Genomic DNA, 102,216 nt, shown 5'->3' on the forward strand with positions numbered 1-102,216 from the left:
CTCAATGATACAGTAGATTAGAATTGCTATGCAGATAAATTGCTATCTCAGTTTGCAGTGCGGAATGTACTATGTGTTGCGATTTCATTATCTTTTCTGTTAGATAACAAATTTGTATGCAAAAACCGTTGTAAATGATGAATTACAACTTGTTGTCAAGAAATTTACTTTTCTTAATGAACAAGTTCATTCATTGTAAACAAATTCTCTTGATAAAAATAAATTGTATTGTATTGTATTATTATTATTATTATTATTATTATTATTATTATTATTATTATTATAAACAACTTGTTGGCTAGCATTGATTTCAGGCTCAGGAGAAGTCACCCCATCTCCAAATTAAAATTCCTAATAAGAAAATTCTTGATACTCAATGACACAGTAGATTAGAATTGATATGCAGATAAACTACTACCTCTGTTTACAGTGCGGAATATACTATGTGTAGTGACTTCATAGTCTTTTCTGTAAGATAACAAATTTGTACAAAACGGTTGTAAAGGAAGAATTACAACTTGTTGTCAAGAAATTTACTTTTCTTAACAAGTTCATTTATTGTAAATGAATTCTCTTGATAAATAAAATTGTATTGTATTGTATTATTATTATTATTATTAGCCATATGGTGCAAGGAAGCTTGCGGATGATGATATGCTGCACCATCCAAAAAAAAAAAAATCTGAATTACCCTGAGAGAGAGAAAGAGAGAGTAGGAGTTAATCACTTAGAAAGATTGATTGATTTTGATATTATTGGCGCAAAAACCTAGAAAGAGAAGAGTGATGATATCCAGTTGAGGACCCTGGATGTGTGAAGCCCATACTCACCAGATGTGATCCCCTTGGGTTATAAACAGATATTGATTGATAATAAGTAAAATATCTAATAAAGTTGGCAGTCGGTGTAAATCGGTAAATGTAAAATGGACAGAAGAATATAGACATCTTAAAGAAACTACTAGACGATCAAATAAAAATTTAGATATCTAGTTATTTTTGTTTATGTGTACTAGTATTGGCAAAGAAGCAAAATTAATAATAATAATAATTAATAAATAAATAAAAGCGACGACAAAACAATCCGTGCAAATAGTTGCAAATTTCGAAAGGAAGATAGCTTTCAAGAACAAGCTCTATACATTTTAAATTTTAAAATTAACATATCTTTATATAATTTATAACAATTAATACATTGTCCTGAAAGTTATCATCAACGGTACGGTACTTCTCGCTAGGGGAAGAAATGAGTTTGTTTATCGTCTGGTTGAACTTTTAAATTTTAATGGCGGGTCCATTTGAAATTTCCGGAGATATGTGTCCTTCTTCTCAGGCTTCAAATAGACAAAATTTGAAAGATAACAAGACTGAAGATACTAAAGTGGCTTTTGCTTCTGGTGATAACGATAGAAGTTATGTAAATGGCATAATACAGAAGCCAGTCATTCATGTTGAAATTCTACAGAATCGTGCAAGGTAAATATAACCAGACGTATATTACTACGTGATTTATTATTATTATTATATTTTTTCTTGTTCATCTTTTCTTATAGATTGTTATTACCATTAATTTAAAATTCTCTGTTATTTACAGAATCATTTTTTGAAGTTGTATAAAAATGCAATTAAAATTAATCTTCTTTTTTTTAAGTTGTATTAACTTCGCATTTACAACATTGCAAGACAATTCTAAATTGGTTTATGCCACAATAACCAAATTTCCGAGAATTAGAAGTCTACGATAATTGAACGTAATTTAAATGTATTTTCGACATGAATAAAAAATAGAACACGTTTTTTCTATTTATGTAAAAAAAAAACAAAAAACTGGTAAATATTACTTAATGGAATGAACAAAAGAATTGATAAAAGAATTTAAAATGTTAAAAATTTGAGAAAACAAATCTCAGTTAAAGGACCTGCTCCACTGAAGGTGCAAAATATTAATAATAAATGAATAAAATAATTTAACGAATGTTAGTTTCTTTTTCGTGGCATTCTAATATTTCAGAACTTCATATGCATTCATTGTACCAGATAAGATATTAAATATTTAATGGCTTAAATCATAAAATAGTGTTTGGTTAAGGCATATATTCAAAAGAAGAACTTGATTTTAAAGTTTATTCTTGCCTCAGCCATCTCAACAATAAACAGAATTTATTTTATTTTTATTATTTATTAAACAGCCTTATGCTTGTAACTGAAGTTAACTAAGGTGTCTTCCACTGGAGATTAGTATTTAAGGGACTGGTGATGTATTCTATAAGTTATCACTGTTTGTGCAAAGTAGAATTTGTAGAACTGGAACATTATGGTGCACCATCAAGAAAACTAGACAGCATTTCCTGTTGATGGGAGGCCATTGATATACAGGAGGAAAAGAGTTAGCAAAAGCAAAAGAACCTTAGGAAATTCCAATATCTAATTATCAACTATTAGTTAAGAAGTTAGAAAACAGTCATTTACCATCATAGGCTGTGAGTGGAAAATCGAGAACCTGAAATTTACAGTAGTTATTTTGGTACGGTCAAATTGAATGACCCAAATTGCTCTTCCCCTTCTGTCACGTGACCAGTCACACAAAAATGCTTCGCAACAAACAGGTGTCACATAACACATATGAACTAACGAAAACCGAAAACCGTTGCAATTACAAACAATAAAGAACAAAATAAAAACCGATAACCAACTTTTTCCCGCACCAAAAACACATATATTCCGCTGCTATAAATTTCACCTTCATACACCAATCAACCACACACTCTTACAACCATCATTTTGCAAAGATACAACATTTTCACAGTCACTTACTCCATTAGGGTTGAATAAAGAACAAACACAAGGAAGCAAAGTAATCACGGCAGCAGGACGAAGAAACTCAACCAGTTTGTGTTGACTGTGGTTCAAGCTCATGTGACTACTAAAATCCTTAATGATTGTATTCTTGTTAAAATGAGTAGTTGTAAATTCCTCTGATATAGTAGTCGTGCAGCAGTATAAACAAGTTTTTTTTTTTTTTTTTTGTTTTTTTAAATATTTACATATATAGCATATATGCTGAAATATGTGCATATGTAATTTTGAATTTTGAGTGCTTAATGGCATGCAAAGTTTGAAATAAACTTGTAAATGGAAGCAACTTATATAGAATTTTATATGCCTTTAATGAGTGTGAGTTAGAAAATGGGAGTGACTTATAGCATTTTATATGCCTTTAATGAGTATGAGTTAGAAAATGGGAGACTAATATTAGAGAAGAGGCCTTGAGCACCAGGAATAAAGTCATAATTTAATAAATATTGCTTCTGCTGATGAGACAGTCAAAATAAGTAAAGTTAATTAAAAATAAATTAAATATGCAGATGCTGATAGATAAAATATAAAAAGTACATTATGTACAAATTAAAACTGAAATTATATATAGCCAATAAATAAACAAAATAATAAAAGATAAAATATTAATATAAAAGTGATAAAATAAGCACAAAGTAGATTTCAAGGTGATGAGCCTCTTTATCAACTTAAACAAAATATATGATAGCAAGTCCATATATTATGCAGCGCTATAGCCTTGTCATGCATTAACAACAATAGGTGTGGATCATGTGTGACAAAAAGGAAGGGAAAGGAAAACAAAATACTCAACGGTCAAGACTCCATGGAATGGTAACAAGGGGCACCCATGGCACTGCTATGGGTGCCCCTGTCAGTTCCGTAGTAGCTAACATCGCCATGGAAGACCTAGAGGAGCAGATACACCAGAACCCACCTACACCTATTACAACATGGTGTAGATACGTTGACGATATCTTTACCGTAATACCACGGGGTTCTGAAACTACACTGCTGGAATATCTCAACTCCCTATCTAATTTTATCAAGTTTACCATAGAATCAGAGGTGAACGGTTCGCTCCCGTTTCTAGACGTCCTGGTACATCGCCTACGCGATGTACCAGGACATCTAGAAACGGAATGTAGGCGGACGAGGTCTCTAGACGACCACGTCTAGAGACCTCGGTATACCGCAAACCCATGTGGTGCAGTCAATTCACCAACTACGGGTCCGGCCACGCACCAAGCCATCTCAATAGCATTGCCCGCACCCTATTCTCCAGGGCTTGGAGCCATTCCAGCACCGACACAATTAGGCGTAACGAGATCTCCCGCGTGAAGACGGACTTAACCAGATGCGGTTATCCACCCCGTGTACTAAGCAGATGCCTGTTACAGGCAGAAGAACTCACATCCAACCCAAGACCTCCGAAGCAAGTCGGTATATCGTCCGCCTACATTCCGTATTATCCAGGAGTGTCAGGACGCATCTCGAAGGTCCTTAGAAGCTACAACATGAAATGTGTGCAATTACCCTGCAGGAACCTACGGTCACTTGTCTCCAACGTGAAGACCGCTGTCACACCTGTCTTACGCAGCAATGTGGTGTATTGTATCACCTGCAGAGACTGTAACAGTTGCTACATAGGGGAGACATCAAGACGTCTCCAAGATCGCCTCACGGAACACGACAGAGCAATCCGACTTGCCGAAACTGACCAGTCCGCGGTCGCGGAACATTTTTGGGCCACCAACCACGATCTTGACCCCAAACGCGACTTTGAGATAGTGGACCACTCACGAAACTTTCGCCACCGCCTATGGCTAGAATCACTCAACATAATAAACAATTCTAAGGCATTAAATCGCCAGAAAGGCATGCATCTACATCCCATCCTGGAAACTACCGTTTTATTGCTGGATGATCAGTGGCGTAGAAGCAGCACACGTCCGTGCAACAACAGTGACGCATGATTAACGTGCCACTTTGCTCGTTGTATTGTATTCAAAATTTGTATTAACTTGTCAGTTGACAAAGGGACACACGTCCCGAAAGCTACTGGTTTTATCTTATTATATTTTATTATAATTTGTTTTGTTAATAAACTGGGTATAACCATATATATATATGTGTACTCCATGGAATGGTGCAGCATACACTGTCCTGTTGTTAACTCAACATCTCTCAGTACGCCTCCATCATAGGATGTATGCAGATCCTAGCATTGTGATTAATGGTCGGATCCCCACAGCTAATGAATAGGCTCCAACCATGAGAGATGGCTAGAATCATGGACACAGTCTAATATTCCAACATTGTATCATGGATTTAATTAAAATGCTGCTCACACTATTGATGATATATGTCGTGTTTTGAACATTTGTGTCTGGTTGTACAATTGTATTCGGCGATTTTCTATATAGACAAATTTAAGGCAATAGCCAATATTACTGTAGAAGCCATGGAAGAGGACATATTTGCAGGTTTATCCATTCCTGTCAGACTATGGCATAGATACATTGATGATGTATTTGCTGGTATGATGGACTTGGGGCTGGAGAGACTGCCCCTCCGATAACTTATTGTCTCGATACATTTCATTTACCACGAAAATGGGGCTGAATAATGATCTTCCATTCCGGATGTTTTGGTTCATCATGCTGGTGACGGTTTAGTTGCCTCAGTTTACAGAACATGTCTGGGGGGGGGGCAGTTTATCCACTATAAATCTGCACATGCTCCAGGGCATCGTCACAGCATGGCACAAGCACTGTTCAATTGTGCATGGTTGCCTTGTGGCTATGCTGCTGTGAGCAGGGAGGTCGAGTTTGCCAGAATCAGGATAGGTCTGCCCAAATGGGACTACCCCCCCCCCCCTAATGTTCTGGATAAGTTTCAGCGGCTAAGGTAAAGAAACCCAACACGAGAACCATGCCAAACTTTGGGAAACTTACTGGAAAAACTGGTTTGCCACTACCATAGTTTCTCTCTGCTTTCTCAGTAAACACAGTGTGTGTTATTGGTAGCGTCAGTAGAAGTCCAAAATGATATATTGATTGACACGTAGGCATGACAAACGATGTAATGATTAGTTTTTTCTCGTTATTAGAAGTAGATTATTGAAGTTTGTGAGTGTTTTCGCTATTAAAAAAAAACCATATTACTGATTTCTTTGTGCATTTTTAAGGTTAGGTTAGGAAAAAAGGAAAAGTTTTTATTTTTCGTTATGTTTCATAACCTGACCTTAAATGTTATGTTAGGAAATAATAGGAAAATAAAGAAAGATTATTTATATATATATACGTATCGTAATGCCAATGAATCACTTAACGCTGTGATGTTATTGTCTGTCACGCCTACGTGTCAATCAATATATCGTTCTCGACTTCTACTGCTGATACTGAAAACATGCACTGTCTGTTTATCAAGAATGCAGGGAGACACTGCTGTAGCAGAAAACCATTTGGAGTGGTAAGTTTCTAGTAGTTTGTCGTGGTTCTTGTGTTGGCTTTCTTTACCTTCGCCGTTTCAACTATTTGGCAGTGGGTATATTTCTCACCATAACCAGGATGGTTCACTCATTGCCACTGCTTACATTCCTCACTATCCAGGCATTTCTGCACATCTTGCCAAGATGTTACTGTATTGGATGGGTGCAGCTCCCTGGCAGGTGATTACAGTTGATGTTGTCAAAAGTAAAATCAACTGTTGCACTATTGCATCGTGCAAATGTGGTTTATCGTATTACTTGCCCCGATTGTGGGGTTTGTTATATCGGCCATTGCAGAGCATTATTGGTGCTAGTAGCAGTTTAATTACAATCTGCAACCAAATGTTGAAATATTAGACATTGCAGATTGTTGGAGGCTCTCTATATAGCTGTGGTGGATCCAATCATTAATTTCAGTGCTGGGACCCACATATATCCTATTTTCGAGGCCATTATTTTACATCGTGATGAGAGATGACGAGTTAACAGCAGGGCTAGCATATGCCACACCATTCACTGTTGAGCATTGCATTGTTCCCCTTCTCTTCCTTTTTACCACACATGATCCACACCTCATCACTATACCTCTGCATAATATAAGGACTTCATATAAGGATATCGTATATATTTTTTAAGTTGATAAAGAGGCTTATCCCCGTGACAGCTACTTTGTGCTTATTTTATTGCTTTTATTTTCATACATGTGTTTTATTGCTTTTATTTTCATGCTTTTATGATCTTTATATTAATGTTTTATCTTTTATTATTTCCATATTTTTATTGGCTGTATATAATTTCAGTTTTAATTTGTACATAGCATATTTTTTATATTTTATCTATCAGCATCTGTGTACTTAATTTATTTTAATAAGCTTTACTTATTTTGACTGTCTCATTGGTAGAAGCAGTATTTATTTCATTGAGTGACTAATAATTTCATGTTTAAATTTTGTCTTTATAATTTTTTTTTTTTTTTTTTCAACTTTTAGAATTGCTAAAAGTTTTGTTGGAAATTGTGTATATAAAAAAAAAAACGTGTGTTAAATGAAAATTTTAAAATTTAAATCAAGATTTTAATTTAACTGTTTTTAATATTTATTAATGTAATCATATCAATTTTAATATCTAAGTTTGCTGATAATACAAAGGTGGGCGCTGATTAATAACAGTAATCAGGATATGTTGCTCCAACAAGACCCGGATAAATGAGGCATATGGACTGAAAAATAGCAGTTGAGATTTAACATAGCTAAATTCAAGATACTGCAGTAATCCTGCAGTAAACCATTTGGGTGGTACCAAACTAAAGGTAACAGAGATTGAAAAATATATGTTGGAAGCAATTGTACAGTCCAATATGAAGTATTCTTAGCAGTGCAGACAAGCTGCTAGGACAACTTGGGGGGGGGGGAGTCTGTCAATAATAGACAGGAACTCTGCAGGTATGAAGAAAGAGATGATTATCCAGTTGTATGAGGCAATGGTTAGACAATCTTGAGTACTGCATACAGATTTGGAAGCCTCATTTTAGGAAGGATGTAGATCTGCTGAAATAGATGAAGAGAATACCAACAAGATTAGTTTGGCACACAAAGTATACCATTACCAAGAAAGGCTTGTAGTCTTGGGAAACTAAACACCTGGAAGGAGACCTGATTGAAGTGTTTAAGGCTTTAAATTGATTGAGTAAACTAAATTCTTAGTGTATTCTTACTTTTTCTTGGATGATATACGCACACACACATATAGGGACAACTAAATTGGAAAAGGATGGTTGTAGGATAGATGAGTAGAAACTTGCCTTCAGCCAGAGAGTAATTGTTTGTTGGAATGAACTGCCATGTGATGTTTTGGAAGTCGGTAGCATGAATAAATTTAAATAAGGATTGGACAGATTATAAGAAGGGATTGATAATGGAAAAGGGTAATTTTTTTTAATGGCTGATTCTGTATAAGCTTTCTTCCTTGCATCATTTTTCTAATACTAATCAAGACATTGGATTAGTATTAGTAGTGCTAAAATGATGCAAGGAAGAAAGCTTATACAGAATTAGTATTAACTTATACAGGTTAGTATTAGTAGTGCTAAATTAGCACAAGGTGTTTTCAGATTGCTGTTAGCACTGTATTGAAATATAATCCTGCAATATAATTAACATCTAATTAATATTCTCTAAAAAAATAAAGGGTTAAAGAGAATTTTTTTTCCCTGCCTTATTTAGTATTTCCCAACCTCACTTGTGTTATTCTGCTGAATTAGGATGTGATATTTTTGTGCCAGTGGCAAATGTTTAACAATTTAAAATTGCTCTCCTTCTGTCATGTCTTCTTACACCATCAGTATTGTAGCATGTGCACTGCTTCCAGCCTAGTGTCCAAGACATCTGCTTGATTCCAGCACTTGTTCTGGACTAGCAGTTACCAGTAGGTTTCTTCCATGATCTGTATTAGAAAAAATGTACCTGATCACAGCCCAAATTCCTTATTGATATAAAATTTAATAAAATATTATAACATATATTAATTCCTTTTTTATTATACAGTTTAATAATTAAATGAATGACTATCAGAGTGAACAGTGTAACTCATACTGTTATTAAATTTAGTTATTAAAATTGAAAAATACAACCAAGCTTGAAATGTCTAAACTTATAGTTTAACCTTAAACAAACATAAATTTATTTTATCAGTTATTACAGAATACTTAGAGATAATATTTATAATTGTATTACAAATTTATACATTAATAAGAAAAATCAAATAACCTTTGTGATATACTTAATCTGCCTTTAGCTTTCTAGAGAATAAATGTAAATTTATTTAATTAAAAACTATCGCATGTATATGAATATGTTAGCAGACTGTATTTTAGACTGGAATAGCTTTGTTTATAACCATAGTACATCTACACACAGGGAGAAATATACCATCAGCCATTCACTAATATTGTGCTTCTTAGATAGTACAGTATTCTTTAATTAACATATATGTGTAACTAGGTTGCATAGCAGGGTAACAGCAACAGTTATGCTGTTCACTCTGATAATCACTTATTTAATTATTAAATTGTACTATAAAATAAAATTATATTTCATAAGTTTTTATGGCACTAGTAACCATTCAATATAATGTGATAATTTTTTTAAATATTACACATCAACCTAAGGGAACTTACAATAATGCAAGCATAAAATTTCTTTATACGCAAATTTATTGACTTAAGTTGAGACTGTTTGTGAAAAACCATTGTAGTTCAGATTCAGACTTGAAGTTGGTGGCCCCTCCTTTAGACCTGCATTTTTCAACTGGGGTTTCTGGGAACCTTTTGGATTCTGGAGGAAGTTTGGATTTTGCAAATTTAATTAGGTTATAGAAGTAAGAGTACGGATTCAAGGTTGGATCTACCTTGATAATACCTCCATTAAGTCTTGTTGGTAGAAACATTGCAGCAATGAATAGAGGCAAAGAGGCCTTGAATTGGGTGCCCCCATTCTGTTCTCTCTGAACCATCCATTTACCATGCTCTAGTCTCCTGTTTTGTATTTACATCACGAAATTCTTAAGAAAAGATTGTATTATTTGCAACTTTCTTTCCCACCAGACATGTAACTTGGAATTTTGAAACCAATGGCCAAATATCAGGAATGCACCTTTGCTTTCATAAAAATAGTTAAAAGTATAATTATAATATTAATTATTCATTTATATTTTGAATAACTCAAAGACTAAACACGCTTTTGACAAGATTTCTTTTGCAATAGATTTTATATTGTTTAGTAGTAAAAAATTGAGAGGGAAAAAAAAACAATTTGCAGTAAAATTTTCCAACCAATATTCAAAATGTTCATTATTTTTTAACAGTTCCATTGTGAACCTGTTGAGCAACAGTGTTGTTACAGTTTTGGTGAAATATTCACCATGAGTACTTGAATAACTCAAAGACTAAACAAGCTTTTGACTTGGTTCCTTTTGCAATCAGTTTTATTTAGCAGTAAAATTGAGGGCTGGGGAAAATGTTGCAGTAAAATAATTTTCCAAAAAATTTTCTGACCAATTTTCAAAATTTCCATTATTTTTTTAACAGTTTTGTTAGTTTTGCAAAAATAGTCACCACAGGTACACTAGAATATTGTAATTTTGTCTGTGCAATAACTGTAATTTTTTTAAAGGATAATATAGCCATACATGTAAAAAAAAATTATAAAATTGCATTTTTAGTCATTTTTTTAAAAATATATTTTATTACCGAAGTCTGTCTCACTGATGTCTTAGCTAGCAGTGAAGGGAGCTGTGGGAGCAGTTTTTGTAATTCTATATAAATCTTTACTTCTTCTCTGAAACAGTTTTGGCAAAATATTTGCCACAGGTAGTCTAGTTTATTTATATTTTTGATTAGTTATAATATTAATTGAATTACAAAAAAAAATTATCACATCCATGAGATGGTACTTTTATAAAAATAAGGCTTTTATTTTAAAATAGAGAGACTATTTTAAAACAAATTATAAATTCAGTTATTATAAGTCTAACTCTATTTTGCCACTCCTGTTGCTGGGGCCACATATGCCATACCCTAGTTGTGCCAATATTTTCAACTGTGTGTTTATTAGTCAAAATTAGCCTGTCAGTCAATCACTGCTTGCTTGTTAGAAAGCATTTACAGATGTCCACCACTCAGCATTCTTAATTGGGACTGTAAAAAGAGAGTGCTAAGTGAATATGCATTAAGCCATAGAGAGTTTTTATCTGTAGGAAATAAGTCAAATAATTTTAACTAGTGGCAAGGTGACTGTCTGGCAATTCAAGGCACCATTTCTCTATATGGCAATGTTAAATGTAACACAAACATTTAAACCTTTAAATATAAACTTTAAATACATAGAAAGAGAATGATGATACCCGAGCTGGATATCATCATTCTTCTCTTTCTTGGCGATTCCTTTCTACTTCTCTCTCTCTCTCTGTCTCTCAGGGTAACTCGGGAATTTTTTTTTTTTGGCTGGTGCAGCACAAGCCTGAGGCTTCCTTGCACCATATGGCCAATAATAATAATAATGATAATGTTATGCAAGAAAACATAAATAGAAATATACGAGAAAGTGTTTACTAAAATTCAACATGTGATAAGCAAATAAGTTTTTTTTTTTTTTTTTATGAAAACCCCAAACACGAGAGGTATTAGAACCTATAGTACTTAGTACTATGTATGGATTGCAGGTTGAGAAGATGAAAGAAGATATTTCTTGATGTAATTTGTTGAAGTATGGTTATAACAGTGAATATTCATTATTTGTTCAATTTTCATTCTAATTTTTTCTGTTAAAGATACTTCTAAATTCTTCTTTTACCACTCTAATATTCATGATTGTGTGCATACATTAACTAATAATGACATATTTCTAATGCATTTTGTATAAATTTAAAGAATAGTATTATTCTTTAACATTAAAAAAACAAGCTAAAATTTAAACTACTACTATTGTTCATGGAAAGCTTTGCAATGAATTATATTTTATTTTTATATCAGCCAAGTTTAATAAGATTTATTATTTCAGTTCTTTATCTGCACAGGATGTAATATCTTTAGTATACAAGTTGCTGAAAAATATTGGCAATTTTATTGAAGATTGTAAAATAAATGACTTTGAAGAACCTGAAGTCAGGCAGCACGTTGAGAGTATTTCTTTATGTGATATTGTCAAACATGTAACAGATGCACAGGTAAGATATGAAACAAATTAATTTATTTTTTATGGTACCAACAAAAATTTAATATTCATAATGTAAATGCACTGAATTCTGCTGAACATATTTTTCATCCTAGATGAAAGTCTTCTGTGAGGGTATAGTGCTAGAGCTTCAAAATTCTTAAAAGTATAATTCTAGTTTTCCTCTTGCCTTTCCTTTGGTAAGGTCTGAGTTCAGATACTGTCAGAGGAATTGTTAAAGGCTTATCAGATTGGAGCTGTAGTTTCTTGTCTTAAGTTGGGAAGAGTATGTCTCCTCCACTAGTTAAGCTGTGGAGGTTTTTACTATGCACAACATGGAAATTAGTCTCTGAACGACATGCACAATAGGGGTTGTCTCTAGTACCATTATCTACTGATGTATTGTGACCAAAATTAGTTGCTGCAGCAAAAACCCCAAAACATCGCAGATGAAAATCTTATCTTTCTCTAATAAAGAAGAATGACAGCCAATGTTTGCACTGTGGTGTAAACGTTGACTATCATTCTGGAAAAAATTGCATATAAATGTACAACCGAATAGAACAATCATAAGACTTTCCTCAACTATTTTCATTAACTACCATATAAAAAATTAGTGTAACACTGAAGTATATCCATTCCTTTTCATGGATATTAATGCATACTTCCACTAAGTCTGTGAACAAGTTATTCCAAGGACAGCATTACCCATATTGAGGCAAAAGTTATGGAGAACAGACAACAAACAGTTGATGAACCTACAACATCATCAGGCCTTTCTGTAGGTTCTTGCATACAGTTTTGCATGAGGATCTCAAAGTAAGCAATGTTTCAGTCATATGGGTACCCAGGCATTTACCAAGGAACAGAAAGATAATCATTTCATCTTGTGTTAAGTGATGCTTACTCAGGATGTTGTAATAATAATGCATTCTTTTCCACAATTGACTATTTTCTGACTATTTTCTCTCCACTTGCAACAGTATGAAATTTCTTCAGTGGAGTCAATGTACTCCTGTTGATGCAGTTGATTGATCCACTGAAGAAATTTCATGTTGCAAGTGGACAGAAAATGATGGTCACAATTGTTTGGAGTAGAAATGGTATCATCCTCACATGCACTGCACTCAATTGCAGGAAATAGCTATCTACCAGTTATAAAGTCTTCTAGCTTTACAAAAGAAACAGCCACATCTCGTGAATCATCTTTGACCACAACATTGACCCTCGTGTCATGCTACCCAGGTGCAATAATTTTTTAGGGAAAACAAATTAAAGCTCATTCTACAACTTTCCTACTCATTTGCACCAAGCAACTTCTGGTTGTTGTTTATGAAAGACTCCCTCTATGGCAAGATATTTCCAAGCTAAAGTTAATGAGCAACATCTAATGCCATTTATCAGTGAAGTGAGCACATCTCTAAAGAATGCTTTTGTGCTACCTTATAACTTGGAGGGAAAATGCAACAAATGTGTAGTACTTTTTTTCTTTCTTTTTTTTTTTTTTTTTTTTTTTATATACACTGAAAAATTATGTAAATTTTGTTCATCTGCCACGAATTTGGCTTCAATATGGAGATGAAATAAGTCTTTACAATTTCCATTTCCAAACAGAAACTGTTGTTAAATTCTCTAGACAGTCAGTTCTGATCCAAATGACAGGTATGGTCTCAGAACTTTTCAAACACCTCTCATATATGTGAAATGTGGTTTAGGTTACTTTAACCTTACATTCATAGCATTGTAAATTAACTCATTTTCTTAATGGGAAGTAATTTTTACCATTCTGTGCTGTATTTTGAATAGTACTACTTCGTGTTTTATTGAATATGTTGCATTGTACTATGGCGTAATATACTGCATTTTCAAGTTTAAGTAAGACTAAATGCAACTGGGCATAATATTTTTAAGAGTTATAATTATTTATATATATTATCGGTGTAAAAACACCATAGACAACTCTTAAAGGAAAAACTACAAGTTTTTCCTTAAAAATAAGAGTTATAATTATTTATATAATATTGGTGTTAAAACCAAGAATTGGTTTTTACACCAATATTATATAAATAATTATAACTCTTAAAAATATTATGCCCAGTTGCATTTAGTCTTACTTAAACATTATCACGTACACCTTTTGGCATCTCTCATATTGTGGGATTATTTTCACAACTGGGTTGTCATGTGTGCAATACCAGGGTGCCTGCCCGCCCACCGATGAAAGATCAACAAGCCTTGAAACAGTGCTGTCTGGGTGGTGGTACCCACTGAGAATAAGTAACAATAGTCTTCTCTATTAATGAAGCATTACTTATTTGAGGTAGTGCAATACATGGTAACTTGTTTCGAAGGAAGAGCACAATATGAGATACAGTTGAAATGATTCCTTTTACACTACTATCGTAGTTTTTCCTTTAAGAGTTGTCTATAGTGTTTTTACACCGATATTATATAGATTGCATTTTCATATATTGTGCATCACATCATAATTCATTTACATATTTGTTTTTAAATAGTTTCTTAGAACATAAAATACTTTTAAAGTTGTTTTAAATGATAGACAGGAATTTTACCAGGGGGATAAGGAGGTGATTATTTCATTTTTATAAAGCACTGGTTAGATTACATTTTGGGTACTGCTTAGAGGTGTGGAGGTCTCATTTTAGGAAGGGTGTAGTGTTTGAATGGATGCAGAGAAGAGCAATGAGATTAATGAGGGGAACAAAAGGATGCTCTTACCATGAAAGCTTCAGTTCTGCAAATTACAGCATCTGGAGATGAAGCACTTGCAAATTGATGATTGGGGTATTTAAGGTTTTGAATGGATTGAGTAAGTTCAATGCCGATGGCATTCTTCCTCGTACCCACACTACATGCATGAGGGAATAAATTCAAATTGAGGAGGGATGGTTGCAGGATAGATGTGCAGAATTTGCTTTCAACGTGTGTAGTTAATTGTCTGAACAATCTTCCATGTAGCGTTGTGGAACTGGGTAGTTTGAATGAATTCAAGGAACTAAACTAGCTGTTAGAAGGGATGGACAGGTGATATGGAAATTTTTTTTTTTTTTTTTTTTGGCTGATGCAGGCTGCTAACAGTTTTGCCTCTGAGAAGGATTGGAGATATTGATTAATTTTTGGTATCATAAAACACAATTAGTAAATGACCCGCAGTGGCACTATACGGAGATGGGGGGAAATCCCGGTGCTGTCAGACAACTAACACACAGTGGCACTATTGCGTTCACGTTGTGCATTGCATCACCACCCTACTCCATCTGATCATGTACAGAAACTTCAGTGGTGCAAAGAGATTCAGCTGGAATGAAGAATGGCATGGATTATTTTCAGTGATGATTGTTTGGAGAGCAATGACAAAAGGCACAAGCAAAACTCTGGTGAAAGAGTTATTTCTGCCTGTATTCAACAAAAACATGCAAATTGAACAGCAGGAATCATGATATGGTGCAATTTACTACTGACTTTTGTTTGAGGTGACCTCACAGATTTCAAGTGTGTTAATCTGTCCTTTTTCCATTTCACTCATGGTTCTACTTCTTCTAGTTACATAGCTCCCTGAGGAGTTGTTGTGGCCACCATCAATTTCCTCCAACTGCATTGATCATATGCTCTACGAGCAGCATTGCAAAGTGTCATGTCCAGAAGTTCACTGATCCCATCCTTCCACGTAGTTGCAGGTCTTCCTTTGCGCATCTTCCCCTCGATTTTTCCTTCCATTATATTCTTCAACAGGAAGTTTTCCCTTCTTACTATATGACCAAAAAAACTTGAGTTTTCTTTTGTTGATGCGATGAAAAAGAATTTTAGGCCTGCTAATTTTATTCAGTACCCACTCATTTGTTCTTCGATCCAAGTAAGAAATACGCAGTATTCTCCTGTAACACCACATTCCAAATACCTCAATTTTCTTCCTGTCAACTCTTTTCAGATTCCATCCTTCACATCCATAAGTGGCAACTGAAAAAATTATCGAATAAATGATTCTCAGTTTCATCTTTAGGGGCAGATCTTGATCTCTATATAATTTTGTCAGATCAGTGACCAACATTTTAGCAATTGCCTGTTGTCTCTTTACATCATTTGAGCAGTCACTATTTTTATTTATTCTTGATCCTAAGTAATCAAATTCATCAACTTCTTCAATATCTTGCCTATTAACCTTTTTTTTTTTTTTTTTTTTTTTTGAGGAGCATTAGCAACTAAGGCCATATTGCTTCGGGGATATGCGGTGGCCATTCCCTGACCTTTCTGCACCCTCCGTATTTGGTGGGCATGGGCTCGAACCCTGGTCTAATCAAAAAGCGTGTGCTATGCACTGCTGCTCCTGGCTACAGAGGTGCCCCATTAACCTTTACTTTACTGGAACCAAGATTATCACCATACTTTTAGTTTTACACACATTCAGAAACAATCCTTTTTTTTCTTACTTGCTTCACATACTCTCCTCGTAATTTCTTTAAGATGATCTTTGGAATTGCAAATTAGCACAGTATCATCTGCATAATGAAGGTTGTTTATCTTCAGTTTTTATGCTAGTCTCTAAATCTTCTAAAGCTTCGTGCATGATATCTTTGGCATAAAGATTAAAAAGGTGAGGTGACAAAATACAGCCCTGCCTGACACCGTTATCTATTGTGAAAAAGTCCATGTTTCCCATGTTGGTGCTCACAGTTCCTTCTTGTTCCTGGTATAGTAGCTTAATTTATGTGGATTGGGAAACCCATATTAGTCATCTTTTCCCATAGTTTCTCATATTAAACACAATCAAATGCTTTTGCATAATCAATAAAAACACAAAACGACTGGAACACTGAATTCTTTGCATTTTCAATAATCAGTCGTAGACTTAAGATCTGATCTCTGGTCCCTCTACCCCTTCTGAAACCTGCTTGCTCTTCTGCCATTTCTTCAAGTTTTCTTGAGATTCTGTTTAATATATATGATTTTAAGAAGAATCTTGCTAGCGTGAGAAATTAGGCTAATAGTCCTGTAATTTGAGAAAATTTTCAGGGTTTTTTTTTTTTTTTTTTTTTAGTAAGGGAATGAAAATTGATTTCTTCCAATCTGATGGCATCCCGTTTCCCAAATTTTTACAATAATTTTATAAAAAACTTAGTGCCCTTCACACTTGTAGCTTTAATCAATTCCACTGGGATTTCATCAATTCTAGGTGGCTTGCCACATGTCAGTTCTCTGATGGGTTTTTCAATTTCTTCTTTCAGTGGAACTGCTTCTTGATCACACTCTTGAAAAAAGGGTGGCAGATCATTAGTGTCAGCAGGTGCTCGGAAGAACTGCTCACAGCATTCTTTCCACCTTCCTTTAATTGTGTTCTCCTCTGTTAAAATTTCCCCTTTGGAGTCCTTAATTACATTAAGTTTTGGTTGGAAATTTTGTCTTAAGGACTTCCATGGTTACATAACCCTTTATTACCATAAAAAGTTCTCAGTCCCATCCTAACAACATTAGCCAGTTTCTTCTAGTTTGCTTCCTATTTTGATCATCCCTTGTATTTGTCTAGTGCTGAGCATGTCTGGGATGTGATAGAATAACATCTTAGAGCCCTGTCTCAACCAGTTCAAACCATGACAGTTTTAAGGGATGAATTACTCCAATGTAGAGGGATATACTTCGAGGTTATCAGACTTTTTTTTTATTATTATTATTATTATTTTTTTAATTTTTTTTTTTTTTTTTTTTTTTTTTTTTTTTTTATGAGAACCCCAAACAGAAGAGGTATTACAACCTATAGTACTTAGTACCGTGCTTGGGTTGGAGGTTGAGAAGACGAAAGAAGATATTTGTTGATATTGGACTTGAACTTCTGTAGATTGTAATTTTCAGGAAATACGTATGAAGGAAGGTTGTTCCAGAAAACGGCAGTTGAATGAATAAATGAGGAAGATGAAAAGTTGGTTCTGTGGGTTTGAAGTTGGACAGTAAATGGATGTTGGCTGGTGGCGGCACGTGTTCGGACTGTTTTGAAAGAGAGAGCGGGAATTATAGAAGCCAATTCAGAAGAACAGTGCCCATGGAAGTATCTGTAGAAGAGGCATGCAGCAGAAACAGTGCGTCTATGAGAAAACGAGTGGAGAGACTCTGTTAGAGATGAATCATTAATTAACCTAACTGCCCTCTTCTGAATGGAATCAAGAAGCCTGAGAGAGGTTTTGGGGGCACCACCCCAGATGTGGGAACAATATTCCATGGCTGGGCGGATTTGCGATTTATACAGAGTGAGCAGCTGTTTGGAAGAAAAGTAACGCCGAGAGCGAAAGAGAAAACCAAGTTTTTTAGATGCAGAGGAAGCAATATTTGTAATGTGCTTGTGCCAAGAGAGATTAGAAGTCAGGGTAATCCCCAAAAGAGATATATCATTTTGCCTAGAAATCGGAGTGTCACTAAGGATAAGCATAGGAGCAGAAGAATCCTTTTTGCGAGATATAAGACAAGATTGAGTTTTAGAAGGGTTGAAATCAACGAAGTTGTCTTTGCCCCACTGGAGAATTACCTGAAGATCGGCATTTAAGGAATTGGCAGCAGATTTTCGAGAACTTGAAGCTGATTGAGCTGGACAAGGTTTCTCAAAATGGAAAGTTGAATGCAATGTGCTATCATCGGCAAAACTATGGATAGGATTTCCAGTCAATGGAAGAAGGTCATTGATATTCAAGAGGAAAAGAGTGGGGGAAAGAACTGAACCTTGGGGGACACCAGCATTAGTGGAGAAGTTAGAAGACAGAGAGCCATCTACCATCACCCTCAGTGAGCGATCAGAGAGAAAACTGGATACCCAATTACTAAAAACAGTTGGCAAACCATAAGATGGAAGCTTGTTTAGAAGACCTTTATGCCAAACACGATCGAAAGCCTTTGAGATGTCAAGAGCAACTACTTGTGTTTCACCGAACCTTTCCATTGAATTAGTCCATAAATGGGTAACATAAGCCAGAATATCACCAGTGGATCGACACTGACGGAATCCATACTGGCGATTGCTGATCGGACGGAAGGTTTCTAGGTAGTTTAAGAGTTGGCGGTTAATTGATTTCTCCATTACTTTAGAAAGAGTAGAAGTAATTGCAATGGGACGATAATTGGATGGGAGGGATTTGTCACCCTTTTTAGGAACTGGCTGGATATGAGCAAATTTCCAAGCAGAAGGAAAAACACCTTTGGAATAAGAAAGTGAAAAAAGGAGGCAAAGAATAGGAGTAAGTTCAGGAGCACAGGTTTTGAGAACAAGTGGAGAAATACCATCAGGACCTGGAGCTTTCTTAGCATCAAGATTCATCAAAATCCTTCTGATATCCTTTTGACGGAAGACCACAGGAGGCATTGAATGGAGTGTTAGGAATGGTGGGAGGTGTTTTACCAAGATCATTAATACATGAGCTCGAAGAAAAATGGGATGCTAGCAGGTCAGCTTTATCCTTGGCTGAAGTGACAACAGAACCATCTGGTTTGGACAGAGGTGGGAGCAGAGATGGGCAAAAGTTGCGGCCAATAGCTTTGGCAAGAGACCAGAATGCTCGGCTACCATTAGGGCAAGAAGCAAGTTTTCTACTCTTAGCCTGTTCAAACTCTAGTTTGGACTGATTAATAACTGCTTTACAATTGTTGCGAGCTTTGGTGTAGGCAGAAAATGAAACTGAAGAATTAGAAACAAGCCAATTACGACATGCAACATTCTTCTCTTGGACAGCCTTAGCACATTTATTGGAAAGCCAAGATTTAGATAAAGGACGAGATTTTAAAGTGGAGTGTGGGATAAAGAATTCCATTCCTGCAAGAATAATTTCACTGACACGATCTGAGCAAACTTTGACATCAGAAGTTTTGAAACAGTAATCCGACCAAGGAAAAGAAGAAAAGAAGTCTCGCAGGTCATCCCATTTTGCATTCTTGTAATGCCAAACAATACGAGGTTGGGAATAGCCATGAGATAAAGGTTCCATTGGAGAAGAGACAATCACCAAGTTGTGATCTGAAGTGCCCAAAGGACCTCTGACTTCAACCTTGTACTTAGAAGGGTTGTTTATGAGAAAAAGATCAAGCGTATTGGCTGTATGATTAGGATTGTCCGGTATTCTTGTAGGTAAATGAACAATCTGTGCTAGGTCATTAGTAATTGCAAAAGCCTCAGCATCTCGACCTGCTGGGTCGGTGTGACTAGAAAACGGAAGCCAGCTGGAGGTTGTGAACGTTAAAATCACCAAGGAAAATTACCTCACTGTTAGGAAAGTTGGACTGCAGAAAGTCAAGTTGCAAAGAGAGGAAGTCAAAGAGCTCCAAGTGATTAGTGGAGTTGGGAGAACGGTAGAGACAACAGATGAATTTTACACAATGAGGTAGAGAGATTTTAATCCAGAGAAGATCAAAGAGAGGAGATTCCAAATTGCCAAGTCTCTGGCAGGGAATATCAGAACGGACATATGCACAAGTACCACCTTTGAGGCGAAAGGAATCATACAGCAAATAATTTGGATATCTGAGATGAGCAGTAGTTGAATCAACTGATAACTGAGATTCAGTCAGAAAAAGTACATGGGGTTTGGAAGACTGCAAGTGGAAATAGACATCGTTGAGATTGGAATTGAGACCACGTATATTTGTGAAATGAATTAGGAAGTCCATGGGAGGTTTAGGTCTTTTCGCAGATAAGCTTGCTCTATTATTTTGACAATTCATGGTGTATTCAATAGTAAGAAAAAGTGGGTGGGACATGCTGTATGAAATAATGAAATTTTTGGATATGGCGTACATGTGGTAAGAATATACCCAGCTCCTTGACATAACGTGGGCTCGACAATGCTCCCCACATACACACTACTCGAACTCCCTCCAGTCACTATCTGGCAGAGTAGAGGTAGCAAGATTATACACTAGCTGATCCGGAAGCCTCCTAGAGAGTTACCAATACGTTTGGTCCGGTGTACTATCTAGCGGCCGGCCTGCGAACACCATTTTAGAGCTGTACCCTTGAAATGTAAGGAACATTGGATCTCGCCACGACATTCATCATAACCTCAAAAATCATCAATCATACTGCATGATGGAAGAGACAGGGAAGGGTTGGCCGGAACTTAGCTCTAGAGACTAAACATGGGTTCCACCACTTCAAGCCTCCAATAAGCAAAGTCGTGGTATTTCACCGGTTGATGAGAGTCATCTACCACCTAGTACTGCCTGGTAACATAGAGGGGCGGCGTTCCTCCATGTGGTGTGGGCGCCACACCTCGACCCCTGCTTACGTTGGTTCACACCTGGGTGGTCACCCACCATGTACTTGTGCATGAAGGTTATACCCAGGATTACTAACAGTCCCACCATCGTGAAGGTGCAAGCAGAGGATTTGGCTGTCATAGACCGTCCGGACTTCGCCGAAATTGGGTCCACTTGACTTGAGTGTTACCCGAATATCAGTTCCATCAGCGTTTTAGACTCCCAGGTAGCAAGAACAGCTTGTCTGGCATATCTGAGAGAATGTCTGTGACAACCTCAAGGACCAAATTACAAAGATTTGGCTTGCATTGCTGCTGGGGGGATCATATTTTGTTCTGGTGTCTGCCAGTTTTTTGCACTAATAAATATCTTTTATTCTGATATTTTGATCATGCTTTGCCTCTTCCCTTACCTATTTATATACCAAAGCTTAGGCAAATCAGTGTGTACCTTCTGTGAATAATTCTTCAGAATCATTGCTTTAAATAAATGCTCATTTATTATTATATGAGGGTGGACTAAAAAATAATGCCTCAAAGTTCATAACCTCAGTGCTAGGTGGCACAAGAAGTTCCGAACTAGGAACATTGCTTTCACTCCCTGACACATAGCTATGCCATCCATGCATATGCATTAAAATTAGTAAAATGATACCATTAGATTTTGTCACTGAGTATAGAATAGTAGTGCTGTATCGTAAAATTTGTTATAAAAAAAATGAAACTAGCTGAAATTCTCTGCAGGCTAAGCGCATAATGTGGGGGAAACACCCTAACGCATGAAAGTGTGTATAATTTGTGTAACAAGTTCTGTAGGCTATAAAGAAATTACTAACCTGCTGCATGCTCACAGGCTGCTAATAGCTGTGATAGACATGAGCATTCATTGTGTTGAGGAACTGATTTTGAAAAACAGATGAATCACAGTGCATGATACTGCATTGAAAGTGTACATGAGTGTTGGAAGTGTAGGCAACTTGGACACTTAATTATTAAAGAAAGTGTGCACACAGTGGAACCCAAAGATTGGCATTAGCATTAGTAGAGGCATTTGATGCAAGAAAGCAAGCTTATGCAGCATCAGCCAAAAAAAATAAAAAAAAACCCACTTCCACTTCACCCATCTGTTCGTTCAAAATACCTGTCCAGCTGAGCCTTAAACTTATTTAGGCTATCAACCTCCACTACAAGGGATGGAAGTCTGTTCCACCAACCAACCACCCGCTGGCTAAAGGCAAATTTCCGCACGTCTATCCTACATCTGTCTTTCCTCAATTTGAATTTATGCCCTCTCAGATGATTATTCTGAGCTAGAGGAAGAATCCCATCAGCATTGAGCATGCTCAAACCATTCAAGGCTTTATACACCTCTAATATAAATTTTATTTTTCTTTTTCCGAGGCTCGAACCCATGTCGTTGTTACTGGCGGTCTGGTGCTTATCCCCACGGCTACCCTTTCAGTTATAAATTTTCTTTTTCTTTTTCCGAGGCTCGAACCCATGTCGTTGTTACTGGCGGTCCAGTGCTTATCCCCACGGCTACCCTTTCAGTTAGGTCATTAGATGCTAATATCTGACCAGAAGAAGCTCATCTGCCAAGCGTCTTAACCAGTTTGAACTGGGGGTAAACACATTTCTGCAGCAATTAGTGATGTGATGAGATATGGGTATATTACTTCACCCCACCAAGATCAGAGAGATGCAGTATGAAATGGCAGTACAAAGAATCCACACTTCTCAAAAAATTCAAGGCACAGTCACAGCTTTCAGCTACAAGGATCATGACAAGTGCCTTTTGGGTTCTGGTCTTCAGAAGGGTTGATTCTTGTCAATTTTCTGCCATTTCATGCAATAGTTAATGCTTGGTGTTCATGCCAAAACCTAATGAAGTGAATTTCCACCAACTCTTGGAGAAACAAAACATTGACTGTGGTATATACACCATTTTTAATTTAGTTACTTTATTATTAAATCACTAATGAGTTAAATGTGCCAATTTAAAATCAGAAACATCTTTCATCATATAAATCTATAATTGCATTGCTATCAATATTATTTATCAAAATATTAAGGTCCAAAAAGTTAACTAAACAGTTGTTAGGATAGGTGTTTAAGGGTAAGTTCAGCTGATGTTATTATAATGCCATTTAAATTTAGTACTACAATTAACATTACAGTTATTTAATCTCTTTCTCTCTCACTCATCACTCACTGATATTCCAGAGTATATCTGTGAACCAGGTAAGACTTCTGTACCATGTTTACCAGCTTAATAATGACGGGCCTAACATGGAAGTATTTGAAAATGAAGACCTTTCTGCTGCTAGTCATTGGATACTACCTACAACAGATTTTCATGGATTGTGGGAAACTCTCGTGTATGATAGTGACATAAAATCTCAGGTTAGTGACTTTTCATTTCAGTGAAACTATGTTGTTTGTATTATGATTAAATAGTAAAAGATAGCACAGTGTTATACATTATGAAGTCCATTGGAAAAACCTGTTATCTGCTTAGTTTTTTGGAACTTTTTTTTTTTTTTTTGCAGGACACTTATTATTAATAGGCCATAAAGTAAATTGTATTCTGTTATCATTTTGTTTTGAGAGATATGCAGTAATTTAATTGTTTAGTGAACTAAATGTGATATTTAAACAGTTGAGAGATACTTATCATTTTAGAGGACTTTTAAAAAATTTCAGTAAAATTACCTGGATATCAAATAAAATATAAGCCAAAGGAATGGATCGTGTGTCCAAACCCTTAAAAAAAATAACTTTTTATGTTAATTATATCTTTTATTTAAACTAGAAATTCCTTGTTTCTGCCACAATAGCCTTAGATGCTGATGTGCCATAAAAATCCTAATCCTAATGGCAGTAATGGCAGTGTGTTACTGCAACAGGATCTAGAAAATTTAGGCAGATGGGCTGAGAAGTGGCAACTGAAGTTTAACATTGAAAAATGCAAAGTACTGCATATGGGTAGAAGTAACCCCAGAGAAATGTACCAACTGTGTGGTACTATGCTTAGGGTGGTAGAAAATGAAAAAGACCTGGGAGTGATTGTGCAGTCAGATATGAATTTTTCTGAGCAGTGCAAACAGGCTGCCAGAGCAGGTCATGGGGTTTTTTCAATGATATACAGGAATTTTGCTAGCAGGGAAAAGGAGGTGATTATCCCTTTGTATACGGCAATGGTCAGGCCATGCTTTGAGTACAGCGTACAGGTCTGGAGGCCTCATTTTAGGAAGGATGTAGAGTTGCTTGAGCATGTATACAGAAGAGCAACAAGATTGGTTAGGGGAATGAAGGCTTAAGTTCTGCAAATTGCAGTGGCTGGAGACTAGGCATCTGCGATGTGATCTGATTGAGGTGTATAAGGTCTTGAATGGGTTGAGCACGCTGAATTCTAATGGAATTCTTCTGCTTGCTCGGGTTGCGAACCTGAGGGGGCATAAATTCAAATTGAGGAAAGACAGTTGTAGAATATACGTGAGGAAATTTGCCTTTAGCCAGTGTGTGGTTAATTGCTGGAACAAACTTCCATCTGTCGTTGTGGAAGTTGAAAGCTTAAATAAATTCAAGGAGGAACTGGACAAATGTTTAGAGGGAATGATTGTGTGAAATTTTTTTTTTTTTTTTTTCCCCTCATGCTACATAAGCTCATACTCTTGCTTTCTTGCATCACATGCCTCTATTACTACTACTATTATGAGTATATTGTACTCCTCATATTCAAATTCTATATCCCTTATATCTGAGTGACATGCCACCTGTATTGACCAGTACTTCAAATTTATCAAATTCATTTACTATGCTGTTATCATTAGTCTGCCTTCAAGTATACATGTATCTGTTCTTACTCTTAGTTGCTATAACACAACCGAGGTATTTCCTTTTTTCATGATGACCCACAGCAGGTCTTGAAATCCCCAGTTACCTTGCTTTATCTGCTACGTGTTCCAATAGAAGCAGTGCAAGAATCATTTTTACTTCTGCCTTTGGCTATTGTTAATCTGTGTATCACTGTGTAATTTATTTATTATGCTCCTAGCACTGGTGTACATGCACCTGTTCTTACTCTTAGTTACCCTAACACAGCCCATGTATTTCCTTGATTCATGATGACCCATAGCATGCTTTGAAATCCCCAGTACCTTGCTTTCTTGACTGCTGCATGTTAAAGCAGTGCTAGAATAAGTTTCACTTCTGCCTGTGTCTATTGTTAATCTATTGGTCTGTGTATCCTCACAAGCTAGCAGTTTTCCAGTCCACTTAACACTGCCTCAAGAGCATCAGAAAATATTTTTGCAGCCTTTCTATTTAAGTGTATCCCATCCCTTTAGAAGCAGTATCTTATGTTAACAAGTACATACCACACTGGAGTCTCTGTAGCCAAGTGGTCAGGAGCGGGAGTGCAGTAGCACACACTCCTTGAGTAGACCGGGGTTCACGCCCCTGACTCAGGATACAGTCGATCTGCCAACCCGCACTGGACCAGCCTGGCAGATTATGGTCCATTTCCCTCAACATAAATTGTTGAGGAGGCTTCCATCCTGCAGTGGGTTGATAATGGCTGCAGTTTACCTTTTTACCGCACTGGAAACCTTTCCCCCCCCCACAAGCTTTGCACTATCTCTCCAAGGCTGAATTGCAAACACTTTCAAATTTAACCCTAAGTCGTGACTTTTTCTCAACATTGCCCTATACTTATTAAGTAAGTCCTAAGATTTGCTACTCTTAATGTCATTAGTGCCAATGTGTAACAATATCAACTTTTGGCCCTGGCAGACATACCCTGGCCCTATTCCACCTATCCTTTTTGGCCAATGTATTTCCTATTTCCCTGACAATAGTCACCAACAATAGCTCTCTCCTATAGGACCAGCCCATTCTGCTTTGTTGCTGTGTTGCCTGATGCACAATGCACTCTGGCATTGAGGCAGGCAGCTGAGGGCTTAATGGGCCTCCAACTTAATTCCTTCAACAGCATCCACCCTGTTCTTCAAGCTCCCATAAACTTGGAACAGTAAATTCTCATAAACATACGGCCCCAGGAGGTTTTCCCTATCTCTGCTACCCATTAGAATAGAGTTACCAGACGTCCTTGTTTCCAAGGACATGTCCTAGTTTTTAGGGCATCCTCATGGATTTTACACTTGTTCTAGTTTTTTGTAATTTAAAAAAAATCATAAAATGAATTTTCATAACATATTCAGTGCGTTGCACCTTCGGTCAATACAACAGAATAAATAAACACAATGCGCTGGTTGTATTAAGTGGACTGTATTATCCGAAAATTACTCAAGTGGACTATCATCATCAGTTGTCTAATTGAAAATTGATGATAGTAGATTATTTGACCAATTCATGAATTTTAAGGAATTTGTTTCTGAGAAAAAGAAAGATGATAATTGGAAAAAAAATTTATTAGCCCATAGAAAGTGGGCTGAATATTTTAATCGATGCAAGAGTTCCTAGGTATGTTCCAAGCTTTTAAAAATTGCTCAATATACATTTTCTATTTTTGCCCACAATGGGAACGTAGTGTGTATGTTCATTAATTAGCAATTAATGGAAACAAATACTGTGAATAGTAATTTGTTGGTTACTTCTAATTTGAAAATGGATTGAAAAACATTTTATAATTACGTCTTACCGAAAATGATTGGCTGTAACGATAAATATGCATTGCAATTTTTAGTAATAATATAATTTTTAAAATGTCCTCGTTTTGAAAACTAAAAATGTCCTTGTTTTTTTCCTGTTTTGTCCTTGCTTTTGAATTCTATATCTGGTAACCCTACATTAGAACACTGAGTTGACACCCAGATGAAGTTCACTTGGCGAGGTTGAATTTAAAAAAATGATGAAAAAGGGATTTGAGGGTTACAATATGTATGGCCAATGCAGACAGGCAGCAAGGAGGGGCCCATGTTGCCTTATCAATGACAATGATTTATCAGACATTTACTGTAGAGATAGGGAGGTCATAATCCCACTGTATAAAACAGTTGTAAGGCCACACTTGAAAATTGTATCCATGTATGAAGGCTGCTCCTAAAAAAAAAAAAAAAAAGACATTGAACTTTTCGAAAGGATTCAACAATTGTTGTTATTTGGTTTTTAGGAGCATTATCAACTAAGGCCATATTGCTCCGGGGATATGCAGTGGTCATTCCCTGACCTTTCCATATTTGGTGGTCACGGGCTCAAACCCCGATTTAATCAAGAAGCGTGTGCTATGCACTGCTGCTCCTGCCCACCTGGCTATGGAGGCGCCCAATTCAACAATTGGGAAGAACTCCTGATGTATGTGAAAGTGCAGCTATATGAGGAAAGACTGAATATATGGTTACTTTGAATAGTAGGCACCTTAGAAGGAGACCTAATTAAGGTCTGTAAATCTCTGAGAGGAGAAAGGAAAATGAATTGAGAGCAAAATTTTCATGATTATAAATGATGTCAGAACTAGACATCATAAATTAAAATTATAACGGAAGAGGTGTAGATTGGATTGTAGGAAGTTTCTTTTACCTGAAAAGTTGCCTGTCAATAGCTGAGGTTGACAGCTTGAAGAAATTGAAAGTCAACTGGATAGGTACTTATCTGAGGAGGAAATTGTATAAGTATTTTATTTTATGGTATTTAATTATTTTATTTTATTTTATTTTTGACTGGTGTAGCAAAAGCCTGGGCCTCCTTGCTCTATATGGTTAATACTTATACAGTATAAACATAAAGTGATGTGTTTGGGACAGGAATAATTTCTACATTAGGTGCTAATTAACAGAAATCATTATAAAATGTTGCTGAAAGTACACCAAATCACAGCAAGAACAGACTTGCCTTTGAAACAAGATGCTCTGGTATTGTACTACTTTTAAACAGATGGCTTTGCCAAATGTTATATGGCTATTTGTTTATAAAATGAGACTGCTGACAGCCTATATTAGGATAAGTGATCCCTCATCAGGTAGCAGATGGTCTCCCTAATGACAGCACTCAGAAGAAACAGATAATGTGTAAACTATATTACAACTTTAAACACTTTGATTTCATATACTGCATGGCAGCACACATCAAACAACTTTGAGGATCAAAATAGTTTCCCAAAATAATGCATCTTCGTGTTATTATATCTTAATTTCTCTATTATTATATCATAATTATATTGAAATTCTTTACAACGGTTTTGTTAGCTTTTTTTTTTTCCACTAGAGACAATTATCTGTTGAGGAACCAGTTAGTCCTGAAATAGGTTGTGATAGTGGTTGCAGGTTTTAAACAAATGGCTGATAATCTCTTTTGTGAAGCCATCGGCGCCTCCGTAGCCAGGTGGGCAGGAGCAGCAGTGCGTAACACACGCTTCTTGATTATACCGGGGTTCGAGCCCGTGCCCACCAAATACAGAGGATGCAGAAAGGTCAAAGAATGACCACTGCATATCCCCGGAGCAATATGGCCTTAGTTGCTAATGCTCCAAATAACAAACAACTGTGAAGCCATCTGGTTGAAAGTAATGCAATACCAGCAACTTTTTGCAAAGGAAAGTTTGTTCTTTTGTAAGAATTAAGACTATTGCATTATCTGTACAGTTTAAATCTTGCTGACCACAAAAATAATTTAATGGACAAGTAGCCCTGTAAAAATCTCATTAAGAGAGAAATATCACTCTTTATTTTCATGCATTCTTAAAGACATGCAATTACTGATATGAATGCTAGATTGCTTCTTTAATATTTTTGGATTTTAAAATGCTGATTTTTTGTAAAATATCCCAGATTTTACAGAGTTTAGTTTATTTATATTTATATGCCAATTGGACCAAAGCTGAGTGCCAAGCAATTTAGTGATCAGGCAACTTTCTAGTGTGATATCTAGATTTTTTTTTCGTTGTGCAAGTATTAGTTTTTATTGTTTAAAGTTTTGCTCACAATATGCTGTTGTTCACTGGTAACATACTGCTGTCTTATTTTTCCTTTGTGTAGTCACTGGTTTGCACCATACCTGCCTTCACATGGGAGACAGTTGGTGTGTTATTCTGTTTTGCTTCCCCGGGGCTAAAAGGAGCAAAGCATATAATAAGACATCTATCTTCCACTTTAACCTAGATGTTCCTCATACTCTGACTTAAATGAAACTGGCCATGACTTATCGCATTCAAAAAGATTAAGTGTATAGACACACAACCTTTTTGAAATAGCAATTGGAATGTCATGATTTCTTATTTTTCACTCCTTGAACATCAGAAATTTTTAGAAAATGTAGCGAGTTCACCCAAATTAGTGAGAAGACCTAGATTTGGTCACTTTTATTGAAACTGAGAAATTCAGTATAACTGGGTTGCCAGTTATGCTGATTTTCATAGATCCCCCCCCCCCCAGCAAAAAATGCCCTTTTTTCTACTTGGATAGTGTTATCCTTATGTAAAAGGCCATATATCCCACATTTTTTTTTTTTTTTTTTTTTTTTTTCACTTATGTGCCATATTTGTAAGTTTGCCTTGCCAAAGCATAACCTGTATATAATTCCCAAAATTATAGCTAATTATTCTGACCATCATATTTACAGTCAGTTGTCAATGGATAATTTTTTAAATTTATACTGTTCAGATCTAGATGGCCATCATATCCTACAAATGTTTACTGTTTTTTTTATGTAACATGTGCTGTTTTGTGCCTTGCCAAAGCAATTTTATGGGCTTCTCAAAATTATAATTATTCTGACCATCATATTTACAGTGAAGTATCAACAGATCCTTTACTGAATTTATGCTATTTAGATCTTGCTTCATCAAATCTCATACAGTAGATATATTTTAAACTGTTGTGTAGCCGTCAAAATGAAATCAAATGGCAATATTAGAAAAGTTTAATGATATGGTCAAATTTTAAAGAAATCTAAAAGTTAAAACAAAAACTTCACGATCCTTTGAAAGTCTATAAAAATTTGCATAGTTCTAAATATTTAATATAAAATTGCATTTTGTTTTATGAATATACTTTAAATTGTAGTTTTATTGTTGTCTAATCCCCTCCTCCATCTTTTTATACACTATTCCTAATCTGAGTTTAGGAAGTAAAGTACTGCCCACCTGTAAAGTAAACCCATTCTATAAGTGTTAAAATAATTAAATTTCATTTTTCATTACTGACAGTGAAATGTGATATATATTTGTTGAATTATTTAACTAAAGAAATTCTTGATTTTGACCAAATATGTAAACTCATACAGTGTTAGCTCATAGTGTTTTTTTTGTAATTTTAGATAGCAAAATTTCTGTTTGCTGTCGTAATTCTATGTATTTTTTATACAGCTACTGAATTTTGTCTCGGCAACTCTCTTATTTGCTGATAAAAGTGTGGACTCTAATATTATATCTTGGAATAAGGTGGTTCTTCTTCATGGTAAGACTGCTATTATGTAAATGCAATAGGCCAGAGTTTTTCAAATTTTTTTATTTGTTGATCTTTGGGTAAGCTACAGTTGGTGATATGCTCTAGTAGTCATTATGAAAATTTTTTCCCCTCCCCCTCATAAACTGTTCTGAGCACACAGATTGAGATTGGGAGCTATCTCAGCTCTTGCATTAAAATAGGTTAGGTTCTATTTTAATTTTTGATTATCTCTAGACACTTGTGTTATCCTTTGTTATATTGCTGTTATTCATTAGGGACATTTAATTCCCTAATGAATAACAAATTAATGCCAAAATCTATGAACTATTAAAGTAAACAATTTATCTCAGGTCTGTAGGGAATATCCTCTTTACTTATTTACCTTTACTCTTTACACACACTTTCACAGAAAAGAGTGAGTAAAGATATATGAGATGTAATAAAAAATTTCAGAGACCAAATTAGTGTTTGGGAAATTACAAAGTTTACTGGCTATTTGAGTGTATCTTCTTAACTGTATATAATGATTGTAACTCTTCTGCAACTTCTGGAAGCATTCCTGATAGGCTTGTTTCAGAATTGCTGATAGTTCCTGTGTCATGTTCTGAATAATTTCCTCAGTCATTGCACATCTGTGACCTCTCAAGAGTGCTTTAAGCTTTGGGGTAATAAAAAAATCACAGAGAGCTAAATCCAATGCATATAATAGATGGGAGACCACAGTGATAGAGTGTTTTGCAAGAAATTTTTGAATGGAAAGTGCCACATGTGCAGGGCATTGTCATGATGCAAGCACCAATTCCCAGAAGCCACTTTTCTGACAGCATTCTCTGAACAGCATCATGTAGCCATTATAGAACTGGTTTGCACTATTTGTGGTTCACTGTTTAGCCACATGGGACATTCATAATGAATAAAAACCCCGTGAATCAAAAATTATGATAAGCACAATCTTCCCATTTGATTAGATGCCTTTCTTTTGTGGATCTTGGAGAAAACTTAGTTTTCAATCGAAAGGATTGTGCCTTTGTTTCTGGGTTAGCAGCAGCATGGCAAGGAAGATCCTTATATGCTCTCCATTCTCTGTGATTATCAATGAGAATGCAAGGCACAAACTTGGTGAAACACATCAAATATTATGTTAAATTTGATTTTCATTTCCCGTAAGAAATACCAGTTTCACTAGCAACTTTGTGGACAGTTAAATATCTACCACTCTTGATTAAATTGTAAACACAAGTGATTGAATCATTGGTTTTTGAAGCTGAAGGGAAGTCACACCGAAGTTCATGTTTGATGGACATGCAGCTCTCTTTAAACTTTGCAAACCACCAAAAAGTGTTTGGACAACACACATTATATTCTCTGAAAGCTATGTTTAATATTTTGAGTTTCTGTTGCAAAGTTTTCCTTAATCCAAAACAAAATGCAAATTCACTGCTCATTAAAATCGCATTTAAAAATTTTGAAGATAAGTGACAGAAGATGGAAGCCCACAGGAGGCACTGAATGGAGCGTGTTGGGAATGGTGGGAGGAATAACGGATTTATCCTTTTGAGAGTAATCATTGAATATCACCCCTTCTTTGTCATTCCCAAATACTGATGCATCATCTTGGTTGCTGATTGTTTCTATAGTTTACCAGAAATGTTACCCTTGTATAGACTACTTTTACAATCATGTTATTACTGGTACATGTGGCGTTCGTGACCTCATGACCATTTCCCATTTGGGACATTCTCCAGATGCTGAAACGTCACAAGAGGTGCTGGTGAAGCAACAGTGCTTCTGTTCATTGGGATGCAATGAACAGAAGTACTGTTCATTGCATCTCAATGCATGCTCATTCTATGTTAAGGTCAGGAGAGCAAGGTAACCAGTCCACGTGCTCAATATCATATTTTGATATTCCATATTTTGCACCCTATAAAATTACTATCCACAAAAATGATTTTCTTTAGTGTGATGTATGGAAGGATTGATAAGTTCAGATTTTCATTTCTGTACCTTTAATTGGAGATCAGTTCCTGATGATGTAGGGTTCCATCCGCTAACTGATACCTCCCCAGGTTATCATTTCACTCTCACAAACAGCATACAGTCATAAAACTCATGTACAGATAACTGGCTATTTTGATTTTAACTTTATTAAAGTAAATTAGTCTGTGATTATCTTCTATATGGTATGTTACTTATTTCCCTAGGAAAATAAGTAACAAAATCTTGGGACGTACAGCATTAAGTACCTTTTTTATATATTTTCACTTAATTTCATCATATTTATTTGTTATGTAATCTGCTTTTATTTTTCAGGAACTTTTAATTTTTCCATTGTTGCCACACCTGTCAGGTCAGCACCCCTACCCTTACATTTATCTAATCTATTTGCCTCTATTTCATTGTTCATGCTGGGCATTTCTGCTATTACTAGTAGTGCCCCAGATCCATAATCCAGTCTAAGATATTATTATTTTATTATTATTATTTTTTGCTCTTTTTTAGACTTTCTGTGGTACAGGCTTCCCCCATATAACACAGTTTCTACAACAAGGTTTCACTTTAACACGATTGATAAATTGGGGCAATCCTTGCACAGCACAATACTTCTATAACACGGTTAGAGAGCTGCGGCAAACCTCACATAACACGGTATTTTTGTGCAGGGGAAACCCTGCTATTATGTTGGATGTAATTTTTCAATATTTCCATTCTTTTTTTTGTGAAATCCCTGTATTTTATTTTGTTGGAAAATCCCCGTGTTAGGTTCTGTGCTATTGAACTTGTGCTTTTTTGAGATCGTAAAAAATTGACTTTGAAGCATGCAGTTTGTAACTTTTAAGGTTTTTTTGTAAGGTGATTTTGGTTTTTATTTGATCATTTATAAATTTTATCGGTATGTATCACTAAACTTTGTTCTTAAGAACCACATTGGAATAATTTCTTTGTTGTGTATTAAATTTCAGCCCTAAATTATGCCTAAGGAAAGTAAAAAAGCACTGCTCAAAAGAAACTTTATTTCTCTAGAATCAGATACAAATTTTGGATCATCTTAAAAAAAGGGAGGGGAAAGGCATCATACGTTGCAAAAAGTTTAAATGAAGCAATCAATTCAGAGGATGATAGTGCAAATGAAAAATTTGAAGTTCCAAATTTGACACTAAAAAGCACATGGAAAGGCATAAACTTAGTCGAGCAATTAGAATCTTACTTTTTGAATGCAGATCCTTCGACTGAAAGGAGCAAAACGTTCAAAAGGGAGATTCAAAAATGCTTAGCTATATACCATGAAAAATACAAAGATCTATCAAGCAAAAGCAAAAAAACCCAAATTACTGTTTTTTTAAAGAGAGCAGAAGATACACGAAATGTAGATGCTGCAGAAGAAAGTTCAATAGGTGATGATATTCTGAAACAGAGAAAAGGTTCTCATTTGATTGTGCTTAGCAGTGATGAAGAGGAAGAAAATTAAATGAACGTACATTATCTGACATATATGTATCCCAGTTTGTAACATACACGTCAGTTAGTTATAAACTTTTATTACGTTTGTTCAGTTATTACTAGTTTTAATAAAAATTAAGTTTCCAATAGTTATAAAAAAAAGGTGTATTTTTGTTGGGTTTTGGAACTTAACTCATCTTTTTGTACTAGTTCTTAGTCCCGTATAACACGGTTTCACACTACACCAGATTTTATAGGAACCTAACTACTGTGTTATATGAGGGTTACCTGTATCATCACAACCTATTATTTTTAATTATATAATATGTACAGTATATATATCAAAATGAATAGCTAGTATTTGTGAAATTGATTGGAAGTGTACAAAAAATTTTGAGGTTTTTCATGCTGTTTTTTAATTTCCATATAGGACCTCCAGGAACAGGGAAAACTTCACTATGCAAAGCACTTGCACAGAAATTATGCATTCGTTTGAAGGGTCGATATTCATATGGACAACTTATTGAAATAAATAGCCACAGCTTGTTCTCAAAGTGGTTTTCAGAGGTATTTTGTCTGTTGTGTCTAATATTAAGTGAACATCTGAAAGAATCACTTGCTATTTACAAAAATAGCATATGCTTTTTTCCCAAACAGTTCTTAATTTTAAATTGGCTTTATGTACAGTTGACTCATTAATAGTGAATGCTCATAACTAGTTTTTCTAAATGATGTTAGTTTACTTGCTTACAGGGAGGGGGAAAAATGGCATGCTTTGTCAATCGATTACTTTGGGAATTAAGTCTTTTAAATGAAAAATAAAAGTCCATTATTATGATTGTGAAATCTGTTATATGAGCATTACTGATGTACTCTCAGTTTAAGTATAGGTGAAATTTTGTCATTGTAATAACTGTGCATGTTTTACGAAGCACAACTCTTGTTTATCTGTAAAGGTAAAATGAGTATATTAACTCGGTAGCAGTGATCCCTCATCCATTAGACCCATCAGTAAAATATAAATAAATAAATTTTCTGTTTATACTCCGGGACGGCCAAACGGTCAGAGGAGTTCACAAGATAGACAGAATACAAGAAACAGCACTGTATTCAGCAGTCACGGACTTGAAACCCGGTCACTCAAGGCACGTTTCTATTATGCATTGTCATTGAAAGATAATAGCTGCCAACTCTCCAGATTTATGACGGAGAACTCATCTGTTTTACTGTTTGATACCTTTCTCCATCTCACTGTCATAATATCGTTGATAAGAGTTTTCTTTTTTCAAAAACTCAGTTTTTCTCTGAAATTTTTCTCTGAATTTTTACAAAGAAATAATAAAACTATGTTAAAATTGGATTTTTAAATGTGATTTTTTTTTTAAATTTTGCAAATTTCTGATTGGTTTCATTAAATAATTGACACAAGAGGTGTGCTGTGGTAGTCTATATTGCAAAATAGAAATGCAGAATAATAGCATTATTCTCTGTTATGTGCAGTCACTTCATAGTACTTGTATAGTGCAAAGATAATTAACAATGCCTTTCAGTAAATGCCAAAAAAATAGGGCATAAAATTTCAGAGAGCATATACTCAAGATTTTCCATGTATCGTAAAATTTGAAAAAGTTAATTACCTTGTGTACCATATAGATATGATTTGTGGGAAACAATATAATGAGATATTTGCAAATAAATAAGCATAAAGACACCATGCAATGCATAGAAATGCAAAAACAGATGTAGCATTTCATTTCATAGTGATGATGATGTCATATGTGCTGAATGTTTATTTGCATATTTTAGCATTAGCATTAGTAGAGGCATACAATGCAAGAAAGCAAGCTTATGCATCATCCGCCAAAAAAAAAAAAAAAACAACCCTCCCATTTCATCCCTCCATTTGTTCCAAATGCCTGTCCAGCTCAGCCTTAAATTTATTTAGGCTATCAATTTCCACAACAAAAGATGGAAGTCTGTTCCACCAATCAACTACCCGCTGGCTAAAGGCAAATTTCTTTCCTCAATTTGAATCTGTGCCCCCTCAGGTTCTTAATCTGAGCAAGAATCCCATCAGCATTCAACTTGCTCAAGCCTTATACACCTCAATCAGATCACCTCGCAGATGCCTACTCTCCAGGTGCTGCAATTTGCAGAACTTAAGCCTTTCTTGGTAAGAGCACCCCTTTGTTCCCCTCACCAATCTTGTTTGCCCTTCTTTGTACTCGTTCCAGCAACTCTACATCCTTCCTAAAATGAGGCCTCCAGAAATGTACACAGTGCTCTAGGTGTGGCCTGACCATTGCCTTGTATAATGGGATAATCACCTCCCTGCACCAGCTAGCAAAATTCCTATATATCATTGACAAGACTCCATGATCTGCCCCCAGGTCTTTTTCACTTTCCATTTCCCTGAGTGTAGTACCACACAATTGGTACGTTTCTCTTTGGTTATCGCTACCCATATGCAGTACTTTGCATTTGTCAGTGCTAAACTTCAGTTGCCACTTCTCAGCCCATTTTCCCAAGTTATCTAGTGTTAGTATTAGTAATGGCCACATGGTGCAAAAAAGCCTATGGCTTATGCTACACCAGCCAAAAAAAAAACAAAAAAAAAAAAAAAAAAAACCCCGAATATCACAATGATAAAAAAAATAAATAAATAAATAAATAATAATAATAATTAATAAAAGAAAAGGAAATTAAACCTATCATCCTATGCGCTTCCCTGACCCGAAGGTACTATCCAGATGACCTTCAAATTTCCCCCAAACTGTCAGCCTCTACCACCCATGTAGGCAACTTATTCCAGTAATTTATAACTCACTGGCTAAAATAAAACTTCCTGCAGTCCAATCTAAACATATCCCCCCATAAATTGAATTTATGTCCCCTAGTTCTAGCATCATTTATAATCTTGAAAATTTCATCCTCATTCATTTTACTGATGCCTCTCAGAGCCTTAACACCTCAATCAAATCTCCTCTAAGGTGTCTAGTTTCCAAACTCTGCAACCCACATATTCGAATTATCTAGATCCAGTTGGAGTAGCATACTGTCTTTACTGTCGTTAACAACCCTGTCAACCTTTGTATCTGCAAACTTGGGCAAACTTGTTCCTTGAGGTTGTCACAGACATTCCCTCAGATATGCGAGACAAGCTGTACTTGCTACTTGGGAGTCTAAAATGCTGATGGAACTGATATTCGGGTGACACTAAAGACAAGTGGGCCCAATTTCGGCAAACTCCGGACGGTCTGTGACAGCCAAATCCTCTGCTTGCACCTTCACGATGGTGTGACTGTTAGTAATCCTGGGTATAACCTCCATGCACAAGTACATGGTGGATGACCACCCAGGTGTGAACTAACATAAGTAGGGGTCGAGGTGTGGCACCCACACCACATGGAAGAATGCTGCCCCTCTATGTTACCAGGCAGTACTAGTTGGTAGGTGACTCTCATCAACCGGTGCAATACCACCACTTTGCTTATTGGAGGCTTGAAGTGGTGGAACCCATGTTTAGTCTCTAGAGCTAAGTTCCGGCCAACCCTTTCCTATCTCTTCCATCATGCAGTATGATTGATGATTTTTGAGGTTATGATGAATGTCGTGGCGAGATCCAATATTCCTTACATTTCGAGGGTACAGCTCTAAAACGGTGTTCGCAGGCCGGCCGCTAGTTAGTACACCGGACTGAACCTATTGGTAACTCTCTAGGAAGCTTCCGGATCAGCTAGTGTATAATCTTTCTACCTCTACTCTGCCAGATAGTGACTTGAGGGAGTCCGAGTAGTGTGTATGCAGTGAGCATTGTCGAGGCCACGTTATGTCAAGGATCTGGGTATATTCTTACCATGTGTACGCCGTATCCAAAAATTTCATTACTTCATACAGCATGTCCCACCCACTTTTTCTTACTATTGAATACACCATGAATTGTCAAACTAATAGAGCAAGCTTATCTGTGAAAAGATCTAAACCTCCCAAGCACTTCCTAATTCATTTCACAAATATACGTGGTCTCAATTCTAATCTCAACTATGTCCATTTCCACTTGCAGTCTGCCAAACCCCATGTACTTTTTCTGACAGAATCTCAGTTATCGGTTGATTCAACTACTGCTCATCTCAGATGCCCAAATTATTCGCCGTATGATTCCGTTCGCCTCAAAGGTGGTACTTGTGCATATGTCCGTTCTGATATTCCCTGTCACAGAGACTTGGTAATTTGGAATCTTCTCTCTTTGATCTTCTCTGGCTTAAAATCTCTCTACCTCGTGTCAAATTCATCTGTTGTCTCTACCGTTCTCCCAACTCCACTAATCACTTGGAGCTCTTTGACTTCCTCCCTTTGCAACTTGACTTTCTCCAGTCCAACTTTCCTTATAGTGAGGTAATTTTCCTTGGTGATTTTAATGTTCGCAACTCCCGCTGGCTTCCGTTTTCTAGTCACACCGACCCATCTGGTCGAGATGCTGAGGCTTTTGCAGTTACTAATGACCTTGCACAGATTGTTCATTTACCTACAAAAATACCGGACAATCCTAATCATACAGCCAACACGCTTGATCTTTTTCTCACAAACAACCCTTCTAAGTACACGGTCGAAGTGAGAGGTCCTTTAGGCACTTCAGATCACAACTTGGTGATTGTCTCTTCTCCAATGGAGCCTTTATCTCATGGCTATTCACAACCTCGTGTTGTTTGGCATTACAAGAATGCAAAATGGGATGACCTGCTTGATTTCTTTTCCATGGTCGGATTACTGTTTTAAAACTTCTGATGTCAACGTTTGTTCAGATCGTGTCAGTGAAATTATTCTTGCAGGAATGGAATCCTTTATCCCACACTCCACTTTAAAATCTCGTCCTTTATCTAAACCTTGGTTTTCCAATAAATGTGTTAAGGCTGTTCAAGAGAAGAATGTTGCATATCATAATTGGCTTGTTTCTAATTCTTCAGTTCCATTTTCTGCCTACAACAAAGCTCGCAACAATTGTAAAGCAGTTATTAATCAGTCCAAACTAGAGTTTGAACAGGCTAAGAAAAGAAAACTTGCTTCTTGCCCTAATGGTAGCCGAGCATTCTGGTCTCTTGCCAAAGCTATTGGCTGCAACTTTTGCCCATCTCTGCTCCAACCTCTGTCCAAACCAGATGGTTCAGTTGTCACTTCAGCCAAGGATAAAGCTGACCTGCTGGCATCCCATTTTTCTTCCAACTCCTGTATTAATAATCTTGGTAAAACACCTCACACCATTCCCAACACGCTCCATTCATTGCCTCCTGTGGTCTTCCGCCAAAAGGATGTAAGAAGGATTTTGATGAATCTTGATGCTGCGAAAGCTCCAGGTCCCAATGGTATTTCTCGACTTGTTCTCAAAACCTGTGCTCCTGAACTTACTCCTATTCCTTGCCACCTTTTTCACTTTCTTATTCCAAAGGTGTTTTTCCTTCTGCTTGAAAATTTGCTCATATCCAGCCAGTTCCTAAAAAGGGTGACAAATCCCTCCCATTCAATTATCATCCCATTGCAGTTACTTCTACTCTTTCTTAAGTAATGGAGAAATCAATTAACTGCCAACTCTTAAACTACCTAGAAACCTTCCATCTGATCAACGATCTCCAGTATGGATTCCCTCAGTGTCGATCCACTGGTGATATTCTGGCTTATGTTACCCATTTATGGACTAATTCAATGGAAAGGTTCGGTGAAATACAAGTAGTTGCGCTTGACATCTCAAAGGCTTTCGATCGTGTTTGGCATAAAGGTCTTCTAAACAAGCTTCCATCTTATAGTTTGCCAACTGTTTTTAGTAATTGGTTATCCAGTTTTCTCTCTGATCGCTCACTGAGGGTGATAGTAGATGGCTCTCTGTCTTCTAACTTTCCACTAATGGCGGTGTCCCCCAAGGTTCAGTTCGTTCTCCCACTCTTTTCCTCTTGTATATTAATGACCTTCTTCCATTGACTGGAAATCCTATCCATAGTTTTGCCGATGATAACACATTGAATTCTACTTTCCATTTTGAGAAACCTTGCCCTGCTCAATAAGCTTCAACTTCTCGAAAATCTGCTACCATTTCCTTAAATGCCGATCTTCAGGTAATTCTCTAGTGGGGCAAAGACAACTTAGTTGATTTCAACCCTTCTAAAACTCAGTCTTGTCTTATATCTCACAAAAAGGATTCTTCAGCTCCTATGCTTATCTTTAGTGACACTCCGATTTCTAGGCAAAATGATATATCTCTTTTGGGGATTACCCTGACTTCTAATCTCTCTTGGCACAAGAACATTACAAATATTGCTTCCTCTGCATCTAAAAAACTTGGTTTTCTCTTTCGCTCTCGGCGTTACTTTTCTTCCAAACAGCTGCTCACTCTGTATAAATCGCAAATCCGCCCAGCCATGGAATATTGTTCCCACATCTGGGGTGGTGCCCCCAAAACCTCTCTCAGGCTTCTTGATTCCATTCAGAAGAGGGCAATTAGGTTAATTAATGATTCATCTCTAACAGAGTCTCTCCACTCACTGTTGGCTCCTCCGTAGCCAGGTGGGAAGGAGCGGCAGTGCATAGCACACGCTTCTTGATTAGACCGGTGTTCGAGCCCGTCACCACCAAATACGGAGGATGCGAAAAGGTCAGGGAATGACCACCGCACCGGAGCAATATGGCCTTAGTTGCTAATGCTCCTAAAAACCAAACAAATAAAATAAATCCACTCACTGTCTCATAGACATACTGTTTCTGCTGCATGCCTCTTCTACATATACTTCCATGGGCACTGTTCTTCTGAATTGGCTTCTATAATTCCCGCTCTCTCTTTCAAAACAGTCCAAACATGTGCCACCACCAGCCAACATCCATTTACTGTCCAACTTCAAACTCACAGAACCAACTTTTCATCTTCCTCATTTATTCATTGAACTGCCATTTTCTGGAACAACCTTCCTTCATACGTATTTTGTGAAAATTACAGTCTACAGAAGTTCAAGTCCAATGTTAACAAATATCTTCTTTCATCTTCTCAATCTCCAACCCAAGCATGGTACTAAGTACTATGGGTTCTGATACCTCTCGTGTTTGGGGTTTACATAAAAAAAAAAAAAAAAAACATTAAACCTGATATACCTTCATCAATATCATTGATAAATATACAAAACAACAATGGGCCCAACACCAAACCTTAGGGAACTCCACTAATAACATTTGTCCACGAAGAGCAGTGTCCATTGATTACCACTCTCTGTCATCTCTACTCAACCATCCCTTTATCCATTGTAGCAACTTACCCTTAATGCCTTACTCTCCAATATGTACAGTAGTCTTCCATGTGCAACAGTGTCAAAAGCTTTCCTGAAATCCAAGTATATGATATCAAAATTATTTTTGGCATTCAGTTCCTTTGTGACCACATCACAGTATCCAATCAAATTGGCCAGAAAGACCTCTCTTTAACAAATCCATGCTGTGTCTTAACTGTTACTGCAGTCTTGTCTAGATGATCCTGCAATGCTTCTTTAACCAGTGATTCCGTTATTTTTCCCGTAACACAAGTTAAACTAACAGGTCTATAGTTACTTGTGTCACCTTTTGAACCCTCTTTGTGAATTAGTGATAAATTTGCGTACCTCCAGTCCAAAGAAGCTATCATAATTATCTCTAAGGGTTTGCTTACTTCCTTTGCTGCCTCCTTTAATATAACTGGATAGATCCCGTCTACCCCAGGTGCCTTTTTTATGTTTAACTTCAACAATTTCTACTCCACTTTACTCTCAGTTATTACAAAATCACTTAACTCCTTGTTAGAGTTTGATAAACTTCTGGCACTCCCCTCATTGAATAACTCCTCATGTGTGAATGTAGATGCAAATACTCATTCAGTTTATCAGCTACCAGAGCATGATTATCAACAGTCAACCCATCTATGTTAAGTGGTCCAATCTGATTCATACCTTTCCTTCTAGAGTTTACATAAGTAAAGAACTCTTTGCTGTTTTTCTTTGCATCCTTTGCCAATAATTTCTCTAAATCTGCCTTCACCTGCCTTACCTCCTTTGTGACTTGATTACAAACTAGTTTATATCTGCCATAGGCTTCCGTATCACATGATACTTTATATGCATCCCATACATTCTTCTCTGCCATGAGCTTCATTAATTCATCTGACATCCATTTAGGCCTAAACCTTGAACAATATTTCTTAGTTGGAATGAAAAGCCTAGTAGCCTCCAAAATTAAGTCCTTGAAGGCTTCTCATTTAGAATTCAACGTTGGTAACATCATCAGTTGATCCACTGTACAGAATTTAAAAACTGTCTGAGACTCCTGTAGTCATGTTTACGAAAGCAATAGTCCTTCCCTTTAGCCTTGATGGAAGTTTATCTTTAAGTAATTCCCACATCAGTACATTGTGATTACTGTCACCCAGTGGTTCCTTTATCTGCAAATTCTTTATGCATGAATAATCACTGCTCATAATCAGATCAAGAGTGTTAGGTTGCCTCTCGAACATATTGCTGTAGAAAACAGTCATCCAATAAATCCACAAAAGTCTTGCTAGCGTGAGAGTGATCAAACCCACAAGTTCCAGTCGATAAGTGGAAAGTTAAAATCCCCCATTATAAATGCATTCTGATTTACTGGCCCACTCTATTTCTCTGCACAATTGCTCATTACACTCATTAGATTCATTAGGCTTATAACACACACCTACTCTCATTTTTCCTTTCCCAGTGCTTATGTCACACCAGACAGACTCAGCATTGCATTGTCCACCCATGTCAACTGGATGCACTTCCTTAGATTTTATGTGTTTCTTAACTAACAGCATAACCCCACCCACCTCCCTTCCTATCCTGTCTGTACACATTGTACTTCCCAAATTCCAATTCTGCACTGATTATGTTTGTGTGACACCACGTCTCTGATATCCCAACAATAACTGCCTTTGATGTCTTGACTAGCACTTCAAGCTCATCAAATTTATTAACTATAGTTCTAGCATTGGTGTACATGCAAGTATACATGAACCTGTTTCTATTCTTTGTTAGCCTAACACAGCCCATGTATTTATTTGTTCCACAATGACTCCCAGCAGTCCTGGAAATCTCCATTGCCTTGCATTCCAGGCTGCTGCTGCTCATTGTAATAGAAGCAATGCAAGAATCAGTTTTGCCTCTGCCTGCAGCCACTGTTAACCTTTTTAGTCTGTGTATCCCCCCCCCAAAGCTAGCAATTTTCCGACCCACCTAACACTGCCTCGATAGCATCAGCAAATATTCTTGCGCCCTTTCTATTTAAGTGTACCCCATCCCTGTAGAAGCAGTCTCTCCTGTCAACAAGCACAGACCAGGCTGAAAAAAATTTTACCCCTTGTGCCTTACACAATCTCTCCAAATTGATCGACAAGGCTCTGATCATATACTCCCTATCATGTCTGGGCAGAATTGCAGACACTTTCACATTCAACCCAAACTTGCGACTTCAACGTTAACCTGTACTTTTTGAGTAAATATGCAGATCTCTTACTCTTAATGTCATTAGTTCCAACATGTACAACAATATCACCTTTTCTGCCCTTAAAGGATGATATCTGCTCTACGTCATCAACTTTTGCCCCTGGCAAGAAGTTGATGACAATACTATGCAAGAACTATCCTTCTTGCATAGTATATTCCCCGTCTCCCTGGCAATAGCTACCAACAATAACTAGTTCTTTTGAAACCAGTGCATTCTGCCTTGGAGATTGCCTCTGTATTGCCTGATGCTCAGGAGAGCTCTGCCGTTGAGCTGGGCAGTTGAGAGCATGATGAGCCCTCATATTAATTTCTTCAAGGGCATTTACCTTACACCTCAAGTTCACATAGATGCCCATCAGAACGCTGAGTTGGCACCTAATTTCTTGACACTCTAGACACCTAACACACACACACACACAAAGGCATCCTCCTTGGCTAGAAAGGTCGTTTTAGAAAGGTCGACAAACATTTCACATTTCGCACATTTTTCGAGACTGTGATGCATTGTAGAATTGCTCCTTCGTTTCTCCCCCGAGTCACAGCACTCTCGCTAATCTGTGATCTTTGCTTCACAGCTCTGTTCTGGGTCATGATTTCCATTTAAATACAATTTAATTAACAATGAAATTTAATAAGATTAATAATATTTTTGATTAATTGATAATACTGTAATAAGCTAACAGATTCCTAATTGAGTGCTTCATATTACACTATCTAGTTTTGCTTTATACCTTACGCTATCAATTTGTGATATACAGTAATACCCCGACTTACGCGAACTCGGAGTTACGCGGTTCTTGATTTTTTTTCGTTTGGCAACGCTGCCGCCCACTATCTTCAAGGTCGTTTTTCATATGTTATCGATATACGGTGCGACGGCGGAGAATGAGAGCGAAAGATGAACAAAATTCAACTTTGCTGCTTTTATGTTTTTTATATCAGTGAAGGGGAAACATATTTCACCATAATAACGTAAAAACCAACACAATTCCAGCTATCGGTATAATCGCAAATGCAATTAGATCGAGTTTACTACCAGTTTATAACAGATTTCACTAGCAGAAACGCAACTGGATTTTTATTGTTTTATGGTAGTAACCCCTAGAAATGTGAGGTGTTAATAGTGTATCTCTGCCTTTATGGTGTTGTTTATTCAGTTGCTACATGCGCGCAGCTTTGTTTATGCATATCAAGCGTGCCTCCTCGTTTTGTAATTGTGCTTTATTCCCTAAAAATGAGTAAAATACTTAATTAAAAGGTGTGAAAAGGAAGCGTCCTGGTGAAGACACTGCAGATTCAGAGAGAAAAAGAAAAGCAATTATCGATAAACAGAGGCGGACTGGATCAAAAATTCTTACCCGGGAAAATTTATAGTGGCCTCATACTATGGTTTATGGCCAAAATCACACTGGCCCACCGGGGTTTCCCCGGTAAGGCTTATGGCCAGTCCGCCTCTGTCGATAGAGAAAAAATATGAAATTGTGAAACGCTTTGAGTGAAATGAAAGACAATGTGATATTGCACGTGCTACAGGCCTAAATGAAGCAACGGCGAAAAGCACATGACAATTGCAAACTTGACAGGTTGAAAATTGAAAAGGGCTCAATTGTAAAGGGCTTAAAAATTTTAGAAAACATAGACTCCAACGAAGAACGCGTTATAGCTACAAAGCAAGGAATAAAAAAATTATTAGCTTGCTACGACGAAATTCTGCGTGAAAAAAAGAAGGCGCTGTGTCGTCAGACGAATTTGTTAGATTTTATGAAGCCATCGACATCGAAATAACTTTTTTACGTAAGTCATTTGCTTTTTTAATACATATTTTGTATTAATATGTATAAAGAACTGCAATTTTATTAATATTTTTCTTCTAAACTAGTGTTTTTGTTAGTCCTTGGTCCCAATTAAGCAAAATTTATATGTATTTATATGCAAAGTTGTACCCCGACTTACGCGAATTCGACTTACGCGATTTTAGTCGGACCCACCTATCGCGTAACTTCGGGGTATTACTGTATATACATTACGCTATTTCTTATCAACTGCAATATGGCAGCTAGTTCAACAATATTGGCACCAACACCTGGAGTTGTAACTCCCAAAAATCGCTAAATTCATAATAAGAAGCTAACAAATGCTACTAAACTTATTTAATATCTCTGTAAAACACGATGTAGTATGTTAATTAACGAAGAATATGGTAAAAATTAAAAATATTTATCCCTTTATAGCAGCCAAAAATCCACCGACTGTTCTCATGCGCAACTTTTGTCATAGAACATAATTTTCCTCTGAGTTGTGCTGATCATGTAGGCATATTACTCAGAATGTGTTTTCCAATAGCAAAAAAATACAGTTGAAGAACAAAAACAACGAGCATTGTTAGCAAAATTGCAGAGATAGGGAAACAAGAAGTAATAATGGATTTGAAAAATGAATCATTTTCAATTACTACAGATGTAATAAAAGTGATTCTACGCTATGTTCCATTGTTGTGACCTTTTCTAATAATAATAAAAGTTTCAAATCAAAAGTACCATTGTTCATTGCCATCATTTGAAGATGAATCTACAATGTACAACATTGGGTGTCTTCTGTACAACTTGAAACCATGTGGGATTCCTTCAAAAAAACTGCAGCACTTAGTGCTGGTAATGCACCTGTTATAGTATGCCTAAAAGCTGGAATAGATAGCGGTAATAGGCTGTCCCTGCCATCTTATTAATTTGTGTGCTGAAAAAGGATATGCATGCCATCCTCTGACAGTGGATGAATATTTGATAGACATATTTAGAAAGACATGCTAAAAAATATATTTCAACTGATGCATGCCACTGAAGTAAAAAAAAAAAAAAAAAAAGTTTCTGAAGCATATGTTTACATGTCTGTCTTTGATAACTGTTAGAAGTAGCCTTTGACAATTCTGTTTAAATAACAGGTTAGAAGTGGTGAACTCCAGTTTTTAAAGTTAATTACCATAACAGTCTAAACCCAAAACGATGATTCTGATTTAGATATATGCATTTCTACTGCAAAATTTGTAGAGCCTAAAAACTGAGAAAATTCTGTTCTTTTTGTTCAAAGTGGAAATAATTTGTTTCTGCATGTGACTATGTGGTGCACAAATTCCCATTGAAAAAGTTTCTTACAAATTTTATGAATTGGCATTGTATCATTTTCAAATTTGAAATTTTTTGTAGACAAGTTCTTGTTAAATATAAAAAATAGATGAATCGATAGATGTTTTGCAACATCAATTCTGTCAGTTTCAGTGTGACAAAACGTACCAGATGCTATTATGAAAGAAAAAAGAATTGATGTACAGTTACACTTGTTTGGGGGACTGAAAACTGCTTGGAGGAAGCTTGAAATGTAACAGATTATTCCAAGTCATGCTTGCCATTTTAAGAATTCCTCATAGTGCCATGTATGAAAGAATATCCAGCAAATTTAGAAAATTAAAAACAGAGTTCAGATCCTCTCTTTCTGGTGAAGTTTTGGAAATGCTCCTAACAGCCAAGTCTAGACAAGTGCTTGTTATGAACAAAACTTTGACTTTGTTGTTTTGTTTTTTTTTTATTTGTGTATACTTTAATATAAAATGTTCATGCAGTTGGTGAAATTTAATTTGCAAAATGTATATTTTATCCTGTTTTGGCCAAAAATCTGTTTTCCCTTCTGTTTAAAAATGCCTGATCTCCAGCTCTTTGAAAGTGTCAGCCATGCAAGATTAATGGTTTTTGCCCTCTCTTCCTTTCTAAATATAGCATTAGTAGAGGCATATGATGCAAGAAAGCAAGCTTATACAGCATCAGTCAAAAAAAAACTTTCCCATTTCACTCATATATTTGCTCCAAAAGTCTGTCCAGTTCTTCTGTGAATTTATTTAAGCTATCCACTTCCACAACAACAAATGGAAGTTTGCTCCAACAATCAACTACCTGCTGGCTAAAGGCAAATTTCCACACATCTGTTCTACAACTGTCTTTCCTCAGTTTGAATTTATATCCCCTCAGGTGTGTAAAATGAGCAAGAGGAAGAATCCCATCAGCATTGAGCTTGCTCAAACCATTCAAGGCCTTATACACCTCAATCAGATCACCTTACAGGTTCCTAGTCTCTGGATGCTGCAATTTGCAGAATTTAAGCCTTTCTTGGTAAGAGCAACACTTTGTTCTCCTTACCAATCTCATTGCCCTTCTCTGTACTCGTTCCAACAGCTCTACATCCTTCCTGAAATGAGGCCTCCAGGCCTGTATGGAGTACTCAAGTTGTGGCCTGACCATTGCCTTATACAAAGTTCCTTATCCCTGCTAGAAAAATTCCTGTATATCATTGACAAGACCCCATGAGCTGCTCTGGCAGCCTGTCTGCACTGCCAGAAAACTTCATATCTGACTGCACAATTGACAGTAGCATACTGTCATTAACAACCCTGCCAACCCTCGTATTGTATGAAAACTTGGCCCAATACAAACCCTGAGAGACTCTACTAATAACAATAATCCACGAAAAGCATAGTCCATTGATTACCACTCTGTCTTCTCCCACTCAACCATCCCTTTATAATCAGTATCGAAGATTACAAGTTGTTGTTTATACAGTGTAACTGCATTAAATGTGCTGATAAATGAGGTTCCACTTCATATATTAGCATTATTTCTTGCTAGAGAAATAGCTAGCATTCATTATTTCTCGCTAGAATAGTTTTCTTCTTCCTCTTTGTTATCGGAATGTTATCAAGTTTGTTTAATACTTATGGCTTAGCCATTTTGTTGAGTTGCATCAAAAACAATTATACAAAGTTGTATCCAAAGAATGGTGGCACTAGCATTACCCACTAATACCTAGGAAGATGATGAATTATATATTTAAGGAGGTAAGAAGTGAATATACAACAGGCTGTCTTGATTTCTGTTTCTTTGTTCAGCATTTACATACCTTTTAACAATTAATTTGATTATAACAGCCCGCTATAACTTTTTTTCCAGATTTTTTTCAACTGTTGTAATGGTCTTTTACCTTTTATATATAAAAACAACTAGTTTCAGTGCTTAGAATAGCTTTGTGAAGGATAGTCATTTAAACAATGGATATGTATTTATTTCTTTTCCCTCAGAGTGGAAAGCTTGTCATGAAACTGTTTCAGAAGATACAAGAATTAATAGATGATCCAGACTCATTAGTTTTTATACTGATAGATGAGGTATGCTATATTTAATGTTTAATTATGAGTATTATATTAATAGCAATACAGATAATGTTATAATATCAACATCATAACATTATTAAAATTTTGGTTATTGCATATTGATACTAAGGTATTCTGTAATATACTGTCATAAATGATATATAATTCTGATAAAATTGATTAATGGCATTTTTAACTGTTTTCTGGTATTTATGTTACTTTTTGTTAAGAATTTTCAAATGTGCATAGTGTAAGGGTGAAGTAGCCAGTCCTGTCTCAAACAACTTTAATTCCAATCTAGAGCAATAATTCATGTTTCTGATCATCAGCAATTTTTGTATTTATATAATGAGAGCTATTTGAAAAGTAAGACAACAGATGTTTTTAGTGAAATGATATTTAATCACAGACCTATGAAATGACATAAATGAAACCACATTATTGCACTACTTTTTAACATATTCACCCATCACATTCAGGAATTTGTCCTTTTGTGTCACAAGTGCAGCCTTCCTCTGTTATAAAATTCAGAATCATTCCCATTCAACTATGTTTCAGTATGCTGTTTACTTCATCATTGTCACTAAATTGATTCCTTGGCAGCTATTTTTTAAATGCCTGAACAGATGAAAGTTAGGAGGAACAAAGTCAAGACTGGATGGATGAGTAAGCAGCACCTCTCAACCATAACACTGTAGCTACTGTCATGAGTAGGACAGAAGTATGGAGCTGTGTTGTCATGCAACAAATGCACTTCTTCTAGATGGGCGCCTCCGTAGCCAGGTGGGAAGGAGCAGCAGTGCGTAGCACACACTTCTTGATTAGACCGGGGTTCGAGCCCGTCACCACCAAATATGGAGGATGTGGAAAGGTCAGGGAATGACCACCGCATGTTCCTAAAAAAACTTCCTGTTGCTAATGCTCCTAAAAACCAAAAAACAAACAATCTTCTAGAGGACCTTGGCCTCTGTTTTTCAAGTGGCCACCATAATTTATACAGGGTTTGACAGTATTGCTTGGAAGTGATGGCATTTTTAACTGATGGTTGAGTCTCTCTCTCTCTCTCCTCTCCCCCAAGATTCAGTTCTTTCTCCAACTCTTTTTCTCTTGTATATTAATGACCCTCTTCCATTGACTGGAAATCCTATCCATAGTTTTGCTGAAGATAGCACATTGCATTCCACTTTCCATTTTGAGAAATGTTGTCCTGCTCTATCAGCTTCAACTTCTCGAAAATCTGCTACCAGTTCCTTAAATGCCGATCTCCAGGTAATTCTGCAGTAGGGAAAAGACAGCTTAATTGATTTCAATCCTTCTAAAACTCAGTGCTGTCTTATATCTCACAAAAAGGATTCTTCTGCTCATATGCTTATCTTTGGTGACACTCTGATTTCTAGGCAACGTGATATATCTCTTTTGGAGATTACCCTGACATCTAATCTCTCTTGGCTCAATCACATTAGAATTATTGCTTCCTCTGCATCTAAAAAACTTGGTTTTCTCTTCTGCTCTCAGCATTACTTTTCTTCCAAACAACTGTTCACTTTGTACAAATCGCAAATCCGCCCTACCATGGAATATTTTTCCCACATCCGGGGATGGTGCCCTCAAAACCTCTCTCAGGCTTCTAGATTCCATTCAGAAGAAGGCAGTTAGGTTAATTAATGACTCATCTCTAACAGAGTCTCTTCACTCACTGTCTCATAGATGTACTGTTTCTGCTGCATGCCTCTTCTACATATACTTCCATGGGCACTGTTCTTCTGAATTGGCTTCTATAATTCCCGCTCTCTCTTTCAAAACAGTCCAGACATATGCCACCACCAGCCAACATCCATTTACTGTCCAACTTCAAACCCACAGAACCAACTTTTCGTCTTCCTCGTTTATTCATTCAACTGCCGTTTTCTGAAACAACCTTCCTTCATACGTATTTCTTGAAAATTGCAGATTACAGAAGTTCAAGTCTAACGTCAACAAATGTCTTCTTTCATCTTCTCAACCTTCAACCCATCACAGTATTAAGTACTATAGGTTATAAATACCTCTCATGTTTAGGGTTTTAGTAAAAAAAAAAAAAAAATACTGTCATTAACTACCCTGCATGATATACCTTTATCAATATCATTGATAAGTATACAAAACAACAATGGGTCCAACACCAAACCCTTGGGATTCCATTAATAACATTAGTCCATGAAGAACAGTGTCCATTGATTACCACTTTGGTCCTCTCCCACTCAATCATCTCTTTTTCCATTGTAGCAACTTGCTCTTAATGCCATACTGCTCAAATTTGTACAGTTGTCTTTCATGTGCTACAGTTTCAAAAGCTTTCCTGAGATCTAATTATATGATATCAATTATTTTTTTGTTTGGATCCAATTCCTTTGTGACCACACCATAATATTCCACAGACTATTACCGATCTGCAACGAATCGGAAATTAGTCGGGAACGTTAACCGGTCTGCAAAAATTTGTATTTTACAAAAGTATCAGTCCATGATGGATTGGAAATAAAAGTAACTGGTCCTTCACCACAAATAGTTTGAGAAGCACTGGTCTATATGATCCTGCAATGCTTCTTTAACCAGTGATTCCATTATTTTTCCCCAGAGCAGAAGTTAAACTAAGAGATCTGCAATTACTCATGTCACCCTTTGGTCCCCCTTTATGAATTAGATATACATTTGCACATCTCCAGTGTGCGGGGACCTCCCCAGAGTCTAAGGATGCTCTCAGAGTTATGGCTAAGGGTTTGCTTACTTCCTGATGCTTCCTTTATTATAACTGGATAGATCCCATCTGCCCCAGGTGCCTTTCTTATGTTTAACTTCAACAGTTTCTCCTCCACTTCGCTCTCAGTTATTACAAAATCATTTAGCTCTCTGTTAGGGTTTAATAAGCTTCTGTCCTCCACTTCCCTACAGAAAGCACTTTTGTATTAATGGCATTTTGCTTAGAATAAATTGATATTATTTTCTATTATTATTATTCATGTTTCATTACCCATGAAAATTCTGTACAGAAACTGAACCCCTTTGCAGGTGCTGGAAAGAGAATACCATGCAATATGGGAAATTCAGTTGGTTTTTTGAAACCCATCAGGCATATGTAAAACTTTACAAGCAAAATCTTTTCTGCATTTTAAAACAGTTCATGTAGGCATATGAATTCTCTCAGCAGTGGATCAGATCTTTATTTTTCCTACTACCAAGAACAACCTGTTCAGCACCAAACAAACAAAAAATGAATGATGTGAGGGGCAGGGTGACTGGATGTTCTGATGTTCTAAAATTTTTTTTAATTGGGATGTACAAATACCCTGTTTTTTTTTTTTTTTTTGGCCAAGGCTCAGTTGATTAAAGCAATAAAGCAGAAATAATAAAATGGATTATATTATATTGCATATTACCAAATTTTATGTTTGAACTCCGTTTATTGCTCAAAATAGGACAGAATGCTTAAACCAAAAAATGAAAAGCAATAGACCTTGAGAGACAGTAGCGGCAGGGTTTACATAGTAAGCAACAAAATCATTCTCTTCAATTTGTTCATATTAAGCTACGATACTAAATATTTTGGCACACAAACATTACATACATTTCCAAGATACTTTTTTAATTTATTCTTAACCTCAAGAGACAGAATTTCATCATAAGTCTAGCCCAGTAAATAAAAAATAAATTGATCAGTCTTAAGCTGATATGTATTTCTTTGTACCATTGGGTACAAAATTAGCAATTCCTGACATTAATTTGCCAGTTACATCAATAGTGTTGGCAGCCACAGATGCATAACCTGGATATATTAAAGCCATGATATCAGCTAAGTACAAGAATCTGTTCTAGGCTGTTTGGTTTTGAAGTAGAGGTAATTTAAGTAACTAGTATTCAAGACCTAACATTTGTGAGATAATAAATTTACATAGAGTAAAAAAAAATATGTGGCGGTCCTAAAGTCTCGAAACTTTATTAGACAGTTGGACAGACAACTTGGGTAGTCGAGACCTGCTAATTTTCTTAAAATCTACATGAGGGATATGTCAGGTAAATAATAAATTTATCTGATGTACCCCTCATTATAGGAGCATAAGTAAGAATGGAGATTACATACATATTCTTAAATTTTGTTATTGTAACATAATCTTTAATACTTATATGAGATCTAATTTTGTATTAACATATGCTGCATATGCTTTCTTCTTAATGTTTGCAGTACTCTGCAAAGGACAGCATTCAATATTATACCAAGAAATTGTACACTAAAAATAGACAGTTGGCTAAAGGAAAACGAACATACTTAGTTTTGTTCACCCAAAATGTGTGACATATTCAACAAAATCTTGTAATTAATAATAAACAATAGAATTTAAACTGATAAAAACAGGATACTTAATATACTTTTATTTGATACACAATACAATATCATTAGCATATACAAAGAATGATTCATGCAAGTTAAAAAAAATGGTATAAATATGGCAACAAATTAAGAGCACAGATAGGAACCCATCTTGTGGTATACCTGAAGAAGTAACTCTATGGGTTTGGTGACCTCGAGAAAAAAATTCAATACACTGTGAGCAGAAGTTTTAGAATTTTTTTTGGGTATTTGACAAGAACTTGAGAAATAACTCTATTACGAATAAAAGAGATTTAGTATTGATTGTAAAGAGATTTAGTATTGATTGTATCAAATGCAGAAGACAAATCAACAAAAATAGCATGGGGAGGGAAAGAGAGAGAGAGAGGGGGGATTTTTCATTCCATGCCTCATGAATTAATATTAATGTATATTTTATGAGTATATTGGCATATTTGATAAGCAAATGCAAAAACTTGCATGTTCTGAAAATTGAGAGTTCCATAACAAATTCATGAGTTATGTGCATTACATGATAAATATGCTGAAATTATATATTTAAAAAAATTTTTAATCATTTGAAGCATTTGATATCTATAAAATGACTTGTGAATTCCTAGAAAAATGGGCTCTTCAGTAAATTGAAATTTTAAGGAATGGATGCTTTTAAAAAAGTACACCAGTTCGTAAGGACGTTAAAAATATGTTTAAAAAATTTGAGCAGTTTCAAAATCAGACATAGTATCTAGTCAGCTTTATTCACTTAAAAATTTCATTTTAGAAGAGTTGAAATCTTGACTGGCTTAATATGAGTGTGGCATAAAGTTCCAAGACTGCTGCTCTAAAAACAATGCAAAGTGTGAAAGATCTCAAAAATGCTTTCATTTTTATTCAAAGTAATTACTACCTGATTGTATGCACTTATAACACCATTCTAAAAATTTCTGGAAAGAGTCAGCGAAGACTTACACAGACCTTCCTTTTCCCTAAATTTGCATTCAGAATTTGATGAATCATTTCCTTATTCATATCCAACTCATCAGCCATTATTCTGAGGGTCAAATGACGATTTCTTGCCACAATTTCCTGAACTTTTGCAATTCTGTTCTCATTTTGAGGGGTTGATGGACATCCACCTCTTGTGTCATGAGAACTTCCTCATGTCTGTCTTTGAACCACTTGTACCATTCAAACACACTGATACAACTTAATGTTTCATCACCATTAACAGTTTTTAACATTTCATATATTTCTGTTGTAGCTTTCTCATTTTAAAGCAAAATTTGATATTCATTCATTGCACCATTCAAAATCATGACATGGAACATTAAAGCTACTAACAAAACTGGTTGTTACTTGCAACTTGTCAGCCTACTGGACAATCTATGTCTGTACTACCATCTGTTGGAGGGAGTTTGAACTGCAACATACCACTTCCATTTATTTTCAGACTTGTTCAACATGACCACAACAGTACCAGTCCAGAAACTTTATTGCCACATCTCATACTTGTAACAGTTTTCAATTTTTTTTTTTTTTTTTTAATTCATATTTCTAGAGAAAACTTCAGAAATTGTAAAATTGTAGTTCTTTATTTGTCATTCTGCACATAATAGAAATATTGAGAGAATATTTTCAGACATGGTCAATGATTAGATAAACAACTGTTATGTTAAAACCAATTTATTTGATTATTATATAAATTTAACATAAATTTCATGTGTAGGAATTTTTATAAGATGATCAAAATATGATTAGGAAGGAAGAACTTCAACAAAATATTAAAATAAAAGAAGCAGTATTGTAATTAATCAGAAATCTGTGGCTTCTAATTAATTACAATACTGTTTAATTTATTCCTCAAATATATTAATGTAATTATTTGTATTATATATATTACACCATGCTTTCTCTTTTATAAAATTTTCTTTTTCATTTTTAGAGTATATTTTACTTGAGGTTCTCATTTTTTTTTTAATTGTCTTGGTTGTAGCCATTAACATCTGGTTGCTCTACTTGAGGTTTATTCACTTTGATTCACCTTATTTTATTTTTTTGCGCCAAAAAACTTGTTTCTTAGACATGACTGTTGAATCACATGCAGCTCAGAAATTTTTTCACCAAGTTTCAAATTGGTTTCAAGTAGGGCTGCTATTTTGCAACCTAATATCAACAAAGGCGTACACATCCTGTAACAGGGATATAAGAAATTTACATATTAGACCCTAATTCAGAAGATGTTTTACTGTTGATATCTAGTAAAATATTAGTTTCTCCCAAAAACATGTTACTTTGATTTTCAACCACCCTTCATATAACAGAATAATCAAAGTAGTGAAGTCATAGTTTGTAGTCACTGCATAACTGAGTAAAATTCTGCATAATAGTACGTTAGAGAGTACTTTTTCCCATAAAATTGAGTCGATCTTTGCCTATTTTGTTGTCAGTAATAACAACTGCAAACATTTAGTTCAGAAATATTTTCATATCTTTTATCTTTGTCTTTCATATCTTTGTCTTGTGGTAATTTATAATTACCAAATAATCACACCTTAATTTCATAATTTCTTGTTATAGGTTGAAAGCCTTGCGCACTCACGTAAGGTATCTATGTCAGGTACAGAACCATCGGATGCTATTAGAGTTGTTAATGCCCTTCTTACTCAAATAGATCATATAAAACGGTAATGCTTTTTAGATTTTGGATACCTAGTTCTTTTATGAAAACGTAATTTAAAATTGATTTAGAGAGTTTTATATGTTTTAAGAATTCTTTATTCATTTGTTAATTACATGAAACACTAGGTAAATTTCATGATAAAACAATGACTAATTCATTATAAGTATTATCTCAAGTTCATTTTTTTATGTGAAGGAATATTATAATTTGCTTTTTGTTGTGCTTTATTAATTATTCCTTACTCATTTCTCCTTTTAATTATTCTTTTTAATAAATTTAATGGGTAGCACCTCTTTAAAACTTGAACAAGATCCTTGCTTTGCCTGACCACTGCATTAGCACTATGAGCTAATAGCATTTTTGGACCCCTATTGGCCTAAATCAGTCAACAAGGTATTGAGACATAACATGAGAGATTGGTCATATATTCCATGTGTACAGAGGAATATATGACAAATTGTGTAACAAGACCATCCTGAATTCCTGGAGTGATGCGGATAGTGAATGAGAAATATTTTAAAATGTGACATTCTGAAGAATATTCTTTAGAATTCACATTTTAAAATATTTCTCATTATTTGATATTGTATTTTTTGGCTCTTTCAAAATTATTTTAGGAATGTTTCCTTCCCTCTATTTCATTTTCTTATTTTTGGTTTATTTTATTTTCCGCTCTACTGGTTTGCCATGCTACTGGGAAACCAGTACACCAGTTTGTATTTATTTTTAGCCGACCAGGCTAGCCAAGTGAGTAAAGTGCCTGCCTGGCAACCCAAAGGTCGGAGGTTCAAATCCCACCTCGGGCTTGGATCACAGTAAAATGCAAAAACCTTGGAAGGTGCATTATGGCCACAGAAGTTGATGTGCCAACAACTAGCAAAATAAAAAATAATAAAAAATTATTTTTATTCTAACTTATTATAAGCTGCATGCAGTGGATTATGCATTAATGCAGCCCCGATGTTTGTAATGTTAATTTTCTTAATTTTCATTTTATCATTAATATATATATATATATATATATATAGGCAGTTCTCACTTTACAACTTTTTTTTTTTTTTTTTTATCAAGTATCAACAAAATTGAAAATATGAACATTAATTGCAAAAAATGAATGTTAAACATTCATAAATACTGCATTTCAAACCACGCGCTACACCAGCACATGCTTCTTGATTAGACCGGGGTTCGAGCCCATCACCGCCAAATACGGAGGATGCAGAAAGGTCAGGGAATGACCACCGCATATCCCGGAGCAATATGGCCTTAGTTGCTAATGCTCCTAGAAACAAAAAAAAAAAAAAAAAAAAAAACCACGTGCTACACCAGCTACATAGCTGCTAACTCTGGATTCACAATTGAAAATCTTTTTGACTTGATTTGACTCCATCTCACTGTCATAATGGAGAAGATACAATAGAGTATCTCCATCTTTTTCTTTTCTCAAAAAATAGTAAAACTGTGTTAAAATCGGAATTTTTTAAAACATTCTATGAATTTTTTTTCTTTGATTTTGTTAAATGATGAACACCTGAAAATGGTTTGCTGCATTTGTTCAATTAGCCATTAAAAATTAAAGAAAGAAAAAAAAAACAAAAAAAAACTTTCTGCAGTTTTTTTTGTTTCTGATGCAATGCATGTATTATGACCCTGGAATGATGCCCATCTCTTGGTTTAGAAAGCAATAAAGATTTATTTTTATTACACGTTTTCAGCTCCTAACTCACTTTGCTAGTAGAGTCTAGAAATACGAGCCAAAACACCATCTTTCCATGAGTAAATTAGTAAAGATCGCCTTCCTTGTCAGTCCCATTTACAAAAGATCAATAAAAGATAATGTCTTGAATGTCAAAACAAGTTACTGCTTTAAAACTTGAACATAAACTGTTTTATATATGTGACAAAAAAAAAAAAAAAAAATTTAGTTCAAGGTTACACTTGGTACTATTAAGTTTATCTGTATGCTGATGCAATCCAATGAAATGTTATTTAATACACTTATAGAAGAAGCTGTATGATTTAATGAATAAATTTGGTAATGTGCAGAATTAATATGGTGGCAAGCTTTTTATCATGAATTCCCAAGAACAAAGTATATTTCCTTATGCCATTTTTGTTGGTGCCAAACTCCAGAGTTATCAAGGTTCCAGCTTAGTTTTTGGAACTGTTAAGTTAAATGTTATTTAACTTTTAACTTAAATATATAATATATTTAGAGAAGCAAACTCTGAACCATCCAGTTCAGAGTTTGGAGAACTAGTTGTTTTGAACAAAATCTACCAGATACTATTATGAAAGAAGAAGGAATTGAACAGTAAGGAACTGACATGTGCAAAAGAAAGCATAAAATATAAGTTATCCCAAGTTATTCTTGGCATCATTTTTAATAATTCTTTATAGCAGTTCTGAGTGTCAAGAGGGGATAAAATTACTGAATTCAGGTTTTTTTTTTTTTTATGCCCTTTATGAATAGAAAATTACAGTGTTATAAATAAAACTTCTTCAACATTTCTGAAGAGGCACAGGCCTGCTACAGTATTTTTCTTGAAGCAGGTGTAATTAGTTGATTTCTAAAAGTCAATCCAAATAGAAATCCACAGACAGAAAAAATGTTAGGTAAGTAAGCTAATGTTTAAAAGCTTACCGTACTGTAAAATGTGTATTTTTTTTCAGTGAAATTTAATTTCTAGTGCAGTAGACTTTAGGTAAAATCGTCTGTTTTCCTCCTGCTTACAAGTACCTAATTTCCTGCTTCTTTTTAAAGTCAAAAGTTGGCAGTTATGCAACTTCTAAATGTTCTGCCCCTTCACTGTTTCCATTCTTGTTTTATTCTGCCCTCTCTCCCTCTATTTATTGCCTCAGGTTTTGAGCCAAATGGAGAATGTTGAGATCATATATTCCCTAAGACAAATTGTAACTGAAATAAAAGCATATTATTCTCAATTTCGTGGTTTCTCCCGTTTATCTTAAAAAATTGTTAAATTTATTAGAAAAATGAGACAGTTAGTTATATATTTAAATTCTCTATTCCAACTTCAAATTAGAAAAACCAAAACAACCCTTCGAAGTCATCACTATACAGAGTTTCTTATGTATAGAAATCTGTCTTTTCTGCCTTGACATCAGATTTTGGTCACTTGGGACGGACAGTCAGTATACACTGGTGGTCACTTTAAGTTCTACTGTGAATGAATGTTTTATTACCAAACCCAGGATATCTTGCTCAGTAAATAATGATAATTGAAAGGGTTAAGTGCCACACAAGTGGGTTACCCTTCTACAGTAATATATACTGGAAAATCCACAGCAAGTTTCTTTGCTTTTTTGGTCAGCAAGGTATCCTTGATTTTGTAATAAAACAAAAAATCAAATATGACTTCATACATCAATTGTAAGCTGCCCTTTGGAAAATGTGATGAAACAGCTTTCTCCCAGGTACTGGGAAACAGACAAAATACTTTGAATCATATAACTCATTGGCAAATTACCTCACTTGATGCTTAATGACCTTTTACACTAAATTCAGTACAAAGGTGACATTTCAAGGTCTTTGTTGGATCCTATAACCAGACCAATACATGAGCTTATAGCAGCTCCTTACTCTATGAATATCTGACATCATTTTGTCATGTGGTTAATCTATAGATACTCACCACATATTGTCCTCCTCAAATTACTTTAAAAAAAATGATGATAAAGATTTTTAAGTGCCATTACTGTACAACAGTTTTGACTCTCCAGCTTCCCAGTGAACAATTATGCCTTTCAATGAACACATTATGACTTTTAGCTTCAATAAATTTGACATATGTTCATGTTAAACTTTTTTCTTTCTTAAATATTAATCTTAAAATATAGGGGGGATCACTTATTCTTGAAACAGTATGGAAATTACAACAAACACATTTGTATTACCACATCCTATCTGACATTGGCCCTTTATTAAATAAAGGATATTATTACTGGCTTAAAAAAAAAAATCATACACCAAGTTTTGTGCCACAAATTCTAACAACTTCCAGTACCATCTACTGACTTTAAGACTGACCGGGCTAGCCGGGTGGGTAAAGTGCCTGCCTGGCAACCAAAGGTCGAGGGTTCGATTCCCGCTTCAGGCTTGGATCAAAGTACTGCAAAAACCTTGGGAGGTGCATTATGGCCACAGAAGCCTATGCGCCAACAACTACCAAAAAAAAAAAAAAAAAAAACTGACTTTAAAAGACATCAAAATATTACTTGCAAGAAATAGTTGTTGAAATATATTATATATATAATCTTCAGCTGATGGTTATTTGGGATGATTAAACCAGCAAGTCATACAGGCTCTGTATAACATATCAGTGTATGTAATTAATAATATGAAGAGGAACAGACTTTGTATAGGAAGAGTAGCTTATGGTGTAATATACTTAGGTATTATTTTTTTAAATGTTATTGTTGTACTATTGATTTGTTTTATTGTAATGTTACAGTTTTTTTTTATATTTCAGAATGGAATATGTTATAATTTTTGGATATAAATTAACAAAGTGCATACAAAAGATGTCCTTTTTTTACTCATGTATATACTAATATTGTTCGTACAAAATGTTTTTTAGGTATCCAAATGTTATCATTTTAACAACATCAAATATTACCGGTGCTATTGATCTAGCATTTGTAGATAGAGCAGATATTAAACAGCATATTGGACTTCCCTCTTTAGAAGCAATTTATCAAATTTATCGATCTTGCATCAAGGAACTACAAGTGGTAAACATATTTGAATATTTTTTTGTATTTAATTAGAAATTTGCAGAAAACCCATCACGTAGGCCGTTGTATGAATACAAAGTAATTTGGCATAAATTTAAATACAATTTATGAACATTTCATAATTTTTTTTTATGATTGGCAATATTATAATTACTCTAAAAATAGAAAATAAAATATCATACTTGTGATCACAATAGTTATTCAAAAAATTAAAAAAAAAAACTTTTGTAACAGGTGGTAGTTACAAAATAGTTAGTAACTTTATTCCATAATAAAATTGTCCAAAACCATTCTTTTAATTTTGGGGAGCAGTATATTTATACAGTATAATGTACAAAATCTGGTTTTTAATGTATTTATACAATACGGCAAAAAACAGGCATTTTTAATATAGATTTACTTAATTATTTATTTGTTTTTTATTATCATTTAATAAAATTAAATTATAATAAAAACTACTTGTTACTTAACTAACAATGTTGCTGGATTCCTTATTGAAGTTTGTCATCAAGCCTAATCAGGAAAAATTTGTCTTCTATTCTGTAATTTTTATTTTTTGTAAATTGATTTGTTCAGTTTGTTCTAAAAGTAGTAGTATTAGATGATGAATTGATTCTCTGAATATGAATTAATCAAGTACGAAATAATACTAATTAAATCATGTCATTTGTTTAAATGGATTTTATTGTATAAAAAAGTATTACATAAAGTAAGTTTAAACTAATAATTAACAATATTACTGGATTCCTTATTGAAACCTATCACTGGGCCTAATCGGGAAAAATTTGTCTTCTACTCTGTAAAGTTTGGAACAGCTACCAGATCTTTCTTTTCTGATTAGACCTGATGGCAGGATTCAGTACGGAATCCAGAAACATCATCAATTATTAAGTACTTCTATTGTGAGGGAGTTAAACTTACTTTATGTAATACTTTTACATTGTATTAAAATGTTTAAGCAGAAGCTAGGAGATCACTTCAGTTTAGTGTTCACGATAGGACATTTCAGTGCATGATGATTTGATGTATGACAGCAATGTCATGTATGAGACAATTTGGTGCAACAAATGCACGACTCTCCAACTCCTCCATTGCAATGTAGGAGAGTCATACATTTGTGGGTCTACCAGATCCCATTGCCTTTTGGTGTCACTATGTGGATGATGTGTTTGTGGTCGTTCCCCGGGAGTCGGGAAACCAACTTTTGCACCACCTTAACTCTCTGTCGTCTTTCATTCAATTCACCATCGAACTGGAGTCAGACAATACCCTTCCATACTTGAATACCTTGTCTGGTGCAAGGGCATGCATTTGAAGACAACAGTCAATCGCAAGCCGATGTGTGCTGGCCAGTTCACCAACTACCAGTCAGCACATGCGCACAACCATCTTCTCAGCACAGTGCAAGCCCTGCTAACCTGTGCCTGGACCCACTCTAGTTCTGCAGATGAGATGCACTGAGATTACTAGGGTTAAGACATCTCGTGAGGTGTGGCTACCCCACCAGTGCCCTAGATAGATGTGAACACATAGCGACCCACAGAACCATGCACAGTAATGACTCTGCCTCAACCGCCTTTATCCTGTTCTACCCAAACCTATCACAACAGATTTATAGTCTTAAAGGCTCGTGGGATACTTATAACTCCTGGGCAGGAAGTTGCGATCCCTCGTCTCAAGAGTTAAAACATAGGTTCCCACCTTGTTGCAGAGTGGATCAGTCTACTGTATTTCCTGCCGTGACTGCACTGGCTGCTACGTTGGGAAAACTGGCAGAAGGCTCAGCAGTCATGTTTCTGAACACAAAAAAGCCATCTGTTTAGCGGACTTGGTGCACTCAGCCATTGCTGAGCACTTCTGGTCGACCCCGCATGACATTGACCCATGTCATGATTATTGATCGATCCCGCCATTACCATCACTGCACCTGGTTGGAGTAATTGTTAATTGTTACATATACATAGTTCACTACACATGACTGCCATGGCACACACTTAGTTCTATATTTTAGATTAACGGTCACAACTAATGAAGGACGCCTTCCAGTCTGAAAGCTATGTATTACTTTCCTGTAGTATTTTTACTTGTGCTTTGTTTTTCGTTCTTGTGAACGTAACATTAAACGTATTTTTAAATGCAACCTGCCATTTTCTTTCCGTTTTTGCTCTGTGGCACAATAATTTATTAATATTGAGAAAGGACTGTTGTAAAGCCTAATGGAATCTGTAGAGTGAAACTTCCACACATCAATCCTGCAATCTCTAAAGATAATTCCAGTCTTATTACTAAAGCAACCTTTAGTAATAAGACTGGAATTATCTGCAAGACAATTAAATATAAGACTCCTGAAAAATGAAACTAATGTCATACCAAGCTCTATCAAACATTTCTGTGAACTGCTTTCTACAATATAATTGGAGCACTTTAAAAACTTAGCACTTCATGAAGTGCTAAATGTTTAGAGTATCATAACAAAAGAGATTGTGCAGACAAGATTCACACTACAGAACTGTTAGAGAGAGGGCTACAGAATAAAATATATTTTAAATAGACAAGAGGTGCACTAAATGTTGATTTATTTTTTATTAACTTCATTTGCTTATATATCTATAAATTTTTACTTTTATTCTCTTCTGTATCCAATCAAATGTAATTTGCAACCGTTGAGGCAAGAGGTTGTGTTATTTTTCTGTAGTTATTCTGTTTGTGTCATATTGTTCATGAACACAGAGTATTTTCTGGGGGGTTATTTTGGTTTTTTTTATCAATTTGAAAAAAATCTTAAGTTTAATAAATAGTTTTCAAAGCTCAGTAGTCATCAACAAATTACACTTGATAATGTTGTTTTTTTTTTTTTTTTAAGGCTTCTCCTTAATTTCAGTACAAATGTTTTAAGTAGATGCTGATAATTTAGGGTATAAATTATCAACTTAAATCTTGAGACCAGGCATCTACGGGGAGATCTGATTGAGGTGTTTAAAACCTTGAATGGATCGAGTAAGCTAAATGTTAATGGTATTCTTCCACTTGCTTGAGACTACACACATGAGGGGACATAAATTCAATTTGGGGAAGGATGGCAGGATAGATGTGCAGAAGTTTACCTTTAGCTAGCAGATGGTTGATTGTTGGAACAGGCTTCCATCTGTTGTTGTGGAAGTGGATGGGTTGAATAAATTCAAGGGAGAACTAGACAAATTCTTGGATGGTATGGATGGGTGAAGTGTGTGTTTTTTTTTGGCTGATTCTATATAAGCTTGCTTTCTTGCATCATTTGCCATTACTACTACTACTACTATAAGTCTTATTCCAAAAAACAAAGTTGCATATGTTGTTTTTTATTGTTCATGCTTATATACCCTTTTTTTAAAAGAAAAAGTATATGCAAATGCAGCTTTCTATTGTGTTTGTTTTTATAGTAGTTATTAATCTTTTTTTTGTTTATTTACAGAAAAACCTCATTTGTGCAAAGGAAACTGTATTTCCTTTTCATCAGCTTAATGCACCAGTTTATGCTGATACAAACTTCATTAATTACAGTCTTCAGTTAAGGGATATTTCAAGGTGAACTGCTTTCTTTTCTTTGTGATATACATATATATTTTTAAAACAAAGCCTGTCACAAGAGAAAATTATATTCAACTAATTTTGTATATATGGTTTTTTTTATGATACTTGTTACAGTAACTTTTTATTTGCATAAAAACTTATTCAAGCAGGTAAAGAACTCTGAGTTAGAAGATACCCTTTCAATTAAAAGATTAAAGTTACACTGTAAAACCCAAGTCAAAAACTAAATTACCTTAAATCTTACAATTAGAAAAACCAAATATGGAGTTCATAATTGAGTCTGTGTTTCATATCAGAGTTCCACAGAACAGTTAAAAGCTTATTTAACCAATTTAGCACTGCTCTGGAACAGGACTTGAATTTGGTCAGCCAATAATTTACCAAGATTAATCATATAGAATTTAAAAAAAATGAATCGGGAATCCTTGCAAGCATTAGCATTCCAGTTGTTAGGGTGGTTCATCAAACTGATTTTGTTATGAGGTAAAGTTGAACTTGGCAAGAATGCATTGTTGCAGGAATGTATGCATCTTAAGATAACAAATAAGATTTTAAGAAAGATAATAAAGACACTTTTCCATATAAAGTATTTGAATTATTTTACTGGTATGCAAAGGACATTTGATCCAGTTAAGACCCAAAAAATCCCAATAACCAAATAAAGTTGGCCTGAAGGCTGATTTCAGCATCAAAATCTGTCTTCAGGTCTAGATTTTTGGGTTCTATAAAATTTTATATTTAAAAAATCAGTTAACAAAGGTTGACAGTACATGATATGAACCCAGTCCTATAGCTAATAGAATTTTAAATTAGAGTTTAAAATTACATTCTGAATCATTAAGCTTATCTACTTCACTAGATAGGATGTACAGAAGTTTATACAATATAATATTGTATAAACTTCTGTAGAATGACTAATATGTAGGTTAGTGCAAATGCATCATTTTAACATAGCTATCTACCAAGGTAGTTAAATTAATTAATTAATTAAATTGGCATCATTTTGGTTATAATCTCATATTGTGAATCTCATAATTAATTAATTTAATTAATTAATTTAACTACCTGGTCCATGTTAAAATGATGCATTTGCACCAACCTACCTCGTAGCATGAGGCCTTTGCCCTTAAATACTTTATAGTCTATATCACTACACACCATCAGGCATCTCTCATATTGTGAAGTTATACTTCATAACTGGGTTGTCACTATTGCAACACCAGGGTACCTGCCCACCCACCGAAGAGAAGCCAACAAGCTTTGAAACGGTGCCATCTGGGTGGTGGTATCCACTGAGAATAAATAACAATAGCCTTCTCCACTGGTGAAGTGCTATTTATTCGAGGTAGTACAATACCATGGAAACTCGTGAAGGCAGTCACAATATGAGATATAACCAAAACGATGCCAATTTAATTAATTAATTTAACTACCTCGGTAGATAGCTATGTTAAAATGATGCATTTGCACTAACCTACATAGGAGTAGATAAAGTTAAATTATAGCCACTATGTATGCAAAATGTGACTATGGTGGCTTATTATCCTCGTTACCATTCTGCAGTTAGAGTTGCACCATTGATACCTTTTTAAATAACTTTCTGGCAAGTTAATCAAAATAATCTGATATATTTTAGACAGGAGAAATGGAGAAACCTCTAGAAATGGTTTGCCACATTTAAAAATTTAAATCATTGAACATTCATGGTTTCTTATGAGATGACTTGTTAAATTTTAAACTAGAAAAGTGAAAACATCTTACACACACACACACACACACACACACACACACACACAATGCTAAGGCAGGAGAAGTGCACAAGAAAAACTTGTAGTATAACACTTTTAATAACACTTAACTACATATCTCAAAAATCATCTTACTCTATTGAAATATAAATATATTAAATGTAATCTAAAGTGATTTGTTATAAATTATAGTTCTGTTATAAATATGCTAATGAAAATAATCCTGTTTGCTAATGGGCTAACATTTTCATAATGTCTTATCAATGTTTTTTTTTTTAATAGGAAAAGTGAAGGTTTAAGTGGAAGAACACTTCGAAAACTTCCTTTTTTAGCATATGCTCTGTTTATTCAGGTAATACAAAAACTGTTTATGAGAGAGAAATTAAATTTTACACTAAATTAAACTTAAAATGAAGAACTTGACAAACTATTTGCATACTTTTAATTTATGCACTTTTGTTTTTGCATGGTGAACAGTAACTTTATATTTTTCTGTATTTTAACATAACAGTAAATTTTATATATAAATTTACTGGTTTATTGACTTTTAGACTTACCTTAGGTTTGACAAAACAAAACAGTTTAAAAACATGGGTTAAAAAAAAGAATGAGAAATAATATGGTGGGATGGTATGGTTCTCATCTAAGAACTGAAACTATAAAATCCAATGTGTAGAAGTTCTGTACTTGTTTCATTTGTTATGCATTTAAAAATGCTATTTAAAAAAGTAATTTTTGGTTACATGACTAAATGTCATGTAACCAATTTTTTATCATTTGGAAGTTTGAACTTGAGCAAACTCCCCCCCCCCTTTCATTATTGAGAAATGGCTGTATTCATTTTATTTCAAGAACTAGTAAGTGAAAGCACTAAAACTGCAGAGCAATAGAAGTTATATAATCTTCGCAAATTTATATCTTCATTTGTGCATTTAGATTACTATATTAATAATAATAGTACAAATCCTCTAGTAATGAAAGAATACAGATCTACTTCTGTAATAAAAAAAAGCCCCCCACCCCAAAATTTAGAATATTTTTACTGTAACATACTGAAATATTAAAACAAAGATGAGAGATGAAATGCAGAACAAAAAAATAAATCTACACTGTCTTCCAAAGTACAAAACATGTCCAACTAACTTAGATAATGAATGAGTGAATTCACATATTCAGATGAAGTATGACATTTTATTTCTACTAAAATTCAAATAGTTTTACAAGAGCCCTTCAATAAGTTATCTACTTTGACTATATATGTATAAAAAACAAACTGTAGTTTCACCTACTCTCTTATAAATGCCTGTATCTTATTTTTGTGCAGGTCAAGCACAATACAGTGAAGTACAGAAAAACAAGAGATTTAAAGTAGCCGACCCAAAAGAAAATATGGATATCACAAAATTGAAGCATTGGGCCATCGTAAAATTTTTGACAAAAGAAAGGAATGGACCAAAAGTTGTTAATGAATGCATGAAAGATGTATATGGTGATGTTATACCTTCTGAACACCAGATAAAAAAAAAATTTTTTTTGATCTAAGCAGTTTAAACTGAGAATCCACAGATAATGAACCTCACTTGGGATGACCAGTGGAGTGATGCTACAAAAAATGTGCCAAAAACTTGATCTGGTTATGCAAGATTATGCATTAAAGTGTCTATGACTGCCAGAGAACATAATATTCTGTACGGTTAGTACTGACCATCCTGCACAATAAGTCATTTCTGGCTAGGTTCTAAGAATGTTCACACCTTTTCAGAAACAGTGCATGACTCAGATTTTGTGAGAAAAATTTACACATGCATGATGCAGATCTGCACAGGCTTCTTTCAAGAATTATAAGTGGTAATGAAACATGCATTCATCATTGGGATCCAGGAAACAAAGCAGGCATCTGTGCAAAGGCAAAGGATGCATCATAGCTTGCCACGCCCTGAAAAATTCAGGACTCAACTCTCCAACAAGAAGATCATGGCCATTGTTTTTTGGGATGTGGAAGGAAATCTGATAGACTACATTCCATATAAGCAAATAATCACTGAAGATGCCTGTGCTGCTATTCTCAAAAATGTAATAGGAACCATAAAGAAATAGAAAGTAATAATGTTAGTATTTTGTTTTCTTGTGACAATGTTCCATAAAGAAATTACTTCTCTGAGAGATTGGGGCTTCCAGGAGTTAAACTATCCACCCTACAGTTCAGACCTTGTCCCCCACTTATTTTCTCTTCAGAAATCTGAAGAAACCCTTAAAAATCAGTGCTCATAAAAGGTGAGCATCAATTTTTAAGTGATGACTCAAGGAAGGTTTAAATATATTTTTTAAGAGATTAGAAGAAAGGACCACCCCCCCAGTATTTCCTCAAAATGGATGAAATGTATTACACAAGGATTAATAAGGGTAATATATTGAGGGGGAAAAAAAAACTATTTTGTTGCTTTATTATTGAGGTAGATAACTTTTTGAGTGACCATCTTATGAAAGCGCTTTATTTTAATATGGTGACTTTATTTCTTCCTGTGCTTGAATCCATTCACTTTTTGTAAAAGTTGAAAGGAATGGGCAATTGAGGCTAAATTTGAAAAAGAGTGGTGACAGAGATGTCTTTCTGATCTCTCTCTCTCTCTCTCTCTCTCTCTCTCTCTCAAACTTGAAATGAGTAAGCTTCAAAAAAACCAGAATATAATGTGAATAGCCACATGCCATGGATCTTAATATATAAATCCAGAGTTTATTACAAAGTATTTTACGGTTTTATCATTTGTAAGCAATGTAATTTTAGAAACTGAAGGAGAACAAATACATCAAATTAATTAAGAACAAGCACCTAAAGTTTTGATGTGCTACAGCTAGATTTTTGACATGGGAACCAGCAGTTATTCAACAAACATCCCACCAAAAATCAAGCTACTCCTATATTTTACAGTGTTTCAGGGGGCAATTCTGGCCACCAGTTCAACTACATTTGTTGTTAATGGTGGTCAATAGATGTCATCTTTCACAAAACCCCAAAGATAGAAATCCATTTAGCTTCAAGTCTGGGGTGGTGGAGGCCGACGATGAGACCGAAATGACCAATCCATCTTTGTAAGAACAGTTGTCTACTGGGGTCATTAGCACTGATTTGTGGGGCGCCTCCATAGCCAGGTGGGAAGGAGCAGCAGTTCGTAGCACACGCTTCTTGATTAGACCGGGGTTCGAGCCCGTCACCACCAAATACGGAGGATGCGGAAAGGTCAGGAATGACCACCGCATATTCACGGAGCAATATGGCCTTAGTTGCTAATGCTCCTAAAAACCAAATAACAACAACAACTGATTTGTGGTATCAGAAAATTCTCAATCATATTGAGATACACAATCCCAGTGATAATTTTTTCATGAAAAAAAAAAAGAAACACCCATAAACTTTCTCCAATCTCAAAACACAGAGCACATTGACTTTCAGACTATCATGAACATGTTCAAGTAAGCACTCAGCTGGTTTTTCTGTGCTCTAAACACAATACATTCAAACAGGTTGTTTTCATCATCATGCCTTGCCTGCATTTCCATACAGAAATTGGTATACTTTACTTTGTCTTCATTTTTGATTGTTTGTTCCACTTGATAACAGTAAGGCTTCATCAGCAACAAACACTTCTGAAGCACTTTCCAAATGGTTGTGGCAAATCCAGTTAATGATTTGCATATGTTGATTTTCTCAGGAATGTACATCTCATTTTGTCCACTGCTTCATCGCCCACACTTTGTTTGCCTGTTTTCATTGCATGAGTGAAACGTCTCATATTCATGAAATATCTGTGCCACTGATGCATAAAATTTTTGCTGGGAGGGTTCTTTGTAAAACGTGTGAAATTGTCTCTGAACTGTTGTTGCTGACTTTGTTTCCTCAAATCAAAAGACACTGCACTTTTTTGGCACATGTGAAACCTGCCATTTTGTTGATGCTACTGCAGTGCCTCTAGTAGGGGCAGACAAAACTATTAATTGTTTCAAAAATACTTCACTATTGTGGCTGGCTTTCTGTATCACCATATACCTATTCGTTTTACCTACAACATTGCTATTGCCCTCATGGGTAGCACAGTTGGTAGGATTGCCATCCTCCCCACACCAGGTGGAAAATACCCTGAGTTCGAATCTCATTGATAACGAGAGGAATTTTTATGGATCTTTTTCACCATGTGTCTGAGTTTGTCAGTCCCAGGTGAGAGTAGCATGGTTTTTTCTCCCAGACACTCGGGTTTTTCTTCCAGCAAACAGAAAATCTACCTCAGAACACAAGGAATTTATAGGAACAACACAGCCTTATTTGCTGATGTTCCTAAAAACCCAATAACAACACTGCTATCAGCATATGAAGTTAAGCTACTTTGTAATAACCCTAGAACTCCTTTTTGTGACGTACAAATGCACACAGTTAATCATGTGATTTTGCACATTTCGTTTTTTTGCATTGTTGACCTCTATAGTTTTGACATCTTTCAAATACTTCAGCTTTTTATACACAAAAAGCCCATACCTTTGACCTTGTTTATTAAATGAAGTTGTATCATTCTCTTTCAACTAAAATCACTACATGTATAAGCTGGATCATTTTGGTTTATTAAGCATCACAATAGATTAATACTATCTAATGATTTTATAATATAGTTGTCTATACTGGGTATAGATGACCCTCACTTAATGCACCCCCAGTCAATACAAATTCTGTATAATGGTTTTTATTTCAAAAAATTAAAAAACAAATTTTTTTTATGCAAAAATATTTGGTAGGATTGTCCAACACCAGTTAAGCATGTACTCTTGATATGTGCAGATTCAGCATCACCACCACCTAATTCCTGTCAAGTTCATGTGGCAAGAGATGTCATGCTGTTTTTCAGAATTATTGTACATACATAGTTTCATTTCGTTGCTAAAGCATAACTGAAGGCAAGGGTAGAAAAAAGTATATAGGACTGGTTGAAGAATTTCGACATAAATGAAGGCAGTTGGTAATATTGACAATGCTTCAAATGAAGTTTCTCCTGCTCTACTAAATGCAATCAAAGACAGCAGCCACATAACAACATAACAGAGATTAAGAGAGTCAGTCCAGATAATCCTGCTCAGTTGCTGACAAACTGAATAGGTATTTTGCATCTACATTCGTATGTGAGGAATTAATTTAGGGAAGTAGGTGTCAAACGTTTATCAAACTCTAATGGGGAGCTAAATGATTTTGTGATAACGGAAAGGAAAGCGGAAGAGAAAATGTTGAAGCTAAACATAAAAAAGGCACCCAAGGTGGATGAGATCTAACCAATTATTTAAGGGAGCCAGCAAAGGAGAAAGCAAACTCTTAGTCTTAATTTGAGATTTAGGGGAATTCTCTGTGGAATGGAGATGTGAAAATATATCCCCAGTTCACAAAGGGGGTTTAAGGGTGACATGAGTATTTACAGTTATATTGCAGTCACAATGGATTTGTTAAGAGAAAATCTTGTTTGACCAATTTGATTGGATACTGTGATGCAGTAACAATTAAACTGGATGCAAAAAATAATTTTGATATCATATTAAGAGCAACTTACTGCTGTGGATAAAATTGAGTGAAAAAAAGACATTTGTTATCAATGGACACTGCTCTTTGTGGACTGTTATTAGTGGAGTCCAGTAGGCTTCAATGATGAACCCATTGTTATTTTCTATATTTATTAATGATATTGATGAAGGTATATCAGTATTTAATGTGTAAATTTGCAGATACAAAGGTTGGTAGGGTGATTAATATTAATGGTCTGTTAATGCAATAAGTTCTAGAAAAATAGGCAGGTGGGTGGAGAAATGGCAGTTGAAATTTAACATTGACAAGGAGCTCACATCTGGTGAGTATTGGCTTAGCACACCCAGTGTCCTAAGCTGGATATCATCATTCTTCTCTCTTTTTGTGATTCTCTCCTACTTTTATCTCTCTCAGGGTACTCAATTTTTTTTAGCTGGTGCAACATAAGCCTCAGACTACCTTGCACCATTTGACTAATAACAATAATAATACATATGGATAGTAGTAATTTCATATCTAGTACTACACTCAGGATAATGGAAAATGAAAAAGGTTTGGGAGTAATCTGCAATCAGATATGAAGTTCTCTGAGCATGAGGTTGACATGGGGTTTTGTCAACAGGAATTTTGCTACCAGGGATAAGGAGCTGACCATTCCATTATACAATGCAATGGCTATGCTGCATCTTGAGTACTGCATGCAGCTGTAGAGGCCTCATTTTAGGTTGAATGTTGATCTGCTGGAACAGGTGCAGAGGAGGACAAGATTCGTGAGGAACAGAAGGATGCTCTTACCAAGAAAGCTTAAGTTCTGCAAATTGCAGCATTTGGAGACTAAGCACCTGCAAGGTGATCTGATTGAGGTGTTTAAGGCTTTGAATGGATTAAGCAAGCTGAGTGCTGATGGCATTCTTCATCTTGCTCAGACTATTCACATGAGGGGACATAAATTGAAATTGAAGAAGGTTGGTTGAAGGACAGGTGTATGAAAAATTGCCTTTAGCCAATGGGTGGTTGGGCTGTTGGGTGAACAATCTTCCAGCTGTTGTGTGGACGTGGTAGTTTTAATAAATTCAAGGAAGAACTAGACAAACTATTAAAGGGGGGGGGGAGGGACAAGTGATGTTGTTGGGTGTTTTTTTTTTTTTTTTTGTCTGATATACAGTGGCGGACAAAAAACTGCATCACTTGTAAATTGTGGGTTGCAGAAATGTTCGAAATGCATTTGTTAAATGGGATATATATAACTCTGTGAATGAAATCCAATAAAAAGGCTCCACCTGATATACCTAATTGCCATAAATATCTTCCCAAAGGGTAAAATGCGCAATTAATGGAAATATGAAAAATCATGACAAGTTAACGTAATAGTATTATGTACTGTAAATCAGCAAAATAAGTCCTCGATATTTTGTTGTTCCTCCTCGAGCTGCAATTACAGCCTTGCAATGATCTGGCATAGAGTTAATCAACTTCTGGATATACGGTTGCCCAATTTCGTGGTACCACACCCTTACAATGCTCTCCTGAACTGAATCTTATTTGTTGGCTTCTTCTGAGCAATTTTATATGACATTATGTACCAGCAATTTTCAATAGGGTTCAAATCTGGACTGTTGCTGGGCTAGTCCAATACTAATAAATGCCAGCATTTCTGAGGTATGACTGCACCTTAAGAGAGAAAATGAGGGAAAACTATGTGTAAAACATAGCCCTTAAAACATACACTGGTGTATGTTTTAAGCCTTGCGAGACAAGAAGACAAATTCATCATTAAATGTAAATAGCATAAAACTTAACCAATTTTTCTGTGTGGTAAGGTGCTCAGTCCTGTTGAAAAATGCAGTTTTGGACGTTTGTGTGGTGATCCCTAATAACGGGTTTCAGGCACTCCTCCAAGATAGCAGTGTAGGTTTCTGCATTCACTGTTCCACTAATAAGTTAATTCGCCGCATACTTGGCTTGTTATGCATCCTCAGACCATCTGACTGGCGGGAACTTTACAGTCGTTATGCAGTCAGGATGGTATGCCTCTGATTTTCGTCTTCTGATATATCGCTTCCCATCCGAGCCATGCAAGTTGAATTTCAATTTGTCAGAAAAGATGATGGTATCCCATTGCTCTTTTGTCCATGAAAAATGCAATTTAGCCCAAACAAGTTGCTTTTTCCTCATTTGTTGGGTCAACAAAGGCTTCTTTTTGGGCAGATAGGCATGCAGAGCACATTCCAAAAGCCATCTTTGGATAGTTTGTGCACATGTTTCAACACCAGAGGCCATCTCAAAGTCCAGTTTTAGATCAGGAGCACTAGCATGGCGATTACGAAGGCATAGCCATGCTAGTGCGCCTGATCTAAAACTGGATGGCATAGTCACTCTCTTACGGCCTGATCCAGGTCTTCTCTTCACATGCTTTAATGTGAAGAGAAGACCTGGGGAGAAGAGAAAACCAAGAAGATCCTTGGTTTCATGCTTTAATTTCAGTACCCAGGATTTTATCAGCAATAGCACTTGTATAAAGCCCTTCCTGGGACAGAGCAACAGCTGCACTTTTTTTTTTTTTTTTGGTGTCAACTGAACATATGGAGCCATGCTTACACCTCCACAAAACATTATACTAATGATCGTGTATACCTTTCCAATGCCGTATTTATAGAAACGGCTGATGCAATATCTTGAAATTACTGACTGATGCAATACCTTTGCTTTGTGACTAACAAAATGAGATATTGTAATCAATATCTTTTTTTTGTAATCAAACAATATTGTAATCAATATCTCATTTTTTTGTTATCAAACAATATTGTAATCAAACTATCTTATACATTTTACTACAAATGTTACTTTTTTTAATGTGATGCGATTTTTTTTTTTTTTTTTTTTTTTTTTGTCTGCCACTGTAAGCTTGCTTTCTTGCATCATTTACCACTACTAATTCTAATAATTTTATGTCCCCGAATTCTAGTATCACTTATAACCAGGAATATTCGACTTCTCATGCCTTATAGACCTCAATTAGATTCTCTCTAAGGCAGCGGTTCTCCAACTTTCTGAGCCCACGCCTCCCTTGACCTGCAAAATTTTCCCAGCCCCCTCCCTTGAAATAAAACATCTATAATTGTGCAATTTCTTATTTTTAATATGTTAATACAATAATTATTAATACATGAAATAATAATTGGGATATTATTTTATTCTTAAAAAACATTAATGTGATGTCTGTGCTTGCTTTTTATTGCATAAATTCATCAAACCTAAGCGTTATTTTTAAAATGGCAACAAGTATTTCTTTTTCAACATTTAATTTTGATCGGTACGTAGATTTAATGACTGCCAATGCCAAAAATCCAACTTCACAAAGGTAAGAACTTGCAATGGCACTAGTATTCGCAAAGCGTTATTGCTACATTCCGAGTATTCCTGTTTTGCTAAACACCAAAATTAACATAAAGATAACAAAAAGGGAACATGATGCATTCTCTTCATCAGAAATACCCAAAATATTTTCTGTAATTATTTACATTAATAATACAGATCAAATAGTAGTAGATATCTAATAGTAAAAAAAAAAAAAAAATCATTCTCAAAACATTTTTAACATTTGACACGGAAAACTTACATAAACTATTACATTGTCCTTGACCCCCCCCCCCCAGTAAATTATCGTGGCCTCCCCACTGCATCGCAATGCACAGTTTGAGAACTGCTGCTCTAAGGTGCCTAGTTATCCAGCTCTCTAAGCCACATACTCAGTCTCCTTGTATGGAAGGCGCCTCCGTAGCCAGGTGGGAAGGAGCAGCAGCGCATGTGCTATGCACTGCTGCTTGATTAGACCGGGGTTCGAGCCCGTCACCACCAAATACAGAGGATGCGGAAAGGTCAGGGAATGACCACCGCATATCCTGGAGTAATATGGCCTTAGTTGCTAATGCTCCTAAAAACCAAATAACAAACAACAACAATCCTTGTATGGACACCTTGTGCCAGTGTCACCAAGTACGTCACTCATATTTGAACCTTTCAAGAAAGATAGGCGTCTTGTTTTAGTTAAATCTCCATACCCAGACGGTGTTCTGAATGCAGTTTCACCATTGTCTTATACAGTGGAATTTATAATTAAGTACTATAGATAAATTTTGCATAAGAAGTGAAAAAAAAAAAAGCCAAGCAGGCTAACCTGAATTCACATTCTAATACAAGGGTCTGTGGAACCATATAAGTATTATATATTTCTAAGAGTATAAAGGTTTTTGTAATTTTATTGTTTCTTTAATAGTAAATAAAATATGGGGATCACATCAATTTGTTGTATGGCAGTTCAGTGCATGGCATTTTGCTTTGTGACAATTTGAAGAAAGACAGTTGGTGAGTTCAGTGATTTGGGGAATTCTTTGAGAGAATTCTGGGAAAGCAGGACAAATTCAAACTTTTAACATGCCATGCTGTAAATGGCAAATTTAGTGATCACAATACCGTTTTTATGTTGCTATTTTATATTTTTGATGGAAAATACTATCCAACTTTGTTTTTCAATGGACATCCTTTTTTTTTTTTTTATGAGATCTTATTAAAACAATGCCATGGATAGGTTTAAAATTGGGATATAAGAGAACCTTGTTTGCACTTTGCTTTCACATTTGTAAGTTGCATTTTTTAAGAAATGTACTTGGAGGGTTGTTCCAGAGACTGGTAGTAGAGATTATTAATGGATGCCTGCTGGGTAATACACATCTTCTGGTGTTTGGTTTGCAACCTGTGCTATAGTTTTTATTGAAAGAAGTTAGTATAGTCGAGTACCATGAATGAGGTAAGAGTAGGCATGTAAGCTTCCATGGAGATTGTGTTAGGGGTCGGAATTGGAGTAGAGTTCCTTACATGGAAAAGCACTTTGGCCCAGTGGGGCATTTTCACTAGCAGGTGGATTCAACTGAGTAGTTATGTTTAAAAAAAAAAAAAATAGTAAATAATCTTATCTGGATTAAAGGTATTACAATATGGACGGAGTCTTCCTGAAATAGGCAAGTACTCGCTTTCCAACCTGCATATGAGAAAAATCAGAGTGAATCCTTTATACAAAATAAATGAATAAAAAATATAATTTCTTTTTTCTAAATTTCTACATTCCTTCTATCTGTTACCAACATTATTCACACGAACACTAAAATATGATAGTAAAATTTTGTTTCATGCAAAAATGGCATTTTGAAGAAAAATAAATAAATAAAAATAACCTGCATTGTCTTCTAATGGGGGACTTTAACATTTTAGTTACTCGCACACTAGCAAGGCTTTTGTGGATTTATTTGATGATTCTTTTCTACAACAGCATGTTTGAGAGGCAACTAGACGTAGTAATACTCTTGATCTGATTATCAGCAATGATTCTTCATGCATTAACAATCTACAGATAAAGGAACCACTAGGTGGCAGTGATCACACTGTGCTGATGTGGGATTTACTTAAAGATGTAACTACCATCAGGGGTAAAGGAAAGGGTTTTTGCTTTCATAAAAGTGACAGTGGTCTGAGACAGTTTTTAAATTCTATACAGTGGTACCAACTGATGATGTTACCAACAGTAATTTCTAAATGGGGAGCATTCAAGGAATTAATCATGGAAGCTACTAGGCTTTTCATACCAGCTAAGAAGTACTGTTCAAGATTTAGGCCTAATTGTATGTCAGATGAACTGAGACTCGTGGCAGAGAAGAAAAATGCAGGGGACAATTAGCCTATGATTGATAAGCTGGTCTCTAATCAAGTCACAAAGGAGGTTAGGCTGGCCAAAGCAGTATCACAAGAAATATTTGGCAAAGGATACAAAGAAAAACAGCAAAGATTTCTTTACTTATGTAAACTCTAGAAGGAAGGGGATGAATCAGATTGGTCCACTTGATATCGATGGTTCAACTGTAAATGATCCTGCTCAGGTAGCTGACAAACTGAATGGGTATTTTGCATCTAGATTCACATGAGGAGTTATTCACGGAGGGGAATGCCAGAAGTTTATCAACATCTGGCAGGGAGCTAAATGATTTTGTAATAACTGAGAGCAAAGTGGAGGAGAATTGTTGAAGTTAAACATAAGAAAGGCACCTGGGGTGGATGGGATCTATCCAGTTATATTGAAGGAGGCGGCAAAGGAAGTAAGCAAACCCTTAGCTATAATTATGAGAGCTTCCTTGGACTCAGTGGAGGTACCCATGGACTCGAGATGTGCAAATGTGTTCCCAATTCTCAAAGGATGACATGAGTAATTACAGACCTGTTAGCTTAACTTGTGTTCCGGGGAAAATAATGGAGGCACTGGTTAAAGAAGCACTGCAGGATCATCTAGACAAGAGTGCAGGGTTAAGGGGAAGTCTTGTCTGACTAATTTGATTGGATACTATGATGTGGTCACAAAGAAACTAGATGCAAAAAATTATTTTTAATCATATACTTAAATTTTAGGAAAGCTTTCGCTACTGTTGCATGTGGAAGACTACTGTACAAATTGGAGCAGTATGGCATTAAGGACAAATTGCTGCCTTGGATAAAGGGATGGTTGAATGGGAGAAACAGAGTGTGGTAATCATAATGGACACTGCTCTTCATGATTATTGTTATTAGTGGAGTCTCCCAGGGTTAGGTACTGGGCCCATTGTTGTTTTCTATATTTATTAATAACATTAACGAAGGTATATCAGGCTTTGTGTCCAATTTTGCAGACGATGAAAAGGTTGGCATGATTATTAATGATAGTACACTACTGCAAAATGACCTAGAAAAGATGAACAGATAGGCTGAGAGGTGGCAACTGAAGTTTAACATTGACAAATGTAAAGTACTGCATATAGGTAGGAGTAACCCCATGGTACTACACTCAAGTTAGTGGAGAATGAAAAAGACCTGGGGTAATTGTGCAGTCAGGTATGAACTTTTGACTTCCATCTGATTCTTAGATTGAAGTCAAAAGTTTACCACCAAGTGGACCAGTTGCATAAGCCCCAATATGTCCTAAATTTTTACAAAAAAGGACGTTTTAGTTGTAAGGTGCATATAAAATTCTTCCCACCAATAACCTAAATGAGGAAATGAAACTTGAAAAGTCACTGATATAATTGATTCTGTTTTTTATGGCACATTAATTTTTTTTTAGGCCATACTGTGCCAAGTCAATAAAAGTCACTGAGACTGACTTTTATTGACTTAATATTAATTTAATGAAATAGTCTGTATAGAGTACTAAGTATAAAAGGAATGTTTAATAATTTTACTTCAAACTTCATGCATAAAAGCTGCCATGTAATTAGCATTAGCAAAGGCACATGATATAAGAAAACAAGCTTATATAGCATCAGCCAAAAATTACTAAAATATAAACTGATTAAAATTGATAAGAAACAAAAGATGCAAAATTTTGAAATATGAATGGAAAATGGACCAGACAGCAAAGTAGCTAAAATACCAGGCAAAGGTATGGAAAGCAATGAAGTTTGAAACAATGAGGGTGTGACACTATGCACTTACTTGAAAAATGCAAATTTGAATAGACTAGAAAAGACCATCAATTCTAGTGAAATTAAACAAATACAGCAAAGAATATAACTGAAACAATATCCTATGCAAATATCCTGTCAATGATACAAGGAATTTTAATGGGCTTTTTTCATATCATGGCTGGGTTAGTTCCAGTTGAGGGTTGCATGGTTTTATCTACCGGATGCTTAAGTTTATCTTCAGGCAAATCGACCACAGAAATTAGACACTTGTTGCCTCATAGCCTTAGTTGCTTTGATGCTAAATACATGTGTGTGTGTGCATTGGTTAAATAAAAACAGAAATAAAACCCTATTTTATTCTTTCCCTAAATTTACCATTTCAGCTTGTGATAACTTTAAGCTGGTAGAAGAGACACTCGAACATTTTTGGAATTCACTTCTGAAATTTCTTTAGTCATTCTTTTTATACCTAGCCCTTTATAAATAAGTGAACTTTATTTTATTTCCACAAATTAGCATTGTTGTTGACAAATAGAGACAAAGCATCTTGGCTGACTTTTAAGTATGGCCTTAGTATTTTATTCCATCTATTTTGTTAAAGTTACTTTTATAATGAATTTACAGATATAAGGAACTGTTCAACATTTAGTTTTTATTAAGGTGTCTTTTTTTCACATTTGTTATTTTTCTAAGGTATGGTGAAGAACATATTTTTATTCTTCACCAGATAAGCTTTAATTGAACATTAAGCAAATAAAATCCATGTGGCACACCTTTACGAATGAAGACTAGTTAACATATTTTTCAATTGTTTCTTTACAGTGTCCCCTTGTTACATTGGATTGTTTCTTGGATGCACTTTCAAAAGTAGTAGATAAACAGTTCCAGGAAATTGAAGACTTAAAAAACTGAGAGAACTATTTATTATTGTTTTGTTTGTGTATGTCTTCTTCCAAAGAGCTTCTGTATATATAAAGATTTTAAAATAATAATAAAAGTTTATAAATTTATTGTTCATATTTTGTTACATTCAACTATCATAACTTTGCAAGCAGCATAATGAGCAGTTAAGGTTCTGTCCTCAAAGACAAAGGATACAATCATTAAATAGTGATGTCTCCCTATGACCAAAACAGTCCTTTTTCCATAATGTTGAAAGGCTGATGTCACACACTACCCAAATGTAAATGCAATTGAGCTTAAATCACTGTTCAAGGTTGTTAAATCATCAGAGCTTTACTCCATTGTTCACTATATCAATTGCAGTGCTTTATATGATGTAATCTGAAGGGATTGAATTAGAAATGTAAATCCTGACATAGATCATCTAACATCGGCCATCTTCAGTTTTGTTGCCCATTACCTTTCCTGTTTCCTGGAATTGTTTCTATAACCTTGTAATAACACTTTTGGGCACGTCCACCACACAGGGTTTACCCATCACTGAAATCACCCAGGTGTTTATCTCCTTGCCATGCTATACAGTCCTCTAAAAGAAAACATATCCAATACATTCTCTTGAATAGTAGGAATAAAACTGAAAAATACCATTTAAGATTATGAAATTTGCATGTTGCAGGCCTTTTTAATGTGAATTTTGTGTATATTTTCTGAAAGTGCATGTAAAAATTTATATATGGTACATGTTTCTCCATTTTTATTTTTTGGTAAAAATGTGTACCTCTCCTTAGAATTTTGCACTTACAATAAAACTTCAAAAATCCAGAACGTATATTTCTCTGTCCCCATGTGAGGGTAATCACTTACACGAGGACAGAGGCCAACAGGGCTTTAAAGAAATTGCAAGCATCAAATTTATATGTTATGTTCTTTTAATAAATTCTGAATGCTAATTTCCTCATTTTAAATATTTCCTAGACTGTATATAATTGTTACTCTGTATTTGCATTGTATGTAATGATTGTATAATATCGTTCATTTTACAAGACATTCATTACCAGTTCACAATATAGTACAATGCAACCTCTATATGACATGAATGTCAGGAGACAACTTTAATACATGTGTTATAGCCAAAAATAAAATTTAACCAGTTTTTCCAATGAATACATGAGTAAAAGATGACTTATTAGGTAAGCAAACTTTATTTTGCCATCACTGGATGAAATGGGTTAAATGCTTCAAATGATAAATGCATTATTACTGTAGTTTTTTAACGCTGCTGTATTTTAAAACAAAAATACTAAATTGCAATGCCTCATATACTTAAAATTATAGAATTGTCAATTTCTTACACAATTGAAATGACATGTTTGTAGTGAATCTAATTTATAGTAGAGTGCAAACTCAGCTATATAGCTAAGCTCATATGCAAAGGTATTTAAAAAAAAAAAAGCAGCTTTGTTTCTTTTCAAATAGGGTATCTATCCCCTTGTTACACAATTAAAGTATTCCTGGAAATCATTGCAATGTTAAAAACCAGCATCTCAGAAATCATTTTCCATCGAAAACCACATGCAGTAGACTGTTGAAATAACAGAACATTGAGATCAGATGTATACATACAGTGCAGATGTGTTGCAGTGCTGAAAAAAAAAAACTGCATCACATGATTACTGTATTTGTTTACGTTCACCATTTTCAAAGTGAATTCTGTATTGATATCATGGATTATGCCGCTGTTTTACATTTATTTTAAATTAAAAATCCCTCACTATGGCTCCTAAAGTTAATAAACCTCATACGGAGAAGAAAAGAACATTAAAGCTTAGTTACAAACTTGGTATAATCCAAACTATTACATTAGGATCACCCATATACCTATGTGTATTGTCTCTATAAATTGTGTGTTCTCTGCTTGACTTGCTGGATGAAAAACCCCAGTTTATGGGGGGGGGGGACCTTGCTATCTACACCTGAGACCCACTAACTCAGCCAAGGAGTGAAAAAAGCCTATAAAAAAGTTTCTCATGTCATTGATGGGGATTCGAACCCGGGCCTTTTCCACCTGATGTAGGGAGGAAGGTCGCGATACCACTGTGCTACCTGTGCAGACTGAACCTGATATAATAAAGAAAATAGAACTGGGCGTAAACAGAAGGTATTAATACATGTTTGTTTTTTATGTGCAGTTAATACAATTGCATTCTTAATCTCTCTATTTCTTATTTGGCCTCATTATTTCTGCATTGAATACATTAAAAATAAAACTTTCTAGATAACAGCAAAATCAAAATAATGGCACCTTGAATCCCCCGAAGGTGCCGTTATTTCGATTATTTATTATTATTTTTTTTTTAGTTTTTAGGAGCATTAGCAACTAAGGCCATATTGCTCCGAGATATGCAGTGGTCATTCCCTGACCTTTCCGCATCCTCCGTATTTGGTGGTGACGGGCTCGAACCCCGGTCTAATCAAGAAGCGTGTGCTACGCACTGCTGCTCCTTCCCACCTGGCTACGGAGGCGCCCCGTTATTTTGAAAGTCTACTGTAACATGGATGGGTTAAATTCTAAATCCCCATCCAAAGATGCACTATTTGGGAGTTATAAATAAATGAATTTTACAGTAATACAGGATAATATTAACTGTGTTAATTCACAGCAGCTGATAAAAATAAACTGTTCTTCAATTCATGCACACACTCTACATTGTCTTAGCAGCTTTTACCATTCTAAATATGATTTCATCTTTGAAGAATGGCTTACGCTGTTTTCACAAAAATTTATAATATAACAACTGACAAATATGATAGGTTGTTCCCCTCTCAGACTTAAATTTTATACATATCCCATTAATGTGAGAAACTGAATGAGGAAATTCACTGCAGCAGAGAATGCAACAGCTCAGTGGTCCACACTTTTAAACCAGTAGCTGGTTTCAAAGTGTGGGATAACAGTTTGCTTCTGCTAGTCTATATTGGAAAATTTGTGTTTTGCCATAAACTGAATTTGTTCTCCTTGTGGTTATGATCATACCATTATATCCAAAACCACAGTACAATGCATATTCATTGCCTTCAAAATATAGCTGTAAGTCTTGACACAATAGGCAGTGAACTTGTTTTTGCGGCCACAACTGGATAATGTGTCAATCCAAACAGCATCCAGGATTTATGGGTAATGGACAACACAAGAGATTTAAATTTGTTCATTCATTTTCATTGCTCATTGCAAGGGTTCTCAAACTTTGCGATGCAACTACCTAAAATGATAAATGAATTTGTGATCTCTCCCACAACTAAAACTAATGATTTCAATTTGGCCAAGAAATATATCAAATAAAACTGTTTTCTTAGAAATAAAAAAAAAAAATAAATTTAACACTTCAAGCATATTTTTTAAAAAAATCACAAATCTGCCCCTCCCCGCAAGTTGCTCTGACCCCTTGGAGCATTGCAACTCAGTTTGGAAAACCCTAGTTCCGTGTAACATTCCATTTTCACTAAACTCTAAATGCAGTATTTTGCTAATTTCATTTATATAGGATATTCTATTTATATACCTTAAATTTAGATAAAATTTACAGTAGCAATTCCAGTTTATTACATTACATAGTGAGCAGTTGAATCATATCCAAGGACAAGTAATGACAGAAGGGGTACAGTTCAAAATCAAGTAAAATAAAGACTACATTCATTATATAAAATAAAATGCTTTATTAATTTGATATATAGATCTGAACTAGAAGAAATTTCTGAAAAATGCAAAGAGAAGACAGGAACATGTAAATCATCTGTAAAGAGCTTCAAGAAAGGCACTTAACAGCATTCTGCTTACCACTTGTGTTTAATCAAAACACAAAATCAGCTGGCACTCTGCCACAAGTGGATTTACTTGTAGCACAATGTCAAGTGATTTCCATTTCAAACTGATAGCCCAGACCACTAGTTATTTTTGTTCTAGAAACTAGCTCCATTTCATTAGTTGCACAATATCATGCATAGCTACTTAAAAATCATAAGCACAAATCATAGCTACTTAAAAAAAAAAAAAAAGCCGAGCACAAGCTGTATATCATAATGGGTTCGTTCATTCACATAAAACTGCTATAGTAAGAATTTAAAACATCACAAATATCATTCTTGAGATTTTTGTCAAGCAAGGATGTCCATTATGCAATACAAATCCATAAACTTTTAACAGTTTGAAAATTCAATTTCACAAGACAAAGAAATATTCACTACTCATGGTTACCTTAATTGCATAACTTTGATAGATTTATAAGAAAATCATATTTCAAAACCATTCTTATACAAATGTAATGTATTTGAGGAGGAACTGGTGGTCTCTAACTTGAAAAAAGCTACTTTTTTGTTTGTCTTGTTTGGTGGACACACTGTAGACAGTGCATCCAAGTCCAGTTTGCACCTACAGAGAGAAAAGAAAACCTTGCAACTTTAAGATGGGTTAACAACAGTCTGACTGAAAAAAGCCTTCAGAAACAATTCTTCACACTTACAGTGGAAATCAAACCTCAGAGTGGGCTTGAGGAGGAGGAAGAATTGCACAGAACAGTATTTTTTGACTGTTGCATCACTGAAAATTCATCAATAAATTCTTCAGTAAATAGTTTAAATGATATTTCAAATTGTGGCCTAGACCAGTAATTCTCAACCTTAATCCTTTTAAAGCTCAGCAGATTATAAGTGGTGTCTTGTGCTGAATGATCTGTATTCATACATCATGTGCCATCTGCTATTAGAAGGTTGACTGCTGCAGACCTTGTTTTCCCTTTTCTTGGCCTTACACTTTCATGTGGAAAAGACCTGAAAGTCCTTTGTTATTCTTGAATCAGCTGTCTTTGTCTCTTTTCCCTGAATAAATCACTCGAATAAGGAACCTCTGTATTCCGTTTTTTAAATTAAGTGTTGAAAATATCTAATTCTCCTTTACCAGGTTGTACTAAGGACTAAGACAGCTTGTGGTCTATTATCACTCCTAAGACTTTGGTTTGTAGTACTAGGGGAAGTTGGACACCATTGTTCTTGACCTGAGGGGTTCCACCTGATATCTAGTTTAGTTTTGAATATGATCATGTTTGATTTGGCAGGGTTGATTTGTAGCCCAGGTCATGAGATGATTAATTACCCATTGGGCATTTGTTTCTATTGCGGATCGAGACCTTCCTGAGACTATGATTATTAAATCGTCAGCAAAGGCTATGATTTTTGTGTTATCAAAGGTATTATGTAGCCAGTCTTGTAAGACCATATTCCATATCAGGGACCCCAGGACGGAACCTTGGGGACATCCCCGGTAGATGGACCACTGCACTTGGTGATGTCTTGACTTTACTATTATTGTTCTGCTGGAGAAATAGGATCTGAACAGTTTGTACAAGTTGAGGGAACATCCAGCCACCCGGAGGCAGTCCAGGGTAAATAAAGGGGTTGTGGCAGTGATCACTGGCTACACAATATTAGCCGTATGGGGCCTGGCATTGTCTTGATGGAGAAACCACTTCACACCAGAAAGTTCTTGATGTTTCTCAGGAATGGCATGGTGAAGTTTGGCTATGGGAACCTCAAAGTATGCTTCCTTATTTGTAGTTGTTCCACAAGGCATAAAATGTGTAACAAGAATGGCTTTTATGTCAAAAAAACACAAGAAACAGTCAGCCAAACAAGAAGCTCGAAATTTCTTAGTCCTTGTTGAATCAGAATGCTTCCCTTCACTCGACTTTTGTCTCTGGATAAGTTTCATCACGTCACTATTCAATTTAAGAAGTTTTGACCGTGTTTCAAAATGAACAAGCATTTCTTTGCACAAGTCTCCACTTTGCTGTTTTTGTTTTGGAGTCAAATTGTGTGGAGTCCAGCGGGCATAGATTTGTGACAAGGTGATCTTTCACAATAGTGTGAGCACTACTGTATGAAATGGACCTTCTAACAGTTAATTCAAGAAGTGTAATTTGCCTGCCTTCATCCAAGATTTCCTGGGCTTTTGCAATTTGCTCAGGAGTTGAGGAGGAAGGCTGACCAGGTCTTCGGTTATCTGCAACAGACAGTGCCTTGTCTGTTGACAGTCACTGAATCGCTTGTGCCATTTAAATATGGCTGTCCTACCAAAACATTCAATATACGCTTCATTCATCTCTGTTTCTGATGCATTTAAACCTAATCTGGTACAAAAATGAATCGCATATCGCTGTTCAACCAGTATGTCCAACAAGATACTTGCTTCTAAACGATCATCGGTGGCTAAAAAACTATCTTCACACAACACTAACTCAACAAGTACTGGCATGCGCACACAAGAGTCTGTGCAGTAGCGCTGAGAGAGAGCACCTTCTAGCGGCAATTATGGAAAGTTTGCATGGTAAACAAAATCTTGCACCAGTCCACAAATTAAATGATTATCCAAATCTGAAAAGGTCTTTTTTTTTTTTTTGCTAAATGCAGTATTATTTCAATTTTTTTTCTATCTTCATTGTCAATTTTGGTTTTAATTTTACATGAGTGGCCATTTTTTTCTAATTTGCATAATCTTTTTCTTGCAGTTAATTCTTATCCCAAATTTCTTTCATTAACTATCTTGGTTATTTGCTTTAAGCCTGCTATATCCTTGCCAACAGTTAGCATATCTTAGGGTAGTCATGTTACTTCTATTTTGAAAACTGCAGTATATACATTGAATAAAAGAGATGTTTGCATCCCTGTCTGACTAACTCGAGTGTTTCCAGATATTGTAATTCTAATTTTTGTTGCTTCCACCTGCTTATAATAGGTTTATTATAATTCTTATATCATCTTTTCCATCAGTTCCTCTTTCTTAGGCAGTCTAACATCTTTATAAGTGATTTATTCTTTCAAAAGTTTTCAGTCAATAAAAGATTTCTCTCATTTTTCCCACCTTTCAATAAACAATCTGAGAATGAAAATTCCCTCTCTTACTCTTTCCACTAACAAATCCATTTTAATATTTACTTACTTGACTATACAATTTTTTTTGGTTTATAGTTCTAAATACCTCACAGTCCTGTTAAGCCTGGAATAAATGTTGATTGTTTCAGGGTTCTTCAGTCATCTTGATTGTTTCATGGTTATGTGTACACCATGTTATGGATACAGTCTTGGTCAAAGGACTTTAGAAATTCTTCCAGTGTCAACAAAATCAAACCCACGTCTCTCCTAACAGGTGGCAATGTATCGTGCAAATTAAGATGGACGATTCAGATTCAAAAAAAAAAAAATTTTTTTTTAAAATCACTGATCTATAACAGGTACTGTAATTGATGGTGTAGCTTAACATCCCACTATATATTTAATATCTTCCACAGCAGACCTTTTTAACTTTTGGCCGTGGAATCCTTTTGCAAATCTAATTCTTCCAGGAAACCCTAATATCTTTAACACTTAACCACTAATGTGCTGCCTGCAAGATGAATGGAGACTGAATAAATGTCCACTCTCTTTATTGTGACACTTAAATATCTTCAAATTCATCAGTTTTCTAAAACCTCTATTAGCATTAAGTCACTGCTCCTTTATTTGCAGCAATTAAATAATCTTAAGTGTTGCAGACAGCACGTTAGTAATTACAGGATTTTTTTACAAGCCTTCAATATGGACAATAACAAAGCAGGGTCTGCAAAATGTATATGCTGAACTGATCCAAATTTTGACAAACAGATTTCAGAAATAGTTTTTAAAACTATTTAGTGATAATAGTGAAGAAGATTAGAACAAAAAAGTCTGCAAAAAATGTATGGAAAAATGAATGATACCTTTGACATTTACTATAAATTTCAGGAATTTTCATAAAATTTTGTTGTTTGTAATATAACAGAAGCCTTTGTGTTTTAACCAATGAATAAATCTTTTTTTTTTTTAAATTTCTTTTAGGACACTTTGCAGTTAGACCCTTTTTGTATAAGTAGTTAAGGAAATCAATTTTTTTTTAAATACTGAAGTATTATGTTTTCTTTTTGTTTGATAACCAGTAAGAATTGTATATGGCATATTGAATAATTTCACTTGTCTGACCTAGGCTGCTGTAAAAAAAAAAAGTCTGCTTCCTTGCATCATTTGGTCTTAGTAATACTGTATTCAATTCTGCAGTTCCTGAACAGTGTCTAATGACACCCTTAAAAAAAAACATTTAAAATGCTACTTGATAATATAAACCTAAATACTACTTATTAGAATATTGTATTTGTAAAATAATAAGAGGAGTTTACCTCAATATAGTACGAAGAACACTTCCGTATGATACTCTCCAATATTTTCATTAAGCTATTCGGTAATTTTCATTCCTGTGATTACAACATACAGTCGAAAACTGCTGTCAGCTTCAGGAAGGAAAATAGTTTTGAATATTTTCGTTAGATTCTTTTTAATATTTTAAATTACATTAAATTGATTTTTAATTATTTGTTACTCTAATGTAAGTTTTTCGATTTTTTTGTTTTAATTTCTGGAGAGTATCATACGGAAGTGTTCTACATACTATATTGAGGTAAACTCCTCTTGTTATTTTACAAATATTAATATCAATGTAGAACGTATTGAGCATTACAGCTCTGATTCATACTATAGAATATTGTATATACACAATAATCTAATAATAAAGTAGGTTTTTAGGCAAACGCAAGTGTAGACACTTAAAAAAAATAAGTCCATAATCAAAAGTAAAATAGAGCTTCAAGGAACAGTCATTCCATGATCCACTGTAGTACCTGCTGTATATCAACTGTATACTACAGTATGCCATTTCTCAAGTTATGTTTAGAATCAGACTGTTCATATTAATACTTCACATTAGAAAGTGGGTAAAAGGGATATGAAATATATTTATACAGAAACAGATTATAAACTGAACTTACTAGTTGTTTACCATAAATGTATAGATTACAAAAAAAACAAAAAACTACATAGATTAAACCATTTTTTGCCAAGTTTATTTTTATATTAATATTCCTTGAACCATCCACTTCTGAAGGGATTAAAAACATCCCTTCAAAATGTCAAAATTGTGGCTAAACTCACTCAATATGACTGCAAAAATAATAATATTCAATAAATGAATAATATAGTAATACCATTAATTCTCACCTTCCTATTATACCGCTTAAATATATTTAAAAGCAACAATACCAAAATCAAACACCACATGACACACAGAGATCTTTAATAAAGCCAATTTTAGGCATGGAGTGACGATTGAGCAAATGCAAATATATACACTTTTAATTCAATAAAAAAAAAAAAAAAAAAAAAAACAACCATGATCTGTTCAATATCTACGTTCATTCAATTTCTTGACTACACAAAATAAAATTCTGAATGACATTTATTTCAATTTATAATTCCCTTATGCTGTGTGCAATTTTAAATAACAGTGAAAAATGTCCTGTCATCTCGTAAGACATGCATTGTAACTCTTAAAGACATCACCAACATTAATAAGCAGGGACATTATTATGGCACCCAACACTGAACCAATCTGAGATGAAAATCCACACCAAAACAGAGCATTCTGTCCCTCTTTACGAAGTATATTTGCAATAGTAGCTTTTACATAGGAAAATAATCCAACCATGGCAACCCAGGATGATATCTATAATAGAGAAAACAAACATTGTGTTCGGAAGTCAAACATTTCATACATAGCAATTTCTTTTTTCTTTAATTTATTATTTATAAATTAATAATTATTAATTTATAAAAATAAACCAATATAACATAAAAATAACAATATAAAAATTAATGCCACATATATTTGATAAAAAGCAAAAAGGTATATTTGGCAAGGTTGTGCAAGTATCAGTTCTTAACAAGTAATGTCATAACAAAGAATTTAAAATCCTCTTGAATACTTTAACAGTAGTCCATCACATAAATACATTTTCTTGAAAATAAATATTTAATTCTAATAAAAACACTAACGCAGTTGTAGAAACTAGAGTTTAAAACTCTGCCATTACAGAGGGAATTTTTGTCCAAAATAATGTACAAACATTTGTCAGTGACAAATATTTGTATATTATTTGTAGATGGGAAACCTTTGTTCAATCATAGGCCAGTTGAAAATTTCATTAACTGTTTATGTACAACCTATATATATTCTTTTATATTTTCATTAGGAACTTTTTAATAATAACAGTAACTACTGTCATATAAATTAGTTAATATCATCATTTCATAACATCTCATATTGTGAATTCCTCCACAACAAGTTGCCTATCTCATTATATCTCAAATAAGTAATGCTTCTCCAGTAGAGAAGACTACTGCTATTTATCCTCAGTGAGTATTACCACCGATGGCCATTTCAGGGCTATTTGGCCCCTCATCGGTGACAGTTGACACTTCACAACTGGGTACACAAGAGACAGCATAGTTGTCTGTATTAGTGATTTTGTTTTGAGTGGTGAATAGATGTATCAAATCTAAACAAGCAGTACATGAGAAGAAAACTTCCAATTGGAAAAGTAACTGATGTCATGCATATTAAACTCCTATTGAGAAGGCTACGTGAGTCCAATATTACTATGTAATTAAGAAGCACGATACTATTTCAATGCAGGTTACTAATAAATTCAAACAGTTCTATAAAACAACACTACTGTTGCATTATGTTTTACCACTGACCAGCTGAAGATGCTGTTGTCCTTCCAGTGATAGAGACAGTGCTTTGGCTTAGGCTCTATAAAACAACTCTATAAATAGTTTTATAAACAGCTCTATAAACAGAGCTATAAAACAACACTACAGTGCATTAGATTTTGTGCATTAGGTTGTTGTCCCTCCAGTGATGGAGACGGTGCTTGGGCTTAGGCTCTATAAAACAACTCTATAAATAGTTTAAACAGCTATAAAACAACACTACTGTGCATTAGGTTTTACCAGACTGTGAGGATGCTGGTGTCATTCCCATGATGGAGACAATGCTTGGACTTAAGCTCTTTAGAAACAACTGCATTTGTCCACATAGTTAAAAAGTAACTAATATCTTAATAGGGGTTTAATATACACATGATGTAAAAGTTATATTTGTAATGGCAGGTTTTATTTAATCTACTGCTTGGCTGATCATTTAGATTCAATACATCTGCTCACCGCTCAACACAGTCGCTAACATAAGCTCTTGCTGTCTGATAATGTGGTTGCTGTAACAATAAAAATGCCTTCTGACACCCATCTGTAAATATCTCATCTCGTATCTAGTGATATCATGTGTTGTTGCTATAGTTACCCTTGGTACACACAATTATTGACTGATGGAAGGTGCAATAAATAACTCATAATGCAAGAAATGAAATGTTGTATTAATATGTAATTTTTGTACTTTTTTTTTTTTTTTTTTTTTTGCAAGAGGTCAATGTTTGGTGAAATTCTTATCTTTGTTATTCATATGTTAATTTGAATCTGCCAGCCTTAATTTTGTTTTTGATTTTATATATTTCATTTTGTAAAAATAGCTACTCACACTTTATTATGGATATTTTGGATATATAACCAAGTACTCTTTATTACGGATATTTTCTTTTTGGCAAAATCTATTATTTGACAGGTTTCTTTAGGAAGATTCTGATAAAATTCTAACTAATTTTTTCTACAGGTTGTCACAGACTGGTTATTTCTGCCCTAAGCAAATGTAACTGGAATCATAAAAAAAAAAAAAAATTAAAAATAAGGATATGGCACTCAAGAAATATTTTTATGCAGTAACAATAAAAATTATCTGATATAAATTTAACTATCCCCATAACTAGAGAACCTTCACTGTCTAACCTTGTAAAACAGTATTTAAAATGTTTCCCTTTGTGCTACCCTAATTTAAAATGAACAGCACTTCCTAAAAAAAGGATTTGCTATTTTCAAAGAGGTTCTTTGGGAAAGAATAACTGTATACATTTTAAATCAAATTTACTCTTCCACAAACCACATCAAGCAATGGAGACAGGAAATAAATCTAACAGAATGAAAGAGATTTTAATCCAAAGGAGATCAAAATGAGGAGACTAGAGGAAAAAAAAGAGAGAAGGAATCACAGAACATGTGATCAATAGAAATGAGACAAGGTATGATCAACAGAACAGATAGTTCATATTCTATTAGGGAAGGGGGGGGACCCCTAGCCTAGGAGATTTTCATTTCCATCTAAAATCTAGAACTGGTACCATGTACATTAGGACGTTTTGGGAAATGGAAAATAGACTGATAATGTTAACTAATGTTCCTGCAAAAAACTTGCAATGTCAAATTAAAACATGGAATAATAAAATAAAACTGACAATTATAATATAATCACCATATTTTTGGTCCATATGTGCACTTTTTCCCCTCAAAAATTCCCCTACACCTTATAGTCTGAAGGTATACTAATTGCCCACAGAGAATTTTTTCATCTCTGGATATTGCTAGAGAAAGTATGGTCAGGACATTCAAGTGGCATTCTGAAAAAGCTAGCTCAGTGTGCGACCACTTCATATTACACAAAATGTAGCATGAAGTTAATTGTAATTCTAGCAGACCTTAGCCAAATGCACCGCTGGACATCTAAATTAACAAATCCTTTAAAAGTATTCATGCATGCATGAGGAGTGGATCAAATGGATGGAGGCATCAGATCAGAATTTGGAAATAGAAATTGTGAAAATGATCACACACCTGTGACCATTTTCAAATACTTGACAACTGTCTTATGTTTCACTAATTCCCAAGAATTTTTCAAGCATGAGATAGTTGCCATGTAAAATTAGCAATGTTCTTTACAGCACTGATAATGTACTCTTTGATGAAAATGAAAATTCGGGCCATAATGTCATCAACAATGAGTTTTTGGAGTCCTATGATATGTAAAAGCTTCAGCACCGTGCTGAATTTGTTTAATAATCAATTGTGAATTTTTCAAATATTTTTTCATTTGAAAAAATATTTTTTTCAAATGAAAAAATTTACCTTTTAAAATATAGGTGCATCTTTTCATCCAGAAAATATGGTAAACAAAATTCAAGTTAAGATTTAGCTTGGTCCTCTCACCAAGGGAACCTACGTTGATGAAAATATATAGTGTCTCTTATCTACCAGTTTACTACAAATAGCACTGTGGTGATGCATTAGTATATGCAAAACTGTAATGTAACCAAGAACTCAAGAATGACTCAAAGCAATATATACTGCATCAGGATACCTGTTTAATATGTACTCAAATGGAGATGTACTTCAAATAGAAATTGCTTAGGGATTCCAACATACTATGAGCTAGTTTGAAACAAACCAAATATCTGACACCACTTTGCTTTAATATAACTTACTGGGCATTATAGCCAAAGTAGCTTATGCACCATCAAACCCCCATATAACTTACTGTATATACAAGAGTGACTCAAACCCAGAGTTTCTGCAAATTATAATAAATGTAAAAAAAATAATGAAAATATTTTGGCATACTGTTTCCTTAAACTCTGATCTAATCGTTAATCAGACAGAGTAAATGCAAATGGCTCTGCTACAAGAAGATAAAGTCAAGAGAAGATTGGCATGCAATCTGCAATCATTTTTTGAATGCAAAAGGAGTAAAACTACAAAGCAAGCACAGTACCATATCAGGTAATAACCACAACCATAGAAATTTCACATCCAATCATCTGCTGGAAAGACAAAGAATAACTTTGTAATTCTATATTTACAGAGAAGAAATCTCAATTGAAAATATGAGCTTATCAAGCTCATATTTTCAATTGAGATTTATGAGCTTATCAAGCATATTGCGATGTGAATTATCTAAATCCAGCAATTTCGAATAAATAGCAGGGTTTTTTGTTACCTGGAGGTTCTGCCTGCAACAAGACAATGCCCACACCGGTGTTGGATCCACTGTTGTTTTGTATATTTATCAATGATATTGATGAAGGTATATCAGGCTTAATGTCGAAGTTTGCAGATGATACAAAGGTTGGCAGGGTTGTTAATGACAGTAATGGCAGTGTGCTACTGCAACAGGATCTAGATAATTTGGGCAGATGGGCTAAGAAGTGGCAACTGAAGTTTAACCTTGACAAATGCAAAGTACTGCATATGGGTAGAAGTAAGCCCAGAGAAACGTACCAACTGTGTGGTACTACACTTAAGGTGGTAGAAAATGAAAAAGACCTGGGAGTAATTGTGCAGTCAGATATGCAGTTTTCTGAGCAATGCAGACAGGCTGCCAGGGCAGGTCATGGGGTTTTGTCAATGATATATAGGAATTTTGCTAGCAGGGAGAAGGTGATCGTCCCTCTGTATAAGGCAATGGTCAGGCCACGCCTTGAGTACTACATACAGGTCTGGAGGCCTCATTTTAGGAAGGATGTAGATTTACTTGAGCGTGTACAGAGAAGGGCAACAAGATTGGTGAGGGGAATGAAGGGATCCTCTTACCAAGAGGCTTAAGTTCTGCAAATTGCATTGGCTGGAGACTAGGCACCTGCACGGTGATCTGATTGAGGTGTATAAGGCCTTGAATGAGTTGAGCACGCTGAATTCTGATGGGATCCTTCCAGTTGTTCAGATTACGAACCTAAGGGGGCATAAATTCAAATTAAGAAAGGACAGATGTAGAATAGATGTGCAGAAATTTGCCTTTAGCCAGAGGGTGGTTAATTGCTGGAACAAACTTCCATCTGTCGTTGTGGAAATTGATAGGTTGAATAAATTTAAGGAGGAACTGGACAGGCATTTGGAGGGAATGGTGCAATTTTTTTTTTTTTTTTGGCTGATGCTGCATAAGCTCATACACTTGCTTTCTTGCATCACATGCCACTACTACTACCTTTCATTCTACACTGGAAATGACACAGCTTTGAAGTGTCATTTCCATGATTTTGTTTGAAATGTCTCCTCCCCTGTAAACACTAGACTTAGTGCAGAGTGATTTTCATTCACCTTTCTTGACCATTGAAAGAGAAAGAGGATATCACTTCTTGTCAGATGGAGAGGTCAAGGCAGGGATGGAAAAATAGATCTGAGAAACCAGCTGAAAGAATTGTGTCAAAGAATACGTCAACTAGTTTGGTACTGGGTGAAATGTCTAGAAAGTAATGGGAACTACCCTAAAAATTTAAATGTATAAATATGCTCTCTTTTATATGTAACTAGTTTTATTATACAATAAAAATTACAAAATTTATATAAAAACTTTTGCAATTTCTATTTGAATCACCTATATACACACATATATTAGCAGCTATACTCTTTTACTTACCACAAGGGTTTCTCCAGCTGATGTACCCTGCAGTGGTGAATGTTGACCAAGGGCCGCAGTTGCCATTAGATAACAAGATATACTTGTTGCTATAAATGCCATCACTGATACTGTTTTAACTGATGTGACAATAATAAATATAGCTACAAAGCATGCAGTAGTATTTGATATACTTGAAAGAGTAGCTGTCATGTGGTAAACCAGATTTCCATATGGAAGGCAGGAAAATGGCTGAAAGAACACAAGTAATAATATGTATTAAGAATTTTATTTTGATTTATTTTAATTATTTCCAGAATACTGAAAGGATTACTTAAGAGGAAATGGAGAACTTTACTTCCACACAACTTTTAACAGATTTAATTCTTTATTATTACTAATATTTCAGAATCAAATTAGTTTCAATAAATATAATGCTTTTAATGAATGATTTATAATTTTTTTTTTTGTTACTTGTTTACTTAGTTTCTTACTTCTAAAGAACAGTCAAAATATTTTTTAATGCACAACAGCAACACTAAGGTGTGTGTGTGTGTGTACGCACATGCGCGCGCACACACACACACAATATTTCTTATCTTTGCAGCTCACATGTAAATCACTAATTTCCAAATTAAATATTATGTATAAATGATATCTGAAGAAAACATAATGGCAAACAAGTAATACAAGAACAGGAACTTTATGATCACATAATTATTGATTAGATTTCTTTTATATAATCTATACCCAAACCCATGACCATAACTGGGATACTCCAACTGCAAAAGTTTTTATCAGTACCAGCTTATGGTATGTAAGATAATCCACTATCTGTTTAAAAATGCCTTCCAAGAGAGGTTCTTCTGTTTTAGCAAACAGTTCAAATTTCAGTAACTCTGCAACTGAAAAAAAAAAATTCCAGAAAGAGCACTATGCAAAGTGAAGGTTATGCTAATTGAAAGTATAGCAATCTCCAAAATGCTGTGCTGAGTAGTACCATGATCAATCCATAGTACCATTACTCACTTCTTCAGCACTATTTTGTGACTTAAACGCAATGAAAGCAGATACATTAGTTAAGACACTTTTGCCCATTATCCTTTATGATACTATGATGTGAAAGCAACTTATGAACAGAAGTGACCACAACACATTAAGGCAACCATAATTCCTTGACATGAGCCCCTGCTGCTTTGACTTGTTCCCAAAAATGAAAGAACCTCTCTCAGGTTAGAATTCTGGAAACATATGGAAGGTCTTACAGGCCACAGGCTGGCCTATAACAGATACTGAAAAAAAACTGCTCTTCAGATGGAACTTCCTGATTATTACATCTATGCAAAATGATTAAATAAAATTTAAATGCTCAAGGCATAATATATTATTAGTTTAAAATACACTATAAAATATCGATTATTTCACCATAGTGAAATAATAATGAAAAACTACATAAGTCGTGTAAAGGTATAGATTTAATTTTATCTCATTGTGACTACCTTCACAACGAGTTACATATATTGCACTACCTCGAATAAGTAACGCTTCACTAATAGAGAAGACTATTGTTACTTATTCTCAGTGGGCACCACCACCCAGATGGCACTGTTTCAAGGCTTATTGGCCTATCCTCGGTGGGTGGGCAGGTACCCTGATGTTGCAATCGTGCGAACCCAGTTGTGAAGTTATTTCCATAATATGAGAGATGCCAAAAGGTGTGCAGGATAATACTTAAATAAAATTTAAATGCTCAAGGCATAATACAGCAGGCCCCCGTTATAACGCGGTTCGCTATACGCTGATTCACTATAACGCTGTTATTATATTATAACCCGTGTCTGACTATAACGCTGTCATAAATCACTATAACGCTCTTTTACAGATTACATTTTTGACATATTTAACGAAATCGTTTCATTTGATGGAGTCGATAGCTTGAAAATGAATAGAAAAACAGCATTAAAACGTTTCCCACGCCGACTTGAGAAATTTTCCCACGCTCAGTGAAATTTTCTCGCACGCTAATTTAATTTCAGTACAGTGACTTGTTACGTAGTTCCTAGATCAACATTTTAAAAAATGACAAAGTATATTGCTTGTAATATTTGCGTTATATGCATTTATCCGAAGTCTAGTCATCACTCAGTACCGTATTAGACAAAGTTGCGAAACGGACAGTTTACTTGAACATTGTATCATAATTAATGCAACCAACGCAGTTACATTTTCGAAGAATGAAAAAAGAATAAAATCAACAACGTCTGAGCACAGTACGAAGACTATAAATGTAAGAAAAGACTGAATTTGAAAATTAGACGTTTTGAAGCGAATCGATTCCAGTCAACGACAAGCGGATGTGTGCCATAATTTAGGACTTGCAACTTTAACTGTAAGAACAATTATAAAAAAATAAAGAATTAATTTTTGCAGCGGGAAAGGTAGCTGTTCCACTGCAAGCAACTAGGACTAGGCTGGCTATTAGGATTGAAATGGAAAGACTTTAATTTTATTGAAGATAATGTCCAATGCAGAATTCAGTTAAGTTAAATATTAACAAAAAAAAAGAGAGAGAGAGAGAGAGAGAGAGAGAGAGAGAGAGAGATTAGCCAATATGATGATCTGAAGAAAACTCGCCTAAAAAAAAAAAAAAAAAAAAAAAAAAAAAATGTGGAACCATTTAAAACTGGTAAGGGCTGGTAGAATAGATTTAGAATCCAGGGAGTGCAGATCAAGGAGCCGAAACTTTCAAAAAAGAACTTGTTAAAATTATTGAAGAGGGGTATTATGTGTTATACTTCTCAACACGTTTTTAACATAGATGAAGCAGGACTTTTGTGGAAACGAATGCCTAAAAGAAGTTTCATATTGAAAGAAGAAAAAACATGCCAAGTTTCAAAGCGGCGAAGGATCAGTTGACGTTATTGTTGGGTGGTAACGCTGCGGGCCATTTAAAATTAATACCCCTTTTAGTTTATTTGGAAGAGGGCCAAAGTTCAACTCAAAATCCACACATTTTTCATGATTAAATTCATTATTTTAATTGGAATTTTAAGTTTACTTTTGATACGCAAGTACAGGCATACCTCGGTTAACGTTACCTCTGATAACGAAGCTTCGATATAACGAAGTCCGCAATTTCAAGCCCCATTTAACATAAAAAAAAATATTTCAGTTTAATCACCTGAAATCTAAACAAACTGAAGAAATTACGGAAACCTTTGGGGCTTCTCTTGGTTGGTTCGAGAAATTTAAAAAACGGGCCAGGATTCATAGTGTAAAATTAACAGGAGAAACTGCAAGTGCAGATGTTGAAGCTGCAAATAAGTTTCCAGAAAAACTAAAGGAAATAATTGAACGTGAAAATTTTCCACCAAATTTGGTGTTCAATGTTGACGAAAGCGGTTTGTTCTGGAAACGGCTACCAACAAAAAACTTCATTTCTATTGAAGAAAAATCAGCTGCTGGGTTCAAAGCAGCCAAAGACCGTTTAACGTTACTCTTTGGATCAAATGCGTCTGGCGATTATAAATTAAAATTGTTATTAGTTTACCATTCAGAAAATCCGAGAGCGTTAAAAGGTAACATAAAAATGAATTTACCTGTAATATGGAAAGCAAATAGAAAAGCGTGGGTTACCAAGGAGTTATTTACTGATTGGTTTGTTAATCACTTTTGTCCTGAAGTAAAACGGTATTGTCAAAAAAACAACTTTGAAGAAAAAGCTCTTTTGTTGTTAGACAATGCTCCAGGACATCCTACTGATCTTAACACGTTGGACACATGCATTCCTGTCAAAGTTGTGTTTCTTCCAGCAAACACAACTTCCTTGATTCAGCCATTGGATCAGGGAGTAATAGCATCATTTAAAGCTTATTATCTGCGTCGAACATTAAGCAATTTAACTGAACTAGAGGATAAAGAGGAAATGACAGTTAAAACTTTTTGGAAAAACTACACCATTAAAAACACAATTGAAAACATTGATAGTTCTTGGAAAGAAGTCACTAAGAAATGCTTAAATGGAGTTTGGCGCAAAATATGGCCAGAAGTTGTACTAGAAGAAGAAAATAACATCCAAGAAATTAGAAATGAAGTTATCCAGATGGCTCAATCAATAGGTTTCGAAAATGTCGATGAAGAGGATGTTAGAAATTTATTGAATGCAGAAGATGATGGTTTTTCAGTGGAAGATTTAGAAAACCTTGTTAGCAACGAAGACGAAGTTAAAGAAGTTCCTGCAGAAAAAGTGTTAACAACCAAAGATTTAAAAAGGTGCTTAAATGACATTGAAAACGTTTTAAATTTTTTTAGTGAAAATGATCCTGATTTAGGAAGAAAAGTTTGGGTATATGGGATGTGTTAAGCGATCAGTGTTAAATGCAATAACTCCGTATAGGCAATTGTTAAATGAAAGAGAAAAAAAGCATAAGCAATCAACTTTAGACTCATATTTTAAAATGTGATTTCACTTTGTATGTAAGTTGACTGTTTATTTAATAAAACTTTTCTTTGTTCGAAAAAAAAGCTTTTCATTTTCTTTACGTAGGAACGTATCCCTATTCTGGCCATAATATTTTTACCTCTGAAAACGAAGTTTCGCTTAACGAAGTAATTTCGTGGAACGCATCCTATTCGTTATTCGAGGTATGCCTGTAGTTACCACATAATTATACGTATGTAAAGCAGAATATTTTATATGTGCAAATATTTGAATATTAAATATTTTGACCGACATTTGTGCATCTTTACATTACCGTTTATTATTGATTAGGAAATATCCAATGGCACCGACTGCAGCTCACAAATACATATGTTACCTTATGGGAAAGCGGCGCTCGCTTAGCGCGGATTCACTTAGCGCTCTGTTTTTCCGGAACGAATGATCAGCGTTAAGCGGGGGTCACCTGTATATTGCAAGTTTAAAATACATTATAACAATAGTTTTCTCTATTAGTGAAGCGTTACTTATTCGAGGTAGTGCAATACATGGTAACTCATTGTGAAGATAGTCACAATATGAGATACAATTAAATCAATGCCTTTACACTACTTATGTAGTTTTTCATTATGAGTTCACTATGGTGTATTTACACTGATATTTTATAATGGGAAATGATTACAAACAAACAATGATCATACTGAAACAATGTAATCAATTTAAACTTTATTCCCTAGTTAATACTGTTATTCACCAATTACCTAGTTGCCACTAGGTTTTATGTGCATTAGCAAATATCCATAATGCACCTCTTGTCTTCACCATATCTGTCTGTCCATCAGTCCACATGTAATAACTTGATTCTTCTCAGTGGAAGGATTTTCACAAAATTTTATATTTAGACCTTTTAAGAAGAATTGTTGGATCACCCCAAATTTCATTAAAATTAGACTTGTAGAAATATAACAATGATTATTTCTCTGTCTGCATGTAATACTTGACTCCAAAGTGACAAATTTTTGTGAAATTTTATATTGCATTCTTTATATAAAGAAACTATTTCTTACCAAATTTCATTAAAATCAAGCAATTATTTTTATTATTATTATTTTTTTCATGCATATAACCTAGGTAATACATATAGTGTGGCTGAAACACTGGATATTATCTTTGTTGCCATGCACTGGTTTGAAGAATAAATGGGCTATGTGGCAGATGCATAGAAATTAATTTTTTTTTTGGTTTGTGCATAAAGTCATTGCTTTATTTGTTCCTTTCTTTCTTTTGTTATTAACCAAGAATCATATTTGTTAATATGCCTGAAATGTAATACACTGTATACACTGTGAACATTTAACTAACTTATTTCTAGACATTCACATTATGAGGATGGTATTCAATTCAAATCTGAAAGGGAGTGAGAGAGAATGCTATTCTGATAAGACAACTCCCTCTAATCAACTTTCCACATCCTTTTCTCTTTATCATCTTACAGAATTTTCTTATTAGGTTAGGGTAATACTATCCTGTGATAGCAATCTTTTTCAAAAAAATAACTATAGTTGTTCATTATCAAGAAAAAGTCAAGATTTCTTCATTTGAACTGGCTATTCATAAGCCATATTTATTACCACATTTATCTAAAACAGCAAATCTTTTAATAAGATCATCCGGATTTTTATTAAGCATTGGTCTCCTCTTATATGTGATTAAAATTTCTGAATTTGCAGGTGATGTGAAGAGTGAGAGTGCTACTAATAAAGTTCAGTACTTTCCTTTCTGGTTTTTGTTAAAGAAAATGGTGTGTTAGTATCACACACATTAGAATTAAAAATGACATATAAGAGGTGTAGCAATAAAGTTTCAGGACTGGTGCAATAAAAAGAACAAAAGGAAAGGAAAGGAGCTCAAAAATGGTTTTATCTTTATTCAAAGTAATCACCACCCAACTGAATGCACTTATCACATCATTCTAAAAGTTTCTGAAAAGAGTCAGCAAAGGTGTCCAAAGAGATGATGTTGAGTTCGACAGTTAAGTTTTTTCCTTCACATCCTCAATGTCCCAAAATTATTTCCTTTAAGGGTAGTTTTCACCTTGGGAAAGAGGAAGACGTCTGCTGGTGCTAGATCAGAAGAGTAGGGTGGATGGTTGATCTGTACAATGCCGTGTTTCATCAGAAATGTCTTCACAACGAATACAGAATGGGCAGGGGCACTGTCATGCAACAAGAATCAGCTGCCTTTCTCTCAAATTTGTAACCTCATCCAGGAAATGCTTTAAATCACCAACACATACAAAGAAACACTGACTCTCTCCCCTTCAGGTATAAATTCCTTGTGAATACACTGTTGTCAAAAAATATGGTCAGCATTGTCAAAAAAATATGGTCACCTGGACTTCTGTAAACAAAATTTTGGGCCTTCCCCTCCAGTCACTAGCTAACCTGAATGCCTCTTAGAGAGTTACCAACTGCTCAGCCTGGTGGACTATCTAGTGGCCAACCATATTCTAGAATTTCCTCCAAACAGACATTTTTATCAGAAAATGTGGTTGTCAGTTTGCATATGCCACCTGATCTCAATGGAGGACACCACATTGGACAGTAATAGTCTAGAGCAGTGATTTTCAGTACGTTCTACAGATACATCAGGTTT

At 35.0% G+C, this 102,216-nt stretch overlaps 2 protein-coding genes across 3 annotated transcripts; one reads left to right on the top strand and one right to left on the bottom strand.

Annotated features, from left to right (window-relative positions):
- Nucleotides 1-1,284: 1,284 nt before the first annotated feature.
- Nucleotides 1,285-70,867, top strand: pch2 (pachytene checkpoint 2 protein). Its single transcript, XM_090377867.1, has 11 exons — nucleotides 1,285-1,475; nucleotides 11,883-12,048; nucleotides 23,504-23,683; nucleotides 30,603-30,693; nucleotides 34,556-34,692; nucleotides 48,766-48,852; nucleotides 55,781-55,887; nucleotides 60,482-60,659; nucleotides 64,090-64,202; nucleotides 66,239-66,308; nucleotides 70,739-70,867. The coding sequence occupies exons 1-11, from the start codon at nucleotides 1,285-1,287 to the stop codon at nucleotides 70,865-70,867; spliced, it is 1,449 nt and encodes a 482-aa protein (XP_090233993.1).
- Nucleotides 70,868-89,228: 18,361 nt separating this feature from the next.
- Nucleotides 89,229-95,367, bottom strand: LOC150082622 (solute carrier family 52, riboflavin transporter, member 3-like). Of its 2 annotated transcripts, none has more exons than XM_090378714.1 (2): nucleotides 95,145-95,367; nucleotides 89,229-89,513 (listed from the first exon to the last, which is right to left on the bottom strand). In XM_090378714.1, exons 1-2 carry the CDS (start codon nucleotides 95,334-95,336, stop codon nucleotides 89,310-89,312), a joined length of 396 nt encoding a protein of 131 aa, XP_090234840.1. In that variant the 5' UTR covers nucleotides 95,337-95,367; the 3' UTR covers nucleotides 89,229-89,309. The 2 variants fall into 2 exon arrangements, with proteins under 2 accessions (XP_090234840.1, XP_090234841.1); XM_090378715.1 differs by lacking the exon at nucleotides 89,229-89,513 and adding an exon at nucleotides 91,467-91,557.
- Nucleotides 95,368-102,216: the final 6,849 nt, after the last annotated feature.

This window comes from Mastigoproctus giganteus, chromosome 7 (genome assembly GCF_048544385.1).
Source record: "Mastigoproctus giganteus isolate SK-2022 chromosome 7, ASM4854438v1, whole genome shotgun sequence".
Classification (NCBI taxonomy): Eukaryota; Metazoa; Arthropoda; class Arachnida; order Uropygi; family Thelyphonidae; genus Mastigoproctus; species Mastigoproctus giganteus.

Excerpts from the sequence above, each read along its gene's own strand:
- pch2 (XM_090377867.1), top strand. The coding sequence starts at position 1,285 with ATGGCGGGTCCATTTGAAATTTCCGGAGATATGTGTCCTTCTTCTCAG. Across the intron at positions 1,476-11,882 it reads ATTCTACAGAATCGTGCAAG|TTCTTTATCTGCACAGGATG; the intron begins GTAAATATAACC and ends TTATTATTTCAG. Across the intron at positions 64,203-66,238 it reads CAGTTAAGGGATATTTCAAG|GAAAAGTGAAGGTTTAAGTG; the intron begins GTGAACTGCTTT and ends TTTTTTTAATAG.
- LOC150082622 (XM_090378714.1), bottom strand. The coding sequence starts at position 95,336 with ATGACAGCTACTCTTTCAAGTATATCAAATACTACTGCATGCTTTGTA. Across the intron at positions 89,514-95,144 it reads CAGCTGGAGAAACCCTTGTG|ATATCATCCTGGGTTGCCAT; the intron begins GTAAGTAAAAGA and ends TCTCTATTATAG.